Raw genomic sequence first — 111,235 nt, 5'->3', positions numbered from 1 at the left:
TGCTGTGTGTATGACCAGAATCTCTTTGGGTTTTCTGCCAGATTTCGAGACAGAGTTTCGTTGTGGAAATTATTAAAAGCATCTTGCATTGAAGTACGCACTATATTTCGATCTTCTGTAAAGCTTTGCCAGTCTTGAAGATTTTGTGCTGTTTTAAATTTGGCATGCTTTTTTTCGCAGCTTCTGCAACAGCGATCTGACCAGTTTTGTGTACCATGGGTGATCAGTACCATCACTTATTAATTTATGTGGTATATATCTCTCAATTGCTGTCGACACTATCTCTCTGAAAACATTCCACAACTTTTCTACGCTTACATGATCAGATCGGAAGGAGTGAAGACTGTCTCTTAAAAAGGCGTCAAGAGCACTTTTAAATAGATATACTCTGTGTTTCTGTTTGATGGTTGTAGGAGTTACGGTATTCAGCCTAGCAGATACTGCCCTGCGGTCGCTAATCCCTGTATTCGTCACGACACTCACTATTTGTCCAGGATTATTTGTTGCTAAGAGATCAAATATGCTTCCGCAACCATTTACGCTTCGGGTGGGCACATGAGCTCATTGTTCAAAATAATTTTCTGAGAAAGCATTCAGTACAATTTCGGATGATGTTTTATGCCTACCGGCGGCTTTAAACGTATAATTTTTCCAGCATATAGATGGTAGATTGAAGCCACCACCGACTATAACTGTATGGGTGGGGTACTTAATTCAAATGGGACTCAAGTTTTCTTTGAACTGTTTAGGAACCATATCTTCTGAGTTGGGGGGGGGGGCGGAGGGGGTCGGTAAAGCGATCCAGTTAATAGGTTAGTCCGATTGTTAAGTGTAGCGTCTACCCATACTATTTCGCAGGAACTGTCTGCTTCAATTTCACCACAAGGAAAGCTGCTCCTGACAGCAATAAATACTCCACCACCAAGTGTATTTAATCTATTCTTTCTGAACATTGTTAGATAGTTTGACAAAATTTCGGCTTTTTTCCGCCTTTAGCCAGCTTACTGTGCCTTTAATTATTTGACCTTCAGTGCTTCCTATTAGGGCTTGGAGCTCTGGTTCTTTCCCAACACAGCTACGATAATTTACAACTACAATACCGATAGTTTCTACAACTGCCGTACTATGTTTTATCTGCCCCCTTTTAGACGGACGCCCTTTCTATGGTTCCCTGAGACCATCTAACCTAAAAAATCCGTCCAGTCGCTTCCATGCTGCCTCCGATACCCGTGTAGCCGCCTCCTGTGTGTAGTGGACTCCTGACCTATTAAGCGGAACCCGGGAACCCACCACCCGATGGCGCAAGTCAAGGAATCTGCACCCTACACGGTCACAGAACTGCCTGAGCCCCTGATTCAGACCTCCACTCGGCTCGGCACCAAAGGACCACAGTCGGTTCTATCGACGATGCTGCAAATGGTGAGCTCCGCCTTAATCTCGCAAGCAAGACTGGCATTAATAGTAAAGGAAAACCACCAGTTTGCTTTTTGTTCCACAGTATTACTTTTACTGTGTTAAGCGGATTTGGGCCTAGAAGGCCAACTCAGACATTTACTGAGTATTGTCACCAAAGAAGTTACGACGTTTGCAAACAACATTGGAAGAGAAGTAACATGGATAGACTGAAACAGAAACATGCAGTAAGTAACATCTTTGACAGTCTGGTGGTAATGTAACGAAAAAGTAAAAAAAAAAAAAAAAAAATTGAGCAGTCAATAAATAAAAATGGAATAGACAGGTAAAACTTTAACACAAAATAGGAACAGGATGCCTACATAACAGTCTCTATTAATAAACAAAACTAATAAAATAAAATAAAATTAGTACTTGACAAGGCTACATCAGAAGGTATGAAACATAAATAGTGATACACAAACCGATTAAAAGGAGAAACAGTTGTCAATGTAACTACAGAATTCTGAGGAGTATGTCGTGCTGTTCGTAAAGGCACTTGCGTCGGCCGCCACACACCGTCAGGTGGCTTGCGGAGTATGGATGCAGATGTAGATGTAGATGACCATAGCCCATCAACACCAATTTTCGTCGCACTGTCCTAAAGATACGTTGATTTCTGCGGCTATTTCACGCGGTGCTGCTTGTCTGTTAGCACTGACAACGCTATGCGAACGCTGCTGCTCTTAGTCGTTAGGCAATCACCTTCGGCCACTGAGTTGTCTGTGGTGAGAGGTAATGCGTGAAGTATTCTACTACTGCCATCTGTACATGTGCGTATCCACTAGTTTGGATGGCGAAATTGAGACTGTCTAGATCGTATTACAGCACTAACACTCCGTCTTCAGGCCACAAGTGGCCCATCGGGACCAACCGACCGCCGTGTCATCCTCAGTTGGGATGCGGATAGAAGGGGCGTGTGGCCAGCACACCGCTCTCCCGGTCGTTAACGATGGTTTTCTTTGACCGGAGCCGCCACTATGCGGTCGAGTAGCTCCTCAGTTGTCATCACGAGGCTGAGTGCACCCCGAAAAATGGCAACGGCGCATGGCGGCCCGGATGGTCACCCATCCAAGTGCCAGCCACGCCCGACAGCGCATAACTTCGGTGATCTGACGGGAACCGGTGTATCCACTGCGGCAAGGCCGTTGCCGTCTATATCGTATTGGCGAACTGCAAATACATAATGTTTACTAAACTCCAGCTTGTTAACGAAGTGACTGATGTCGTCCGACTGTCGTGCTTCCTCCATTGTCTGTGCCTGATACCACCAGTCACTAAAAGTTTCAAACACAGAGCTATTACATTCTGAATATTAATATAAAAGTCAGGAAAATTAAAATGTTCCACTTTATGAGGTTGGTTTCTATGTACAGGGGGACTCGCACAGCCCACCAAGAAGTTTCGCGGAAGCGGAATTTTCTAATTTGGGTAATTAACAAACAAACGATTTATTTTAATGAAAGTGGGTGTTTTGTGATCAGAAGAATTTTAAAAGTAATCACAATTTGAGCATGGAACTTCCGAGAATGTAAAAACTTTGAAGACGAATAAGTTTTGAAGTATAAAGTATGTTTGTTGAAAGTAGGATGATGAGAGCTTTCAAACGAGCTCTGCTGATTTAGGAATAAAGAACTATTTGCTCACCGAAAATTTCACTTTCATGACGTATGGATTTATAGTAAAACATTAATCTTGCGATAAGCACTAAATGTGCTATTATCATCAGTAATATGAAAACTACCCCGTGAATAACGAATTTTAATTAATTACGGCATGTACAAGAAATTGGCAATTCCGTGTAATATCAGTATAAATACGAGGGGCGTTTGAAAAGTCCGTGCAAAAATAAAAACTACTTACTTGTTTGGGGTAAACCTTTCTTGTTTTTCGACATAGTCTCCTTTTAGACTTATACATTTCGTCCAACGCTGTTCTAATTTGTTGATTCCTTCCGAATAATAGGAATTGTCCAAGTCTGTAAAATAGCTAATTGTTGCAGCAATCACCTCATATAGGGATGTGAAACGAGTTGGAATCCTATTTCCATTAATTTTGCGACCACAGCTGCAGGGGTGTGTGTCGGTGCATCGTCGTGATCGAAACGGACTTTTTGCTGGCCAATCGCCGGCGTTTTTCTTACATCTTGGTTTTCAAACGGTCCGATAACGATGGATAATATGCACCTGTATTAGTTTTACCCTTTTCGAGATAGTCGATGAGGAATATCCCTTGCGAATCCCAAAAGACAGCCGCCATAATCTTTCGGCAGAAAGACTGCTCTTCGCCTTTTTGGTGCAGATTCTCCCTTGGTAACCCATAGTTTAGATTGTTGTTTGGTCTCAGGAGTGTAGTAATGTACCCATGTTTCATCCACAGTGACGAAACGTCGCTTGAAGTCCTGCGGATTCTTCCTGAACAGCTGCAAACCATCCTTGCAACACTTCACACGATTCCGATTTTGGTCAAGCCTGAGCAATCGCGGAACCCATCTTGCGGATATCTTTCTCATGTCCAAATGTTTATGCAAAATATTATGTACCCGTTCAACCGAGATGCCCACAGCACTAGCAACCTCACGCACCTGAACTCTTCTGTCATCTATCACCATATCATGGATTTTATTAATGATTTCTGGAGTCGTAACCTTAACAGGGCGTCCAGAACGTTCAGCATCACTTGTGCCCGTATGGCCACTCCGAAAATCTTTAAACCACTTATAAACTGTTCTAATCGAAGGTGCAGAGTCACCATAATGTTTATCAAGCTTCTCTTTAGCCTCCTGAGGCGTTTTGCCTTTCCTAAAGCAATGTTTAATCACCGCATGAAATTCTTCTTCGACCGTTTTCTGACAATTGAAAGGTGGCTAGACTGAGTCACAGCACCAGAGATTGCGCCAAAGAGTATTCTTCCGCAGCCTCCACTGGGGCAGTAGTAGTTCAGAGGTTGCCGTGTGCAGTGCTTCTTGAGAGGATGTCGATAGCAGTACTAATTGAGGGTATGTGTGCAGTTGTTCTGCTGGACGAGACAGCAGATGCTGTTTGATTGGGGATGTCGCAATGATCACAGTGTATTTTTCGTCAATATACATGAAGGTAACAAAAAAAAATTATTTCAAATTTCCTAAATAACAATGCCTCTTGGTCACAGATTCAGTGAACACAGCATCTGGCTTGTGTTCATGTATTAGACTGTAATTCTGGTTTTTATGTGCAATTATAGTATTTCAGGTTTTTTTATTACTTCATTGTAAATGGTGTTTAAAATATCTTGTCGTATTGAGGAAGAACCGTGCCAGAAGTGTACGTTGAATCACACTTCCACACACAGAACAGTTACGCTTGTACCTAGTTGTTTCGTAGCTTTTATAGCTACTGGGGACTTAATTGATCAATTGTGTTAACAGAAATTTCCTTTCATTCCTTATTGTTATTCTATGCAGTCAGATTACGTACTAATACTACACAGGGCCAACCGGTTAATTTTTTTAAAATTAAGCCCTCATGCACAATAATTCGACTTCCTTGATTCACACGAATGCCAATCACAAATAAATAGACCAATATGGCTGAAACTTGGTGTGCGTCCTTTCCAAAGATGCTACTAACTAAACATGACCTCTATATGCGTTGGTGGTGCCATCTCTCGGACTTTGCATGGACTTTACAAACGCCCCTCGCACTGTTAACAAAACGAGATAAATGAAGAACAAAATTATACTGATGTCAAATGTGGTATAAGAGCTCCAAAGATACTCCCAGTTTCTTACAAGCTGTTAGATGGATAGGTAGCCTTGTGTTGAATCATTGCTTCGCTTCAAATTTGTAGAAATTCCTTTTATTTCGTCGACTTGGTACTATATATATATAAGGTATATATAACAGATAAATAAATGCAACGTAAAACGCCGTCAGTCTCTCTTCGTGGATTTGCTGCTGCTCCTCTTAGCTTTGGACCCACCAGCAGTCCGCTTCAGTAGCCGCAACACGGCCCTGATTGCGATCCCCACCACTAGGAGCAGCACCACAGCGGCGGCTACCAGCACGGCGACGACATCTAGCAGGAAGTACTGGTACCAGGCGAGGTCCAGCGCCGCTGACCTGAGGTGTGGTGCCCCCTGGTGCCTGATCACGTACTCTGTCCAGTAGACAGCCTCGTCCAGCGGCTTCATCGGGCGGTCGTTGAAGATACTCGACAGCCGCTGGGCGTTCTCACGGTACCTGCACACCCAGCGTCGACAGGTACACGAAATATAGACTTTACATCGAACTGTGACCACTGTTAGTGCTATCCAGGTGACTTACAGTCGATAATCACACTTACTCATTATCCTTAAAATTAACAGCAATAGCAGCCCTTGGTCGCAAAAAAGGAGTCTTTTGACCTAGGCACTGCTATGAGTGTACTCATAAGTAAAAAAACTCTCAAATTGGCCTGTAATGTAATTACAAAATTACAGTAAAGAAATTTTTTTACGTGTAACTACTATCTAGTAGTACAAAAGAGAGTCAGTACTTACAATGCAGAAGATTAGATGGGTAGATCATATAACTAATGAGGAGGTATTGAACAGATTTGGGGAGAAGAGGGGTTTGTGGCACAACTTGACAAGAAGGAGGGACTGCTTGGTAGGACATGTTCTGAGGCATCAAGGGATCACAAATTTAGCGTTGGAGGGCAGCGTGGAGGGTAAAAATCGTAGAGGGAGACCAAGAGATAAATACACTAAGCAGATTCAGAAGAATGTAGGTTGCAGTAAGTACTGGGAGATGAAGAAGCTTCCACAGGATAAAGTAGCATGGAGAGCTGCATCAAACCAGTCCCAGGACTGAAGACAACAACAACAACAACAACAACTTACATGTCACCCATAAAACGAACATTCTTTTGTACATGAAGTAAAAGGCAATAGCTTTATCTGACAGCAGGAGACACGGTAACAAATTGTCTACATAAGAGCTTATAAATACAGTTTAAAAGCTGAAAACGCCATTTCAGAAATACAAAGGGAGCTGACTACCTCAGCGAGCAGAAAATAATGGTATAACACGAAATGAAGTTAATATAAACTTTTAAAAAACAAAAGAGTCCACTTAGATAGAAAAATATTTCGGTATCTGCACGAGGGAAATCAGATATCAAGTAACGGCTTTACTCCGTTGAAGAAGCTTTTATTACGTAATCGTAGCTGCTCGTTAAGAATGAGACCATCACAACGAGAAAGGTGTTTAAAAAGCTCTAATTCTTCGAGAACGTTTAATCTGCGGTCTTTCTTCTCAGTGTGAAAAGCGTTGATATCGTGAACAGCTTCGGACGCGTGACCTATAATCAGAAGGTGGTCGGCAAAAGACGAATTCTAGGCGCCAGTGTCATTTTTTCTTAAAAGATGTTCCTTGTGTGTGACTGTAAAAGCACTCCTGTTTATCCTATGTAGTAAGAAGTGCAAGTGTCGCAAAAAATCTTGTAGACACCAGAGTTTTTCAAAGGAAAACAGGTCGATTTTAAATGGTGAAAACACTTTTTTCTAACTACTATTGGTTGAAAAGGCGACATTACAGCTGTATTTACTACGAACAACGTGTTGAATCTGTTAGGAGATGGGCCCCAAGAAAGGAATATAAAAGAATTTCTTCTTTTGGTTGGACTCAATGACTGAGGTGCCGACTGCAATAACTGTTTTAACAGTTTCGTTTTTAAGGATGTCGTCAACTATGGCAGGTTTGTATTCGTTATTAACTCACAAATTAATTTCTTCCTCGAATTTTTCTTACGAGACTGGAATAGAAGTAGCTCTGTGAGTAGCAGAGAGAAAGGAGAAAAATATCATTATTCTTAATTGTTGCAGCTAACTAATCGCCAGAGCTTGTCAGTGTTCCATCAGCTGTAGAAGAACTGCACTGCTTAACAAGGGAACCTCCCAATGGCACCCCCTCTCTGGTTTAGTGGTAAGATAGTCCATTGGATAGCCCGTCAAAAACTGAACACAGATCGAGCATGAAAACAGAAATAAGGAGTTCTAAACTGTGAAAAAAGAAGCAAAATCGAAACACGGAACGGCCCAAGCTCAAGATGTGCAGCAGTGAGGGCAGTGGTGTAGCGGCCGCGGCGTGGTTACTTGGATACGGCCCTTGACTGCGGAGGGGGAGATCGGTATTCAGATCTCCCTTGATACCCAAATCTTTCTTTTTCACGAAATTATGGACTGTCCGTCCGGTCATCAATGAGTCTGTTCACTGTATTCAAACTTGTATCTGTCTCGTGGTTTACCGTCCGTTTGCAACAGCAAAGTGTAAAGAAGGAATCTCCACACATACAGGCGATACGAAAAATAGTGTGAACACCTGCACTTACTTGGGAATGGTTTATTTATAAGGGATTGGACCCCCAACTGTCCTTAATACAGCTGCGATTCTTCTTGGAATACTGGCGTAAAATGATTGTTTAGTCCACTCTTCGACAGAACCTCTTCTGATCCTGTAGTGACGAGGGAGGCGGCAATCTGCTCCGGAGTCTGCGCTCCGATACCGCCCACAAGGGTTCGATAATGTTCAACTCCGGGGACTTTGTTGGCAATGGAGGAAGCTGCTGTTCAGTCGCATGCTCCTCATAGCACGATTGTTCTGTCCTGGCTGTGTAAATGGATGCATTGTCGTCCTGAAATATGCCATCGTTGTTGGGACACAACATTTGAATCATGGGGTGCACCTGATCACCTAAAATGTTCACATACTCGTTGACTGTAACACAGACTTTGAGAGTAACGATGGGACCAGAAGAATACCGTGATGTGGCTGCCCACACCATCACACTTCCAGCTTCATGCTTAACAGTTGGAATCAAGCAATCAGGATTGTAGGCTTCTTTTGGCGTTCTCCAGACGCAAACCTGGCCCGATGTTGGAAACACCATAAACGTTGACTCGTCGAAGCATACGACGTGTTTCTACCGATCAGCCGTCCAGGAATTATGCTCTTGACACCATGTTCTACGCTTTTCTGTGTTGGTTGTCACCACCAATGGTTTTAGTGTAGCAGCTTGTCCGTGAATATTCGCTTATGGAGTTCTCAGTGGACAGTGTCCATAGGTACGGGCTCCTCGAAGATGGCTGTTGAGTTCTGCAGTCACTTTAGCCGCCATAGTTTTGTGTTGATTTGACACAGTTCGTGTTAACGTACGACGGTCTCTGTCATTTAGTTTTGATTTGCGCCCACTATTACGTCTTTCCATGTTTCGTGTAGGCTGTCATGACTGTTGAAGCTGTTGCTCTTGAAACATTCAGTACGTTGACTCTCTTGGTTAGTGATGCTCCAGCTAATCGGGCCCCCTCAGTCTGCCCTCTTTGGAACTCTGTTAGGTCTTTGATTGTAGGCCGACCTCGGCCTCTGAATGCAGATACGAAGTGTGTACTACTAGTAACCAACTGACGCCTAGCCCGCACTGAACACGCACAGTACAGTGCAGACACGTGCACTGCCTGCGCTGTTGACTGTCTACACAACCATCCCATTACTACCGCTGGTTACACTGACCCTCCAGGATAGCCGACAACACTAATGCACTGCTCTCTGGACTCAGGTAGGCGCCCCGGCCATGCGGATCGAATCCGTCAGGCGGGTTAACGACGAGAGCCAGTGTGCCGGCCAGCCTGGCTGTGGTTTTAAGGTGGTTTTCCACATCCGACTAGATGAATACTTGGCTGGTCCCCATGTCCCGCCTCAGTTACATGACTCGCAGATATTTGAAAATGTTCACACTATATCATGGCTTACACTAGGCAGCAGTGAGATCGTCTTTGTATACATTAATCAACCGCAAGACAGTCAAACCCCAACGACTGTGCGACATTCGCATGGTGGATTCCCTGCTCTGCCTTATATGTGGCATGCAGGACATCGACGAACATTCTCTGCAGTGCGGTGAGGCAAAGGATGTTTGGCACTTGACACAACACATCGTGGCACTCCTCCGACGCACCGACGAATCCATGATCATGACAGACGCTTCTGCTGGATTGGAGGACACGCATCGCACTAAATGCTCTCGCGGACCATGACATCGGGCATGGACTATTGGCATTATCTACTAGAAAAACACGAAATCATCCGACGCCACTCTAAATATAAAACGGACTTTGCGAACTTTCTAGGCAGCATGTTTCATGACCCCCCAAAGTGGCGGGGAGTGCCAGGTTTACATAGTTTTGAGGGATAGGATATTACTCCCAGTGAAGTGACGAGGCCCTATATTTGTTTCCTTTGTTTTTCATATATGATTTTTCTTCTGGGAAATTAAAATTAAATAAGTAAATAAAAAATTTCAAATAATGAAAATTACATACATGCACAATGTTTCCTTCCCACTGCCTCTCCCTTATTCTGTCAAGAGACAGGGACACCGTGGCAAGGCCTCCAAGCATGACCCACTCTGCCCCCTGATCTACCATACCTTTCAAAAAAATAAAAAATAAAAAGTGGTTATGATACTAAAAGAAAATAAAAAAGAACGCTAATGCGCTGCTTCCTGGACTCTGGTAGGCGCTCCAGCCACAGATCGAATCCGCCAGATGGATTAACGAGAGCCAGTGTGCCGGCCAGCCTGGCTGTGGTTTTTAGGTGGTTTTCCACATCTGACTAGGTGAATACTTGTCTGGTCCCCATGTCGCACCTCAGTTACATGACTTGCAGACATTTGAAAATATTCGCACTATTTCATGGAAAACACTAGATGCATGCAGCTGAGGTACACTAATGCTGTCCTGGGGGGTACGAGGTGGCGACAGTAAGGGCATCCGGCCATCTTCTCACACTAACATTGCCAAATCAATGGTAATAGGGCCGACTCCGGGTTGAAGTGGAACAAAGGCCCAAGAAAATGATGATGACTATCACTGTTCACATTATTTTGCCTATCCCCTGCACGTACCTCCAATTTGTTCTACCCAAGTAACGCATGTCCTGACTCTTGCCTTCCGTTTTGGAAATGTTGATTCTTGAATTTCCTTGTCGTAACACAATTCACAGCCCTTTTCATTTCTGTGAGAGGTCTAAGCCGGATCTCATCTGCTCTCACTATTCACACATTTACTTGCGATGGTAACATATTCTTACCACGTGACTCATATTCTGTGACCAATGTATAGTATGACTACAGGAGAAAAGACACGTCAGTGACCGGGTGGACTGTTGATAGTGTTGTGAAAAAGAGGAAAAACAACGTGTATGGAGCAAGAGGCAGATCTGAACACGGACTTCCCTCTTCGGAGTCCAACACCATTACCACACGACCAAGACACTACAGTTCTCAACAGCTGCTTTTTGTTGTATACATTAAGCCTGGATAGTTCATTGTTTCTATTTTGCCTCTTTTTTTCGCAGTTCAGTACACCTTCTTCCAGTTTTCCTGCGTGTCTGTGTTTAGCTTTTGACGGACTGTCCACTGAGCTATTTTACCACTAAATCTCAGGGGTGTGTGATGGGGAGTTTCCCTAACTAGGAACCGCAGAAACAGCGCCGCAAGCGTATGACGTAACCTGGTAGCGCCATGTAGCGCACAGCCGAGCATCTGTTCTCTGCACTCGTACGGAAATACTCTTCTAGCGTCGTATATACTGTCGGTATAGCATCTGTTCGCAGAATTCTTTGCAGAGGTGTTTTGCACTAATGTTTTTATTACTCTTTACTACTTTCGTCATTCAAACTGTTTTTGCTCCACAAAAAAGTCGTTTGCTTCGTGGTGCCCGTTTCTCTCAAGACAAGTGCTAGTGTCACAGCAGCTGGGGTGCATCGAACACCTTATCGTGCTTCAGTATTTTGGTATCAGAGTACGACAGCAAACAGGCGTCATATTGTACCTGCAAAAGGACGTTCTTTTGCCATTAACGACTGGAGATTTCCTTGGGAAAAGGGAAGTTAAATATTTGACAGACTATGTACTTGTCGACCATATACAGTACATTTTTAAAATATTATTAACGTGATTTTCAACTAGTATGATCTCATCTTCCACCTCCACTTATGTACATATATTTTAATCTTTACGAAATTATTACTACATTCATTACAGATGTAATCACTTTTGCATATTTTATTCAGCATATATTCCTACAAGTTTACCCCGTGCAGTACATTCCAGGAGCAAGTCAATTATTAGTTACAGTTACCATATCATATTTCCCACTGAACTTCCTCTTCCCCTGGTAATGGGTTTCCAAGCTCTTTCTCTCCCCATATTCTTTTTTATATCTCCTCATTTCTTAGTTTATGTGGTCGAGCTTGATGCACTGCGGAACTGAAACCACCTAAAACAAAACTTATTCCGTTCGATCTGCTGGGCAATTCACAAGACGTTCAGACACCACATCCACCAGTAAGTGGCCACGTGGTGAGGGGAATATCCTGGACTGAGACATTGAACTACAAAACGTTGATGGAGCCATCGACTCCTTTGACATATAGGGATAAGAAATTATGAAACTTAGAACGAAAATATAGCATCAGACTTTCTGTTGATTCTCGGAAGTCACATCTTATCTCTTTCCCCTCCTCCATAGACGTTCGATGATTTTATGTTACTTAATAACTGCGGCGTGAAGCTGGATGTTCGTCGCTTATCAGCCTCGTATGAAAAGAGTCCGCCATGGGAAGCAGACACTGGTAGACCATGATAGATTTTCATGAAGAATGGGGCTCTTCATACTGTAGTGGTGGATTTCTGTTTAGTTCACATCTCAGACGGGGCCTAACCGTTTAGCGATTGATTTAGTTACCCTTCACAACGAGCACCACTTGCGAACTGACGAATTTTGATAAACGATACATACATTACTTATTGCATAGCTGTGCTAAACTGTAGCATTATCAAATTAATACAAGCTATGATAAGACAAATGCGAAAGTCTGTTCGTCCTTACGTGTTCACGACAACTCCGTAGAACCGATTTCGTATGGAGATACACTCCTAGAAATGGAAAAAAGAACACATTGACACCGGTGTGTCAGACCCACCATACTTGCTCCGGACACTGCGAGAGGGCTGTACAAGCAATGATCACACGCACGGCACAGCGGACACACCAGGAACCGCGGTGTTGGCCGTCGAATGGCGCTAGCTGCGCAGCATTTGTGCACCGCCGCTGTCAGTGTCAGCCAGTTTGCCGTGGCATACGGAGCTCCATCGCAGTCTTTAACACTGGTAGCATGCCGCGACAGCGTGGACGTGAACCGTATGTGCAGTTGACGGACTTTGAGCGAGGGCGTATAGTGGGCATGCGGGAGGCCGGGTGGACGTACCGCCGAATTGCTCAACACGTGGGGCGTGAGGTCTCCACAGTACATCGATGTTGTCGCCAGTGGTCGGCGGAAGGTGCACGTGCCCGTCGACCTGGGACTGGACCGCAGCGACGCACGTATGCACGCCAAGGCCGTAGGATCCTATGCAGTGCCGTAGGGGACCGCACCGCCACTTCCCAGCAAATTAGGGACACTGTTGCTCCTGGGGTATCGGCGAGAACCATTCGCAACCGTCTCCATGAAGCTGGGCTACGGTCCCGCACACCGTTAGGCCGTCTTCCGCTCACGCCCCAACATCGTGCAGCCCGCCTCCAGTGGTGTCGCGACAGGCGTGAATGGAGGGACGAATGGAGACGTGTCGTCTTCAGCGATGAGAGTCGCTTCTGCCTTGGTGCCAATGATGGTCGTATGCGTGTTTGGCGCCGTGCAGGTGAACGCCACAATCAGGACTGCATACGACCGAGGCACACAGGGCCAACACCCGGCATCATGGTGTGGGGAGCGATCTCCTACACTGGCCGTACACCTCTGGTGATCGTCGAGGGGACACTGAATAGTGCACGCTACATCCAAACCGTCATCGAACCCATCGTTCTACCATTCCTAGACCGGCAAGGGAACTTGCTGTTCTAACAGGACAATGCACGTCCGCATGTATCCCGTGCCACCCAACGTGCTCTAGAAGGTGTAAGTCAACTACCCTGACAAGCAAGATCTCCGGATCTGTCCCCCATTGAGCATGCTTGGGACTGGATGAAGCGTCGTCTCACGCTGTCTGCACGTCCAGCACGAACGCTGGTCCAACTGAGGCGCCAGGTGGAAATGACATGGCAAGCCGTTCCACAGGACTACATCCAGCATCTCTACGATCGTCTTCGTGGGAGAATAGCGGCCTGCATTGCTGCGAAAGGTGGATATACACTGTACTATTGCCGACATTGTGCATGCTCTGTTGCCTGTGTCTATGTGCCTGTGGTTCTGTCAGTGTGATCACGTGATGTATCTGACCCAAGGAATGTGTCAATAAAGTTTCCCCTTCCTGGGACAATGAATTCACGGTGTTCTTATTTCAATTTCCAGGAGTGTAATTTAGTCGCTGAGAAAGAACATAGGCCACTTTAGAAAGCATGTAGTACAGCATAGTCATTTATCTGACGAATATAACGCAAACCAGGGAAAAATATCTGCTCCTTGAAAAAACTGTTTACTGTTTGACATCTGAATTTAATCGTACATGTGAAGGTGATGTAATTAGTTGAAACATTCTACAAAATGCAATTCAACGTAATGAATACAATGCTCACATTTTTAATTCATATTTTCATACCAAGATTATAAATGTAAAAGTAACTCTGTCACTTTTACTGGAGTAAACCGCTGAACCGATATCATGGATTATGGTTGCAGATAACTTGAACCCTAGGGAAGAAAGCAAGCTACTTTAGAAAGGAAAAAAAAAAAAAAAAAAAAACCTAAAAGAAATCGAGCCCAAAGAGCTTAAGTAGGAAATGGAACCTCGTTTTTTATATCAGTGAACATGAAGTCTCACACTGAGGTTTCTGTACAAACTTGATTACGTATGTAGACGCTTCATTCATACTGGGATTCGAGAATCTCGACCATTTTTGCCTCTTATTGACAATGAACAGGCAAGATATCGGTCCGCAGGGGTTCCAAGATTTTCGACAATGTTTCAGTTTCAGCTTTGGCGTCTGCTAACAAAATATCAAAATATGTTATATAAATAGGCATGTGTTTTGAATACATTGTCTTAGGAACTTAAATGTTTTACAGCACCAAGGGACTGTATCACTTAAGTGACAAAGTTGAATATGTCTACCCACGCCTGAGAAAAAAAAATTCTTTCCATCTAGATAGACAGATGGACAGGAAGAACAAAGTGATCGCATAAGGGTACTGTTTTTACTGATTGAGGTACAGAACCCTAAAATTATGAAATTTCTGGCATAATGTGCTTGATGCATAATGTATAACTACTTCACTATAATGATGCATTTATTTACACTCCTGGCGACAGCCCTGTGCAAGTATCGCTGGGCAGTGATGCTTCACATCTGGCACACTGTGCGTTGGGGCAGCTAGAGGAGAGGGGTGGGGTGGGGGGAGGGCTGCACATCTCGAGATGTGCAGACCTGGATAGGCAGACTGGATGGTGGCAGCTGGAAGGAGCATAAGTGCTCCCTACTGAGATGGTAACAGCATTCCTTCAGCAGTGAGCATTCAGCTCAAGCAGTCTTCATGCCATTAATCCATTGTTCAGCCGAGAAACTGTGGCCTCATCGAGCAGCCATAGCTGCTTGCGTACGAGCGCCGTCTGCATAAGTGCATATCACTATCATCCTTATAATTCCAGTAATAAAGTGATAATATGGTTACCGTGTTGACGAAAATCCTGAAGACTGTCACTAGTGATAAAAGAAAGCAGTAGGCTTTTACCCGAGATATTGACCCTTAGACAATGTGTCTAATAGTGTATTTTAAATACGACAGTATGCCATCTTAGGCACTGTATACATTAAAACACTTGATAATGGCACTTTGAAGTCGAAATCATGACCGTGTAAATGTAACACTGCAAATAAAAAACAGTCTAATGGCGGTACTGACTTTAAACAGACTGTCACTAGGGTTTTCACTTATTGTTACGGAGTCGGGGGTGATGGACTACTACATGTGCGCTGGATTCCGCTGACATTTCTGGTGGCGCTGTGGAGGTGTAGATATGGCGGGCTCTGCATTACTATTGCCTGTGTTCGGAGTTGGAGCTCTGTCTGTGACTTCCACTGTAAGCGTTTCAGATTCCAAAAGCCAGTCACCCACTGACCCTTGTATACGGAGACAGGATACGTCTCGGTCGTCTCGTATAACGGTACCTATGGTTGGCCTGCATGTCTCTGCACAGACAGGCAGTCTGACTGACTCATTCCCTGATGGGAATTGTCCAGGCATCTCGTTGGTCCATATACTGGGGTAGTGGTAAGGTTTAAAGAAAAGTAACATAATTTATTTTTATACAGGCTGAGTCAGAAGAAGAACTAACTGCTTTGAGGAATGTTACCATTAGCGATCCCGAACAAAGAAAGTCATACGAAGGTACTGCACATTTTTGGAAGGTGACTACTAACAGCTGTCAGCACCTGAGGCAGGGATTCGTGTGGCATTGTTCTGGATGTCTTGTCCGAAAATTGCCTTGATCAGATAGAGAAACCAACTCACGAGGATCATGTCTTAGACCTTCTGGCAACGAACAGACCCGAACGTATCGAATCAGTTAACGTAAAGGAAGGTACATGTGATCATAAGGCTGTGACAACATCTGTGTCGACGGGTCCTGCAAGGAATGTTAAGAAAGGTAGGAAGATATATTTGCTCAGCAAGGGTGACAGGAGACAAATTTCAGAATATCTCAGCAGTGATGAGGACGAAGATGTGGAGAACAAATGGAAAAAAATTCAAAGGCGTCTTTCAATATGCCGTAGACAAATATGTTCCGAATAAAGTTTTAAGGGGTGGGAAAGATCCATCATGGATCAATAGCCGTGTTAGAAAAGCGCTACGTAACAACTCAGATCCAAGAGAAGTAAAGACCTGGCTGACAAACGAAAGCTGAACAAAGCGAAAAAGAGTGAAAGCAGAGCAATGAGAGAAGCGTTCAATGATAGGAGAGTTGCTGTTTACAATATATGCACGGTGGTCCATTGATAGTGACAGGGCCAAATATCTCACGAAATAAGCATCAAACTAAAAACCTACAAAGAACGAAACTCGTCTAGCTTGAAGGGGGAAACCAGATATCATCGTTTGACGCTTATTTCGTGGCATATTTGGCTCGGTCGCGATCAATAGACCTCCCTGTATAAATGACCTAGTACAAAGAGTCGGATGCTCATTGAGGCAATTCGCAGATAATGCAGTTGTGTATACCAAAGTGACACGGTCAGAAGATAGTAAGAACTAGCAGAACCATCTGTAGAGAATTGATGAATGGTGCAGGCTGTGGCAGTTGAACCTGAAGGTAAATAAATGTAACACATTTCACATACATAGGAAAGGAAACCCATTACCGTGCAGCTACACTACCGATGACAAACTATGCAGAGCGACCTTAACTGGAATGACCATGTAAAACAGATAGTGGGAAAAGCAGACACAAGTCTCAGATTCATCGGAAGAATCTTAAGAAAGTGTAACTCATCCACGAAAGAAGTGGCTTATAAGCCGATTGTTCGCCCGATTCTTGAGTATTGTTCATCTATCTGGGATCCATATCATGTAGGACTGATAGAGGAGGTAGAGAAGATCCAACGAAGAGCGGCGCGTTTCGTCACGGGATCGTTTAGCTGGCGAGAGAGCGTTACAGAAATGGTAAACAAACTCCACCAGCAGACGTTACAAAAGAGGCGTTGTGCATCACGGAGAGATTTACTGTTGAAATTTCGGGACAGCACTTTTCAGGAGGAGTCGGACAACATATTACTCCCCCCCCCCCCCCCCCCACATAAATCTAGATTATTGACCACGAGGAGAATATTCAAGAAATTAGAGCCAATACAGAGGCTTGCCGACAATCGTTCTTCCCACGCACTTTTCGCGAGTGGATCAGGGTTCGAGGGATCAGATAGTTGTACCGAAAGTACCCTCCGGCATACACCATTAGGTGGCTTGCGAAGTATGATGTATATGTAGATGTGATGTGTAAAATCCATGTTTGACCATTAGCTGCTTTTTTAAAATTTAAAATCCAAATATCGACCAGTTTCAATGACAAACCATCTTCATTGATCAGGGTTCAAACATTTTAGGGTACAACATCACTTAAATAATGGCCACGTCTCATATGTAGAGTAAGCCATGGATTCAGGTATAACACACAGGACTTAAAAAGCAAATGGAAAAACATGCGTACAGAACAAATGGAGGCGATGGTGAATTAAACTTTGTGAACAATTTTTATATTGTTTAACTATGTACATTTTTTTCCTCATAAAACGCATCCAAAGAACCTACCGTCAACTGCAGAGCGATTTTCAATTCTTATAGACAGCTGCTGTGGTGCTAATCTGAGCTCATCAGTACGGTTGTTTACTTGAGCACACAGACGCGGTCTACGAACGAGAAGTTTCTAGCCACTTTGCTGTTGTAAACTTCGCTCTTATGTCAACTCCACAAACAGTAATGTAACAGAATAAGATCGGGTGACCCCAGCAGCCAAGAGATGGTTCCACGGCGACTGTTCCAACGCCCAGGGCACGTTCCACTGGCGTGCTGCACTGTGCCACTGGTTACAAGAAATATGCTGTACATGAAAGTGTTGGCAAAGTAATATCCTCCAAGTACTGTGGTAATACGTTTTAAACGTAACCAAGAAACAGTACCCCATTAAGACGGTTTTGTAAAGCAGCTGGATCGGTGAGTTGGTCACCAACGATACCGCAGTTCATGTTCACAGAGGAACGTCGTTGACAGTTTGTTTCCACAGTAGCGTGCAGAGTGTCACCTGACCACACGTGAGGGAGGCGCGCCTTATTGACGCTGTCGCGGGCAAATGTTGGCTCATCGGTGAAGAGGGTACGTGGAATACAGAGTTCATTGGCAACGATCCGTCGACAGAATTCCTTTCGTTTGGTCTCATCTCCTACATCCAGATGTTGCACATTCTGCGGACGATCCCATTGCAGACCCGGCTCATGTACTGTGCGCATCACTCGTGTTTGTGGAATAACAAGCTGTGCAGCAAGTCTTCTAGAGGTGGTGGTCGGGCTGCGTTGCATTATTTCAAGAATGTTCTCATCTCCTTGCTAGTTGGGGCGGTCAGATACAGCATTTACGCTGGAAAGCGTACCACGCTCACGCTATCTGTCAAATACCTTGTCTGGGTGTTGTGTGATGTGCTTAGCTTAGTTAGGTTTAAGTAGTTCACACGCATCCATGCCTGAGGCAGGATTCGAACCTGCGACCGTAGCGGTAGCACGGCTACGGACTGAAGCGCCTACAACTGCTCCGCCACATGGGCGACCCAGGTATTCTGCTTGCTGCTTTTCGCCTCAGCGACATTGCGAGCAGCAACACGAACCCACGTCACTGCAGAATCGCGAGATTTCACAATGGTGGAGGTTTCTCTAGGCGAGTTGCAATGCACTGAACCTAAACAGAGCATCGAGTGACATTATACTGAGTGCACTATCCGAAAATTACCTCGAGCAATTAAACAAAGAACCGACTTGTGGAGATAACATCTTGGACCTACTGATAACAAACAGACCCGAACTTTTCGACTCTGTAAGTGCAGAACAGGGAATCAGTGATCATAAGGCCGTTGCAGCATCCCTGAATATGGAAGTTAATAGGAATATAAAAAAAGGTTTATCTGTTTAGCAAGAGTAACAGAAGGCAGATTTCAAACTACCTAACAGATCAGTGTTCCGACACTGACAATGTTGAGTGTTTATGGAAAAAGTTTAAGGCAATTGTAAAATGCCTTTTAGACAGGTACGTGACGAGTAAAACTGTGAGGAACGGGAAAAACCCACCGTGGTTCAACAACAAAGTTAGGAAACTACTGCGAAAGAAAAGAGAGCTTCACTCCAAGTTTAAACGCAGCCAAAACCTCTCAGACAAACAGAACCTAAACGATGTCAAAGTTGACATAAGGAGGGCTATGCGTGAAGCGTTCAGTGAATTAGAAAGTAAAATTCTATGTACCGACTTGACAGAAAATCCTAGGAAGTTATGGTCTTACGTCAAATCAGTAAGTGGCTCGAAACAGCATATCCAGACACTCCGGGATGATGACGGCATTCAAACAGAGGATGACACGCGTAAAGCTGAAATACTAAACACCTTTTTCCAAAGCTGTTTCACAGAGGAAGACCGCACTGCAGTTCCTTCTCTAAATCCTCGCAACTACAATCTGGAGCATGATTTACAGGGTAATTTTTGGTACACCCATATTACTTTATTAAGCATTAGATGTCAACAAATCCTTTGAATGGATCGACAAATAAGATATTAATTTATAGACTTTTTAATTATAAATTACAAAATTAAAATATTTTTGTAAAATTATGTAATCGACAACTCTTAGTTGCTGTTCATGTGTAATGCCATACGCTAAATAAATAAACGTCAACAAAAATGTGGACAGATCTTGTCATACATCAGTTCTGTAAATAACTAAGTAATGCAGGAATCTTAGCTCTATATATTCTACCTTGATTATTTTTATAAGTCAGAACTGTGTTCTCGATCTGGATTCAAATGCAGACATTTCCCCTCTCTCTGTCAGCAATGATCATGACATCTTGTCATCTGGCAACTGCAAAATAACTGCATTCAGAAGGACTTGATGACGTCAACCAAAATTTACCTTGTATGTCTGAAGGATATTTGCATCGAACTGCACATACACTGTAAGATACACGATGCATCAGCTCTATTTCATCCGAAAGCAAAAGTAAAACTGGCGAGCAAAACATAGTTTGTCGCTGTGCGGGAGTCATAGCAACTGTGTGAATGCTGGACGTGGACACTCAGCGACATCTAAAGCTTTGCGTCGGAAGCGTGCTTGGACAACCGAAGTGTCTGAGGTGACCGCTGACGATACCTAGGAAGTCCAGGTTCGAGTCAGAGTCCGGTACAAATTTGACGTGTGTTTCTAGTAAATGGTACAGCTCATGTATAATAATATTCGAAAATTGCGAATACATTTCATGTACATAAAGTTATTAGTGTTTTTCTGTTTCCAACTCGCATCTAGTCATTTTTATGTAAATGACTTTGTGCAGCCACTTGTAACAGTTTCACTGACGTTCTTTTAAAATCTGCCCTGCTCTTCATCTGTTCTCAAACTTCTCTGCAAAGTAGCTCAAAATACGACTTAACATCTCTGCTTAATATAGTTCGTTCATCTATTGATAGCTGTTACCAGTCCTTGTAAGTAATGCGCCGATTTGCCTACGCTGACTCACACTGGTGGCAGTTTGTGGTTCAGGTGGACAGGAGGTCCCACCTGGCCCCTCCAATTCCCCTCTGTACTCCACCACCTCACAGCACACAAAATTCTAAACGACCATAGCAAGACACAAACTTTTCTTTCTCGTTAATGAAATTGGGTCTCTGACAGTTTGAGGTATCTCTGGTTATTCTCAGTGTAGATAATACTCGATAAGAATTCAGGGTTACGTGATATCGCCGGCCGGTGTGGCCAAGCGGTTCTAGGCGCTACAGTCTGGAATCGCGCGACCGCTACCGTCGCAGGTTCGAATCTTGCCTCGGGCATGGATGTGTGTGGTGTCCTTAGGTTAGTTAGGTTTGAGTAGTTCTAACTTCTAGGGGACTGATGACCTCAGACGTTAAGTCCCATAGTGCTCAGAGCCACTTGAACCATTTTTTTAATATGATATCCATCGTGGGTGGTAAAGAGGAGACTCCACTAGGGCACTATCACACATTCCTGGAGAGTTACTTCTGGGAGATATATTTCCGCTTCACATATGCTAATCTTCGGATCCTCGAATGTACATCTAGTTTTTGTAAGGGAGGAAGTGTCTGCATAGTGGCACAACCATGAGAAACTCTACAGTCGATTTCTCCCTGAGCAAACAAAACAGTCTCGTTTATATCCTGTGCTGGCCTCTTCCTTGTGAATCTGCCAGCTTACACATTCGATACATACACTGAACACACCTCTTCCTCCCCCCTCTGTGCGTCGATCTCTTCCTCCTCCTGCTGTCCATCTAATCCTCTCACCTACATCTTTCTATCTCCTCCTCACCACTCTCTCTGTCTCTTCATGTTCTGCTCCTCTTCCTCCTCTCTTTGTCTATTTCCCACACCTCGTCCCTTTGAACATATCTTCCCCTCCCTTCCTCTGACAATATCCTCCTCCCCCTCCTCTTTCTATGTCCACCTTACCCTCTTCCTTTACCACCTGCTCACCATTCCTTTACATGTTCCACCTGCCTCAGTTATCTTTCCCTCCTACCCTCTCCCAGTCCATTTCCTTCTCACTTTCACTCTGTCTGTCCCCTCCTCTATCCATCTCAGCCTGTCCCCAGTAATATTCATCAGTATCAGTAGCCCCTGAAATGCAGTTCAATAAAGCAGTTTCATCCTACTCACACAACACACCTGCCATGCAAGGCAGGCTACATATCAGGAGCTCTAAAAGCATTTATTTGCCCCTGATGGATAGGTGACCATGAAGATCAGGTAAATAAAGTAGGCCAATACCAGGACAGCCTACATGTCTGGGTCTGGAGATGCCCCCCCCCCCACATGGCTGCCCTGCAATGTAGGCTGATTTGGCAGGACAATACTCTTCCCATACAACATGCCTGTCATGCAGGGCAGCCTGTATGCCAGGGACAGGAAAAACTCATTTTTGCGCTATCTCCGGCACTATTGGAGCTAGGAGGTTATAAACCACACAGTGCTCATACACATGCCACTTGCTGTTTCTCTACCAAATTTGGTTGAGATCGATCCAGGGATTTGGAAGGGGATTATGGACAGATATATACTCTGCTTTATATACATAACAGATAACAGTAGCAGAAACAGGTACAGTGAGGGTGAGTTCCCTTGAAGGTGGTGGGTTACCTGGGGATGTTGAGCACCTCATTGAGTGCCCAAGACAGTGAGTCCTCCGTGATGTTGCTGATGGCGAGTGTGATGGCGTAGCCCTGCCTCTGGGCCTGCGCCATATTGAGCAGCTGGTCCCCACCAGCGGCACCCCTCTGGCCGTGGCCTCCTGAGTGCTCAGCAGGCCACCGTGTGTAATGAACACCCGCACGTTCTTGTGTGCTGGAAAATAAGGGATGTATACGTTTCAACCTCCGAATCTTGTAGAACATTAAACATATTTTGTCACCAGTAGTTTCATTCTTAAATGTTCATTTCTAATATGACTGAACAGTGTGTGAAAGTGTCCTTAATTTTCATTTTTTCACTATTACAGCATTGTTTAATTTTCTAATAATGGTGTACATTATGTTATGAAGAGGGGATTTCTGTCCATTCCTCCCTAATTATTCTGACTGGTGGATAAAGAGTGTAGGGCGCATTGACTTACGTTTGACATGCAAGATCTGATGAGAAAAAGCAATAATACCACTGTCCAGTGCGAATCTGGATGCTGTATGAGGACTTATGCAAATACTGTGCTGTGTGGAAAGTGCATACACGCAGCAGAGACGAACTGAGAATTATTCTAGTGCCGGTGCAGGCAGTAAATGGGGAAATCTACTTGCGTAACTGACTTTGAAAAAGGTTTGATTGTTCTGGCACAGAGCCTGGGAAGAAGCACCTCTGAAGTGGTGAACGCGATCGATTATTCACATGTTGCCGTCGTGAGTGTCTATGGAAACCACTAGTGGCCAACAAGGTGTTTGATGTCTGTGCCATACCACAGAACATGGAGGTCGAAAGCCACTTCTGTAAACCAGGGTAGACGTCGATATGGGCCAGATGTGATGACACAGTACAGTGCTGGAGTGGACACTAGTGTTCTGGAGAACACCTTTTTTTTTTTAACACCAGTTTCTGCAGTAGACAACTCCCATGTGTCCCATTGTTGACTCAACGAAATTGTCAATTACGGTTGCAAACGGCATGGGATCGTCAAGACTGGATCTTGGATCAATGGAAACGTGTCGCAGCTTCGCATGAATCACCATCTTCTTTACAGCAGTTTGCTGGTCATGTACAGGTACACTGCCGTCCAGGTCGACGACCGATCATAACATCTACTGTGCCATTAATGCTTCCTGGCGAGGTCAGTGTTAGCTACGTCGGATATTTACCTCAGTTTCCCTGAGACCTGTGGACACCGTGGATACTATTTTCGACCGCCTGCATCCCTTGATTATTGATTTCTTCCCTGATGGTGATGATATCTTTTAGTAGAACAACCGTCAATGTCACAAGGCCAGAATCGTGCTGCAGTGGGTTGAGTAGCAAGACAGAGATGTCTTTTTCACAAGATTTGCCTGACCTGAACCTGATGAAACAGATGTAGGACGCTACCGAGCACGAATTCGACACCCACAAACCACCATCCCATGATTTACGGCAACGCCCTGTGTGGGAACATCTACGTCTACGTGAATACATTAGAGTCCGATTAATCCAAACTAATTGGGACCGGACCTTGTTCGGATTACCGATTTGCTCGCATTAGCCGGAATTACGGTGACGAGTTTCTAGAATGAAGTATACCAAGCAGATAAGTAGGTACACCATTGTAACAAATGGGAACAAGTGCGGAAACAATGGCTCACTCTCACTCACTGCCTTTGTTGTTGTGCATTGTTAAGACGTTTGTGGTGTCTGAGGTCAGTGCACTGCCAGTTGGCTAGCAAAGCGCTTGCTTATGTTAGCTATCGATCGCTGGCATGTGTAACAGTTGTACTGTATTCGTTCAGGTGTAGCGGTGTACGTGTTTTCGTCGTCAGTAAACGGAAACATACCACGTTAACTCTCAAAGAAAAACTGAATGCTTTGAAGCGGGTAGACGATGGCGAGAGTGTATCTAAACTGGCTACGGAACTGGGTGTTGGTAAAGCAATCATTTGTGATTGGAAGAAGAACCGAGTGTAGCTTGAACAGTCCTGTGCAACGTCTTAGGGAAAACACTCGAAATCAGACAGACTTTGTAACAGTCCCAGTACGATAAAGTGGATGAAGCTCTTTTCCTTTGGTTTACGCAGAAAAGAAAAACGGGAGCTCCTTTGACTGGAGCACTGGTTCAGGAGTAGGCTGTTTACGTGAACAAGTTAATGAATGGTGATGAGTCTTTTAGTGCGAGTACGTGTTGGTTTGACAGATTCAAAAAACGTCATGGAATCCATCAGCTAACAATTACCGGAGAGAAGCTTTCTTCTGACCATGATGCAGCGCAAGAATGCTTCGGTGAGTTTGAAAAAATGATAAGAGAGGGAAAGAATCCTCCCCAACAAATTTATAACGCTGACGAGAATGTCCTTAATTTTAAAAAGTGCAAAGACCGTGCGACTTTATTAGAGGGGAAGCAACGCTGCTGGTATAATCACAAGCTGCCTTTAACGCTGCTCGGCACATCTGCTAGGCCCAGAGCTTTTAAAAACTGAAACATGAAGTCCCGGACAGTATATTATCTCAACCAGAAAAAAGCATGGATGGATGGTAAGCTGTTCAAAGAATGGTTTGACGGCCAGTTTGTTCCCTTTGCTCGACGGTTTTCTGAGGAAAATCATTTGTCTCCCTATGCAATCCTTTTGATTGATAGCGCGCCATTTCGCCCCAGCACTGACGAATTACGTGATGGAGAAATTGTAGTGAAGGTTTTGCCGCCGAATATTACACCACTTCTACAGCCGATGGACCAGCTCGTACTGCAAACATTAAAACTGATTTACAGAAAACAATTTTTAAGAATACTGATCCAAGATGATAGCATTCCTTTAGTGGACAAAACAAAAACAAAAAAGACCAATGTGAAGGACGTTGTTTATTGGCAGGCAGAATATTTCAGAAAATACTCTGAGAAAATCGTGGAGAAAACTGTGGACATCTCTCGAATTTCAGCACAACGTAGTTGAAAATGAAGTGGAAAATCTATTAAAAATGATACAGACAATCGCTGCATGTGAAGAAGCTAGTGAAGGAGACGTAGACGAGTGGATGAGTTTTTGTCGTCTGAGAAGTAGGGATGAAATGTCCGCTGTATTTTAGTAAGTTTAACAGCTTTTCTATCATTGTTATGCATCGTTTAAACCTAATATTTTCTTGGCAATTTTTCTGATACATGTTTACGGTAGTGTGTAAATTAAAATAGTGTGTATGTGCAGTAGTTTATCGCACAGTTTTCCATACTTAGACTAACATTTTTCATGTCCGGATTAACCGAACGTTCCGATTACCGGGGTCCGGATTAGCGGGACTCTGCTGTATTCCACAAGGCCCCGTACGCTTCGTGGCGCAGGGTAACCCGTTGTACTCCCAGTCACTCCTTCGCTGTTCCACTCGCAAATAGATCGAGGGGAAAATGACTGTCTGTAGGCCTCCGAATGGGCCTTAAACTCTCCTGTCTTATCTTCGTGGTCCTTACGCGCGATGTCCGTTGGCGGGAGCTGAATCGTTCGGCAGTCAGTTTCAAATGCCGGTTCTCTAAATTTTCTTAATAGTGTTTACACAAAAAAAACTCCGCTTTCTCTGCAGGGATTCCCATTTGAGTTCCTGAAGCATCTCCGTAACACTTAAGTGTTGTACGAACCTACCGGTAACAAATCCAGCAGTCCGCCTCTGAACTGCTTCGATGTCGAAACTTCCTGGCAGATTAAAACTGCGTGCCCGACCGAGACTCGAATTCGGGTCTTTTGCCTTTCGCGGGCGAGTGCTCTACCATCTGAGCTACCGAAGCACGACTCACGCCCGGTACTCACAGCTTTACTTCTGCCAGTATCTCGTCTCCTACCTTCCAAACTTTACAGAAGCTGTCCTGCGAACCATGCAGAACTAGCACTCCTGAAAGAAAGGATACTGGGGAGATATGGCTTAGCCACAGGCTGGGGGATGTTTCCAGAATGAGATTTTCACTCTGCAGCGGAGTGTGCACTGATATGAAACTTCCTGGCAGATTAAAACTGCCTGCCCGAGCGAGACTCGAACTCGGGACCTTTGCCTTTCGCGGGCGAGTGCTCTACCATCTGAGCTACCGAAGCACGACTCAGGCCCGGTAGTCACAGCTTTACTTCTGCCAGTATCTCGTCTCCTACCTTCCAAACTTAACTTTAAGCGCAACGGCGCCTTGTGGTGCTCTTCGAGCATCATCATCCAACATAAACACGGTACCACACTACACAGAGACCCACCCATTACGGTCAGCTACACTTATTAGATACGCTTACGACACACGTCATTCACATTTCGAGAAGCACCAGGGCCACTGTGCTCGACGGACAGAAACATCTTTGCAAATAGGTGCCTGAACCTGCCCTTTGGGACGTATGACCCAACGATTTTGGGATCAGTGTTGGCCTAAGGTCGTGGCAGTTGAGCTCAGGATCAGCGAGTTGGGGGAGACCAAAGCACTGGATCACAGGCCAGATCCAGGTTGCCCTCGATTTCCAAAGTCTTGTAGCTACCAGGACTCCCTCGTCCCGTTGTATCCGTGAGTACATCCATTCGGATAAGGCCACCGACGCCTGATTCGTAAGTCGTACATAGTAAAGCGATAATGACGAGTTTTGCTGTCGACTATCACGGATTATAGAAGCAGATAATCACTAAGGAAAATGGTGTCTAAGGGTAGCCGTAAGAGATCAGTACAAGGAATAAACGTAAAGTTTCAGTTTTGACGACGAAAAAAAAGATAAAATAGAGCTTCAAATATTCGTGTTTGTGATGTTGTTAGTCCTGATCTACCGGGTGGTTATAATTAACATTTCCCTACTTAACACGTTACAACACGAAAACTAATTACCATACAGGTACCAAACTTGGTAGCATTAATGTCCAAAGTATGGGGTGCATGATTTCCATGCGTCATAGCGCCACCGTCCAGTTCCAACAATGGCCGCCAGGTGCTGTTATCAGTCATCGTGATTCATAGTCTCACACACCTGAGCAGTCGCAGTGCACTTGTTGAAGTGTGAGCATGACTTTGGACCAAAGAAGCAGGGCATTACTGGTGAAGCTGTATTATCAAAACAACAGTAATGTTGCAGCTGCACTTAGAGAATGCCGACAGCTGAAAGGCTTACAGAATGGTCCTCTTTCTCCAGCTTCCATGCAGAGCATGATGAAGTTCGAGTCAACTGGAGAACTGGGCGTCGTTCGGGGAAGAGGCCGGCGACTGGTTGCACCACCGGTGGTTGGTGAGATCGCTGTCCCTATAGCAGACAACGCTGCGCGCAGTTCCCGATCATCAGGGCAGTAAGCGTGCTGTGTCAAGACAGTTGAACATCCCGTGGTCAACTGTACGGGTGTTCCTTCGAACCATTCTCAAATGGTATCCCGACAAGATCCATACCGTACAGCAGTTATCGCCACAGGACTCACAACGACGTGTTGACTTCGCTCTCCACATTCTCACAAGGATTGAAGTTGACGGGGCCTGGCCCTGCACCATCCTATGGACAGACGAAGCTCATTTTTATCTGACATGTGAGGCGAACACACAGAATTGCCGAGTGTGGGGCTCTTCATCCCCAGCCACTGTGCATGAAGTTCCTTTGTACGGTGAACGTATCACAGTATGGTGTGGCTTCACAGTTACATTCAACATTGGCCCCTTTCTTTTTTCAACAGGTTGGCCCTCAAGGAGCAAGGACATGCAGCGTGACTGGCCAACGCTACTGCGATATGCTTCGCCAGCAAGTCATTCCTGCCCTACAGGAGAGAGACGCTCTGAGTTCAACAATTTTCATGCAAGGTGGGGCCCCACCGTGCATCACTCGTGGAGTTCATCTGCTTCTCCGAAACACGTATGCATACGATCGAATCGTCAGCCGACCATTTCCAAATGCTTTGCCGGTACAGTCACGCCATCTCACTCACTGTTATTTCTGGTTGTGGGGCTACCTGAAGGACAGGGTTTACCAGGGGAACATTCACACAGGTGCTGATCTGAAGCGCAGCATATCAAGAGAGGTAGCCAGCATACCTAAGGACATGCTTCGTTCTGCTGTGCGGAAGTCAATCCCGCGCTTTCAGACTCTTGAGGACACAGATGGACGCCATATTGAGCCCCTTGTTGGGTTGTTTTTGGGGAAGCAGACCAGACAGCGAGATCATCGGTCTCTTCGGAGTAGGAAAGGATGGGGAAGGAAGTCGGCAGTGCCCTTTAAAAGGAACCATCCCGGAATTTGCCTGGAGCGATTCAGGGGAATCACGGAAAACCTAAATTAGGATGACCGGACGCGGATTTGAACCGTCGTCCTCGCGAATGCGAGTCCAGTGTGCTAACCACTGTGCCACCTCGCTCGGTTTTTGTAGCAGTAGTGGTACCGGTACGTAACAGTATGATGTACCGTAGCAGCACATTAAAAGTGTATCATATGAATTTATTCTGCATTATTTCTCTTCCCCATGTCGTTGACATTAATGCTACCTAGTTTTGTCCTCGTATGGTAATTAATTTCCGTGTTATAGCATGTTAAATAGGGAACGTTTAATTACAACCACCCGGTATTTAGCTGTGAACGAGAAACAATGTTTCTAGCGATGGATTACTTGACGAAAACGTTGGCTGTAGAAGTCTGAATTTGGGTTGTTAAGGAGGTGTTCCGCCTCGAACGTCGCTTCGTCGTCATTCAGAAAATGCCTGACACGCAGTGGTTTCCCTTATCCGAGGAAAAAGGAAGACATCACTGGATGCTAAGTCAGGACAGGAGAATGATAGCGGCAGGGAGGAGGGGGGGGGGGGGGGAGGCAAGATTTGGCAGTCGAAAGGAGCAGCATGTGTGAATTCGTTGCGCACAACGGAATGAGCCGGAGCGTTCACTTGGAGGAGAGTCGCAGCTCACAGCTTCCGACAGCGGCTCGTCCTCACGGCCTCCGGTATCCTCTTGGGGAGATTTCGGCAGTGTGCCGCTCTGACGCTTTAGCCATCATAAACATAAACTGCTAGCACCACACTGTGGCAGTCCGAATAGTGGCTCAACTTCTCCTTGCGCGATGGTGGTTCGGTTCGCCTCTTTTGGCTGCGCTGAGTCCACTTGCTCCCATTATTTGCTGTGCTCTTTTGCAGACAGTAAAGAGACACCTCATTCTGATAGGAAAGGCAGCTTTCAGAATATCCCCTGCAGATGGGTTACAACGGGACTAATTCAGTTTGTTGTAAGAATCATGCACCAATCTGTAATTTGATGGTTGGAAAAAAAGTGGCGTCTTTAAACTGTCAAACAGAAACTAAGTCAGCAAGTAATTAATTAATTCGAAATAAGAGACGAAATTTTAGATCGTGGAGTTTAAACTTCTTTATTTAAATGTATGTGTCTGTACTTAAATTGCCGAACGACTGACACCCACAATATCCTAGTGTAACGCAATCTGACTGCTCAAAGAAAGGATAACCTGACTTCAAATGGTTAATTCAAAAGAATGGCCCTGACTAAAAAGAAATGGTAGCAATAACCTATAGATTTCATTAAGCACTTACCTCACAAAAATCTTCATTATACGAACTAATGCAATACAGCGAGCGTCAATACTGCCAGCAAAATAAAAGATTCTAACTAGTAAAGTCAGTACTACTAATAGGCATTTGGTTAGGAAAGGAAAGATTTTGTTGCAAATCAAATAACGTAATTTCCTTACCTTAATAATGTGACATCCAGTTCAGACACGAATATAAATCGTCATTGACATGTAGTGCAAAGGTATATAATTACGTATAATATTCAATCTCCAAGTCGAACACGTACAGATCGTTAGCCTACGCTGACGCTTCAGACTTCTACCCTCCATAAATGCTAACTTCTCACATGTAACATCCACCATCGCTGGCTGTTCACCTCGGACTGCCCAACAGTACCTCTATCACTGCTGGCGACCAAGTTCCAGCTGCCCAACACTACTGGCGATTAACTTCCAACAACGAGTCTGACCAGCCACAGAGTCTCTTACAAAGAAAGGCGGAGTCAGAGATCCAATGCAAAGCGCTACACAGCGCTGCCAACACAGAAGCAGAGTGTGTGGTACGAGAGGTCGCTGAGCTCACGAAGGTGAGGCGGAACGCAACACGCGACTCGACAGGTGTCTCTGTGAGCGCGTCCTCCCTGCTGACGTTAGGAGTGTCGATAGTCGCCGTGAGAACTGCAAATCTCTGAATGATGTGTAAAGAAAAAATAGGTCTTGTATTAAAAAAAGGGATCGAACAGATGCTCACACTTTTTATTTGGCGTCCTTTGTGTACCTGACATGACTCAGCAGAGTGGTTTTTACAGACGGCGTGACGCAGCCACGGCACTCACCCAGTACGTCGGACTGCGGCAGCCACTTGCCCGTCTTCACGTTGGGCGGTCGGCCGGGCAGGGAGTCTTTCTCCCATTTCCACAGGACTCGCTGCTTCAGCTGCGAAAACACCTTCAGGAAGGCGGACCGCTTCTCCTCAGGCCAGTGGGCACTTTGCACGTTAGAGCCCATACTGAAGTATATCGCCCCGTCTGTAGCGTCGTCCAAAAACTTCTGTATGTCCTGCGGAAGAGGAAATCTATTGCAGCAGGGCATCTCAATGTTACCACAACTAATGGAAAACTACATGTTTATTTATTGGTCAGTTATCACGAATTTCAATTTTGCTTCTGGTACAACTTTTAATGAGTTAAAAGCGTCTAAAGGGTCAGTTGTAGTGCACTTAGTTCCGTAGTTAACGGAAAGGGTGAATGTGAACGGTGACAACACACACTGAAGGTAACTCACGTTTCAACAATTATTTCTAAACCCATGCAGACCAATACTGACTAAACAGGCGAGCACTTGAACCGGTCATTTTGTATGTTCACTTTTTTTCTTCTTTATTGAGTTTCGGCTCCCCCGGAAGGGGGCAGGCTGGCAACAGCTTAGTATGCCGCTCTTCAGCCTACAGAATTTGTTTTAAAAAGATGAAGATAATAAATAATAAAACAGGCGATAATATCGGTGACTTAAATGGCAAAATGGCAAAAAATCGTGGAACTTAAAACATAAAACAAAGGGTTGATGATGCTAATAAAATATATATGAAGCAGAGAGGTAAGAGAATAGACATACAATTAAAAAAACACGGCGACAGTTTCGTTTCTGTTCGCAAGAGATGTAAAATTTTCACCCAGCATGGTTTCAGTTCGCAACACTTTGGAAAAACGAACAACACTGAACGTTCACTTGAACAATGCATAATTTTTTTTTTACAAATATGATATACGGCAACTGAGGGCAGATGGGAGAGGGGGGGAATGTGGACAGATGACAGGAAATGAAAGGGGGGAAGGAGAGGAAAAAACGAAGTGGGGGGAGGGGGGAAAGGAGCCAATGGAGGATCAGGACCCATAGGAGGGGGGGCGGGGGCGGGTGCTGGGCAGACGTGACAGGGAGTATGGAAAGGCAGAGGAGTGGAATGCAAAAGCACTCAGGGAGGGGGAGAAAGGAGGCAGGGAGAGGTTAGGTGGGAAGGAAACAGGATGGAAGGGGGGGAGAGGGAGCCCAGCGAAAGGAGAGGAAAGGAGGGGGGTGATGATCAGGGTTGATAGGAGGGATAAATGGAGGGAGAGAGCGCACCATCTGGGACGAGGAGTTGACGGAAGCCACCTTGGGAAAGGAGATGAAGGGTGTAGAGATGGAGGGTAGGGGAGACACAACAGTGCAGGTGTGGCAGAGGGTGGGGATTGGAGAGGAGAGGAGGGGAATCAAGGCGGCGGGAGGTGTAGAGGATGCAGATATGTTCGAGGAACAGGAGCAGATGGGGGAAAGGAATGAGGTCGTAGAGGATCCGCGTGTGGATCAGAGGAGTATATGGAAAGCGAGGTGGAGTACATGGCGCTCAAGGATCTGGAGGGCCTTATAGAATTTGGGGGGGGGGGGGGGGTCTATGTTCACTTCCGTCTGTGCCCTCTATATGGTTGTGGCAGCAACACCTAGGTATTTCCGTCCTGGATACATTGGCACACTGCTCGGTATCTTCAAGTACAGGATTTTCTTAGCACGTTGAGGAATAATCATTTTACTTTGCTGCACACTTTTTCAAGTAGTTTAGGACCTTCTATGGCACAGGAAAACAAAGCCAGCAACGAAAAAGGATCAGAACAATCATCAGAGCGGTCGCAAACGTCCTCTACACTTATTGCCTGTTGCAGCCGGCACCTGATGTACTAGAATACTGACCGTGGCTCATTTTCTGATTGTTCGCTGCTGCTGTGACTCAACTGTAAACCACAAAGTGGCAATTACTTTGTTATTCTGAGTGTAATACACTGAAGCGCCAAAGAAAGTGGTATGGGCATGCATATTCAAAAACAGAGACATGTAAACAGGCAGAATACGGCGCTGCGATCGGCAACGCATTACTGTATTTGACAACAAGTGTCGGACGCAGTTGTTAGATCGGTTACTGCTGCCACAATCGGAGGTTTTCAAGATTTAAGTGATTCTGAACGCACGAGCGATGGCACATAGCATCTCCAAGGTAGTGGTGAAGTGAAGATTTTCCCGTACGACCATTTCACGAGTGTACCGTGAGTATCCGGTAAAACATCGAATCTCCGACATCGATGCGACCGGAAAAAAATCCTGCAAGAACAGGACCAACGACGGCTAAAGAGAATCGTTCAACGTGACAAACGTGCAACCCTTCCTCACAGATTTCATTGCTGGGCCATCAACAAGTGTCAGCGTGCCAGCCATTCAATGAAACATCATCGATATGGGCTTTCGGAACCGAAGGCTCACTAGTGCAGTCTTGATGAATAGACGAGCAACTGAAAGACATACATCACGTGCGTGCTGAAGTCATGTGGAAGCGGCAGCTACAGTTTGCTGATTCGTGGTTCACACTTTCGCCACACGGACCAGCCACGGGTAACTGACGTGTACAAATACTATCAGAAGAAACGCTAATATCAGAAACAGCATTAAATTCAATTTTTCCTCCCACACTAGCACTAGTTAAAAACAGGTAATTTTTAATATTTGGATCTAAACAGGAACCAGGTTATCGCTTTGTTGCGTCCTCACCACAGTAATGTTCACTGCCTTCCAGAGAAACACTTACTAGCTTTCCACCTAACAAATGTGATTTATGCGTTTACAGTTACTCTTAGCACTTACTATTAATATACCCTTTTTCACTGTGTTTTGTATGCCTCTTTTCAGCACGAGTCGCAAACTTGTTTTGACTTCAGCATTACAAAGTTGTAAGCCATTTCAGGGTGTATGAAAGGCTGTAATACCATGTAAAAACACTATTGAGAAAATTTAGAGAGCCAGCATTTGAAGTTGATTGCCGAACGATTCTACTGCCAGCAACATACATTTGCGAATAAGGACCACGATTATAAGATACGAGAAATTAGGGCTGATATGGAGGCATATAGACAGTCGTTTTTGCCTCGCTCTGTTTGCGAGTGGAACAGGAAAGGAAATTATAAGTAGTGGTACAGGGTACCCTCCGCCACGCACCGTACGGTGGCTTGTGGAGTTTCTACGTAGACGTAGATGTAATATGGTAACGTTTTTGCGAACACTTGTCCGTTCGTCAGTTGCCTCTAGTTTAGCGCCAGAAGTTTCCAGTTTTACGTCGAATAACACATTTGAACTCAGCAACTTTGGAAGCAGGTAGAGTCACTTTAGACCCTGTATGTTATACGTGTTTCCAGGTTTCTTTGATACGAGAAATCGACATTGAGCCGTGGCGGCTGGCGCTAGGGTGTTCTATTTGCATGGCTGATCTCGATATTCGGCTGTCTCACTATCTTTGACTGCTCCCCCCGGCAGGTTTTCCGGGTGAACGTGTGACGGGAAAGTCTCCGGTCGGCGTTCAAAGATCCAGCTTGTGCTGAAAGCAAGCCCCACGTCGCTAACAGTGGTGCACGGGCCTCGCCGTGCTCGCCGCCCTTGTCTTTTGTCGCTCCGGATGTACGGTGCCGATCATTGGGCGCTTTGACGTGCAAAATAGTGGTGGGTTCGTCGTCTCACGCTAAACAGCTTCCCAGCTCGTGATTTGCAAGCTCCAAGTTATTTTGCGTTTCACTAAGAAGACTGTTGAAACTTATTGTGGCATGGGTAGCTGGCGGAGATGGTTCTGAACTTGGTTCCACAGTGGCTATTTTAAGAAGGCTGATGTTCCTTATCATCTGTGGAGTGTGTGTTTTAAGCGGTTTAAAATGCAAATTTTAACTTGTTTTAGGACATATTGACCGCTTTGGGACTGGTTGCGGTTGTGTACGCGCCCGGGAGACGTAGGTTAATGGTTTAACCATCTGTCACGGCAGCATTTGGTATGTTTATTTAATGTTGAAAGTGCTCTAAGGCAACTGTAAGCGATCTCTAAGCTTCCTGCTAATTTACTGGGAGACGGGTAATGTTATAGTACTGATCCATAAGAATTTGGGGCCATGCTTAATATATTCGAGTGTGGCTGTGATTTGACCTTGTTTTCATTGCAAATACAGGGTGTTTCAAAAATGACTGGTATATTTGAAACGGCAATAAAAACTAAACGAGCAGCGATAGAAATACACCGTTTGTTGCAATATGCTTGGGACAACAGTACATTTTCAGGCAGACAAACTTTCGAAATTACAGTAGTTACAATTTTCAACAGCAGATGGCGCTGCAAGTGATGTCCAAGATATAGAAGACAACGCTGTCTGTGGGTGCGCCATTCTGTACGTCCTCTTTCTGCTGTAAGCGTGTGCTGTTCACAACGTGCAAGTGTGCTGTGGACAACATGGTTTATTCCTTAGAACAGAGGATTTTTCTGGTGTTGGAATTCCACCGCCTAGAACACAGTGTTGTTGCAACAAGACGAAGTTTTCAACGGAGGTATAATGTAACCAAAGGACCGAAAAGCGATACAATAAAGGATCTGTTTGAAAAATTTCAACGGCCTGGGAACGTGACGGATGAACGTGCTGGAAAGGTAGGGCGACCGCATACGGCAACCACAGAGGGCAATGCGCAGCTAGTGCAGCAGGTGATCCAACAGCGGCCTCGGGTTTCCATTCGCTGTGTTGCAGCTGCGGTCCAAATGACGCCAACGTCCACATATCGTCTCATGCGCCAGAATTTACACCTCTATCCATACAAAATTCAAATGCTGCAACCCCTCAGCGCCGCTACCATTGCTGCACGAGAGACATTCGCTAACGATATAGTGCACAGGATTGATGACGGTGATATGCATGTGGGCAGCATTTGGTTTACTGACGAAGCTTATTTTTACCTGGACGGCTTCGTCAATAAACAGAACTGGCGCATATGGGGTGCCAAAAAGCCCCATGTTGCAGTCCCATCGTCCCTGCATCCTCAAAAAGTACTGGTCTGGGCCGCCATTTCTTCCAAAGGAATCATTGGCCCATTTTTCAGATCCGAAACGATTACTGCATCACGCTATCTGGACATTCTTCGTGAATTTGTTTCGGTAGAAACTGCCTTAGACGACACTGCGAAAACCTCGTGGTTTATGCAAGATGGTCTCCGGCCACATCGCACGGCTGACGTCTTTAATTTCCTGAATGAATATTTCGATGATCGTGTGATTGCTTTGGGCTATCCGAAACATACAGGAGGCGGCGTGGATTGGCCTCCCTATTAGCCAGACATGAACCCCTGTGACTTCTTTCTGTGGGGACACTTGAAAGACGAGGTGTTCCGCCAGAATCCAGAAACAATTGAACAGCTGAAGCAGTACATCTCATCTGCATGTGAAGCCATTCCGCCAGACACGTTGTCAAAGGTTTCGGGTAATTTCATTCAGAGACTACGCCATATTATTGCTACGCATGGTGGATATGTGGAAAATATCGTACTATAGAGTTTCCCAGACCGCAGCGCCATCTGTTGTTGACAATTGTAACTACTGTAATTTCGAAAGTTTGTCTGCCTGAAAATGTACTGTTGTCCCAAGCATATTGCAACAAACGGTGTATTTCTATCGCTGCTCGTTTAGTTTGTATTGCCGTTTAAAATATACCGGTCATTTTTGAAACACCCTGTATTTGCGCTGCAGGCCGTTTGTGAAGTCTGCTCGTTTCGTGGCGTCGGTGCTCTTATGGATTCTTGTCAGGACCGCACATTGTGAGGCCGGTTCTACTATATACAGTGTGGTCAGAAAATGTGTGAAATGCTTGTAGGGATGTTGCAGGGCAGGTTGTACTGAGACATAAATGTTGATAAAGAAATTCGATGCGTTGCTCCGTTTCCGAGTTATTTAGCATTGAAGTTAGCGATTGAGATGGTCGCGTGCGTAAATTCAAGTTCCAGCTGACGAGACAGAGCACTGCTTGGGCAACGCCGCCCCTGGCAGGCCGCCTGAATATGAGCGCGCGTCGCCCCGATTGGCTAAATTCTGTGCTAAATAACTCGGAAAGGAAGCAACGTATCGAATTTATTTATTAACATTTATGCCTCAGTACAACCAGCTGTGTAACATCCCTAAAAGCATTCCACACATTTTCTGACCACCTTGTGTACTTATATACAGCCTGCTGGTGGGCCTGTGCACAAGCCGTGTGGAGAGAACGCTCGTGTTGCCTGCCGGCCGTAGCGTCATTGCTTCCAAATACTGCTGTGGGCCTTAACGCTGTTCTCTAAAGTTAAGTGCCATTTGGGAATCATTCTGAGTCAGTATGTCCGTTAGTTAAGTGAGACCACTTTGTTAATATTAGCGTTTCTGTAAGTCATATTACTAGCCATTCTTAGTTAACACTTATGTTATTTATGTGCTTTAATGAATGTGCAACATATTTTTCCTGTGTGCCAGATTTACAACCTTGGTTGGCCCACTTTCCATTTTCAGTATAAGCATGTTTCAGTGTGGACCTTCATGTGGGCAGTTCAGTTTTATTAAGCTTTAAGATATTTGTGTTTTTTTTACTTTAATAAAGTTGTGGTATTATGTGGCTGTGTAACTTTGGGTTGGAAGTGTATAGTGTTACTAGTCTTTTGAGATATGGTTAATCAAGAACGATTGTTTATGATTGATTGATTATTCAGCGTGCCTACTGTCTATGTTTTTGGTTGCAGATGCAAAATACGATTCTTATTCGTGTGCATGCAATTCAATTAAAGTGAAAATTTGTTTATTGCATCAGTAAGAGAGCAAATGTCCGAACTGAAGTTTGTAATAAAGTCGGTTTGAGTCAAATTTAAATTGAAAAACAATCACAAGCATACTCATCACCAGTCATGCCGCGCTTCCTATTTTCTTTAAATAACTGTGGTGAGATTGTAATTTTGATTTTCTAAAGAATTGAGCAGTACCATGGTTCAGTCATAGAGCTGGCTAGAATCTAATAATAAGACGTCCAGAGTAGATCAGATCATAAACGCACAGATAGATCTGTGGATCTTTTCAAGAGGTGATCGAGCTGTGCACGAGCGATGGCACATATGGCGGCATACATTCACTTATGTAGTACCAAAACTGCACACCAAGAGATCTCGAGTGCTGTCGCCAGCTTGCTGTGTGTGTCCTAGGACAGGATGTGTGACGCTCCTAGCTGCGTCGACTAGTAGGGGACAGCCTCTCGTAGTGACGTCTCTAGTTCCTGCAGCTGTTTGGAGAGAGCCACGTGATGCATACTGTCGCTAAGGAGGCAGTGTGGGCCGGAGTGGCCGAGCGGTTCTAGGCGCTTCAGTCTGGAACCGCGCTACCGCTAAGGTCGCTGGTTCGAATCTTGCCTCGGGCTTGGATGTGTGTGATGTCCTTAGGTTAGTTAGATTTAGGTAGTTCTAAGTTATAGGGGACTGATGACCTCAGAAGTTAAGCCTCATAGTGCTCAGAGCCATTTGAAGGCAGTGTGCTCTAGAATTCCCATTGGCCCACTCCCAGCTACTGTGTTCACCTTCTCATCTGACAGGAGGTACTTGGGTCTTATGTCTGGCACTGCTCACAGTTTTTTTTGTCACTAAATACCTCATGCAAAGAAGCTGTCAGTCACTTTTCCTCTATGATAACGTTCATTTTGTCATCTGTACTGATACCGACTGTGATGGTCTTGAAGTGATTTGTCACTTTGTATAAATGTGTACCATTCTCATCCTTAGATGTATATATAAGTTAACATGTTTTCATGCATTCCGGTTCCCGTCAAACTTATTGACAACCTCCTTCACCTGAACAACTCCCTCCACCCACTTCCCACAGCTGAAGACATCATCTGCTGTATGATCACAGTTCTTCAAAACATTCATACTTTCCAGAGGCCATGCACCCTACACCAAATTTTCCTTGCTCCCCACTCGGTCTTCTACCTCGACACACAAGCCACCTATTCCCACAACCAGGTTCACATTCTTTTCACCCATCCAAGCCACCCATCCCCATCATCCCTTCTCTCCCTAAATCATGGCGTGAAGGCAGTGTAATATCCTCTCCTTGTCAGCCAACAAACACCTCTTCATTTACACCCTCTCCCAACAACACATTGGTGCACTCATCCTGAATGAAACTTTCCCTCAACCTCATCATACTATCTGCACCTTACCACACATCCTCCCCTGAACAGATAATCTGGTCCCCATGGTCTGAGGCAGAGTTGCTATTGGTCACCAAAAGAACATGTCTGTTCAACCACAACCCCTCTACAAACTTCTACCAAACACTTTATTCTCACTCTCTTCCTCAAAACCATAATTGTTACCTGTTCCACTATCTATATCGCACCACATCATCTCATTCCATACAACTTCCTCACCCAAAAAGACAATGTCTTTTCAATACATATTATTGGCACTGACCTTGCCATTCGTAGCCAGTCTCATGCTGAACTCTGGCAATGTAATCGGTTTACTGACTCCCTCTGTGATGATATAGCCCCTCTCCCACTTGCCCTGAAAACATTTCCACTCCTTATGTTATCCTCACCCTTCCTAACCTCCTTGGGCACATTACTGCAGCAATCCCTGACCCTACTGGAAGTGACCCTCTCCATGTCCTACTTACCATCCCCTACACCACACACCCTACCTGTGCACCCACTCCCCCTGCCTCTCGCAAACACATCCAGAACTACACCTGTACCAACTGAGATGCCCAAAGATAATTCATTGCTACCGAACTCGGAAGCCATCCCTTATCCTTGCAGCACCCCAATGACATCCACTGTGCTGCCACCTACGTACAATAGACCATGTCAAACGCTATAGTTCATTACATTCTGACGAAACTCATCTATCCACCCAGTCTCATGCTTCCTCCACATACTCTTCTGCTCCTCTGTGAATCCCATCGCCTTTAGCAATCTTTCCTTCATATCCATGACCAAGACACACTTACACGCCACCGACAACTACAACGACACATCCGACTTCTGCTGAAACAACAATAGTGCTCCCACCTACCCACTTCCACTCGATAATCACCCTCCCTCTGTAGACTTAAGCAAAGCCAACCACTTTGAGGCCTGCTTCTCTGACACCTTCACCACCCCAGATGAACCCCATTCCTATCACTCCTTACTCTTGACAGTCCATGAGAATACCAACACTTCTCTCCCATCCCTCACTCCAAGCTTCCAGTACCTCGATAACATCCTACAGATAGAATCAATACTTCAGTAACAACACAAGATATTCAACAGATACTCTATCACAAAGACAACACAGCTCCTAGTCATGATTGGATCACTACAGACACCTGAAGGAATGACCCACTCCTTCCTGGAAATCCTTGCCACCCTTTAAAATGTAATCCTACCCATAGGTATTTATCCTGAGAGATGGAAAACCTCTTGAATCTTCCTCTTCTTCAAACCTAATACGAAAACAGGCCTCTAACACCTCCTTCTACAATCCCATCAACTACACTCCCATGTTCAGCAAGGTCTTTGAGTGCATTCTATCCCGACATACCCATAAACACTTATAACACCTATCCAGTTTTGTGTATCAGTGTGTTTTCTGTCCCAACTTTACCTCTGAAGACCAACTCCTGTACCTTATTCATCTCCTGTTCCGCCAAACAAAATCGCAAATCCGCCGTTTTTGTCTCCTTCGATTTTGAGAAAGCTTATGACCATGTATGGCATCCTGGAGTCCTCTTTAAGCTCACTTTCCATAAATTATGTCCGCCTCATCACCTCCTTTCTGTCTAACCAGCCATGTTATGTCACCATCAACAACACCAACTCCTGTATCTTCCATCACACTGCAGATGTGCCCCAAGGTTCTGTCATCTCAACTCTACTGTATGTCATCTACACTGCCAATATGCCAAAGCCCTCTCCTCCTGTTCATCTGCTCCAGTATGCCAATTGCCTTCCTTGCCCTTTATCATACCCTCCAGAAATCCCAACGATCCCTGCAGCTCCATCTCAATCAGTTCACCGACTGGTGCAACAAGTCGCTCCTTAAAATCAAGTCTACCAAAATGCAGGGAATAAACATCTGAACCACCCCAAGCTTCCATTCCCATGACTCATACCCTACCATTTACGACTCCTTTTGAGTTAACTGACACACTAAAATACCTTGGATTAACACTTGATCGCCAGCTAGCATGGAAGGCCCATTTACTAACTATTCTACACAAAGCCCACAATACAATAAAATTACTAAAACTACTAACCAGCTGAAATTGGGATTGCACCCTTCCAAAATCCTCCACACCTACAAAGTCCAGATCTGACCATCCTCTGCTACAGAAATGTGACATGGATTTCCACTCCTCCCTCCTTTTATCATGCCCTACAGATCCTTGAACGCCACACACTTTGTCTAGCCTCTCAGATCTGCTTAACCTCCCCACCTGCATCCTCTATCAACTTATAAAATTCACCAGCCTATTCTTCCAACTCGAATGCCTCCAAATATCCTACATTACCTGTAAACTCGACACTACCCACCCCCAAGTTTCGCCATGTTCGTTGATCGTGATACTCCATCGCGCCTCTGCCACCATACTCCCCAGCACTACACCTCGATATTCTGCACATCCTCTCCCAATGAAACTTTAATGGCCTTCCCTTACCCAACCATGAAATATGCTCTAATATATATCCATTGTACCAGCTCCCTTCTCTTCCAAGCCTGTTCATACGCTTTTAAAATCTTGGTTCAAAACTCCATCCCTCTCTTCCGCAGCCATCCTCCAAACTTTCACCTACACAAACCCCTCCTATACACTACCCTTAAATGCTGCATTCCCCTGTATATCCTCCTCCCTAGCAGTCTACGCCCAACTATCTCTTCAGTCATCTATGTATCTCTTGTAATTAGTCACATTTCGGCCTTTCCGTTTTACTTTATGCAATTGTCGATCTGTTTTTGTATCTTTGTGTGCAACACCCATTTTCCATTCATCTATATCTATACTTTAATCACTGAAACAATCTTTCATATTTTCTCCTATGCAACTACAGATCTGTCTTTTTACAAATGTTTCAACTGCCATGTCCAACATATAACTCCTCTCATGTGGTTGAAGGGTGGCAAACTGTATCCACTGACAGGGCAGCCACTGCCCATAAGGGGTGGAGGGAAGAAATAACAATAAAGAAAAGAAGAGATGCATCCTGTGAGGGCTGACTATGAACAAGGTTGGCTTGTTTGATAGCTTCCACCTGTCCCACACATTGATTATTATAAATATATTGCCTGAAAATTCTGTTGGACTAGGTCCTCCAGAGGAGAAGTGTGGATGAATGTTTGAAATACCTGCCAGGACAATAATAGCAGTATGCTGAGGGAGCCAAGCGTGAGCCACTGGGTATTTTAAACTCAGAGAAGTTTTGAAATTCCTACTATTTTTTAATTTGGGCTAAAGTTAGTGTGGTTCATGCATTTTCAGATTTCCTCATTATTTTATCAGAAGAATGGTGGACGTTACTGCATTGTCACCACAAACAACATGTTAGTGGTGAAATTACAGTTTCCCGCAATTTTTAACTTGTACGAGTGGGATCTTCGGTTCTAGACTTCAGAATTGGTGCCTGTAACCGGCAGGGGAGGTGGAATGGTGCAGTGGCAACGGGAAGGGAGGCGCCAGTTCCACCATAACGGAATTTGAATTTCCTGCAATTTTTAACTTGGGACATTTGGTTCCTTGGATTCTAAACTTGCGATTTTCTGCCTGTCGTCTCTGGCTATGTGACGATACCTGACGTGTATACAGCCATGTGTGTGGTGGGAGGGGAGGGGGGCGAGACACTGAGGAGTCTGGAGCTCTTGTGAGCATTGTGACCATGGTAGGGGGTTTCCAGTCTGCTATATTGAATTTTATACGAGTAACCTGGCAACTGTGCAAGATTTGCTCGTACCTTCAGATCCGTCTTCTTGAATTTGGAGAACCCACTGAGACAAGTGACCTCGCAACCATGGGCATCTGAATTTCCTGTCAATTCACACTTAGTAGAAGTGAGCTGTATTGACGGAGGGGTGTCCTCAGTTCCGTCATCCTGGATTCTTTACTTAAGACAAATGGGCTGTTTTGAATTTCCTGCTATTTCACAAATAGGGCAGTTGTCTTGAAAGCCTCTTCGGGCTTGCTGCCTGATCCTAGAATCAAGTTGATTGAGTAGTTCGGCAATCCGACTGTCCGCCATCTTCGGGAGTACGCTGCCGCTGCTGCTGAGTCCTGCTGAAAACTGAGATAAAAGCTGCAGGCTGCCGCCCTATTAGGATGACCGTACCATACACTGCTCACCGCACTTGCTGCCATCCAAGACTGGGCAGGTGGCGGCGCCGTTATCAGAACACCGGCGGTAACGACATATCGCACTCGGAGACCACTTTCACACCTGGACTGGCTCCATAGAACCCTATTTTGATGCGGACTATTGTAGGGATCCACACCCTGCTACAAGGTAAGCCATAGTCGCTATTAATCAATTTGTCTGTCAAATCACCTCTTTTTAAAGATGGTCTCAAGAACCGGAAGTGTTGGGAACTACCTCAGTCTCGTCAAATTTCTCTCGTTTAAGCAATGTTCTGCTACAGCCGAGTTGCCCTGCTGTTGTAGCCTCGTATGACGCTGATGTTCCACGTGCCTGTCCTGAACTGTGCGAATTGAGCGGCAGATGTAAGCCCCTTCCACACTGCCACAGAATTTGATATGTGCCAGGCTACCTAAGCCCCAAATTATCTTTCGCAGAGCTGAGTGGTGCCCTAGTCTTGAAATTAGGTTGGCAGACAACTTGATTAATAGAAACAATGAATCTCCTCTTGGCAGGACGTAGCCAGCCAGCGTGTGAAAATAGTCTTTGAGTGTGATATATGGTTGCCGCCGGTGTTCTACAAAGTGCGGCGCCACCTGGCCAGTCTTGGAGGGCAGCAACTGAGGTGGGCGCCGCATGCGCCACATACGGTATGGACACCTTTATAAGACGACGTTCTGCAGCCTTGGTATCTCCCCTCCTTCTCCCAGAGAGGATTTTAAACCTTCCCCCCCCCCCCTATGCCCCCCCCCTGAGACCATGCACCCCATCGTTGCCTCTTTCCTTCCCACATCCCTCCCTACCTGGCCCTGTTCACCGCCCCCACCCATTTCCCGCCCCCTCCCTCCCTTCTTCTGGTCTCCCTCATCTCCTTGCGCCTGGCATATCCTCCGTTTTGATCGTCGTCAGTGTGCCACGTTAGTGTTGTGTTTAGTGCTGTTTCTCCTGTGCATCAAGAGTTGTTATTTTAAATGTGTGCTGCCTTGAGGTTCGCTGTCAGTGTGTTGTTATGTGCTACGCCATCCATTGATGCTTTTATGCTCTGGTCATACTGTGCCTTGTGTTCTTTTAATTGTCCCAGTGTGTCGTTTTTTTGTGTGCACTGCTTTCTTTGCGGTTTTTATCTCCATTTCACAGTCGCCACTTTTTTGTCTGTTGCCTTCCATGATGTTCCCCGTTTGTTTTATATCTATGTTCACCATATTCTCTCCTTTGTATATTTTTAACTGTCTTCTATTGTTTGTTCTATGTCTTTCGGTTGAAGAGCAGCGCATATGTTGCTGCCAGCCCCCCCTGATGGGGGATTGAAATGCAATAAAGAAAGAAAAACGCCTTGGTATCAGTTTTTAGCGGGATTCAGCAGCAGCAGCAGCAACAGTATCGTTCTCTTGAAAATGGTGAACAGCTGGATCGCCGAAATATTGAATCAAGCTGATTGTAGGATCTGGCACCAAACCGGATGAGACTCTGAATGCTTATCACGCTGTGAAAGCCAACGAAGTCAGGGGCCAATTTTCCTCTGTTCACTGACACATCAGATTGGGAGGGGGCGGAAATCTAGCAACATTCCACGGCATTGTCATCCGAAACGTGGTATGAACGCAGCTTGTGCTCGTAATGGTACAGGTCCTCTACTCTTCACTCACCAAGTTTTGTCAGACATGACAAATAATTTGCTATTGTGTTTGTTGTTTCACTGCAACTGTTTGAATTATTCTACTGCATGAATCGTGTAAAATTTTAGGCTGCCATTTTTTAGATTCCGTCCAAACAAATGTAGTAATTTCGGCTGCATCCTCAATTCCATTGTGTCTACTTGTACTCTGAGGTGCTGACAAGCTGCCAAACGCTTGGAACAATATATATGTACTCAGTAAGTGACATCGTAACAGATTAGCGAATTATGAAGTTTGATAAAGTGAATTTCCGTTGGGTTTGGTTTACGTTCTGTACCAAGTACATGTGACAGGGGGTAAGATAAAGCAACAGTTTGAATCAGAAACCGGACACTGAATGGACAGCAGCTGCGCCAGAGAGGCCCAGATTTAACTTTCGTCTCTACCCAGATGGTGCTCGTGCTCCAAAACTGGGTCTGAGTGTTCTAAATGAAAATCGGTACGGACATTAACGGCCTCATCTAGCAACTTGGTGACTTGTGCTTTGTCACTGACACCGGGACATATGCGCAACTCCTTCCTGAGTCGTTTACTTTAAACGATATTCCTTAACCGTTCCAAGACACAGTGTACGACATTTCTGCAAGTATTTGATGTCTAATGTTTTAAGGTGTGTAACTAAACTGATTCATTTTATGACAAGTAGCTTATGAATCAATGCACTCCATTCTTCTCAGATATAAACGAAAAGCAGGTACGCACGACATATGATTTTCGAAAACGCGCTAAGGGGCAAATTAAAAAAAAAGAAAAACTTAGCTGGAGGATAGGTTTTCGTCACGTTAACCATTGCATATTTTCTCTAGAGTTTTCCTATTTAATAACTCCTGTTTCCCTCTGCACCGGTGTTAAATATGCAGACAGATATTTAATAATGAGACAGACATTCGAAAGACAGTGCCAGAGGTTCTCTATAGAAATATTGCAGGTATAAAAAAAGACGCATGGATTTGATAATATTTCAGTACGAATGATTTAGGCCACAAGGATTACTGTACAAAACACATTTTAAATAACTACTGTAAGAGGAAACCAAGCAGGGAATATAATTACTAAAATATATATGTTCAAAGAACAACATATGAACTGAGATGACAGAAATCATGGGAAACCTCCTAAAATCGTGTCGGATATTCTTTTTCCCGGCGTAGTGCAACAACCACACATGGCATGGACTCCACAAGTCGTCAGAAGTACATTGCGCAAACACTGAGCCATGCTGAGTCTATAGTGTTGCATAATTGCGAAAATATTAGCGGTGTAGGACTTTGTCCACGAACTGACCTCTCGGTTATTTCACATAAATGTTCCATGAGTGGTCAGATCATTCGCTCGAATTGTCCTCATGATCTCTTCAAACAAATCACGAACAATTTTTTCCCAATGATACGGAACATTGTCATTCGTATAAATTTAATCTTTGTTTGGGAACATGAAGTCCACGAGTGGCTGCGAGTAGCCGAACGTAACCGTTTCCAGTAGAAGATCGGTTCAGCTGGGCCAGAGGACCCAGCCCACTCCATGTAAACACAGCCCACACCATTTTGGAGCCACAACCACCTTGCACAGTGCCTTGTCGACAACTTGGGTCCACGGATTCATGGGGACTGCACCACACTCGAGTCCTACCATCAGCTCTTACCAACTGAAAATGGGAGTCACGTGACCAGGCCATGTCTTCACAGTCACCTAGCGTCCAACCGACTTGGTCACGCGCCCGGAGGGGGCGCTGAAGACGATATCGTGCTGTCAGCAAAGGCATTCGCGTCGATCGTATGCTGCCATACCTCATTAACACCAACGGATACGTTCCTCGTGCGTTCGTTCCACAATGATTCCTGGGGTTATTTCACGCAGTGTTGCTTGTCTGTTAGCACCGACGAGTCTACCCCAACTCCGCTGCTCTCGGTCGTTAAGTGATGACCGTCGGTCGTTGGGCTGTCAGTGGCGAGGGGTAATGCCTGAAATTTGGTTACGCTCTTGACACTGTGCATCTCGGAGCACTGAATTCCCTAACGATACTACCGACATCTGTACAGGGTGTTACAAAAAGGTACGGCCAAACTTTCAGGAAACATTCCTCACACATAAAGAAAGAAAAGATGTTATGTGAACATGTGTCCGGAAACGCTTACTTCCCATGTTAGAGTTCATTTTATTATTTCTTTTCAAATCACATTAATCGTGGAATGTAAACACACAGCAACAGAACGTACCAGCGTGACTTCAAACACTTTGTTACAGGAGGACACATGCATCCACCCTCCGTCGCATGGAATCTCTGATGCGCTGATGCAGCCCTGTAGAATGGCGTATTGTATCACAGCCGTCTACAATACAAGAACGAAGAGTCTCTACATTTGGTACTGGGGTTGCGTATACAAGAGCTTTCAAATGCCCCCATAAATGAAAGTCAAGAGGATTGAGGCCAGGAGAGCGTGGGGTCCATGGAATTGGTCCGCTTCTACCAATCCGTCCGTCCGTCACACTCGTTCGTCCTCTGTTAGAATATTGCTGCGCGGTGTGGGATCCTTACCAGGTGGGATTGACGGAGGACATCGAAAGGGTGCAAAAAAGGGCAGCTCGTTTTGTATTACCACGTTATAGGGGAGAGAGTGTGGCAGATATGATACACGAGTTGGGATGGAAGTCATTAAAGCATAGACGTTTTTCGTCGCGGCGAGACCTTTTTACGAAACTTCAGTCACCAACTTCCGAATGCGAAAATATTTTGTTGAGCCCAACCTACATAGGCAGGAATGATCATCAAAATAAAATAAGAGAAATCAGATCTCGAACAGAAAGGTTTAGGTGTTCGTTTTTCCCGCTCGCTGTTCGGGAGTGGAATAGTAGAGAGATAGTATGATTGTGGTTCGATGAACCCTCTGCCAAGCACTTAAATGTGAATTGCAGAGTAGTCATGTAGATGTAGATGTAGATGTAGATGTATTGTTCAGAACCGTACGAACACTTCGACTGAAATGTGCAGGAGCTCCATCGTGCATGAACAACATGTTGTGTCGTACTTGTAAAGGCACATATTCTAGCAGCACAGGGAGAGTATTCCGTATGAAATCATGATAACGTGCTCCATTGAGCGTAGGTGCAAGACCATGGGCCTCAATTGAGACATCGCCAACAATGCCTGCCGAAACGTTTACAGAAAATCTGTGTTGATGACGTGATTGCACAATTGCGTGCGGATTCTCGTCAGCCCACATATGTTGAGTGTGAAAATTTACAATTTGATCGCGTTGGAATGAAGCCTCATCCGTAAAGAGAACGTTTTCACTGAAATGAGGATTGACACATTGTTGGATGAACCATTCGCAGAAGTGTACCCGTGGGGGCCAATCAGCTGCTGATAGTGGCTGCACACGCTGTACATGGTACGGAGACAACTGGTTCTCCCGTAGCACTCTCCATACAGTGATGTGGTCAACGTTACCTTGTAGAGCAACAACGTATCTGACGCTGACATTAGGGTTATCGTCAACTGCACGAAGAATTGCCTCGTCCATTGCAGGTGTCCTGGTCGTTCTAGGTCTTCCCCGGTCGCGAGTCATGGGCTGAAATGTTCCGTGCTCCCTAAGACGCCGATCAATTGCTTCGAACGTCTTCCTGTCGGGACACCTTCGTTCTGGAAATCTGTCTCGATACAAACGTACCGCACCACGGCTATTGCCCCGTGCTAATCCATACATCAAATGGGCAGCTGTCAACTCCGCATTTGTAAACATTGCACTGGCTGCAAAACCACGTTCGTGATGAACACTAACCTGTTGATGCTACGTACTGATGTGCTTAATGCTAGTACTGTAGAACAATGAGTCGCATGTCAACACAAGCACCGAAGTCAACATTACCTTCCTTTAATTGGGCCAACTGGCGGTGAATCGAGGAAGTACAGTACATACTGACGAAACTAAAATGAGCTCTAACATGGAAATTAAGCGTTTGCGGACACACGTCCACATAACATCTTTGCTTTATTTGTGTGTGAGGAATGTTTCCTGAAAGTTTGGCCGTACCTTTTTGTAACACCCTGTATATGAGCATATTGATGTCCCATGACTTTTGTCACCTCGGTGTAGATTTGGTAAGTTGTAGTATTCGATTAGTGTCGCTAGAGCTTACCTGGGGCAGCTGCTTTGGCTGCCTGACATGCAGTCCTCCAACTTCCACCATGCTCGGTACAAGTGGCCGAGGACATCCGTGGGCGAAGTGATAATTGACCAGGAAGAGCGACGTCTGTCTTTCGATTTCCGACAGCGAAGGCAATGACGGATCCTTCAGATACGTCTGTAAAATTGAATCCAGCCTCGGCAGATACAGGAACTGTCGGGCGATTTTTGCTCCTATCCCAACAAGTGTATTCTCAAGTCTCTCGAGGAAACTCATGTGGGTGCCCAACGCGAGGAATGGACTCGGTACGTAAGAATAAGGGTTCGGATTTCCCACCGTGTCGGTCATCCAGTCCGTTCCCGCGAAAGTTGAAAGCAGAATTACAGGTGCTTTCAGGCCATGAGCGTATCCGTGTAGACATTCTGAGAAGAGATTCTCCAAAATTATGACGTCAAATTTTTTACCTGACTTGTGCAACTTCTGTACACGTTCGTCTCTCAGCAACCCGTGACACATTTTTTCAGCATAGTCAAGAAACTGTTTCGCCATTTCTAAGGGACCTGTGGCGATATCGTCGAATGCGTTGAGATCACCTGAAAAGAAAAAGAAGGCAGTCAGCTGAGTTGCATAGCTTGTGCGAACAGGCGAGATGTCTAGTTTCGAAACTGGACAAGTGCACCGTTCTTAAAACTCCAATTTCTTACTGGACTCTTCTGGAACACTCCATAAGTTCTTTTTGATATGATTCAAAAGTTCCCACAAGCCGTTTAAATTGACGCCGAAAAAGCAGGTACTTTCATAAGCTTCTGACTACAGACATTGTTTCTTAAAGGGAATATACACATTTTGTTTTCAGTTATAAATCTAAGATACTTGTTTTATATTAGTTCGAGAACGGCAGATACAGTGACGAAACTTGTGTTACATCTTGACTGAATGATACTCCAGTATGTCCAAGCCTGTGCGATATTTTGATTAAAATTTCATACTTACTCTAGCTTATTTTCAGGGTTTTGAATAAAGAATAAAGCTATTCCTGTAGATGAATAAATCTGCGAGTATGGGAGGGGTGTTAGGTGTGTGTCTAAGCCAAAACATCTATACTTAGTCTCCCAAAAGCAGCCCAGTAATTTAGCCAGCAATCACATTTTTGGAACTTCTTCTTACGCCATGCTCCTTGGTCAGTCAGGGACGCACAGGTATTTACATCTCCGAGTCAGAACTCACACTGAACCACTTCAGCGCGAGGTCTCAAGTTCAGTCTTTAGTTGATAATTGTGACAGGAAAAATGTTAACTGGCTGCTAATCACCCACCACCTACATCAGGAGTTGGACAGTAAATGTGTCTGGGAGGTGCAGGGGTCAACCTTCTACGGGATGTATCTGTTATACTTCACAAAATGGACATAGCCGACAGTCAAGAAATGTTCACAACAAATAATTAATTTGCACCAAGAACACCGAATGAAAATTGGCGTACCGCAGCCATGATTAAGGTTCGTAGCATCAAGATCGAAGGTGAGCTCCTTCGGAGTTACAAATGGTGCAGGATATTCAGCTACGTATCCACTCTTAAACAACACACACAGAATCATCTTGGTGTAACGGGTTGATGAGAATTGATGGAATGTGATGGTGTGCAACCGAAAGCGAATCACTGTGTCATGGTTCTTATCGTGAAACTGGCTATCCTCTAAGGCGTAGGTGCAGATATTGTGATAATATGTTTTATAGGCACTGAAAAAACAAATACCGGGTGGCTAAATTTGTCCGTTTGTTGCAGGTGGTACGAAATGCAATGTCACACACTTTTCTGGAGGGATAGTTTGCTCTGAGGGCGAGTATTTCTTTACGCAGGCCAGGAAACAAACAAAAACAAGTGGTTTCGTCCAGCTATTGGCCTAAAGCAGTGCTCATACCACAGATGTAGTTCTCTTAGCTCATTTCCCCACTCTCGCTTGCTGTGACGTAAATATTCCCTACTGCCTTTGCAAGATAACGCCCACAGAGAAGAATCGTAGGCGGCAGAGGACATCCAACTTCTCGCAGCACAATAAATAAACAACTCTCCGGCCACTTTACCATGAAGATTAACATAATTGTACGTGAATGTGTTAAGACATTGATATTAGTTGTTCTTGATACAAATGTCTTGGTACCTCTAACTTACAGGGTTCCTTTCACATGCATTTCCTGTTCAAATTCCGTCTGGTCGGAGTTGAAAACAAATTCCTTACTGAATGATGGAATAAGTTTGTTTACCTGAGAGACAAATTTTAGCGCCGATTCCACAGTTTGCTGTGCATCGTCAACTTGACGTTTTGTTTGAAATTTCTTTATCTTACTTCCTCCAGTTCTGTAACACAGTTTGAAGTTATGCTTCCCTTGAAATCACGGTAATCTTTTTCGCGCACAATTTGATGTACACAACGTAGTAGGTCATAATGATGGACATCCTGTAAATTATATCGAGCATCGTTCAAACGCACATACACCTGGTTTTGTAACAGTGCGCTTTTGCTCCCTTGAATATCCGTATTTTTTCTTGTGCACTACACCGTCATGTCGCTGCGGACTTTCATAATTACTTTTTAACTATGCTCCTGACGATCATCCAGTAATTATGTTTCCCACCCGCTCCTTGGAAAACAATCGTCCTTTACTACGTTTCCCTGGAGACGGGATTTGTGGATCCCTGCCCGGCGAGAATGATGTACTACTGGTTCGACACCTAAAGATTACATTTCATCTGTTTCTTTCTCACTCTGCGAAATTCCTTGTGTCCCTTTCTGACGAAATATCAACTGCGGCAACTGTTGTAAATATTATGTAGTATTTGCTTTGTTTATCGTCACCACTAGCGTTGTAGCACTGTTGTGAGTGACCCTTCGATTAAGCAGCTCAACTACGCTCCACAACCTGATGCTGTGCTCACAACTGGATACCTCCAGCCCCGCCTCTTGTTGCCATTAGCAGCCAATATCGAGGTTGCAAGATAGACGACGTACGGGGCGTCGAATGCCATAAAACGCTATTGGCCTTTTGCGGCTCCTTGTCAGTATTTTACCTAACTCGCGAAATTTCGCATTTTCCATACATACAGTTGTACTTCGCTTAAAAAATGTTTATTTGAAATACAGAACCTAAAATTCTGCCTCATCAGTAAATTTCATCTCTCTGTCCCTCCCTCATTTCTCCTCTCTGTATCTCTCTCTCTCTCTCCCAGAAACGCACGCACGCACACACACACACACACACACACACACACACACACACACACACACACACAGACACGCACACACACACATACGCTCACACACAAATCATTGTTTTTACATCTAAAAATGTTTATATAGAATACTATGAATAATGTATGTTTAAAATTCTACATCATAAGCAAATACTATTGCTGTGTTGCCATTTATGCTTCACTCTTTCTCTACTTTCAAAGATAGGGAACCTTTAAGTTTGTGCAGTGTCGTTGGTATCTGAAACGATACATTAAATCTAAAAGGTACGTCAAACAAATGCATAAATATATTGGCATCACCACAATACTTAAAAGTCTTAAACATCTGGTAAAATATGTAAAGATATTGTCAGTACAGTATCTCCACATGTGTATTACACGCTGCTGGAAAAACTTAAGGGTGAAATTAATTTTCACATGATATATCACTGCCAAGTAACATAGCTAGATGAAACTTCGACTATACATAGAAAGAACTGGTACAGTATGGTATAGAAGAAAACTGACACAGCTGAATGAGACAAAAAGAAATGTCACTTTTATTCAAAGACTGTAACTACATTGAAGTCGCCACATGACGACTGGTAGGACATTGCAAAAGGCGGGTCCATGGCTGTTAATAGCTTTTGTGATCACAACGGGCGTTAATGCACTCTCTGCAACGTGCTCCCACGCTAGCCGCAAGGTTGGTAAAGCACTGCTGCGGTATTGCGTTCCATTTCTCCACCACCGTGGTTGGCAACTGCAGGCGGACCGGCTGCGGTACGTCTCCCCAAAGCAACCCACATTATGCTGGACGTACCCTCAGTTGACGAGAAGTGGGGACACTTAATGCTCCTAGGAACGCTGTCGAACATGATTATTTTGCTGGTTTATGTGTTGTGGTGACGTACTGTCCTCATATCTTTGAACCAATTACACTCACCGGTCGGTGTCATTGCGACACTATACACCCTTCAAAAAAAATGGCCCTGAGCACTATGGGACTTAATATCTGAGGTCATCAGTCCCCTAGAACTTAGAACTACTTAAACCTAACTAACCTAAGGACATCACACACATCCATGCACGAGGCAGGATTCGAACATGCGACAATAGCGGAGTAAACATGTTCACGTAAATTCTTGACATAGGGTGTTCCATTTCTGCACCAGCGAGGTTGAAAACTGCTAGACGATCGCTGGTGCACGTGGAAGCACTTCCCAACGAGTCCCACAGATGCTCGGTGGGAGTTAAGTGCGGGAAGCTGCTGTGTCAGTCCGTTTCCTGAACTTCGAGGAGCTCCTCCAGCTGCGCCGTTCCATGCGACCAGCCATTGTCACCCATAAAACTGAAGTCAGGGCCGAATGCACCACTGAAAAGATGCAAATGGGAAAGGTGTACGCCGGCAGCTTTCAGTATTTGGAGCTAACCAGGGCCGACCGATGTGGCCGAGCGGTTCTGGGCGCTTCAGTCTGGAATCGCGCGACTGCTACGGTCGCAGGTTCGAATCCTGCCTCGGTCATGGATGTGAGTGATATCCTTAGGTTAGTTAGGTTTAAGTAGTTCTAAGTTTTAGGGGACTTATGACCTCCCATACTGCTCAGAGCCATTTGAACCATTTGAGCCATGTTTACACTATTAACGGTAAAAACAATCGTCTCATCTTCAAAAACCCACGTTACTTTAAAGAAACAGTTTATTGTCTTGTGCGTAAGAATCTCCCATACCCACACTCTGGAGAATTTTATTTTATTTTACTATCACAGTGAACAAAAATTATAGACATCTTAAGCGTTGGGCATACAGCTTTTCATGCCAAGGGTCCATATCCTCGCAGACAAAACAGTACTGAAGGCAGGTTGTTGAATTAACCGAGTTTGTGTCTAGTGTTACACGGAAGCGCGAACCCACTCAGACAACTTCCCCTTCCACCGCCAATCAGACTGATAAAATACTATCCGACCCATCCTTATCCCCGCCAACGTTGCCTGAATTTCTAAATATCTGGCTCTGCCAAATTTTTCCATCCTTTCAAGTCCTTGACATCATGCTCTCATCCTCGCTCCACACCCGTCTACCTTCCCCTGTGCGCACTTGTTATCTGCACATCTCGTTTATTTCTATCCTCCAGTTTATAGACCACCTCGAGCAATCCTGTATCTCCTCCAAACTTGATCAGCAAAACCCCGCCATGTTAACAGTCCTCACTCAACCTGGGTCACCATAACCGCCTTCCCTCACCATATCGTGAACATTCTTACAAAAATCTATTCTTTCTACGAGCTACACTTCCCTTTCATCTCCATAGCTTTTGTCAGATAACCCCTGAAAATTACATTCTTCACCTCTATATCACATTCCGCATCTCAGAAATTTTAATAACACATATACTTCCATCCTGACAGTTTGAATGAAACGAACCCAAAGCTCGCGCTACCCCTATTATTATACTTTTCACGCACTAAGCCATCTACTCATTTCCATCACCAGCAGCTCACCCGCATTGCACGGTCGTCAAATCGCGAACATTACGGTATTCATCAACACATTTTAAATATTTCAGTCTTTTATTTCAATGTCTCATTGCTACTCTAAATATTCACACAGAGTCTGAGAAACATTTGGGCTGAAGGAAGTCATAGTTGTGACTGACAGTTCTTCTCTCTCCCTCAAACTCTCCCACCCACAGCCCAACCCATGATGAGCAAACGAAAACTTAAGAGTAAATATCTCTTCTCCTCTTACACTTGTATGGACGTATCCATGGATTTAGACAATATTATTCCCACATGCAGCACTCAGGCACCCATAAAGTAGCGAAGAGCCGTAAGTAACTTTCAAAGCCCTCAAATCATATTACGATCCGAGTCTCTGTCACGTATAAAAGTTGCACAAACTACTTTTTGCTTGCAATATTTTCAAGTAGCAATATGTACAAGTAGTGTGGGGATGGCTTCTCTTGTCACCTTTGTGGTGTCACCACCAGACACCACACTTGCTAGGTGGTAGCCTTTAAATCGGCCGCGGTCCGGCAGTATACGTCGGACCCGCGTGTCGCCACTATCAGTGATTGCAGACCGAGCGCCGCCACAAGGCAGGTCTAGAGAGACTTCCTAGCACTCGCCCAGTTGTACAGCTGACTTTGCTAGCGATGGTTCATTGACAAATTACGCTTTCATCTGCCGAGACGATAGTTAGCATAGCCTTCAGCTACGTTATTTGCTACGACGTAGCAAGACGCCGTGATCAGTTTCTATTGATATTGTAAATCACGTACTGTCAAGACCGACGTTCGTCATTAATGGATTAAACTTAATTATTCCACCAGCTACGCCCGTTTTTCTCAATTCTAATTCCCTTGTCATGCTCCAGGCCTCACGCCAGCCTGCGTGAGCTAAAACGCGTGCATTTCAGCCTCCTGTAGTAACGGTGTTGGCTCTCCTGCCAACCACAACAAACTTTGTTTACATTGGCGACTCTGGCACACAGAGGTGAAATCAGCCTTATGAGAGCCGTCATAAGTAACGTCACAGCTCTTATCAGTGATGTCATCATACGTATCTATGGGAAGCTACACCCCATTTCCCCTTGCGTCTTTCTTTTTTCCAGCTAATCATAGTGTATTAAAAATGAAACAAGTCAAATGGCAGAAATAGACCATCTGTCTTAACGGAAAATTAAAAACCCTCCCCCCCTCTCCCCAATTCCCTAGATCACTCCTTACCTCCAGCCATTCACATAAATCCAAGATGGTGGAAACAAACCAGTTCTGCTTTACGAACTTCTAGCATGCTGAATTAATTGCAGGCCAGCAACTTCTATTAATCAGTACAACGGAAAACCAACAAAAGTTGCAGATGAACAGTTATGTCTCATGCAGATATTCATTTGGTCTTGATAATACGTATATTTTTATCTTGACATTGTTCTTGTATTTTTGGAAATACCATTTTGAATATCTGGCTGATCTGAAAATGGGTCACGGCATGAAATTAATCATCAGTTAAATAATAAACGGAAATTTGCAATTTTGGCTCGTTCTCCATTGTATAGAGTTCTACTTTATACTCTCTCCGCCCTATCACCTACCAATTTAGGTATAGTATTCAAATGACGCCCAGAAATGTTATCATATCATATTATTTCCAACTTAAACTTCCTGTACCCTCCTCCTCTTCCAATAATCATATCGTAGCATTAAAATGATATGTAAAATTGGTGTCAAATCGGGCTATTTCCGACATACACATCATCTCACACCACTTTCCCCTCTCCCTCAATCCAAAAGCCCAAGACGATGGAAACAGACTAACTGTCCCCTAATGATACGGACACTGTCCACAGGAAAATATGGGAATTGTGCACTGTCACTTCACTGTATATACAGTTTATTCGACAGTGCACATAGCTGACTATCGCTATCCAGAAGCCCGAATACCTTATACGGCAAACATTAATGTCAGTGACGGACATCAACACATCTTCAGCAATAACTTCACGCTCTCGCGTCAAGTCGTCTCTTACGTCATAATCCGCATCACAACTGACAAGTGACAAGTACTAACTCGTTACCGGAGATCACGGTTTCGGGCAGAGTCCTATCCGAAACTTCATCTTGTTTAACAGTGGAGGCCGGCCTTCTCATATCCAGCGACTTGTCGTGAGTTCATCTACCACTGTGCTGCGGATAGTTCTCTTCAAACGATTGCAATCTTCCCTAAGCTGCCTGTAATCTTTCTTCAAAGCGATTTCGTGGTCCGTAATTCCTGAGGAACTTTTCTTCCTTTGTTGGAAAACTTGTTTTGCGATTTATTTCTACCAAAATTCGTTCCATAACGTTGTCTTCCTTCTTGATTAATATTTTTCGAGTGACCTAATAAAACGTATGCTCTTCAGTTTCATGGTGTGCAGAAAAAATCAATTTTTCGCGCAACGGGAAAGGTAACCTTTGAGTTAAAATTCCAGTTAAATCGTGATCGTAAAAGATCACAAGATTGGGATAAAAACGCGTATTTCGATGATCCAGTAAAATACGTGTTTTTATCCCAATATCTTTTCGAAATATTCTCAGTCGTTCTCTCATTCCGTGTATATTTTGGTGGTGACGATGATGTTTTGATGGCCCACTGACGCTTTTGTGACCAGTATTTGCTCAAAAAAACTTGTTTCAGTCTTCTAAAAGTTTCACATTTTTTCTGAGCTTTACTGCCCCACACATGCACTTCATCCATTAAATTACTAACACATGTACCATTTGTCTGTCTTTCCCAGTCGTGTACCGTGGATTTCTGCCACCCAGTGTGAGCCCTAAATTTGTAGCCCACCCCCTCTATTTTCGCAGCTAAGCATAAATAGTAGGCAGCTTTGACCATGCGTACCAATATCTGGTTAATGCTTATCAAAAGAAGAAAAAGGAAATAGTTTTTTGGGTGTCTTCATTGCTTTCCGTTATAGTGAACGAATTGTTTTCGAAGATTATTTATACGACTTTTTCGTGTGATTTGTCCATAACAGCAAAGAAAAACATCATATATTTAAGATAGTTTCAACGATATGTACATTCATGCATTAAAGGTAAATAATATGTAACATGTGAACGTACATGGAATGGGCTTTCAGAGCAACAAGTTATGGTGCTGTGATTTAAGTTTGCGGAGTACTTTTACCAATACTAAGTCTGCAATAATATCTTGTCAGTAGGACGTCAGTAGGCATTTCCATCGCCCATTACGCGAGGTCCATCTCGTTTGCGCTTGACCAAGCGTGCTCTCCTTCGTCCGCTTATCAGTATCAGAAGTACTTAATTCAGTTAAACTAGGATTTGTTAGGTTCAGGAGAATTCCACTACTCACAAGGACTTACTCTTCAGTGTCAATTTGCACCTCTTGTTCAATTGCCAAAATAGCAGCATTCGTTAATTTTACAGTGGACATTGCAGATCTTAAAAAGTTCTTCTCTCATGACTAGAACTACTTTTGACAAATGTGAGGAATATTCCATTTTTATAGCTACGTTAGTTAACCCTTCGTCAGTCTTGTCCTCAAAAATGAGCCTAAGTAAACCCAGCGGGCCGAAATCAACAACTTTCTGTCTGTTGTGGCTGCCAAAGTACGTAGACGCACGCACCCAAGCTTAAAGTCTTCTCTTTCGTGATCTCGAGGAGCTTGGTCGAGGTCACATTTCTCATCATCGACGTCCATCACTACTGCACCTTAGGAACACTTTTTTTCGGTCAAACTCTGGAGCTGGCTGGAACCTTTCTAGAACGTCAGAAGTTTATCTAACGAAGGAAATATTTCTCGTTTTAAGTCGTCTTCGTGGCAAAAGCGGACATCTCTACTTCCGTCGCCATAAATGTGCCTGCATCTAATTCATCTTGGAAGTTCAGTAGAAATGCCGAGTGCTTCACACAAGCTAGTAGCGTAACTTAAAGCCTCGTCTATGAAATGCTCTCGTTTCTCTTCCAAACTATCTGTAAGGTGCTTATTTTCTGAGGACACTTATATGCGGTAAGTCCCTCTGTTTGAAAATAATTTTGGTTATCATTAGCGTAGCACTGCGGAAAAAGAAATGATTGTATCGCGACTAGCAAAATTTCTGCGTCCGCAGTTCAACCTTTCGTCTATTTCTGTTGGCTTCTCTAGCGTTGCCAAAATTTGTTTCAGATGATTTCGTATTGCGTGTACTGCATCGTTTCCTGCGCTCCAATACGTATCCTGAATTCCCTTCAAACTCCTGCCTAAAGCAGCAATCAGAATTCCCAACAGTGTGCGGACGTAGTAAAGGAAGCATGTGCCGAAGGAAGTCACTGCAATCACCTCTACCGAAGCGGCATGCAAGCACTCTAGTTTGAACGAGTGGTTTGCAAAGGTCACAGATTTTTGCCTTCCGGCCAGCGCAGCAGCAATTCATAATGCCAACTTCATCAGCATCGGGCTTTCTTACTATCATCTCAGTAATAACTGATTCGTTTTTTACTGCACGAATTCCAAAAAGTTTCATCTATTGGCACTGGTATCATCTTCCCTGTGACCGGTTAACGCGAAATTTTGTTTTGACAGTAATCTGATTATATCAAACATTCTGTTTACAATTCCATCTCATTTTTTAATTTCTTTCGCCTCTACTTTCTTGATCTTTTTAATCAGTAGTCTGTCCTTTTTGAAGACTTGCTTCGAACACCTTCCATCTGCCTAAATTATGGTTGTGTGTAGCGCTTGATTTATGGTTGGCGAATTTGAGATTCAACATTTTAAAAACAGCTATCTAGTTTTGCAGATGAATGTATGTTATTGACAACCTGAGCTTACGAAAATATCGGATTCCAGGGTTACAAGTGTGATTTGTTCTTACTCGAAAACAAACAACATGATAAACACAATAGGCTCAAGTACCCGATTCTCGCATTTTACTGTCGACAAGCTTTTAAGTCAACGTGTTTATATATGGTTTACTTTATAAGAATATTAAACGGACTATGGGTAGAATTCTCAAAGGTTTAAAAAATTGCCAATGGAGTGAAATTTTAATATAACACTTACCAACAATCTGTCCTTTGATGGTTGAGAAGTGAAAGTTGAGAAGTGGACATAACAATTTTCCACTGTAACAAACGAGCGAAAACAGAGCTTCTGGTGGCCACTATTTGAACTGAAACTTCCTGGCAGATTAAAACTGTGTGCCGGACCGAGACTCGAACTCGGGACCTTTGCTTTCCGCGGACCAGTGCTCTACCAACTGAGCTACCCAAGCACGAATCACACCCCCTCCTCACAGCTTTACTTCTGCCAGTACCTCACTTCCTGCCTTCAAAACTTTACAGAAGCTCTCCTGCGAACATTGTAGAACTAGCGCTCCTGAAAGAAAGGATATTGCGGAGACATGGGTTAGCCACAGCCTGCGCACACTCCGCTGCAGAGTGAAAATCTGATTCTGGAATATTTGAACTAACAAATCTATCTATACTAAAGGTACTGCAGCTAGCTATCGGAAAATCATGTTACTAATACTCTCATCTTTAACTACTGTCCTTGACAACAGACAGGAATTGTTATCCATTTTGAATCGAGGATAACCCATACGGCTCAAATAACCACGGTTTACGGCAGAACTGTTTAAGCCAAATATTAAAACTGTATTTCGAACCACTTCCACTTGTCCAACTGCCATGAAATTCTGATTAAAGTACCTATGTAATTTCGATGAAGATACAGTTACCTGATCTAATGACCATACAGACAGGATTATTCAGCTCGGCCGTCGGCCACCGAGATGGGATCTTGGGTGATCAGTGTGAACCACTCAGAAACGTACGTGAGGTGCTTGCAGGGGTCGCAACGTCTTTTCGAGCACGATTTGCGTTCTGCGCAGTTCATCGGTGTTTTTGAGCCCCTACAGGAGCAGGGTTGTGTCTGACAGGGCTGACGTAGCGCAGGCGGGGATGTGCGGGCTAGCTGCACAGGTAGGAGGGGCAGCTCAGGGGACGGTGGGGGGAGGAGCCGGGACCCCACTTTGCGGATGGCCAGTGCACTGCGTGTTCCTCTGGGCCAGAGCACCAGGGGAGAGGGGAAACGAGGGCGGCGCCACGCATCATACCTACAGCCCAACAGCTGAGGGCTGCAGACAACACAGACGTGGCGGAACAGTTGCGTCCCAGGCTGATTCGAGAAGAAAGTCATACAACTCGGACAAGAAAGTGACATCAAAGCACAAGTAGCAGAGATTGTAAGAAGAGTTGAAGAAAGTCTCACTGCATCAGGTCTGGAATTCTCTTCAGACGAAGACGAATGCCAAACGAACAACGCAGACATCGACCTACCACAACGCATGGAGGTTCAAGATCACCGGTCAGGGTGAAACTGACCATTTCAAACAAGAAAAGCAACAGAAAATGGAAACCATTCTTGGAAATCCCATCTGCCAGCAAGAAAACGGGAAATACTAACAATAAATAAATTTGAACCTCTTGAGGTCACAGATAAGATCCCTGTGGAAACTCAACCAGGAGCATCCACTTCAGCATTTAACTGCGACTTTTAACAAAAGACAAATTAAATACATTGAACTTAACGCCGCATTCAAACAGGAAATAAGTAGATTTGTGACAGTGATATACAGAAGTAATCAAATTAAGTACGACTTTGGCTTCCTAGATGATCAAAAAGCTGCAATGAAATGTTTTTTTTTTTTTTCAAGAGATAAAAATGGCGGTATATATTCATCAACCGGCGAAAGATAGAGAACGTCAAGTTGTTATCAAATTGGTAGCTCAAGAAGTTCTGGAATAGGAACTTTGTGAAGAAGGGGCTTAAACTCAATCTCATATGTGTTCACCAATTCAAGGGACGAAACCTGCACATACAAGGCGCAGCTCAAAATCTACGTACTGTGTCACACTTCCCGAAAGACCTCAAATAAAATACATGTTTTGTACGAGAATAAAAGTAGAAAATCACAAATCAATGGATGGTCGTGTCGAATTTCAAGCGCTCTCATAAGTTCTTTCAAACAGCGTTTTATTGTATAATGCCGACTACACGTCTCAAATGTGGGGACAATCACCAATGTAAGAACTGCACACATTCTCTCAACGAACCACATCAGTGTACAAACTGTAGTCAATCAGGGCATCAAGCTTCCTCGAAAGGATGCGAGGAGTATCAGAAAGCAGTCAAGCTAACACCAGCTGTCGCCAGAAACAACGAAGAAGCAGCAACCACAGCCCACAGCAACAACATTCCAGTTCCAAACAGAAGTCTTCCGGCAACTACGAACATCCACACCAAATCGCAACAAGTATTCAAAGCAGGGAACAACCCAACAGCGAAGAGAACTCAGTGCCGTTATAAGGCAGGAAAGGAACGATGGAGGACAAAACCAACATTCGGAAACTCGCAGGGTCCATCAGGAATAATGAAAGGACACTCCAATATAGGATCAATTGTCTCCCTCTTTAAAAGACGCAACCTCGCAGCTATGACAACGGACATAGCAAGAGAGTTCAACAATTCAGCTGACCTTCTCAAGAAGTCTAGTTGTGAGAGAACGTGTAATAATGATTCCCCCAACGAGTAATGGATCATATGCCTCAGATGAAAAAAAAAAACTCACATTTTGCATATACAATGCAAACGGCGTCAAGAATAAGAAACTCAGCTAAGACCAACCCAGCGATTCAAAATTAGAAACGTGATTCGCTATCGCACTGACAGACCTAACAGGAGAGGAGGAATTACTGCAATGTTTTTACGGTTCTCACTCACAAACAGCTATGAAACGTTTCCTCATTTAACGCCCCTAGAAGCAACAGCAGTAACTATAGAAACATTTAATGAAAAATTTCGTTGATAGCCGCCTACTTACGACCAGGAATTGATACTGAAGGCGACGATTTTATCACACTAATGGATCGTTGCGAAAAAATCATGCTTTATGAGATCTTAATATAGAAGAACATAGTATGGAATCAACACCAAGAGAACGCAAAAGGAGGACAACTTTACTACTTTGTATAACGGCTCTAAGCAGTAATTACTGGACCAGAAAAGCCAACATGCATATTCGTCATACAGAACCACAGGCCGCAGGCTAAGCATACAGTAAACATCAAGGGCATCAGTCCTCTTCTCAGCTGAAGAACCACCAGTGAGTTGACTTCAGATCACAGCCCTGTTATCTGCCGCATTTCGCGAGTAACAAAAACTAGAGTGGACTGGGTCAAGTCCATAGTTGGCTAATTAGCAGTATCAGACCAACAGAAAACATTGGCACAACGGAACTTGTTGACCAAGCAATTAAGGCACTATCATCGAATATCAGGAAATGCCGGCAGCGAACCTGTAACCCAGCCTACAGACGATAAATGAAGCAGTTGTCGTGAGAACTGATTAGAAGTGCCACAGAATGGCGCTCTGAACTGTGAGAAGATCGAACGTCAACCCAACAGCTACGATCGCGTAATGAACTGCAACTTCCCCGACCATCTGAAACCCTCGACAAGCAAAAAGGGCTCCACTGGACGATAACAGACTTTCGTTGGACCACTTGGAAAAGGCGTAATTGGAAGCCACAACGTTCGAAGTACAAAACGTAATTAATCTAAATGATTTCCAAAATGACCAAACCGAGGACAATGGAACAGTAGAATCAGTCAACTGTCTGAAGCAGAGACCAGCTGGAACAGCCCACACCACAAGAACTGGAAGGAATCATCAAGAACTGCAATACCGATTCAGCACCTGGACTGAAGAGATAACTAAGACGTTAAAAAATCTGCCACGAAAGTAGGTAGTATTGCTAACTAGAATTTACAACAGCTGTTTAATTAATTAATATTATTAGAAAATGAGGCACTTAAAGTAGTAAAGGAGTTTTGCTATTTGGGGAGCAAAATGACAAGGAAAGCGTTTCTGGAGAAGAGAAATTTGTTAACATCGAGTATAGATTTAAGTGTCAGGAAGTCGTTTCTGAAAGTATTCGTATGAAGTGTAGCCACATAAACAGTTTGGACAAGAAGAGAATAGAAGCTTTCGAAATGTAGTGCTACAGAAGAATGCTGAAGATTAGATGGGTAGATCACATAACTAATGAGGAGGTACTGAATAGAATTGCTGAGAAGAGGAGTTTGTGGCACAGCTTGACAAGAAGAAGGGATCTGTTGGTAGGACATCTTCTGAGGCATCAAGGGAGACCAAGAGATGAATACACTAAGCAGATTGAGAAGGATGTAGGCTGCAGTAGGTACTGAGAGATGAAGAAGCTTGCACAGGATAGAGTAGCATGGAGAGCTGCATCAAACCAGTCTCAGGACTGAAGACCACAACATTATGTCAATTCTCAAGCCACGCAAACACCTCAAAGAGCCAAGGAGCCATAGACCTGTAAACCTATAATCAACATTGGGAACAATGCTTGAGAGAATATTATCGGCAAGAATTCGACCACCACTATTGGACTTCAGTATCATAGCTACGAACAATTCGCATATCAACAGAAACTTTCTGCAGAGATATAACTCCTCTGCATTTCGGAATACCTGGCTTGTAATATAAATTTCTCAAAGTTCGCCACTGCTGCAGCCCGAACATAGAGGAAGCGTGAAGAGACGGCTCCTCACAAAAGCGAAAGACAATACAGAGCTGCCGAAGTGCTTTCTAACGGGAAGGAGGTTTTATGTAGAAATTAGTGGGAAAATATGGGACAGCAGGACACAAACCTAAGGAATTCCGCAAGGCTCAGTACTTTCGCCCGTTCTGTTTGCCATCTACACTGCCATCTACACGATCTGGGGAACCAAACATTGTGGAAAGAGAACGATATCGAGGTGTGGGCAGGGATTATGTTGACAACTCTTCATGAAACAGTATCGGAGAATCGGCAAGGTTGTAACTGCTTTCAGGTATCGCGAAGAGGTCTTGGGACCTCACGTGAGGTTGTTGCAAGGTGCTGTGAGCCCAGATTTCGAATTTATGGACGATAATGTTCGACCTCATGGAGCACGTGTGGTTGGTGTTTTCTCGGAAGCGAAAGATATTGGCATGGAAGATGTGGTCTGCTTGTTCTCCCGATTTGAGTCCCGTAGAATATGTCTGGGATGCACCAGCTAGATTGGTTGCGTCACGCCACTATCCACCAAGGACTCTCCAAGTCTTGCGAGCAGTTCCGCAGGAAGAATGGGCGTTATTGCCACAGCATGAGATTGATGACGTCATTCGCAGCATGACCGTAGAGGTCGCGCGGTTCCAGACTGAAGCGCCTAGAAACGCTCGGCCACACAGCCGGCAGTTATGCATGTTGCAGATGTTTACGTTCTGTATTCTTTACACTATTCTTACTTCACCATCCCCCATTTATACTGTTTTATGGCAAAATAAACGCAACACTGGAAAATGTCACTTTGTCGCTTCAATTTTGGACACCAGTGTATGTGAGTGATCTCCCATAATTACAGAACACGCTATTAGTGTAGTTTGCAGACGTCACATCGCCATGTCTTTCTTCGTTTCTTTCGCTTGTACCTGTTTCCCCACAGAGACAAAGGGTCGGCATGGTTAAACGGATGTGGCAATGTTACTTTAAGGGGTGGCCGGATGCCATTCCTGCCGCCACTGGGTACCCCCCGGGAAGGAATTAGTGTACCCCAACTGTCTGAAAACTAGTGTAATCCCATGGAATAACGCGAAAGTGTTCAGATGTCTGCGATCCATGTAACTGAGGCGGAACGTGGGGACCAGCCCGGTATTAACCTAGGAGGATGTCGAAAACCGCCTAAAAACCACACCCAGGCTGGCCGGCACACCGGCCCTTGTCGTTAAATCGCTGGGCGGATTCGATCAGGGGCCGGCGCGCCTACCCGAGTCCAGGAAGCAGCGCGTTAGCCCTCTCGGCTAAAGTGGTGAGCTACATTGCCCATCTCTAGTAGCAGACAATACCACTGCCGTAAAAAGACTTCAACACCAGCTAGACATTCTACAACTGTGGGCATCCGACGATTAAACCCCTGAAAAGAAAAACTATTCGGTTCAGTCGCCAACGACCACTAGTAGACAGAAAACTGGTTATCAGTTGACAAGAAAAGACTGGACTAAGGTAACTTTGTTACTATGTGTCGTACTTGACCAAAAAAAAATGGTTCAAATGGCTCTGAGCACTATGGGACATAACTGCTGAGGTCATCAGTCCCCCAGAACTCAGAACCACTTAAACCTAACTAACCTAAGGACATCACACACATCCATGCCTACGCTAGGATTCGAACCTGCGACCGTAACGGTCGCGTGGTTCCAGACTGTAGCGCCTAGAACCGCTCGGCCACTCCGGCCGGCACATACTTGTGAAAAAGCTGACATATACTCATGTTAAGAAAAAGCAGAGCACCTTGAACAACTAGAGATAGGTTGTCCACATTCACAGGACACGCACATTAGTATGTTCTGCAGAAATGATTAGCATTTGAACCATGCCGGCCCTCGGGTTCAAGGTCAACATCGATAGCGTAGGGCAGTACCACCTAAAGGTAAAACGTGCCTGCGGTTCTCGTTGCCGTAAACCGAAGGTAGTGGATCAGTGTGACTTAAGCAGGCGCGCTGGATGCCTCGCAGAAGTACCGTCAAATCAGTCAGTCTGGCCGGCCGGCACTTCAGTCTGGAACCGCGTGACCGCTACGGTCGCAGGTTCGAATCCTGCCTCGGGCATGGACGTGTGTGATGTCCTTGGGTTAGTTAGGTTTAAGTAGTTCTAAGTTCTAGGGGACTGATGACCATAGATGTTAAGTCTCATAGTGCTCAGGGCCATTTGAACCATTTCAGTGAGTCTGAAAGAGGACTGATGCATACATCAGGGGAATTGCTGCTCGTGTGAGACGAAGTGTTTCGGCAGTGCAACGGGTGTGTTCAGAATGGTTCACGGAAGGCCGTAGAACACGACGAGATGGGTCAGGTCGCACCGCCCAGATCACCCCCTGAGAAGATGGATACCTCATCTGAATGGCACTGCAGGACCCATCTACGTCCCCCTCGGCTCTGAGACAACAGTGGAACGGTGGAAGACACCGTACACTGTCAGGGGTGACAGTCCTTCTCGGTTTACGGCATGGGTTATACGAGCGTCGTCCACTTCTCCGTCTATCTTTGACGAATGTGTACAAAGATGCTCAACGGCAGTGGTGCACCGAACGACGTCACTGGGGACAGGAATGGCATCAGACAGTGTTTTCGGACGAATCCAGGTTCTGTTTGTATGAAAGCGATGGCAGCATTTTGGTTTGCCACAGGCAGAGGGAGCGGCATCATGGTGACCACATGCGCACAAGACATACAGCGCCAACTCGAGGCCTTACGGTGTGGGGTCCTATTGGGTTCAACTGTAAGTAGGCTGTTTAGGTTTTTTAATTGGTAACGCCACACAGCGCTCTGTATGAAAAATCACTGGCTGTGCTGTGTGCAGTCAGTGGCTGGATGTCATTGTTGTAATACTCGCCATTGTAGTGTTGGGCAGCTGGATGTTAACAGCGCGTAGCGTTGCGCAGTTGGAGGTGAGCCGCCAGCGGTGGTGGACGTGGGGAGAGAGATGGCGGAGTTTTGAAATTTGTAAGACTTGATGTCATGAACTGCTGTATACATTATGACTTTTGAACGCTATTAAGGTAAATACATTGTTTGTTCTCTGATTTTGTTCCATTGTGTGTAACTTTTGAAGCTTTTGCTGTGTTTGTTTCTGATTTTGTTCCATTGTGTCTAACTTTTGAAGATTTTGTTCCACTGTGTCTACCTGTTGCTGTGTTTGTCTCTGATTTTGTTTCATTTGTTGCATTAATTGCAATAGTAATCTATTAGTGTCTGGAATCTGTTCCTCTATGCTTTTCGGCAGTGCATTTGCACCGGTAACATTCACATTCTGACAAGCAGAAAATGTGTCTTCACTTATTTGAGAAAACGGTGAGGACGCAAAATCTGAATGTACAGTATCTGCAAGATCGTGTCCTGTCATTTCGGATTCCTGACGCGAGTTGTTGGCGACCGATCGATCGATAATGCTTCCCTGTTCACTAATTGTTTCACTGCCTACACCATTATTTGCAGCCCGCTCCATTTCCCTATGCACTATTACCAAATTACTACTTTGAACATCAGTTAACTCATTACATGGTAGCGCTAACATACTGCTTTCGTCTTCACTGTCATTTCTCAGTTTACTTTGGAGCCTAGTATTACGTTTTTCACACGCCATTATTGTCATAATATTTCACACGACAACACAGAAAAACACAATTTGAAGAGCAAAATAAGAAAACACATTAACATAGCACTGAAAATAATATCTAGTTAATTGCAAGCGCAGCTGCGAAATACTTCGTGCAAAAGTACATGCATGCCAATAACTGTTTTACTGTACAACAATGAAAGACTGCAACTACAAAGGAAATTCTCTCTATGATTATGCGCTAGCAATAAACAAAAGCTCCTTAATTACACAAACTACAAGAAAAAATCAGAAGATTCCAGTGAGGTATCCTCGGCTAAGGGCTGACATATGAAATGTCCCCTTAAAAAAATTGTACAAGACTGTGCTTAAACTGACACATATTATTTTTAGCGCAACGCAATCTGACTTTCAAAAATTCCTACAAAAGAATGGCCCTGACTAACATTAACCTTTACGTTTCACATATCAGTTACCTCACAAAAATCTTGGTTACTCGAACTACTGCAATACAGCGAGCGCCACTACTGCCAGCTAAATAAAAGATTCAAACTACGGAAGGCACTAACTACTGATATGCATAGTTAGCGAATGAAAGATTTTAATAGAGAACAAACAATGTATTTACCTTAATAGTGTTCAAAAGTCATAATATATATAGCAGTTCATGACATCCAGTCTTACAAATTTCAAAACTCCGCCATCTCTCTCCCCACGTCCACCACTGCTGGCGGCTCACCTCCAAGTGCGCAACGCTACGCGCTGTTAACATCCAGCTGCCCAACACTACAATGGCGAGTATTACAACAATGACATCCAGCCACTGACTGCACACAGCACAGCCAGTGATTTTTCATACAGAGCGCTGTGTGGCGTTACCAATTAAAAAACCTAAACAGCCTACTTACACAACCACAAATCACTGTTGGAGCGTGTCCAGGGCACTGTGATCAGTGAGACGTCCTGCAACCAGAAGCCATACCTTTTCTGCACAATACCCCACACGCCATCTCCCAGCAAGGCAATGCACTACCACATGTTGGTGCACGGACACGTGCCTTCTTGGTGTCACGGGATGTCAGCCTTTTGCCCTGGCCCGTCATATCGCGAGTCTTGTCGCCAATTGAAAATGTGTGGGACACGGCGAAAGGACGGGTGCAGCGCTGTGACCCAATACCAAACACCACAGATGAACTTTGGAACCAGGTGAATGCGGCATGGATTGCAATAACGCATGATGCCACTCGCGCCTTATATGCGTCGATGCCATCACACATGGAAAACGCTATCAGCGCCTCTGCCTGACTCTCTGCCTACTAGGCAACATGACACATGCCGAACCGAGGTGACTGAAATGCTAATAATTTCTGCAGAACATACTAATGAACATATCCTGTGAATATAAACGTTTTGTCTCTAGTCGTTCAAGGTCTTTTTTTAAACATGTGTGTAGATCCTGTATATAACAGCAAAACGAGAAAAGATAATAAAACAATTCTTAGGGTGTATCCGGTGCATATTAAAACATCCTGACAATTTAAAACTGTGTGCCGGACCGCGACTCGAACTCGGGACCTTTGCCTTTCGTGGGCAAGTGCTCTACCAACTGAGCATCCCAAGCACAACTCACGATCCCTCCTCTCAGCTTCAATTCTGCTAGTACCTCGTCTCCTACCTTCCAAACTTCACAGAAGATCTCCTGCGAAACATGCAGAACTAGCACTCCTGGAAGAAAGGATATTACGGTGATATGGCTGAGCCACAGCCTAGGGGATGATTCCAGAATTTGATTTTCACTCTACAGCGGAGTTTGCGCTGGTATGAAACTTCCTGGCAGATTAAAACTGTGTGCCGCACCGAGACGCAAACTGAAGCTGTGAGGACGGGTCGTGAGTCATGGTTGGGTAGCTCAGTTGGCAGAGCACTTGCCCGCGAAAGGGAAAGGTCCCGAGTTCGAGTCTCAGTCCAGCACACAGTTTTAATCTGCCAGGAAGTTTCATATCAGCGCACACTCCGCTGTAGAGGGAAAATCTCACCCCGTGTATATTGTTAGAAGCGTTGATATGCTTATCAAGACCCAAACTCAGGATATATGAAGCGACTGGTTATAGCAAGGATGCTGATGGCCGGTCCTCCTGTGCCACAACCAGCAGATCCAACTTCAAGAACCTACAGCTAATCCAAAACAGACGTCTACGCATATTACTCAAAGCCCGAAGATGGATAAGAATACAAACGATGAGCAACCAATGGAACATTCAAATGATAGATCAACTAATCGGAAAAAAATGCGAAACTTACCAGACAAAATCGATGCAGTGAGGTGTGATCCTGGACAGTTCAAAGACATCGGCTCAATAGAACCACAAATCTGGCACAAAATAAAGGCCAATAGTGCATTAACAGAGATCCCACAATAAATAAAAGAAACGTCCATGGAGATGTAAGTATCGTACATTGCGTACAATGCAATGACTGTTAAATAAATTTGTTTTCTGAGATAGCTGGTCCGATATTGTCTATGGAGATGACATGTCTCTCTCCGCTATCGTCTTTGGTCATCTCGTGAATGTGTATAAACAATGCTTGCTATGCGATTTTCAACTTCTCGCGGCGTAATGAATAGTCCACTAAATTTCGGCCATGCAGCCGCGCAAATAAAGTTTCCTCCACTGATATTTCGGCCGCGTATCCTCCGGTCATCCTCAGAGTGAGTCACAAGACACGTCAAGATGCCAAGCGCGGCCTTATATGCTCCACCGTGACTCACTCTGAGGATGGCCGGACGATACGCGGCCGAAATATCAGTGGACGAAATTTTATTTGCGCGGCTGCATGCCCGAAATTTAGTGGACTAATGCTTGTCATTCTAAAGTTTGTATAGTATATGGTAATAAAACACCTTTCTTCCTTCCTACAATCTAAAAACTCCTTCCTTCCTTCTTTCCCTAAAAATTTATGTTGTGCGTTTGGTGGTACTTTTGTTAGATTCTGGTACAACTGATAAAAAAATTTTTGCGAGTAAATGCAATAGCTTGTTTAAAACTTTTCATCGATTGTATTTTTTTTATTGCTCCTTCATCTTCGCTCCCCTTCTAAACTGGTGATGAAAAAAAAAGTTAGATGATGACAGTTCAAAATATCTAACTGAATATACTTTATATATTTAGGTGCTGTTGTAACGTAAACATTACATTTTCTTGCATTCCTGACGCATTTTAGAATACTGTCGAATTTGACAAGCATCATAGAAGAGGTAAAGTAAGTAATTTGAGCCTTACGACGCTTAGTTCTTAATACCAATTAGGTGCTAATCATTTACAATAACTGTTTTATATCTTTCTAGTTACACATTGTCTTCACTCTCCCTTCCCATGACACATCTCTAGATTTCACAATACGTATTATGGACGGATATGTATGCAAATAATTCAAGGCCCTGTTGTGTTCTAACCGAAGAACTGTACAAAGTTCGATCACTTAAAGTTTTCAGCAATGCAGGCGTTTGTTAATTACAGTCAGCAACTCGCAGTACAAAGATTAAACAATAAACGTTATTAACAGTACAGCCATCTGTTGGTGATAGTAAGCAAATGGGACATAACTGCTAACTGATTTTATGTAGTAACGTTTTCTGGGTTTGCGGAACGCTGTCTACAGTAAATCTTATGTTCAACAGCTATGCAGTACAATTTTGATAATTATATTCTACATCAAACATTGGTTTTTAATTATTTATATAGAGTACATTACTGATACCAGTATTTAATAGTTGGTGGTATACAGCTATGAATAAAATTTAGCAATGTGACTTGTCAGCCAGTCCATAAACGATGTTTTGGAGGTCAGTAACGAAAAAATAGGAGAGGATGGAGCAGTGCCTGACATATTTTTTAACAAATAATTCAGGTCGTTTGGATACTTTTGAGACTACCCATAATGGACTGTACTGTAATTGGCTCTTTCATTCTAATACTAGCCTATGATTGGAGAAGAGGGGATGGAGATGATACATTATGCAGCATGTCCTTCAGAAATTTCAGTGAAATATCTCAGTCTTGGTCTCATTTTCATTTTAATATTACTCTATGACTGTTTGAATGAACGAGAGAGTGGGGGTATAAACACTCCATTGGTATATTCGTAAATAATGTAATTTGGCACCATATTTTTGCCAGAAATAATGAAGATGTTCGACTTTATGGGAACTAACGAATATCTTTGACTCTCAGATGGAGTTACCATAATTTTTACTACCTACATGGAGCCGTCTTAACAAATCATTTAAATGCTATGCTTTGATAGGTTGGGAAGAAAAAAGGGATGGGGTATGAAGGACTTGATTTTTTTTCTGGAATTGTGATACTGCACTATGATTGGTTGGATTTAGGAGGAGGGTAGGGTCATTTAGTTTCCCATTAACACAACTGGGCTGTTTCTCTCATACTGAAATTTCATTTTTAATACTGCAGTGTGATTGACTAGAGACAAGTAGTACTGTACTGTGATTGGTTGTAGGTAGGGGGAGGAGGCTATGGTTTTTAATTTTCTGCTAAAGCAGTTGGGCTATTTCCACCATTTTGGTTTTTCATTTTTAATGTTGTGCCATGATTGGTTGGAGATAAGCAGAGGCAGGGGAAAAAGGGGACATGACTTCCCACAGATAAGGATAATGATGCTACTGAGAAGAGCAATGAGTGCACTAACAATGTGACTTATAATTGTGATTATGTCACTAGATCGATGACTCCAGAGCGGCAGAGTCAGCAACGCAAGCAAAGTGGCCCACAGTCGTCATACACGTACCACTCATGCAGGTAAGAACAACTCCTCCATTTGCCACTGAATGCAGAAAACGGATTTGTTCTTATCTACTTCGTAAAGATAATTTATGTAATAACTCAGGAAGGATGTTAAATTTTCCAAAAGATCGTGGCTAGCACATGGAGATACACTACTGGCCATTACAATTGCTACACCACGAAGATGACGTGCTACTGACGCGAAATTTAATCCACAGGAAGAAGATGCTGTGATATGCAAATGATTAGCTTCTCACAGCATTCACACAAGGTTGGCGCCGGTGGCGACGCCTACAACGTGCTGACATGAGGAAAGTTTCCAACCGATTTCTCATACACAAACAGCAGTTGAACGGCGTTGCCTGGTGAAACGTTGTTGCGATGCCTCGTGTAAGGAGGAGAAATGCGTACCATCACGTTTCCGACTTTGGTAAAGGTCGGATTGTAGCCTATCGCGATAGCGGTTTATCGTATCGCGACACTGATGCTCGCGTTGGTCGAGATCCAATGACTGTTAGCAGAATATGTAATCGGTGGGTTCAGGAGGGTAATACGGAACGCCGTGCTGGATCCCAACGGCCTCGTATCACTAGCAGTCGAGATGATAGGCATCTTATCCGCACGGCTGTAACGGATCGTGCAGCCACGTCTCGATCCCTGAGTCAACAGTTGGGGACGTTTGCAAGACAACAACCATCTGCACGAACAGTTGGACGACGTTTACAGCAGCATGAACTATCAGCTCGGAGACCGTGGCTGCGGGTATCCTTGTCGCTGCATCACAGACAGGAGCGGCTGCGATGGTGTACTCAACGACGAACCTGGGTGCACGAATGGCAAAACGTCATTTTTTCGGATGAATCCCGGTTGTGTTTACAGCATCATGATGGTCGCATCCGTGTTTGGCGACATCGCCGTGAACGCACATTGGAAGCGTGTATTCGTCATCGCCATATTGGCGTATCACCCGGCGTGATGGTATGGGGTGCCATTGGTCACACATTTCGGTCACCTCTTGTTCGCATTGACGGCACTTTGAACAGTGAACGTTACATTTCAGACGTGTTACGATGCTTGCCTCTACCCTTCATTCGATCCCTGCATAACCCTACATTTCAGCAGGATAATGCACGATCGCATGTTGCAGGTCCTGTACGGGCCTTTCTGGATACAGAAAATATTCGACTGCTGCCCCAGCCAGCACATTCTCCAGATCTCTCACCAATTGAAACCGTCTAGTCAATGGTGGCCGAGCAAGTGGCCCGTCACAATACGGCAGTCACTACTCTTGATGAACTGTGGTATCGTGTTGAAGCTGCATGAGCACCTGTACCGGTACGCGCCATCTAAGCTGTGATTGACTCAATGCGCAGGCGCATCAAGGCCGTTATTACGGCCAGAGGTGGTTGTGGTTGTTCTCTATGCACGCAAATTGCGTCAAAATGTAATCACATGTCAGTTCTAGTATAATATATTTGTCCAATGAATACCCGTTTATCATTTGCATTTCTTCTTGGTATAGTAATTTTAATGGCCAGTAGTGGAGTTCCGACCCGAGACAGTAACAGCTACCTGTCGTTTCTTAGCAGCAAGGCACAGTGACGATTACACCTCAATACTACCAATGCTGTAACTACTAATTCTTGCAATCGTCATGAAGCAATAGCTTTTGACCGACTTTTATCGTATTTTTCGCGAATTCTAGCAACTTACTTATTCCATCATTAAGCTTCTTGTCAGAGTTGTATTTATGTGGGACGGATTATTCGCAACATTCAAAGCCATCACTGCGTTGATAGCTAAAGGTGCCTACCTCTGAGGATTCTGTGGCAAAATTCAAAAGCAAAGAGAGGAGTTTGTGAAATAAAAAACCAGTGTGACAACCAAACAGATGAAGATAAGGAGTCAGGTAAGAATAGTGTTTCCTCTGGTTAACAGAGGCTTCCTGCAAGCTGAAGCAAAAAGAAGGTTTTGTTAATGTGTAAGATACGTACCGCCTGTATTAAGAGGGTTCGGTATGAGGATCTCGGTCCAGTTGCCCGCGGTGCTGCCTTGAATGGAGGGGAAGGTGGTGACGGTGGTGATGCGGTGGCCGCGCTGCTCCAGCGCCCTCAGGTAGGTCTCGGCCAGCACCCACTGGCTGCGGCCCGGTGACTGGAAGAGGCCCAGCACCTCGGCCGCGTCCAGAGCTGGCTCCAGCAACGCCGACGCCCCGAGCATCAGTAGAAGCGGCGTCACCTGTAACGACGGAGCGCAGATCGGGGGTCGATAGGAAACAGACTAGACTGCATTTCTAGTAGTAGCAACTTCCAAACCAAACGTCCCAAATGAATCCAAAGTTGTGCGGTACATATACCAGCAATATTTAGTAAGGTAACAAAGGTATGGAAGAAGTGTAAACCTGTAAATATCATATTTGAAGTAGTACAATTCCACAAAACTCAGACACTGGAAAGCTGTCAAGGAAGTGAAGCTGTAGAGGACAAGGGGCTATTTTTAGGAAATACGGTGCGAAATTGTGATTTAGTATGTTTCAGTGCGCGATGCGCCAGCCTCACGGCAAACGTCAGTCGAGGGCTGGCCGCTGCGTTATGCAGGTGACACAGTTTTGCGGCGAGAGTCGTTACGTGTGTACGTGCGCGGCAGCCATCAGAACGCAGCATCGGCAGAATTACGCAGGCGCGGGCTGCGTGTGGCGCGGTAGTGTTTGCCAACTCATCGAGAACCTCCTCGTAAACACGCCGCCGCGTAACCGGCGGATTCAGCAGCGGCCTGCAGAGGTGGGCGTCGGCATTCGGTTCGACCGATTGGGCGTTCGGTCTCTGTCACGTCGTCGTCACCATTGCCACCATCTCCGAGGACCGTCCGGCGGTGGGCGTTGCCCGCTGCTGCACCGGCGACTCCCGGCGTCGTCACTGGCGCAGCGTCTGCAGGAGGCCCCGCCTCGTGCCGCTAACCTCCTATCGCTTGCACAGCCGCTAACCGAGCACGGCATCGCCTTTCCCGGACTGCGTACGTCAGCTCATCTCCACCACAACACGACCGGTGGCCTACACTACCAGAAAAGTATTAGGAGAACAAACAATAAAGAATAAGATTGCAAAAAAACAGTCACCTTCTTCTACACAGCCACCCCTTACAACCCCGACCACGTCACCCGCTCCAGTCATCCTGTTACAAAGCGAACATGCAGATGCCAATACGTGCTGTCTACATCAGAGGCAGTGAAATTGGTTTCTGAGTGAGGCTGAACAGAGTAGAAGCGTTGGTCTCTAGAAAATGACTTTGTCACAGAGTACGTGGCTACGAAAGTGGTGGGGCGAGTTGAGATCCTGTTGCCAGGGCTGGTATATTGCTGAGGTGGCATGTTGCAAGATCCAGGTCAGCTGCCATAGCCAGCTAAACCACCTCGTGCCACGGTCTGATTTTGCACTGGATCGGTCACTTCCATGACCAAAGGTAGGGCGTGGTCACAGCAAAGCTCGGCAGGTTCACTGTAAACACTCGAAGGTCAGGCCTAGCGCAGCTCTTGGCTTTGAGCTGCTACCCAACTAATCATCTCATGTGGATCAACCAGCTTCATCTGCTGGCTGTTACTCTTTGAGTAGCTGCTCACGATTCCAGGGATCAAGCTTGTATCATGTAGAGGAGACCATACCCAGGGTGACTCCATCTGGACTCTGGACATCTCTACAGGGTCTCGAGTTTGGGATCTACGCCCAGCACGCCTCATGCCTGACCCATTGCCAGATCTGCTGGCTGACCGGCGCACAGGCACCTGCTGCTGCAAAAGTGACCGACATCAGCCTCCTATCAACAAGTCCACACGCTGAAGTCGCTACTTCGCTGAGGCCATCCGTCCCTCCTCCGCCCCCGGTCCAGTTACCCACTTACCACACGCTGCCATAGCCTTGTACCATGCTGAGGTAAACGTACTGTCTGGGGGTCGTCACACACCATCCACTTGCTGCCTTACATCAGTGCATTGTTGGCTTACTCTACAAGGAATCTATTTCAAAATTGAGCTCCGCCGATTCTACACTTACCGAGTTGATAGTATTATGAAACCCATCGCACTGCGCACGCTGTACCAGGTTAGACACGACCATCCTTGGCCATTTATTCATTTGTCCTCCATCCATCCCACTAGACTAGCGTCGAAAGAGAACCAGTGAAAACCAACGACATCGTGAGTCAGAATTCTCCATCCCACTAGACTAGTGTCGGAAGAGAACCAGTGAAAACCAACGACATCGTGAGTCAGAATTCAGCTCGTCTATCACAACATGGAGTGTGAGAACAAAATGTTTTTTACTTTACTGCATTCCATTCACATGATTGAAAATGTCGGTACCGTTGGAGTGCAGGATTGGTTTGAAAGTTTGATCAATGGAAGTGGACTCAGTGGTAACACTAAAGGGTCTGCTGAAGATTTGTACCCCGGAAGGTGTGGGCTATGTTCAGTGTTCAGGCATAGTGCTCCATGCTCCCATCACTCAGTAATAAACAGCCTCAAATACAGAAGATCTGGGCATTACGCCAGAGGACATAAAGAATGGGCATTGTTAATACCTGGATGTAAGCACAAGGTGTGTTTGTAGTCAAGAGTCAATACACTGACACGGATACTATGTTAATTTCTTCCGTCCTGTTATTGTAGACATATCCTTATAATGATGGAGGATGTCAAAGGGAACAGAACGCTTGGAATTAGGAGTCAGTGGAATACTACTGAACGCCATACAGCCCAACATCTGAGTATCAACTTTTCAACTTCTGGCAAACGGTAACAGGAGTTACAGCCGTAAACCTCACAAATCCTCTACCATTTTCGCCCTTTAATCCTTTAGAAGTACCACCTCCTAAGAACATGACCCTCGTCAATAACACCTTGAATCTGACCTCACTCAGTTCCCCAGACGAGCATACGACCACATAGAGCATAGAGTCGGACCGATGTTCCAGCATATTCAGCAGTATCACAGCAGATAGCATCACAGGATCACAGTAAGAAGAATTTCATGTTTATGATCCTGATCCTCGTTTGCGTAGCCTACGCCTGTCTACAGTGGGGAACAACCCACCATGAGGAACTCTCAGTCCATATTTTCTGACTGAGTGGTTCATCTCTAAGTTTTAAGTAGTTACTAATGTACCAGTATAAGCCTTACGGCGGATTGAACAAAGGACAAGAGACAACCAATGCAGAAATCAGTGTAAATAAAAATGTAAATATTCGTTTGTTCAAAATCGTGTCTCCAAAAGTTCTTCGCTGATTACATTGAAATTTTACACAACTTTGCATTCGAATTCTCGTGTGTTTTATATACCTACTGGAGCGCTATATAGTACATGCACAAGCAACGTTGTGTCAGAATTTCAAAGCAATTGGTGAAGAACGTTCAGAGATTTACGTTTCTGAACAAACGAGCATTTACATCTACATAAATAAAAACGCAAACGTTTGTTTGTTCCAGATCTTTAATCTCTAAGAGTTCTACATCTATTGCTTTGAAATTTTGACATAATGTTGCATTCGAATACGAGCATATTTTTATATACTTATTTTTTAAATTGTGTATAATATATAAATAAATATGCAGTAAAGGAGAAACATTACTATCCAAAACCTGAAAAATACTTGGCAGATGTACTTCAGTACAGGGTGAACATTAATAGAACAGACAAACAGCAGTGACTGATTTCCGACTGGAGATGGAGGGAAAGAGTGGGTGGTGTGCATGCGACGACAACAAATCGTCCCAGAACACAGTACAGTACTGCATCATATCCACCTCTCAACAGATGTTCAAAGTGACTTCCGTGCGATGCAATGCACACGTTGTCATGCGGATACACATAATTCACTTGTCTGGAGATTGTAGTGGGGTCCGTCTTAGTACCCTCTAGAACGCCGTCCTCCACATCTGGTGTGCTCGCAGTCTGGGGCCTACCGCCACATTCGTCTGCCTGAATGGACCCGTGACGACGCAATCACCGAAAAAGGGCTTGCAGTCTTGTGTGGTGTGGTTGCTGTCTGTGAGGGTACTAAAGTTTAGCTTCACCCCGGTTCCCAGAACTCCTGAAGATAGACGTTGACCGTGGGTATTGTATCACAGACACAGTCCCTTTGACTGTTGAGTCGCGAGGGATTAGCCAAGCGGTCTAGGGCGCTGCAGTCATCTGAAGTTTCGTTTTTTTTTTTTTTGTTTTTTTTTTTTGACTGTTCAGAAATGTCACTAAACCCGCACGAAGATGTAAACAATCATCCATGCGCAACGCTTATTAGACGGAGGAGGTCCGACAGCCGATCGGTTACAGTCATTCCACCAGGAAGGAGGTGCACAGCTCGTGATTTCTGTAATTCAACCATGCCTATACCGTCAATACCACGGTTCGATCGCGACCGCATTGTTACTTTTGTGCCAGGAAGGACTCTCAACAAGGGAAGTGCTCAAGCGTCTCTGAGTGAACCAAAGCGATGTTGTTCGGAGATGGAGGAGATACAGTGAGGCAGGAACTGTCTCTAAACATTCATGGTGGTGTCTGTTTGTTCTATATCGTGTCTCCCTACCACTTTCGCGCAACGACGCTCTGAGTGTCTTTTTTAGGGAATTAACTAGTTTGAACCTGGGACCTGTTGCTGGTAAGGAGACGCCAGACCACACATGACATGCAGAATTCAGAAGAGTTCAGTGAGACTAGCGATGATATAACCAAATACTAAATGATCTCAGCGTCAGCTCCACTGCACTCCCTGTAAAAGAATCTTAATACTAACTAAATTTAGAGGAAAGGGTTCAAGGCTTTCCTATTTTTAGTTAGCTGGTAAAATAACGTCGAAAAAGCAGTTAAGTTTACCATTTGAAATTTTATTCTAGTCACAAAACATCGTTTATAAATTCCACTATTGATAAAAGGAAATGTTTTAATATAGGATAGTAAAAACCAACTGCGTTCAACAAAAATGTGAACGAATATTCCATGAAGGGTTTCCAAGTTCTACAATCGATCGAAGGATGACCTATGCCATATCACATCTATAATCTAGGTTTAATTTAAGTTTCACCAAAGAGAAAACTATCAAAATGGTCTACAGTGACCCTCAATTATCCTTAATTACTTATCTAACTTGTCGTAAATTACAGTGGCTGATGTGGCTTCTCAATAACTATATAAAAGAAAAATCATCGCGTTTCAGATCTGTTCTTCAAGTGGCAACTGTGAACACCATGAGTTGTAATTAACGATCAACACTAGTATTACGCAAAAAAGGGGTGTAACAGATGAGTCTTCTGCAGTTCTGGGTGAAGCCTTATGCGCTCAAAAATGCGGCATCGCGTGCGTTCATTACCTTGTCGGTGTTTAGACAGCGTCAGGGCTACAGCGGCCGGCGCACCAGCCATCCAGCTCGCCGTCTCGGAACTAACTCTCTCCTAACTTCTCCTTACTACAATTTACCGAAGTTGGTTTAAAAAAACTATCTGGCTGTGTTTCCATCTGACCAATCAGGGTCACAGTCTTAACCTTAAGCTCCGTCTACAAAAATTCTGTCTATGCTATGAGAAACGTTATACTCTTTGTGGTGGGGCAATGTTTTTAAAGTTTGCAACATAACAGAGACGCTAAAAAGTCTCACGCTAAAACCTGCAGCTGATGTGGTCCTTTTAGCGTTATCGTAAGATCTATACTGTTCTTCTGGAGGGCTCTATCTTTTAACATGGGCTGGGGGGTGGTCCTTGACGTACCTGAGACGCGAAAAAGTCTCACGCTAAAACTTGCTGGTGGTAGTAGCCCTTTTTGTGTTATCGTAAGATCTATACTGTTTTTCTGGAGGGCTCTATCTTTTAACATGGGCTGGGGGGTGGTCCTTGATGTACCTGAGACGCGAAAAAGTCTCACGCTAAAACGTGCGAGTGGTGAGCCCTAGTGGTTAGTTGGCGACGTGGGTGTCCAGTCCGTTCCTTATCGTAGGGCCTTCTAGCTTAACACGCATCTGCTCTCGGCTTCTGTCCTCGTTTCTCCCCTCGGAACTGTGTCTGCCTCATGGTGGGAAGGTACGACATGCATTTAGACATTCTTGTGTTAGTCTGTGGTATTCCATTTGCTCACTCGTTACTTGTATTACTTTGTTTAATTTAATGTCACGATTTATTCGGAGCTACTTGACATACTAGTAGATTTGCTTATTATGTCAGGGTTTTCATGGAAGGTGTTGGATTTACCTGACACCTTACATGTCGATGACATGCCTCGCTCAGACCGCCCGAGGTCTAATACTGCAGTGGATGACTGCTACCTACGGATTATGGCTCGGACGTCGTGTTACGACTGAAACTGTGCGCAATAGTCTCCATGATTCGCAACTTCACTCCCGACGTCCATGACGAGGTCGATCTTTGCAACCATGACACCATGCAGCGCGGTACAGATGGGCCCAACAACATGCCGAATGGACTGCTCAGGGTTGGGATCACGTTCTCTTCACGGATGAGTGTCGCATATGCCTTCAACCAGACAACCGTCAGAGATGCGTTTGGAGGCAACCCAGTCAGACTGAATGCCTTAGACACACAGTCCAGCGAATGCAGCAAGGTCGAGGTTCCTGCTGTTTTGGTGTGGCATTATGTGCGGCCGACGTACGCCGCTGGTGGTCATGGAAAGGGCAGTAACGGCTGAACGATACGTGAACACCAACCTCAGACAGATAGTGCAACCATATCGGCAGCATTTTGGCGAGGCATTCGTCTTCATGTCGAGAATTCGTGTCCCCATCGTGCACATCTTGTGAAGTAATTCATTAAGAATAACGACATCACTCCAGTGGCCAGCATGTTCTCCAGACATGGACCCTATCGAACATGCATGGGATAGTTTGAAAAGGGCTGTTTATGGACGACGTGACCCACCAACCACTCTGTGGGATGCACGCCGAATCGCCATTGAGGAGTGGGACAATCTGGACCAACAGTGCCTTAACTTGTTTACAGTATGCCACGACGAATACAGGCATGTGTCAATGCAAGAGGACGTGCTACTGGGTGTTAGAAGTACCGGTGTGGGCAGCAATTTGGACTACCACCTCTGAATGTCTCGCTGTGTGGTGGTAGAACAAGCAATGAGCTGTAGAAAGGGCGGAATATGCTGATCTCTACTCCAATTTCCTGTATAGGTTCCGGAACTCTCGGGGTGATGCAAAACTTTATATATATATATATATATATATATATATATATATATATATATATATATATGTGTGTGTGTGTGTGTGTGTGTGTGTGTGTGTGTGTGTGTGTGTGTGTGTGTGTGTGTATGAGAAACGTTCTTAGGAGGATATACGTAAATTATATTTATGGCTTATCAGTCTATCATTGGAAAACTAATACAACAGAATCTCAATTTGCTGTATGAACAAGCAAGATTGAAGGTCGGAAAGAGGGAAGAATAGGAGATACACAGAGGGATGGAAGGAAATTGACTTATAAAACGAAAGTAGGGTATGAACAGAGAGAGAGGTCAGGAGGGCATGGTGAGAGGAGGAGAAGATGGACAGAGAAAAGGGGAAGGAGATGATGGGCAGAGTGGAGGGGTGAGAGGGGGAAAGAGAAAACAGACAGAAATGGAGGATGAGAATATGGAGAGAGAGAGGGAGGAGGAGATGGGCAAAGAGAGTTGGAGGAGGAGATGACCAGAGACAGGGGGCGGAAGGAGATCTGGATGTATATCCAAATCCCACACATATTAGAAACACGTGCTTTCTCTTTTCATTGTTTTCCGTTTAAACAGACTGAACCAGAGCAGTGCTTGGACAGGAACACTTAGTTGCAAATAAGATAGTAGGAGAATGTAGAAAGCACTTGTCATTCTAAGATTTAGCACCAGTCTGGGATTCAGTGGACCGTACCTTCCAAAGGGGGGATGAATGTTATGGCAGCACCAATCTTAACAGACTTTACAGTCCTCGTCAAGAGGGGGGGGGGGGGCTATCGCGGTAGGAATACTGGTGAGGCGATGTGTTTGGTGTCAGTAGGCCACAGTAGCAAGTTGGAGTAGCGAGCTGCAGCAGCTGACATCTGCACTGTCTCGGTCGCCTGTGTGGCCGAAGGCGGAGCAAGGACACAACAAAGCTCAGTCCGAGCAGTATCCTGTCTTAGACTGGAACCGATGCCGAGATGTACTGCAGGCTGGCAGATGGTCCCGTGTGTGCCGAGCAGGCTCATCCACAACTAGCTGCTTCACTTGCTACCACTGCTGCCAGATCTGATGACTCCAGGGCTCAAGCAGGAGGCACCAAGAAGAGCCCATCTCCTGGTGACTTCATTTGGTCTATTTGGAGGCCCAAAGCGGTCATTCGCATTCGTTAACGATGTCGATTCAACACTTGAACACTGCTGGACTGACATCTCATATACCACCGTATTACCCAGAAACAATATAACGGCAGCCTAACCTACACTCAACGCTTGCATCGACTGTCGCAATCTGCGTTGCCCCTGACTGCCTGAAACGCACATTCGCCAGTCCCACACAAGATGACACAACGAACGTAGCTCGTTAGCCAAGTTCAAAGTACATTAGGGACAATATTATGAGTCACAATATCACTCAAAATCGGAATGATATTGGGCGTAATCTAGGTGGCAGCTTTTGCGTTAGGCTCTCCATGTCATACACATGTAAAGATCACAACACACATTGCAAATATAATCTGCTGTATACACAAGTGTACGAGTAGAGCACTTGCCCGCGAAAGGCAAAGGTCCCGAGTTGGAGTCTCGGTCGGGCAAAAAGTTTTAATCTGCCAGGAAGTACCATATCAGCGTACACTCCGCTGCAGAGTGAAAATCTCATTCTGTGCGAGTAGTACTTAAAATGCTCCAATGGATGCTCGACCAGTAAGATCCAACACACATATTCTGTTGCATGTTACGATTGCCATTCGTCTAGGTACCCTGGCATATGTTGAGACGTGGTTCAGCTCTATCTACTGGCTAAGGGTAAGAAGAAATAACGTAATTCGAGATGATTTGGCTGATGGAAAGGGTGAAACAGGCACGAACGAATGTTCGTTAAATTATAGCATAGCAACAATTGCTAGCACAGACGTGCAGCTTGATGTATTTATTTATAACGCAGGTGCTTTGGATTCAGTTGTAGTGTTTTCTATGTGATATTTTGTAGCTGGAGGGTGATAACTTGGCCATCGGGCGTGCACCCGTGTAGCCGGCTCAGGCACCAGAGACATCTCTGAGAGTTTCGCAAGCCCCCACCTTTGTGCTCACAACCCTGCCGTTGTCAAAGCTTAAAGCAAATCCACACCGCCGCTGCGTTATACTGATGGGCCAACGCGTTAGCCGGCCAGACTTGTAAACTCACTGTGTGGTTATGAAAAAGTCTCTCTGTGCTATTACATAAACCTCTCGCCCTTACAGTACCACATACCTTTGCCACAGGTGTCTACACGCTGCTGCCTATTGTTGGGCATACACAAGGTTCGCAGTGAGATGGTGGACACACAGGCTTGTCTCTGACTTCTGAGTTACGAGGTATAGGCAGCAGAAGCTTCACTGCTAGTGCTCTCTCTCTCCCAGCAGTAAATGTCTTCTCTGTACTGAAGCGAATACCACGGCTGCAGCAATCAAGCAATGTAATGTGGTAAACCATTTTATAACTGACGTTTCCAGGGACCGCCTACTTAATATTTTCACTTGCACCTACATAACATTAATTTTTATTTTATTTTATTGCTTATCAGACCAGCCATGGACTGCCTATGAAATTATATGTCTGTAACCCAAACATGTGTCGTTAATTGTTGAAATATTGTAAATGCTCTTTTTATTATGTTTTTGGACTCAATTTATTCTGGTTTCTGCAACCAATGGTTGATTCTACACTGAAGCTCCAAAGAAACATGTAAAAGGATGCACATTCAAATACAGAGATATGTAAACAGGCAGAATACGGCGCTGCGGTCGTCAACGCCTATATAAGAAAACAAGTGTGTGGCGCAGTTGTTAGATCGGTTACTGCTGCTACAGTGGCACGTCATCAAGATTTAAGTGAGTTTGAAAGTGGAATTATAGTCGGCGCACGAGCGATGGGACACAGCGCCTCCGCGGTAGCGATGAAGTGGGGATTTCCCCGTATGACCATTTCACGAGTGTACCGTTAATATCAGGAATCCGGTATAACATCAAATCTCCGACATCACTGCGGTTGGAGAAACATCCTGCAAGAACGGGACCAACGACGACTGAAGAGAATCGTTCAACGCGACAGAAGTGCTACCTTTCCTCAAATTGCTAAAGATTTCTGTGCTGGGCCCTCATCAAGAGTCAGTGTGCGAACCATTCAACGGAACATCAGCGATATGGGCTTTCGCAGATGAAGGCCCACTCGTGTACTATTGATGACTGCACGACAGAAAGCTTTACGCCTCACCTGGCGTTGTCAACACCGATATTCGACTGTTGATAACTGGAAACATGTTGCCTGGTCGGACGAGTCTCGTTTGAAACTGTATCGAGTGGATGGACGTGTACGGGAACGGAGACAACCTCATGAATACATGGATCCTGCATGTCAGCAGGGGACTGTCCAGGCTGGTGGAGGCTCTGTAATGGGGTGGGGCGGGTGCAGTTGGAGTGATATGGGACCCCTGATACGTCTAGATACGACTCTGACAGGTGACACGTACGTAAGCATACTGTCTGATCACCTGCATCCATTCGTGTCCATTGTGCATGACAACACGACACTCCACACGTCCACAATTTTTACAGACTGGCTCCAGGAACACTATTCTGACTTTAAACACTTCCGCTGGTCACCAAACTTGCGAGGCATGAACATTATTGAACATACCTGGGACGCCTTGCAACGTGCTGTAAAGAAGAGACCTCCACCCCCTCGCACTCTTACGGATTTATGGACAGCCCTGCAGGATGCATGGTGTCAGTTTCCTCCAGCACCACTTCACACATTTGCCGAGTCCCTGCCACGTCGTGTTGCGGCACTTCTTCATACTCGCGGGGGCCCTACACGATATTAGGCAGGTGTACCAGTTTCTATGCCTCTTCACTGCAATTAAATTTTTTTCTAGTACACGTGCAGTTGCTTGAGAATGGTTACACAGCCGAAACAACGTATTACACAATTTTTTTTAGAAAAAAAAGTAATTTTAAACAACAAATGCAGGGAACATTTCTCTCAGGATCAGTATTTCAGGTTAGCATATGAGAAACAGCGATACACAAAATGGATAACAAACGTAATCGCCACAGTTCTGTTGTCAGCCGATAGTAAGTATACAGTGTGTGTTTTGTGTGAAGTGGTTGGTGTCGAGAATTTTTTTTTTTTTTTTTTTTTTTTGGAAGAATGTGTAGAAAGGCAATATATTGCCCACTACAGATAAACCGAATTAGGTTGTACTGGTTTTAATAGACTGTGCTTGTATTTGGAAGGATGCAGCCTATCCCCTTTTAGATTTTTCCATGAGTTTTTCTAAATCACTTCACGCAAATGCCTGGGGGCTTCCTACTACAGGGACACAAGCGAGAGCCTTGCCCGCCAGTGAAAAAGTAGGCCTGCAAGTGTGTGAATCCTGCATACAGGGAAAGGTACGTTTTTTGTTCTCATTTAGGTAGTACCACGGCGTGTCCGCTATCCTTACGAAAGCGATCCACCAGTGAATAAAGCTACCACCTGTACTGCTGCTACTGTTACTACTACAACTGCCTCTACTACCACGATGGCAAGATGCAGGAGAATGAGATGAAAGGAAAGTAAACGAGAGAAAACGATAATAATAGGGCATGTGGCAGAGAGTGATTAATTTGCCCTGTCTTCTACAAGGAAACTAGTCTTAAAATGTTTATACAGTTTTTCAGACCCTTCAACCCCGTTATAGATGAATTATTTCAATTCAGGAATTGCGGAATATATGTTCGACACGACACGTGATGTTAATGATATGCACAAAGCTCTGACGTTAGTATACACTCCGTCATATTGATAACACGGACAGAATTAGCTACGTTTCCCTGCTATAGTCAAAATAAACGGTATTATTACACATGTTGTGCGTGTGTCGGCCGAAGTGGCTGTGGGGTTCTAGGCGCTGCAGTTTGCAACCGAGCGACCACTACGGTCGCAGGTTAGAATCCTGACTCGGGCATGGATCTTTGTGATGTCCTTAGGTCAGTGAGGTTTAATTAGTTCTACGTTCTAGGCGACTGACGACCTCAGAAGTTAAGTCGCATAGTGCTCAGAGCCATTTGAACCTTTGAACATGTTGTGTGTTCAAATGTGTGTGAAATCTTATGGGACTTAACTGCTAAGATCATCAGTCCCTAAGCTTACAAACTACCTAACCTAAATTATCCTAAGGACAAACACACACACCCATGCCCGAGGGAGGACTCGAACCTCCGCCGGGAGCAGCCGCACAGTCCAAGACAGCAGCGCCCATAGACCGCTCGGCTACACATGCTGTCTCCCTTCTTGTTGTTTAAAATTGTTTTTTTTTTTTTGCAGCTGCAGATCTACAAGCTGTGTACGTTAATTACCTTCTTTTGCAGCTGTACCGAAGGTCCCATTTAACACCAAACGGGTTTTGCTTTATGCTGATGCATCTTCAGTGGTCGCTGTAACAATATGCTTTTTGGTTATAATTTTGTTCGCTAGGATTATGGACAGTTACTTAATACTGTAAATGGTTTCAGTTCCTAACATTATTCACGGTTTTCTGTCGTTTACTTCCTTCTTCCTGTACCTTCACGTCTACGTGTGATACAGCAGTTTCACTGCGCTAAAATATATTCACGTTTCTGTGTTCCCTAGAGGCCTTCACCTGAAGACCAAAACATCCACCTCAAGCTTCTTCAGACGATTCGATTTATGACTGCTGGCAGCAGTAAGTAAAACACGCGAACTGTTCACGATCCCAGCGAACAAAATTGTCATGGGAAGAAAACCATGTCCTTACAATGACCACTGAAGGTGCTTTAGAATAAAGGGAAAAGGGTTTCGTCTTAATGAGACTTTCATTACAGTTGCAAACGACTGCAATTTATTAATTCCTCCCATTTACGGTGACCATATTTTTTTCGGACAAAAGTGGGACTTTCATACATTTTCCTGGCCAAAAAGTGGGACAATTATTATTTCTCGTTAAATATCACTTTTAATGCTAACATTTCTTCTTCCTCTGCAAATATAGCCTTGATTGATATTTGTGTGTGTGTGTGTGTGTGTGTGTGTGTGTGTGTGTGTGTGTGTGTGAGAGAGAGAGAGAGAGAGAGAGAGAGAGAGAGAGAGAGAGAGAGAGAGAGAGAGAGAGAGAGTGTATACAAAACCAAACAAAGAATGGAAAGACTGGAAAGAAGTACATTTCAAGTTTTCAGAAAATTATTTATTAAGAAATGTAACATTTATAACACAGAATGTAGAAAGACATACAGTAACAATGACTACAAAAAAAAGTTCTTACTGAACACAAGGAATTTATGGTTTTGTAGATTCCTCACCGTAAGTCTGGCCACTGTGACGATAGTAAGCTGAAAACTCTTTCAACATTTTCATTGTGGGCAGAGAGTGAAAAGAAGTACCGCGCCATATTAAGCGATTCTCTGAACTGTTCATTACACTGGCAAAATCTGAAAAACTTACACCATTTTTCATGTGCCATCAACCGATTCCATTGTTCGCTGTCTGTTTCCACTTGTTGTTTTACAAATGACTGTATATGAACTATTTCATCAGATAAGAGGCTGTCATTTACTAGAATGCCCTTTTCATCCAGCCACATTAAAGTATTTTCAACTACTGACCATTCTGGTGATTCTGTGAGCATCATTGATGATAATACAGAAAACTCAGCTATTCCCTGTAACCATGAGCATAAATAGTCTACTGAAGCATCATAAAACGTTGATACTGCTATGTCAAATTTCTTAACAGACTGGTCATCACAATCATTCAGCATTTTTTTTGCACTTAGTGGTACAAAATGTTCATGTTTCCTTGAATTTAGACTTGTCAAAGCTTTATTTAAGACTGCTAATACTTCACATATGGAATTATTCTCTTTCTCAATGCTCAGAATGGTTTGTTGGAAAACACTCATTTGTGAATGTACAAAAAGTAAATAACATCCATTTATAGGATAACTGAAAAAAACTCTTTAAGATTGCAGGACACTTTGAGTTAGATTCCGGCAAAAAGTAAGATCTCAAAGGTTCATACAGTTTCAAGATCCTTTCTATGGCTGGCAGCAATGAAAGCCACCTTGCTTTGAAAAAGGAAAGTAAATTTTTGTAAGTGACACCAACAAATTCACAGAGTTCAGTGACTTCTGCAACACAAATAGAAAAAATATGAACATGGTTGTACAAATTCATGGCAATGCAGTCAATGCCAACAGGTAAAAGATGTGTGTTGTGAAGAACATGTGCTGGACAACAACGTTAGAGTTTTTTAATTTTTCTTTCAGATGTGTGACAACATTATTACCCTCTTTCTTCATTAAACCCCCAAAATTACAGTTAGTACTGTCTGCACCAAATGCAACACACTTTGAGATGATACTGAATAACTGTATAACATGAGAAAGATAACTGGAAATTGTTTCGGTCTTTTCGTTCTGCAATTCATCAAGATCAAGCACTTTCGTCTGCCGTCCACCCTCACTTCAGAAAAATACTGAATTATCACAGGAAAAATTTTCTGATGCCCATGGCTGCTAGCACCAGTAGATATTGAAACGTATTTTGCACTGTTTACAGCATCTATAACCTGTTTCTGGGAATGCGAAGCTATAACATTGTTGATAATTGCTTCACACTTTGTTCTTCCACACGAAACATTTTCTGCAATCTTAAAATAAGGAAAATGTTTTTTCTTCAGTTGAAGACTGCAGTCATTAGAACGATAGCTTTGGTGGTCTTTAACAACATGGAATGACAGGGTTCCTTCTGCTGTAGCTACGTTTTTCTGTTCCTGTCTATTTGAAGTTACAAAATATCACGTCATTTTTTGCGAAGAACCTGCCGATCGAAGATTCTCCCTGTGTTTCTCTGATTCCATATGATGCTTGAGATCTGCAGCACCACCATGAGACACGGGTACAGCACAGTTACGTACGTTACATTGTGCTGAACAGTCGTTGCCTGTAGCAGTGAAGCAAGGAAATTTCCTCTGAAGCTCTTCTGAAAACTTTGATTTTCGTTTCGGCATCGCCACGACGTGCTAGCACTTCACGAAACTGATACTGAGTGCTGACAACAGTGGCAAGCAAAATCAAAGAAAATAAGAGTGCGCAACAATTACAGTGCTTAAGGTGTACATTATCAGGGGGTACCAACGTACGGAATGTTAGTTTCTATTAATAGTTTATAAAATCGACACTCAGAAATCATTTTAACCACTTTGTAAATGTCTGAAAATATTCCTTCAAATTCGGGACAAATTGCTTGTTTTTTTTTTTTTAAAAAAAGAGGTCGGGACAAATTTTAGAGACTCAAACAACGGGACAACACCGATTAAGCGGGACGTATGGTGACCCTACTCCCATTGTCTATCACATCCCTAGTGCGAGCGAAACTCTTTCCACCTGCTCGTCTACTACTGCAGCTGATTGCCTCGCCCTTTTACTGACCGCCTCTGCTGCGTCATCCGCCGTCCGAACTGCCTGAGAGAACTTGCGTTCTGCCGTCGCTACTTGTAAACGCGCCGGCCAGTGCGCTCCCGCCTGTCAAACTGCGGCAAGCCCTCCGCCCCATCTGTCGCTGAGCGGCGACTGCCCCAGCTAGCCTTAGCACAGCGCTGAGGTACTTCTGCACTGCGCTCAGGATGTTGAAAACCTTTTTTGCGTCTGGGCCGTTTACTGTGTTTCTTTGCCGCGTCCGTCCGACCCTTAACATTCGCGGACTCTTATTTTCCGAACAATCCAGCGCGGAATAATTGCGCAGTCCACTTCATCTACCGCGTCTATTGAAATTACGTCATCGCCTACTCATCATATTGATTTGCTAACGTTGGTTATCTCTTTTGTCATCATCATGCAATCTTTGGTTCCTATTTCCGTTATTTCTATTCTGGCGGTAATTATAGTTTTCGCGCCAATGTTCGTCATCATTCATCTTTTCCAGAAAGGCTGACAACGATTTGTGGTTTATACCCACGTATCTCTTACAAGGGAACATCCCCATCGCATCCCCCTCAGATTTAGTTATAAGTTGCCACAGTGGATAGGCCTTGAAAAACTGAACACAGATCAATGGAGAAAAAAGGGAAGAAGTTGTGTGGAACTATGAAAAAAAATAAGCAAAATATACAAACTGAGTAGTCCATGTGGAAGGTAGCCAACATCAAGGAGAATGTGAGCTCAGCGTCGTGGTCCCGTGGTTAGCGTCAGCAGCAGAGTTCCTTGCTTCAAGTCTTCCCTCGAGTGAAAAGTTTAATTTTTTTTCAGACAATTATTATCTGTCCGTCCGTCTGTCCGATGCGAGGTAACTGCGCCGTAGTATGGGGACGCTACAGCTAAACAAACATCGAAACAAAACATACGTTTTGACAGAGCACAGGGAAATCTGTGCGACTGTGAAACTGTTGCATTCATTTGTTGCAGTTTATGTGACAAACTCTTATGTTTTCATCATTTTTTTTTGCGAGTGACTATCACATCCACAAGAAAACCTAAATCGAGCAAAACTGAAGAGTCTTTTTACCCATTCGCCAAGTGTACAAGTTATTTGGGTCGACAACATATTCCTGTCATGTGACGCACATGCCGTCACCAGTGTCGTATAGAATATATCAGACGTATTTTCCTGTGGAGGAATCGGTTGACCTATGACCTTGCGATCAAATGTTTTCGGTGCCCGTCGGAGAGGCACGGCCTTTCGTCTACTAATCGCACCGCTTTGCGCTGCGGTCGCAAAACACAGAGACTAAGCTTTGTAAGTAGGCTGTTTAGGTTTTTTTATTGGTAACGCCACATAGCGCTCTGTATGAAAAATCACTGGCTGTGCTGTGTGCAGTCAGTGGCTGGTTGTCATTGTTGTAATACTCGCCATTGTAGTGTTGGGCAGCGGCAGCTGGATGTTAACAGCGCGTAGCGTTGCGCAGTTGGAGGTGAGCCGCCAGCAGCGGTGGATGTGGGGAGAGAGATGGCGGAGTTTCGAAATTTTGTAAGACTGGATGTCATGAACTGATACATATATATATATATATTATGACTATAAAGGTAAATACATTGTTCTCTATTAAAATCTTTCATTCGCTAACTATACCTATCAGTAGTTAGTGCCTTCCGTGGTTTGAATTTTTATTTAGCTGGCAGTAGTGACGCTCGCTGTATTGCAGTAGTTCGACATGCAGTAGGGTCGACATATGAAACGTCCCCTTCGAACAATTATACAAGACTGTGCTTAAACTGACACACAATATTTTTAGCGCAACGCAATCTGACTTTCAAAAATCCCTACAAAAAAATGGCCCTGACTAACATTAACTTATACCTTTCACAAATCACTTACCTCACAAAAATCTTCGTTACTCGAACTACTGCAATACAGCGAGCGCCACTACTGCCAGCTAAGTAAAAGATTCTAACTACTGAAGGCACTAACTACTGATAGGTATAGTTAGCGAATGAAAGATTTTAATAGAGAACAAACAATGTATTTACCTTAATAGTCATAATATATATAGCAGTTCATGACATCCAGTCTTACAAATTTCAAAATTCCGCCATCTCTCTCCTCACGTCCACCACTGCTGGCGGCTCACCTCCAACTGCGCAACGCTACGCGCTGTTAGCATCCAGCTGCCGCTGCCCAACACTACAATGGCGAGTATTACAACAATGCCAACCAGCCACAGACTGCACACAGCACAGCCAGTGATTTTTCATACAGAGCGTTATGTGGCGTTACCAATAAAAAAACCTAAACAGCCTACTTACAACTTATTACACTGAACAGAGACGTCAATGAACGAACGGACAGATCATAACTTTGCGAAAATAATGGATGTTAACATTTCACTCGACGAAAGACTTGAACCAAGGACCTCTCTTTCTGCAGCTGATCACGCTAACCACGGGACCACGTCGCTCCTGACCCCACATTATCCTTGATGTTGTATATTTTGCTTATTTTTTCATAGTTCCACATAACTTCTTCCCGCTTTTTCGATTGATCTGTGTCCAGGTTTTCAAGGCCTATTCACTGCGCCAACTTATAACTAAATCTGAGGGGGTGCGATGGGGATGTTCCCTTGTTAGAATCTTCTGGCAACTTCTGCCAAGTTCCCAAATAATTTCGGAATCTGATCTACGATTCCTTAAATGAGCTTACTTCCTATACCAGGACTCACAAAATCCTTTCATGGTCATTCGGTAGTTCCTGTCTAACATTTTGACCATTACAACCTCACGCCATAGGCTATTTTGTATGTTTTCGGACCAGTATTAGTCCAGAAATTGTTGCCTAAACGTGCTGAAGGACATTTCATCAGTACTCAGGTTTATGCCCCATCTTTTAGCATCTCCTGCTAATCCACTAATTACGATGTTGATCTTTTCTTGATCGGTGCCATTTTCAGGAAAAAGCCTCTCACAATTTTTTATGAAATCAACAGGGGATAATCCACTGTGTTTTTTGTAAGGGTCGAATTGTTTTTCGCCCTTCAATATTTTACTATGATTTACTCCCTTTACTACGTAAGAGATGTTGTTCTTAATTTGATTTTCATCGTTGCTAACCTTCTCCTGCATGCAAGTCGTGTTATTACAGCATTTTGCCTGGCAAAGTTCTAGCTGTTTCTTTAGCCCTTTTGCAGTTTCTTGAACAGTATTTCTCAGTTGAGATATGTGCTCCTTATTCGTCTCAATGATGGTTTCCTTCGAATGTGAAACCTTCTCTTTCACTTCAGCTTTAACCATAGCTTCGACCTGCTCTTGTATTTTCTCTTCTTCTGTTTCAAACCTAGCATTGATTTCAACGATTTCAGTTTGAATGTTACTAACATCTTCCTTCAGATACTTAATGTCACTTTTCATATTTACTAATTCCTTAGTAAGAAACTCTATTTTATTGTATACCTTTTTCTATGTGATCAGTTTATTTTTTAAGCTGTGTATCCCCATGTTCTGTGTCTTCTTTAAATTGTTTTTTGAGTGTTCTTTCAGCTGTTCATTCTGAGATTTAATTTGCTCAGTTTGCCTTTGAAGCTGTTGTTCTGTTTGAATTTTAAGCTGTTCACTTCGGGATTTGATTTGTTCACTTTGCGATTTGATTTGTTCACTCAAAGTATTGATCTGTGTCTGTATATGCACATTAATGCTGTTCAACAAAGCATACCAATCTACTTGTGATTGTGCTTTTTCTTCTGTGTCATTTCCCTGATCCCTGTCTTTCTCTTCAGAATCTAACTTCTCTTTCTTTATCTGGGAAGGACTTAACAACATAAAAGTCTCGTCTTCCAGATCTACCTGCTGCACTTGTTTTTCTACCAGTGAGAGAGATTCATTTATGTTTTGTCCACTATGACTGTGTACAGAGCTAGTTTCACTTTCATCCTCCCGCCTCACTTCCCTGTATAGCACTGTCTTATCTTTATCCATTTTTTAACAACTTCTTAAACCACATGTATTGTTCCTAATGACTGTAACAGATCGGTGCCCCTTAACTTTCTGTACCTCTCTCAAAAATCTTGGCACGCAGCGCCAAGTGTAATATTCCTCCTTTTGACTTCTGTGTGTTATTTACTGTCCTTTTATGTAGAACCAGATGTAATACTTGCGTGTAATTTGTATTCTCTGAATTGGTTTACAAAATATACTGTCATGCAAAGCCAACTGTAATATTCTTATACTATACTGTTAATAATAAGCAATGTAACAAACAGAAATACAGTTGGCTTTGCATGACAGTATGTATGTTCACACTTTAAAAAAAAAATTGTAAATATTTTATTGAAACTGTTAAAGCAGAAGTAGAGACATCTTGTTTGAAGCGAAATTGATACTGAAACTCTTTGATAAGATTAAAATGAACGTACATATTAAGAAAAAGCCGTAATATTTACTTTTAAATATTGTAAAAATATCTATTTGTTATAATTATTAAATGTAAAAAGGTGCTATAATTTAATTATGTATGAAATAGTTACTGGCACTCACTTGGGGCTGTATGAGATATGTGTAGTATAAAAGATGGAGTAGTTCAGTCAAGTACGGAAAGCTGTGTAGGCGTAGGAAAAGGTGGGAGCGGAAACGTTTGGCGCGCTTTGGCGGGCGCGAATAAAGTCAGTCGGTGGCCAGAGATCTTTGAGGCAGCACGTACAGCGTCAGTGTAGTGTGGAGTGCGCCATATTGTTGCATCTTGCCTCGGTTGTAAACTGCAGTTTATCACGGCCTGGTATGGGGAGAAAAACGGGATACTGATTATAAGATGGATCATCGCTCTGCAGAGGAAGTAAGTCCGACATGGATAACTGCTCTTGGCCGTTCTGATATTAATGCAGTTGTTGCCACCAACGCCACCGTCGCCGATCACAGCTTACAGGGTACGACATTTTAGCTACGTGTTATAGTGTGTTCCAGGAAGTTGAAATGTGCTTTAAGAATAATAACCATCATCCAGATTAACAATTGTGTAAACCTGGTAATTCATCCCGCTCATAAAACAGGCAGGACACTAACCCCGTACATGAAAATTCCGAGTGACCTGTATTCGGGCCAAGACTGTGAAATCATAAATATATTGCTGGCAAATCAGTGATTAATCAGTGAAATAATTAATGGAAAGAATAGCTGAGAATTTCATAATTTAAAATGCTATTATTTTCTGTGTTAAAATGATTACATAAGGTTATGCCAGATTCAGCGACTACATTAGATAAATTGTTTGCTGCTTTCACATTACGTTTTAATGAAAGGAAATACTAAGTTGATGATCAATGGTGATAAATAGTAAGGTTAAACAGTTTATAGTGAATCAATGAAATGTTGAGTACCAAATATGTTGATGTAGAACCCCCCTCCCACCTGTTCAAATTTACTTCTGCTTTCATGAAATCAGTCTCTTTGCTTAAGCAATTGGGTACTGTAGTTTTGTTTCGAGTGGCTAAACATTTCTTGTACTGCTGAACCATCTTTTATCTAAATCTGAAGTGATGCCTGTTAGGTAAGTAGGGAGTTGCAATCTTTTCTGCAGTCCTACTCAGCTTCATGACGTGTGCCTAATTAGACTGGTGACTAATAGTGTACCACCAACCACACATATTGTTATCGATGCAGAACAGCAGTCTAACTACTGTTATTTGCCATATCTCTGAACTGATGACTTATTTGAAGAAACGAGTTAAAGTCCGATGCTTATTCCTTAGGTTAACACACACGGTTATTACACTTGTTTTTGTGGTTTTGCTGGCCGGATAGGTAACTGTGTTTCTGTTTGTTACATTACTTATTATTAACAGTATAGTATAAGAGTATTACAGTTGGTTTTGCATGACAGTATGTTTTGTAAACCAATTCAGAGAATACAAAATACACGCACGTATTACATCTGGTTCTACATATTAGGACAGTAAATAAAACACACAACATCAGAAGGTATATTGCATACTGGTATTATTATTTTTCCTTTTCTTACATATCCATTCCCTTCGAGCTTTTGCTCTCATTTACAGACATTACAGGAACATATGTTACATTTTACACTGAAACATAACTTGTGTAATTCAGATTCAATCAAATAGTACACAGACTATTGTGTCTGTATGAAGAAGGAGCACCGGAGGGGCGACAGGTTTAAAACTGCTTGTAGTTTAACTCAGTAATTTGTTCTGTTATAGCGACAGAAGTTTGTGTGTAAAACATCTACTGAAAGAAAAGAACAACGAACTGCGTCACTGTGTTACAAAATAAAATATAACACTTACCTGCAGTGTAGTACACCTGTAGTCTAGTAAAGATTTGACAACAGTATTTATTGTGAGTCAATATGGCCAGAATGAAAGTAAATAAAAATGTAGCTACATAAAATCAAAATTCTGTGCTCCTTTTTTAGCTGTGTTGAAGACTTTACAGTTCACGTATTATTATAATATGACCAGCCAGTAATGGGACTATCAACATTTTCGATAATCCCAGTACCTATTCAGAGAAAGTTGTCTTTTACGAGCTGGTATGCGAACACAATTGGCTCTGCATGTGAACGACTGTACCTTGAATAGGGTGTCTAAGGGAGCCGTCACAGTATTCAATGTTAAAGACTCAAACACAAGGATTCTATCTTTTCCGGCAACTTTATCCTCACAGCTCCCTCGTTTTACCTTTCCTTTGAATGTGACAACCAGCGTTTCTCTACATCTAACACATAACCTGTTTCAAATGAAGGCCTCATTGCCACAATCTTGACTCACTCGCCGGCAACTTTACGCACACTAGTTTTCTTAAGCAGTGCTGCCGACTTACTTGCATTGTGCGCCGGTGTTCCCGTGTAGCCCTGCAGTCCAGGAACGCGGTTTGTACTGCTGCGCTGCGGCCGCTGAATGAACGCCGACTGACCCTGAGCGCTTTCGCTGCTCGCTGGCTGTAATGAACTGACCTTGCAGGGACCCGTCTCAGGCGCGTCACACAGCAAAACCACGCTCAACTGAGCGCACGGAGAGCCAAACTGCCAAATGGCACGCGACTGCAACAATACGCCCTGTGGCTGTCGTGTGACCTACAGGTTAGCTCTCCAGTAGAGTTGTGGCGATTCGTGAATGAGTCGTTCGTTTGAACGACTCTAAATAAAGAATCGTAGGAATCGAATCGCGATACGGACGAATCGTCGTTCAAAAGAATCGTAAGAACGTTTGCGCTTTTCTGAGTCGTGACGATTTCCAAGTTCCAAGGATCCATCGATTCTTAGTACACTGTGCTTCGAAGGCAACTTCCGAATCATGCCGAGTCGTGCTGAATGATTACGACCGCCAGATGGTAGTCAAGTGGAGGATGCGTGTGAACAAGGGAAGCTCAAAACGAACAAATGAAGTTCGTGGGCCGTAATATGACTCGTGAAAACCAAGCTGACACTTGGCGGTGTCGTCTTCCCACGTAAATAGTAGTGACAGCGGCAAGTTCTCAGACAAATTAAAAGCAAAATACCTATGCTTTGTAATTAGAAGACATGAAAGTTAAGGTAAATTTGCCTTGTGGGAGGGCTGTCAGCTGCGTTATGAATTACAAGGGTGATGTGGACTTGGAAAGACATCTTAGCACTCTAAACATTGGATGATATGAGCCAAACCACGTCTGCCTCACTGCTAGGTTTTGTTACTATAAAACAGAGGTCTGTAGTTAGGATACGTTCAAGACACACAACCAAACTGGCATACCACGTAATTTTGCACCCCCTTTCGCACAAATCGACGCCTCTTTCCTGGCATACTGAAATAAACAATAGATGCAATCAAATCAAACGTGACCTTTCATCAATTAAGGCATTACACGTATAAATCAAGAATCACACTTGTATCGTCATATGCATGTTTACTTATAAATAAACTATTTCTGGCATATCGTATCATGATGCAGTTCGATTAACCCCATTGACAATTTCAGACATGTCCTGCCATCTGTGAGTAAGATGTAGAACTTTTTGCATTCCATAAGAATCGTGTCATCGCAGACTAGAATGAATCGTGAAAGAATCGTGAACGAATTGTAGGAATCGATTCGCAATGTGATATTGAATCGTAGGAATCGAATCGTGAAAAAGAATCGTGTTGCCCAACTCTACTCTCCAGCGTCTTCCTGCTCTCCCCTGTTGAAATTTTAAGAGCTGACTGTCGATCTGTTTGTACATCAAGCGTCGATAGCGTTTCAACGTTGAACTAGATGATCACTTACCTCTGTCAGCTTGCATAGTGGTGTGGCTGCACGAATTTTTTAAACAAAATGCGTTTTCTGACGCCTCTAAGTTTACGAGTAAAATCCATCGCATACAGAAAAGCACTTGACTTTCATTGTCTTTATGCTTTGTAGACTTTTGTTTTTATAGCATTTGTAGATTTAGAGAAAGCTTTAGCCTATGTTGACTGGAATAGCCTCTTCAAAGGTGGCAAAGGTTACATAGAGCGAGTGAAACGCTTTTTACAATTTGTACAGAAACCAGAAGGCAGTTATAAGAGTTGAGGGTCATGAAAGGGAAGCAGTGGTTGGGAAGGGAGTGAGACAGGGTTGTAGCCTATCCTCGATGTTATTCAATCTGTATATTGAGCAAGCAGTAATGGAAAGAAAAGAAAATTTCGTAGTAGGAATTAAATACCAGGGAAAAGAAATAAAAACATCGAGGTTTGACGACGACATTGTAATTCTGTCAGAGACAGCAAAGAACTTGGAGGAGCAGTTGAACAGAATGGATGTACATCAACAAAAGTAAAACGAGGATAATGAAATGTAGTCGAATTAAGCCGGGTGATGCTGACGTAATTAGATTAGTAAATGAGACACTTAAAGTGGTAGATGAGTTTTGCTATTTTGGGAGCAAAATAACTGATAATGTCGAACTAGGGAGGATATAAAACGTTCATTGGCAATGGCAAGAAAAGCGTGTCCGAAGAAAAGAAATTTGTTAACATCGAGTATACATTTAAATGCCAGGAAGTCTTTGTTTTAAGTGCATGGAGTATAGCCAATATGGAGGTGGAAACTTGGTCGATAGAGGGGAAGGGAGTGGAAGGTTTTGAATTGAGGTGCTACAGAATAATGCTGAAGATTAAATGGGAGATCACGTAAATAATACGGAGGTACTGAATGGAATTGGGGTGAAGAGGTATATGTGGCACAACTTGACCAGAAGCAGGGATCGGTAGGTAGGACCCGTTCTGATGCATCAAGGGATCAGAAATTTAGCACTGGAGGAAAGCTTGGAGGGTAAAAATCACAGAGAGAGACCGAGAGATGACTTCACTACGCAGATTCAGAAGGATGAAGGTTGCAGTGATTACTCGAAGATGAAGAGACTAGCAGAGGATAGAGTAGCATGGATTCCTGCATCAAACCTGTCTGTGGACAACATGCTTTGTGTTGTATGACAGAGATCCTGGCACAGTTCTTTTTTTCATAAATACTACGGAAAGGCTTGATAACTGCTGTCAGAACTGTCATCAGTTTTCTCAATAGGAAACAAAAAAAAACACTTCCACTATGTGAACCAACAAACAATGCTGGAATAAATTTCTTTGTGCCACCAGTTCCAGACCAAGGCTTTTCGTTCAGGAAAAGGAACCATTCGCTTACCAACGGACGTCGACTGAGATTCCGCCTTTGTCACCAATCGTCGTCGATCAGAAAGTAGCGCCCTGCGTGTGTACTCCAGACTCCAGAGTCAGTCTGACCCTGGAGTTTTCTGCCTGTTGCTGCGCATGCTCCACCACACATACACCGCCCGCTGCCAAATATATAAATCCACTAGTGACTGATACCTAGCAGAGGGCAGACGTTCGGAGTTATGAGACATTGTTGCCTAAACAATTTAGCAGAAATGTTTTTTGAAGGATCACTGTGACCCTGGAGTTCACATTGTATAGCTGTTCCGACCCTGAGTGTGAGGCACAATCATGTGTAAATTGCACGTAGAAGTGACGTTTTACTAACGGAAGATATTGTATTGGAAGCACTGTTAGAAGAAGTCAGCCGTGAAAGGTACTTAAATGAATATCCTGATGGAAGGGACTGTAAAGTTGACGCTCCTGCAGCAGTTACGGACAATACCGAAGCCAACCAGTCCGCTGAATCTTCAGGCAGCGCTGGAGAACACTCATACGCCCGAGGTAAGAATGGTCATTGGTGGAGAGCGGCTGTCGCTAATAGAAGTTGTAGGCCAGTTGCCGATAACATGATAATCCATATTCCGGATGTTAAAGGCAATGCGAAGGGGCATAGAATTTGTTGGTCGATCAGTTAGTTGTCGAAAAACTATTCACATTCATCAACAAAAATATTCAAGGTGTGGGTGTACAAGGGTCCGGTTCGAGCCTCAGTCATGTGACGAATCAGGGTGATGTTCTTGCTCGCATAGGTTTTTATAGTACCCAGGAAGACTATCCAAAATCAGTGAACTAAATTTAGAAAATTTATAGTCTCACAATTTTGCGAGTGCATTGTTTCGCGCGGCAGTGAGTGTAAGGCGCTCCAAATTTCTCTCAGCTTGTCTAAGATTGGACGAGAAATGTACAAGGGCAGAAGGCGGAGAGTACATAAACTGCCTCCTATCAAAGGGTGTGTGGAATACGTTTGTAAGTAACTGCAAAACATTATACAGTCCGCATGCTTACCGTACTATACAGAGTGGTCCACTGATAGTGACCGGGCCAAATATCTCACGACATAAGCATGAAACGAAAAAACTACAAAGAACGAAACTCGCCTAGTTTGAAGGCGGAAACCAGATGGCGCTATGCTTGGCCCGCTAGATGGCGCTGCCATAGGTCAAACGGATATCAATGCGTTTTTAAAAATAGGAACCCCATCTTTAATTACATATTCGTGCAGTACGTAAAGAAATATGAATGTTTTAGTTGGATCACTTTCTTCGCTTTGTGATAGATGGCGTTGTAATAGTCACAAACGTATAAGTACATGGTATCACGTAACAGTCCGCCAGTGCGGACGGTATTTGCTTTGTGATACACTACCCGTGTTAAAACGGACTGTTTACCAATAGCGGAAAAGGTCATATCGTGTTAATGTATGGCTACTGTGATCAAAATGCCCAACGGACGTGTGCTATATATGCTGCTCGGTAACCTGGACGACATCATCCAAGTGTCCGGACAGTTCGCTGGGTAGTTACGTTATTTAAGGAAACAGGAAGTGTTCAGCCACATGTGAAACGTCAACCACGACCTGTAACAAATGATGATGCCCAAGTAGGTGTTTTAGCTGCTGGCGCGGCTAATCCGCGCATCAGTAGCAGACAAATTCCGCGAGGATCGCGAATGCTACATCAACATCGATTGCAACCGTACCCTGTTTCTATGCACCAGGAATTGCATGGTGACGACTTTGAATGTAGTGTACAGTTCTGCCACTGGCCACAAGAGAAATTACGGGACGATGACAGATTTTTTCCACGCATTCTGTTTAGCGACGAAGCGTCATTCACCAACAGCGGCAACGTAAACCGGCATACTATGCACTATTCGGCAATGGAAAATCCATGATGGCTGCGACAAGTGGAACATCAGCGACCTTAGAGGGTTAATGTATGGTGCGGCATTATGTGAGGAAGGATAATTGGCCCCCATTTTATCCATGGAAATCTAAATGGTGCAATGTATGCTGATTTCCTACGTAATGTTCTACCGATGTTACTACAAGTATGAAACGTCCCCTTAGAAAAATTTATACATGACTGTGCTTAAACTGACACACAATATTTCTTTAGCGCAACGCAATCTGACTTTCAAAAATCCCTACAAAAGAATGGCCCTGACAAACATTAACCTATACGTTTCACAAATCACTTACCTCACAAAAATCTTCGTTACTCAAGCTACTGCAATACAGCGAGCACCACTACTGCCAGCTAAATAAAAGATTCAAACTACTGAAGGCACTAACTACTGATAGGTATAGTTAACAAATGAAAGATTTTAATACAGAACAAACAATGTATTTACCTTAACAGTCATAATATATATAGCAGTTCATGACATCCAGTCTTACAAATTTCAAAACTCCGCCATCTCTCTCCCCACGTCCATCACTGCTGGCGGCTCACCTCCAACTGCGCAACGTTATGCGCTGTTAACATCCAGCCGCCCAACACTACAATGGCGGACAACAATGCAAACCAGCCACAGACTGCACACGGCACAGCCAGTGATTTTCGTACAGAGCGCTACGTGGCGGCGGCGTTACCAATAAAAAATCCTAACCAGCCTACTTACACAAGATGTTTCACTGCATGACAGAATGGCGATGTACTTCCAACATGATGAATGTCCGGCACATAGCTCGTGTGCGGTTGAAGAGTTATTGAATAGCATATTTCATGACAGGTGGATTGGTTGTCGAAGTGCCATGCCATGGACCGCACGTTCACTGGATCTGACGTCCCCGGATTTCTTTCTGTGGGAAAAGTTGAAGGACATTTGCTATCGTGATCCACCGACAACGCCTGACAACATGCGTCAGCGCATTGTCAATGCATGTGCGAATATTACGGAAGGTGAACTACTCGGTGTTGAGAGGAATGTCGTTACACGTATTGCCAAATGCATTGAGGTTGACTGACATCATTTTGAGCATTTATTGCCTTAATGTGGTACTTACAGGTAATCACGCTGTAACATCATGCGTTCTCAGAAATGATAAGTTCACAAAAATACATGTATCACATTGGAGCAACCGAATAAAATGTTGAAACGGTCCTACGTTCTGTATTTTAATTTAAAAAACTTACCTGTCACCAACTGTTCGTCTAAAATTGTGAGCCATATGTTTGTGACTATTACAGTGCCATCTATCACAAAGCTAAAAAAGTGGTCCAACTAAAACAGCCATATTTCTTTACGTACTGCATGAATATGTAATAAAAATGGTGGTTCCTATTTTTAAAAAAACGCAGTTGATATCGGTTTGACCTATGGCAGCGCCAACTAGCGGGCCAACCATAGCGCCATCTGGTTTCCCCCTTCAAACTAGACGACTTTCGTTCTTTGTAGTTTTTTCGTTTGTCGCTTATTTCGTGAGATCCAGCAACGTTGCCCTTTCAGGATCTGTAGACCACAGAAACCAAATAAATGTGTCATGAAAATTGAAACGATAAATGAATCCAGGGCATACTATATGATAAATGGTGAAGGGTAACCTAGTGCAAATGAATCTGTAGCGAAATAATATGGAAAAAAATGTTTCTGATCCAACACACGATAAAAATCGAAATATGTCCAACGAAATTTGGTTCATGAGTGTACCTATAGGAGTTCGTATGCTAGCCTCTTACAAATGAACGATTCGGGCACGCTCAGAAAAACTTTAGCTAGATATTGCCCTTTTTTTTTCGTAGAAACCCCGAACGTACATGTGACGATTTCGGCCAGAAGAAGACCGTTCTGTCTTATACACCGAGGAAAAGTAGGGCAATCCTCCTTTTGCCGACGATGCTTAGGGACTTAACTGCTGATGGAAAAACTGAGAAACTAAAGACGGCGGTTGTGCGTAACATGACCAAGCCAGGAACGGATCCCTTTCATCAGTTACGCAGCACATCTTATGTGCCGAAGGAGAAATAGCATTGTCCGCTTCGCCAGCGATTCGCCATGATGGATCAGACAGGCATCAGTGCAACGATACACTAACGAAATTCCACATGTCGTGATTTCAAAGCGCAAGAGGTATTTCACGTGCCCATACTGGAAGGACAGGCAAACGTCATTGGTATACGACACATGCAGCGAGCTGTACTTGTGCCAAGGTTGCGGAAATAATCACAGAGTGGATTTATGAATAAGTGAGAACATCTCAAAATATTTGTGTTTTATACAGGGTGACAATTACTGAACTGTATGAATAAAATCGCCAGAACTTCTGAACGGTTTGCATAGGACGTTCAAACTGTGCAGTTGGCCGCGGGCTATGATGGGATTTAGTATGCGCAGTACAGTTTGGTTTAGCGACGAAGCTCGCTTTTATCTGGATAGGTTCATCAATAAGCCAAATTGGCGCGTTCGGGGGACTGAGAATCCGCATTTCGCGACCCCACCGGGTGACTGTTGTGAGCGTGTGGGTGCTATTCTGTCATTCTGCGCAACGGATTAATCTGAGACGTACCCTTTACCCTGTGGCTCCTGAAAGATGCAATTTCCACCCCCACACTACTACAGAAGTCAGACAGACGCTCCTAACGTTCTAAAGAGAAATGCCTAAAAAACTTTCAGCAATAAATATCTTCTGGAGTCGTCCGCTGTAAGGAAATGACACAAAAATTCACAAAATTTCTTACGTAACTAGTGGGATACTTGGGTACTGGAGTAGTGCTAGTTAGTGTAAGAAAAACATGAAACTAACGAAAATTATTATTTATTTCACAAAAATTCTGAGAAATCACAATGGCACTTTTAGTTATGAGCTGAATAAGTTATTTCAGGGTTCTTTTCGGAATGTGAAGTTATCTCTTAAGGATAGCATTCGCTAATGAAATTTCTATACAAAGTTTAAGAATGTTATTGACTTGGCAGAATGGCTGAGAGCCGCACCTACTCAACTTGAATAATTATCCTTTAGAATGTTGCTAGGTATGGTCAAGGCTGTCGCATCTGAAATGGAGTGAAGTGTACTGTTGTGGAGGGAATATGGGACTCACAAGATCTGCAGCGCACAATACCGTAAGCTGCGATGACTGCTGTCTGCGCCGCTCGCTGCTGACAAATAAGGTAACTCTCGTTCTATCTGGATTGACTTTTGCCAATCAAACTCTCCCTACACCTTGATAAAGTCAAGGACTCCTGTTCGCTCCTAGTGTAACTATTGGCGTGGTACACCGGTCAGATAACCAGTACACCGCGATTCCACTCAAATATTCGCTCGCAGGGGTTGAACCATAACTCTGTCCATTCACACTGCACAATAAGTGTGGCGGCTAACACAGTGAACAACGCTTAATCGCATGGACTCAGTATAGAGTCACACTCCGATTCGCCCTCGACAGAGGTGCTCTCCCAGTGAAGTACTGAGGAGGGATTTGTTCCTCACTCTTTGAGTACACGTACGAGCGCACATGTTCTCGTTACATGTTCTCGCTCCAAGAGGGACAACAGAATAGCCCCTCTCTATGCAAGACGTGAAGGGGTATATCTTTTGGTCTCTTCCACTGTTCTTTCAGTTCAAGGCATCAGGGATATTGTCTGCCAATCAGCACTGTTCTTATAAAACGGGAGAATGACGTTCCGTTTAAGGCGTCCAATCTGGAAATCTGTAGCATCTTCGTTTGGCGTTTGCTGTCTTCCTGGAAAACCTCTGAAAGTGTGTGCTATGTTTGTAAAGAATGCGTAGGCTGGGCGCTCCCACACAACGTAGCAAAATTTGCCTTTAAGCCGAACACGGGGCCATTCTCCCTTTCACTCGGGCAAACGCTGAAATCAGACAGACGCTACTAATATTCTAAAGATAAATGCCTGAAAAACTTTCAGCAATAAATATCTTCTGGAGTCGTCCGCTGTAAGGAAATAACACAAAAATTCATAAAATTCTTACGTAACTAGTGGGATACTTGGGTACAGGAGTAGTGCTAGTTAGTGTAAGAAAAGCATGAAACTAACGAAAATTATTATTTATTTCTCAAAAATACTGAGAAATCACAATGGCACTTTTAGTTATGAGCTGAACAAGTAATTTCCGGGTTCTTTTCGGAATGTGAAGTTACCTCTTAAGAATAGGATTTGCTAATGAAATTTCTATACAAAGTTTAAGATTGTTATTGACTTGACAGACTGGCTGAGAGCTGCACCTACTCAAGTTGAATGTTGCTAGGTACAGTCTGGGCTGTCATGTGTGAAATGCAGTGAAGTGTACTGTTGTGGAGGAATTATGGGACTCGCAAGATCTGCAGCACACAATACCGTAAGCTGCCATGACTGCTGTCTGCGTCACTCACTGTTGACAAAGAATATAACTCTCGTTCTATCTGGATTGACTTTTACCAATGAAACTCTCCCTATGCCTTGTTGAAGTCAAGGACTCCTATTCTTCCCTAGTCTAAATATTGACATGGTACACCGGTCAGATAGCCAGTCCACCACGATGCCACTCAATAATTCTCTAACAGGCGTTTAATTATAACTCTGTCCATTCACACCACACAATAAGTGTGGCGACCAACAAAGTGAACAACACTTAATCGTAAGGACTCAATATAGGGTCGCACTCCGATTCGCTCTCGACAGAGGTGCTCTCCCAGTGAAGTACTGAGGAGAAACTTGTTCCTCGCTCCAAGAGCGACAACAAAATGGCCCCTCTCCACGCCAGATGTGAAGGGGTATATCTTTTGGTCTCTTCCATTACTCTTTCAGCTCAAGGCCTCAGGAATATCGTCTGCCAATCAGCATTGCTCTTCTAAAACGGGAGAATGACGTTCCATTTAAGGCAACCAATCCAGAAATCTGTAGCATCGGCGTCTGGCGTTTGTTGTCTCCCTGTGAATACCTCTGAAACTGTGTGCTATGTTTGCAAAGAGTGCATAGGCTGGGCGCTCCCACACAATGTAGCGGAATTTGCTTTTAAGTTGAACATGGGGTCATTCTCCCTTTCACTTGGGCAATCGCTGTCAACTCCATGGGCAGTCGCCATCCGACGTAGATAGGCTGAGTCGTCCTCTGAAGGGACTGGCCTCTCGGTGTGTGGTCCCCCTCTCGTGAACTAGAAGCTCTTGTGACCGTCGTGTCCTGAAAGTGTGTGTGTATGCCAGCCTCGAGTATCTCAACCCCGGTGCACTTGTTATTTGCGTATCGCTTACATGAATTCATACAACTTTGACTTTATCTTATCGAGTTTGGGTTTGAATGAAACGTCTTGTTGTGCAGAATATGATTGTGAGGGCAGAATAGGTAAGCAATGAAGGTCAGGAGACCACGGCGCCTTACACTGTGTTTTGTTCAATATCCAGTCACGGACTAATCGGTGCAATATTTCTTGATATTACTGTGACTAGCAAACAGTGCATGAAGGTATTGGAAGACGATTTCATCCCCAGTATCCAAAGTGGCTCTGATTTCGACGAGACGTGGTTCATGCAAGACGGAGCTCGGCCACATTGAAGCAGGAGAGTGTTTGATGTCCTGGAGGAGCACTTTGGGGACCGCATTCTGGGTCTGGGGTATCCAGAGGCCACTACCATAGGCTTCAAAAATGGTTCAAATGGTTCTGAGCACTGGGGGACTTAACATCTGAGGTAATCACTCCCCTAGAACTTAGATCTATGTAAACCCAACTAACCTAAGGACACTACACGCATTCATGCCCGAGGTAGGATTCGAGCCTGTGATCATACCAGCCATGTGGTTCACGACTGAAGGGCCTAGAACCGCTCGGCCACGACGGACGGCGGCATAGGCTTCCATTAGTCGCCATATTCTCTGGATCTCAACACATGCGACTCCTTTTTGTGCAGGTATATTAAAGACAAAGTGTGCAGCAGTAACTCCAAAACCATTGCTGTGCTGAAAACAGCCATTCAGGATGTCATCGACAGCATCCCTGTTCTGACACTTCATGGTCTCATGCAAAATTTCACTATTAGTCTGCGCCACATCAATGCAAATGACGTCATAACCTAAATACGAATATTTTTAGTGATGTTTAAGTGTTGAATCAAGGGTGTGCACGCCATAGTTTATAAATAATTTACGTTTTTTCGTTTATTTCAATAATTGTCACCCTGTATATTCAATGTATGAAAAAATGTTGTGCACTGTCAGGTGATTCAATGATTCAAATTAGGGAAAAATTCACACACATTCAGCAGCTATTCCGTGAATTGTAATTATTTCAATGATTTCTCCTTGATCTCTGTAACTCCATTGACTAGGTCTATTATGTTTCAAGGCTTTTGTCATCATATTTGACTAACTATCGTATTTTCAACATTGCAGCAGGGTCAGCAATAGCAATAATCTAATATATAAGAAACTATCGCTCTCGATTGCCGTAATGAAACCAACCTTTACCTAGGTTTCAGCCCAAGTAATGAGCCCTCTTCAGAAGATATACGTGAATTTATAATATGTCTAAGAGGGCATGGTCTAGAAATAAAACTAAAACAACCTGAATAGGCGTAGTCACATTTTAGAAATGCGGTACATAGGTACTGAGTCAACACCAACACCTAAGCTCTGGCGTGCTCCTCGTCTCGGTGGCTGCCCCGCAGTGGCCTTCGAGAGCTCACGTGCGGTGTGTAATGAATAATAAATACCCATATAGCAGATTTGGATTAATGTCAGTGTAACAGGAAATAGTGTACCTCTCATCTGGGCATTAGTGATAACAATTCATGTATGACGCTATAAATGTTTGGCAAAATGAAATGATCAGTAATTAAAAATTTTTCATTGGTCTACCACATTGGTTATAGTGATGGAAATAGTTGTGTAAGACATATTTAGTGCAATAATTGAGCATTTAACATTATTGAATTAATCTGTAGAGGTATGAGGAATTGTAAAATAATTGCATAAGTTAATGTATAAATGGTATATTTTGTTCTCATATACAATTTCGCTTGTGTTAAAGACTCAAATGAATAAGTTGTGAATTTCTTCCTTAACTTTCATGTGCGTTGACCAAGTGAGTTATAGGTTAGAGTGATAGTAGTATGTACAGCAGGTAGCCCGATGAAAGGACAGCATACCAAAGAGGTAGCTGGCATTCGACTTGCTGTAGCAAGTTATAAAAGATTAACCAGTAGCAAATATGCAGTTAACGGGCCATACAAATCATTGAAAATGAAGATTTTTGGTAACTGAATGAAAGACAAAGTTTGTAAAAATACTTATCATGCTATATTAATTAAGATAGATTTATGTTGTATGATGTTTCTGTAGGGGCAGTTTGCTACCAGAGCCAATAGTGTATTTTTTGTTATACGTTGCAACTTTCAGCATGTGAACCCAAATCTAATGTTCCTCATCCTGATTTTTTATGCCATGTGATAATTTTTTCCTATTATTCTTTTTCGTCTGTGGCTACAAAGGGTTTTAGGGCGGGGATGTAAGGGATCCGTGATCCTACGAACATAGATATTAGCACCCAACACCGAGGTTGATAGCAGACAGGAGTCGATTGCCGAGCTCTGCAGGAGGCAGTGGGGTGAGTGTCCAGTGAGCGGCAGAACTGGAGAGATGGGCAAGAATGGTGGTCGTGTGGAGTATGGAGACAATGGTGGATGTGCCGAGTGAGTAGTAAATGGTAAATTCACCGGAGTATGAGAAATAAACTCGTCCCCCAGATCGTCGTGGGTTGGACCCTCATCGATACCAATTAGCGACTGGTATAAAACCAAAAGTGACAAGTGCCGAATTACATGTTTCGCATCAACCACGTCAGCCAGCAACAACCATGGATTGCAGTGAGGATTGTTGTGAATGTTAACCATCATCACTGTGTATGATGAAGTACTTAAAATCAGCAACCAATAAAAGATATAACCGTAATTAAAGGTGTAAGGTGAAGGTAGAAACTGCCTCAGAATTTGTGTGTTAGTAGAAAATACATATCAGTTTGTGGGGCGGCGGGTGGCTTTTAATTGTTATTATATGTTTTGTAGAGTGTAATGTAGAAAAGATGTATTTCCCGGCCGATGCACCATATGTGGGGCGGCGGGTGGAAATAATTGTTATAAAATGTTTTGTTTTTATTGCTGTTTGCCGTTCTCAACACTGGCTCTCTAACTACAATATTTGCAACCGGAAAGTGATTAGCAAAACGTGAAGCTTATAATTAGAATTCCTAGTGCCCACTTCATCTGAGAAATACATTTGTAGCTACAGCCTATAGCTTTGAGGAATTAGGAGATTGTCTGGGATTCATAATCAAAAAAAACCATTCTCTCTAAAATGTTCACTATATTCTGAAAGTCACAGACCTAAAAGAATACACACAATCCAACTACAAGAGCAGTTCAGAGTCTAATGCACTGAGGCAACTATAACTGTTCAAATTAAATGTTTAAGTGAATGCTCGCCATAATTTGATGATAATGTTCCTCAAACGCCACACTAAAAAATCGTAGAATGTCTGTCCCGTGGCAGCACGTGAAAATACGACATACGTAAACTGAAGATAGATCATTAAAGTCATCCCAGAATTAAGACTTCACTCGAAAACGATTTCATGGTTAGGCATATCCCGAGTAACTTATTACGGCATCCGAGGCTGTTTATAGCAATGATACCGATGCGACGCGGCTCCCAGCACAGGTGGTGCGCTAACCACCATCTGGAGAGAACTGGGGCCTTTTTCTCTCGCCCAGCTTTCTTATATATAAAGCTGCGGTGCGGACAGCTAAGGGAAAACCTGATCAAATCCGCTCTTCCGACTAGCTGCTGGGTTAGTTATGCTCCACTTTAAGTTACTGAATAAATCATTGCTTCTTTTGCTGATGGCTGATGAAGCTCTCAATTTAAATGTGCAATGAGCACACAGGTAAGGAATCATAATAAAAGTCTGACGTGGCTAAGTCAAATATTTTGGCGAGAAAACTAATTTAATTACACTACACTGAACTTGCCCTTTGGAGATACGCTATCGCTATAGTTTTATGGTTATTCAGTTGAAACTTCTCACATCTTTAAGATGATAGCGGATCTCCCTTCTACTTAAATTTCAACATCCTAGCCTTATTTATTCGCCTACTTAATCCATCTTGCTTCCTTAATTTCTAGGACAAAAGCCAGAAAATCATGAATTTCAACTAAAATTTTAATTTGTGAGATCCAGAATACTGTTTCTACTAAATTATTATGCAAAAGGAGTCTAAATATAAATTCGTAAGTTCCTAGCTCTTTTCTGTTGCGCCAATGTTTTTTACAGAAAAATGTCCAAAT

General features: G+C 43.9%; 1 protein-coding gene and 1 pseudogene across 1 annotated transcript; both read right to left on the bottom strand.

The window, feature by feature from the left end:
- Window positions 1–2,487: 2,487 nt before the first annotated feature.
- LOC126285631 (5S ribosomal RNA) lies at window positions 2,488–2,605 on the bottom strand (annotated as a pseudogene).
- Window positions 2,606–5,267: 2,662 nt separating this feature from the next.
- On the bottom strand, window positions 5,268–97,211 carry LOC126284861 (UDP-glycosyltransferase UGT5-like). Its single transcript, XM_049984097.1, is given in 7 exon segments — window positions 5,268–5,672; window positions 22,362–22,485; window positions 22,488–22,565; window positions 30,716–30,938; window positions 48,907–49,487; window positions 74,623–74,866; window positions 97,119–97,211. Coding segments are annotated over 7 exon segments (1,566 nt in total). The 5' UTR covers window positions 97,125–97,211; the 3' UTR covers window positions 5,268–5,362.
- Between the last annotated feature and the right edge of the window lie 14,024 nt (window positions 97,212–111,235).

Source organism: Schistocerca gregaria, chromosome 8, assembly GCF_023897955.1.
Source record: "Schistocerca gregaria isolate iqSchGreg1 chromosome 8, iqSchGreg1.2, whole genome shotgun sequence".
NCBI classification, from domain to species: domain Eukaryota; kingdom Metazoa; phylum Arthropoda; class Insecta; order Orthoptera; family Acrididae; genus Schistocerca; species Schistocerca gregaria.
Note: the sequence above shows the minus strand (reverse complement) of the source record. Positions and strands in the feature narration are given on the sequence as shown.